This window comes from Delphinapterus leucas, chromosome 16, assembly GCF_059928025.1.
Source record: "Delphinapterus leucas isolate spDelLeu-1000000601 "Yukka" chromosome 16, BTC_Dleu_Yukka2, whole genome shotgun sequence".
In the NCBI taxonomy this organism is placed as follows: domain Eukaryota; kingdom Metazoa; phylum Chordata; class Mammalia; order Artiodactyla; family Monodontidae; genus Delphinapterus; species Delphinapterus leucas.
In genome coordinates, this window is record NC_143144.1 from 67,605,619 (window position 1) to 67,707,592 (window position 101,974).

A 101,974-nucleotide genomic window follows, 5' to 3' on the forward strand; every position below is an offset into this window, starting at 1 on the left:
CTGGCACTCACGTGTGGGGTGTGCCTGTCTTGGTGCATGTGTATATACATATATGCAGGTCACAGTACTGCATATGTGCACATTTGGCCCATGCCTCCACCGGGGAATTAAAGAGAGACCAAGGTTTTCTCCGGGCTTAGGTGGTTCATCGTCTCACTATCATCTTTCATCTAGGGCAAGGGAGATCAGTTTTTGCAAAATGGCATTGGTTAAAACTTGTTTGAAACTGTACTTCCTAAAGTCCTTAGACGTTTATAGACTTTTAAGCATGAGTAACTCAGATTGTGATTCCAATAGAACAAATAGTAATTGTTCTGATGATGCAAGTAATTTATCTCACAGCTTTTAGGAGCTTCTCCTCTACCCTAGCCAAAGGATGCAGAGATCAATCAAGATGGAAAATGAGCAGAGTATGTGTAGTATGATTATATTATGATACAAACTGTGAATATATTGGCTTTAAAATGCCAAATACTGATTGTTCCTGTCATATCAGCAGCAGGTTATTATAGACTACAAATACACAGGACTTTGGTGAGGGTGTGTGTATTCTGTTTTACATAGTGAGTGTTTTTTACAAAGAAATGTACTTTCATGTTTTCAAAAAGTTTCCATTTCCAGGAAAAGTCTTCCTGACAAATGTGTGTGAAGCTGACTCTAAGCAGGGTGGCTGGGTTGCACAACTCCAGGGGGCAGCATTCACTGTGTCTTCTAAGTAAACGGTTTTCCTGGAGGAAAACTCCAGGTGACCTCACAAGTTGACAATACTTAGGTGGGCTTATTGCAGATATGTTTTCCAACAAAGTGCAGAAGAGTCTTGTTTCTTGCAACTTATTTCCCCCCTTAGCTGCAGGTAGGGGACTCAGGCTCTTGTCTGGGTCTATACTGGAAGCAAAAGCTCTTACTATGGGCCAGGCAGTGTACTAAGTGCAGATATAATTTAATCAGCACATGAATCTTATCAGAGGTTTCGTGGATGGGGAAACTTAGGCCAAGGGCAGTTATAGGACTCACCCAGGCACACACGCAGTCTGTATGCAGCAGAGCTGGGACTTGAATCCTTCTCTATGGCACTCCCAAAGGGCCCTGACTCCCACCATCCTTCCCGGGCCTGGAGAGCATCCATGGTTCCTGCAGACTCTCACTGGGTCTGCAGTAGCAGTGAAACAATGTCAACTGGGACAGGGGTCTTCAGAACCAAAAGGTGGAATTCAGCTGGGGTAGGGGTGGGAGGTTCCTGGGCTGCCACTTCTGCCTTTCTGTCAAATAAAAGAGAGCCAGGTGTGGAGGCACCCTACCGTGAGCTTTGCACAGCTGGACCATGGCTGGGAAGAGGAGTGTGGGGAGAGATGCTTACACCTCCTCCCTCTTCCTGGAAAATAACTTTGCATTCGAAGGGAGAAAGAAAGAGTGAGTAGATCTGTAACTGGGATTTGGTGGCCTGGGGATTTCATTTGGCCCCGTGGAGGTAGATGCCCGTGCGTCTGTGAGTGAGTGAGTGTGCGTGCATTGGGGGAAGAGAACTTGAGGTCACATGTGACGATATCTTGGATTGGGCTTTTATTTTTTAAGTCATAGCAGCCCCCATTTGTTGGAAACCTACTATGTGCCAGGCATCGGTATTACTCTTATGTGAAGAAAAAGATAGCTAAGTAGTTTGTTTTTATGCCGGTGCGCTCACAGCCTTCGAGTATTTTTTTCCATTCGTGTTTAAATCCTACGCTCTACAATGTGGTAAGATTGGATAGAGTCGGGGAGTGTGCGGGGACGGGCAGGGGGCGGTCCCTGCCTCGCTTGTCTCCACCTTTTATTTTGACCGGTCTGATGGCGACCGGCTCGCACTAGGACCCAGGCGCCAGAGCGCCTCCGTCTGTCCTGTAGGTTCATTCAATCTCCCATACACACAGACCCACTGCGAGACGGACACACACTCACACTCAGACACACAACTGCACGGAGCGAGGCTCGGGAAGTCAGGTCGCCTCCTCGCCTCGGCGCCTTCTTCGCTCCAGCCAGCCGGTTCTCCCCTGGGGCCCGGAGCTTGGCCGGGCCGCGCCGCCCCAAAACAGGACGAGCTCGGCGGACCCCGGTTCCTCCATGGGCAAACGCGGGCGGCCGCGTAAGGAGGCGCGCTGCGAGGGTGCGGGGCTGGCCCCCGCCGCGCCCCCGGCCGTGACCGCGCCCGAGCCCCCGGCCCAGCCAGAGGAGCTCGCGGGGGCCAAGCTCAGGTGCCCCTTCTCGGACATTTTCAACACCAGCGAGAACTCGATGGAGAAGCACATCAACACTTTTCTGCAGAACGTGCAGATTCTGCTCGAGGCCGCCAGCTACCTGGAGCAGATCGAGAAAGAAAACAAAAGTAAGTTTGGGGGCGCTGGCTCTTCCTCGGCGCCCGGCTCTTTCTTCCTCGCCCATTTGGGCGACCCCTGTCGCCTGCTTGACCCCCCTCCCCCAACACACACACATCCAGCCCTCGGCAGTAAAGCCGATGACACCGGAGAAAGGACACGCACGCACAAAGCTGCTAAAGATGTAACAAAGACGAGCGGGGGGAAGGGGGGGGCCTGTCGGTGCGTCCGTCTGTCCGTCTTCCAGAGGCTGGCAGGACCGCTGGGCCGAGGAGCGGGGGAGTGTTGTTGTTTGCTGACAACTGAGCCGAGAGCTCATCTCTTCGAGGTCGCCTTTCTTCCTTTTTTTTTTTTTTTTCCGGAGCCTTCTCGGGCAGACAAGTGTTGTTTTTCTGTCGCTCGTTCCTGGGTGGGGTGGGGATTAGAAGCCGAAAGTTGGAAACTGTAGGCAGAGCTTAGCGGTTGCAGAAAGAAAACACACAGACATACACGACAACGATAACACCAACAACCAAACAGCCCTCCACGGTGTGGGCTCGGGCTGGCTCGGCTCTTCTTCTCCCTCCGGTCTACTTTGCTTTTTCCTCTCCTCTCGCAGCAAGGCTGGGCTCAGGCCATCGCGTCCACGGATACAGTCCTCCTGCGCCTCTGGTGCCCTGTGGTTTCCTCACCGCCTCCCCCCCCCCACCCCGAAAGAAACAGGCCGGCAAAGCCAAGCGCCGCCAGCAGCTCGCCCCGGACTCGCTGTCCTGCGCCCGGGAAACTTGGCGAGGGGGACGCAGCCAGAAGGAAACTTTGGGATCTCGCAGGAAACAATAGTTATGGAAGAAGCTGTAGACTGTTATGTTCGGTTTTTTTTATTTTCCGCGATACGGCTCCCGAGTGAGCGCCCTGGGCGAGGAAGGCAAATGCCTTCCTCGTGGATTTCTGCTGTTCCCCCCCCACCCCAGATTCAGGTGGAGAGCGATGCTTGGGGGTGGTGGTGCTGGGAGCCCCACCCCGGCCTGGCCTCCTTTTTGTATTTGTTTGTTTCATTTTTGCCTCTGCCAACTGGGTTCCCCCATCCTCCCCAGGCAGTCGCTCAGCGCCGTTAACGGGGGCACTCGTGTGCGGCGTTTCCAGCACGGTCCTCACAAATAATAGCTGCGAGAAGGGCGAAGGGGCCGAGGAATATAGACCGACAGAGTAGAGAAAAGCAGGCTGTTTAATCTGTCCGAACAAGTAGGAAGATCAATGAGATGAGAGAGAGAGAGAGGAGGAGAGAGAGAGAGAAAGAAAGGAAGGAAGAAAGAAAGAAAGAAAGGAAGGAAGAAAGGAAGAAAAGAAAGGGTCCGATTGCAACGTGTCAGATCTTGCAACCTACTCCCCCCTCCCCCAAACACAACAACAACCCTCAAACACAAAAACACCTTAGCTGACCGACACCCCAGGCCTTCGGGGTTAAAGTAACCGTGTGATGGCAGCGAAATCGTGCAGTAGCTTAAGGCAAAAACAAGGATTTGTGTAGCGTGGTCGGTGGTGCGTTCTTTTCTTCTCTCCTGTTTTCTCGGAGTGCCTGGGTTGCGAGAAAGGCGCATCGTCGGCCGTGTACCTGAATGTTTGCGATTATTCACGGGGTTTTGGAGGGGGGCAGTGTGCATTCGTCAATAGGGTAGTTTCTGAAAAGCCAGAGCTGGTGGGGAGGTGGGGGAAGACGTGGTTTTGTTTGGTGAGTTCGCTTTTGTTGGAAGGGGGAGGGGCGTGATTTCTTACGCTATCCCCCGCCCGGGTGCCCTGTTCCCCTGAGTCTGTCCCGTGGCGCCAGCTCTGGCCGGGGGTGCACCCAAAGAGGGCACCTTGGCAGTGTGTGGCAAACCTGGTTGGCCCCCTCCGCCCCCCTCTACAGAAGGGTGTACTAAACAGGCTGCTGGAGCTTCCACCGCATCCCTCGCCCCCCGCCCCTCGCACTCGCAGACAATCGGAGACCTCTGCTCCCCACCTCGCCGCCCCCACTCTCGCTCACCCGGCCGCCTCGGCCGCCGCCACCTCCTTGTTTACCGGTGTCGGGGCTCTGGCGTGGCCACCAGTCACGTAAGCAGAGGGCCGGGCGCGCTGGGCCGGGCTGCCCCGCACCGGGCGGGCCAGCGGCAGCGGAGCCAGGCTCCCGAGACCGTGGAAGCCAAGGGGCTTCCTCCTGGTCCCTTTCCCGAGGTGTCCGCGCTGCAAGACCCCGAGAGGGGCTCGGGAACCTGGGCGCCCCAATCGAAGTCAACTTCGTGTGCGTAATCAGCCCCTCGGCCCCGCTGCCCCCCTCCTTCGGCCGGCTCCCCGCGGGAGTATTTTTAGCTCTCTTGCCTCTTTTCGCAGCCGCTGTTTGGCTCAGCATGACGTGATGCCAGCGGCCCCCAGATTTCCCCGAGAGCGGGAACTCCGCTCGAGGCCCTTGCCCCCTCCCCAACAGCTCACGCAGGCGAGGGTGATCTCCAGCAAACTATGGGGCGACCATCCGCAGGGCCCTCTATTATCTCCCCTTAAAATTGGAGCGGCCCACGGAGGCCACTTTATTTTCCCCACTCTTGCCCCGCCTCCCGCCCATCTCGGTCTCCTAGTACGGAAAACAGCGGGCCCTACATCTGCCTCATTTTATTAGGGGTGCTTCTTCGCGCTGGCGGCGCTCGCCGTTGTTTTCTGCTCGTTGCACACAATGCCCGCGCGTCACGGCGGTCCGCGTGTGCACAGCAATAATGCGAGTCGGGGGGCGGGTCGTGCGTGCGTCGGGTTCGGGCACTGAGGGTCCCTCCGCGCGCGCAGGACTTGTTTTGCTTCAGAGCCCCGCTTTCCGAAACGCTTACATCATTCAGTCGTTGGGGGAGGGAGGGGAATCTAGGCGTTCCGATAGGATTACAGCGTTTCTCAGGTCCCTGGTTTTTGGAAGGAAGCAAGGACCCTAGCTTTTTAATTATTTTTATGATTGGGCCGGGGGGGCTCAAGTTTTGTTAGTTGGGCAAGGTTTTTTTGTGTGTTTGTTTTCTTAGGTCACTACTGCAAAGGGCATTACTGGCCGGCTCAGGTGCACAATCTCCCCGCTTTCATTTCAGCCAGTTCTCCTGTAATCACTTGATCTCAGTTTCTCCGCCTCCTCCTCTTCCCCCTCCCAGCTAGAGACACATGGTTTCCACATGGAGACAAACTTCTTTCCTCTGACTGGACTTGACCTAGCAGCGTCGCTCAGCCAATCGGCAGCTTCAGCTTCCTCTAACGTCACGCGTTGCTGAGGCCAGAGACTGGGGGGTGGAGCCAGGAGGCAAGCCAGAAAATCACGGGGAGCTCTAGTGTGGCCAGCTGGTACAGTCCCTTCTTAAAGGGACGCTCTTCACCCGGGTGTTGAGCCTCAATTCTCCATTTCGGGTTCTGTGAGACATTCGCGAAATGCACCGATAAGGCCCTGGTCACGAGTTTACACGTTCCGCTTTTACCGTTTGCAGAGTATTTACTTGGCAGGAGCTTGCCTTATTTTCCGTTGTCACCAGAACTGCTTTTCATGGCTTCTTTGAGGTTTCCGTACTAGGAGAGCTCACTGAGTGTACACAGTACTGAATTATTCTCAGTATATATAATGAGTTTTCTTGGGGTGTTCAAATTAAGTCACTCAGTATTGACTGCTCTGTGCAAGGCAAGGATTGCTTAGGATATGCTGGTACATTCTCCCAAAGTTCCAACTGATGTGAATCCCTGAGAATCTCAAATTAAAGGCCTCCAGAAATATTAATCATGGATACTGTGACCCTGTTTTCACAAATTCAGAAATTACACATAAATAACCTCTGACATATCACCCACATCCATTTGGGGTCCAGTGGAGGGATAGTAATTTAGGACTGACTGATTAGCAGAGAAAATATGTACTTCCTGTTTTGGAAAAGGTTAAACATGAAAGGGAATAAGAAGGAAATTCACAAAAGGGTGTTCTGTGCATAGAAGTTGTTCAGCAGGCAGGTGGAAGTTACTATAACCGGTAAGGTCTACAGGACAGAAAAGGGCTTCCCAGTCTGTAGGGAAGGTGGCTTTGGGGCAATGCTTAAGATAGAAAAGAATGATTAAATGGGAGTAGAAGCCATGGGTGGGTCTCTGGAGTGCATTACCTGGGTTTGAGGGTGAGGTGCTTTCCTAAGGGCATGGACAGGCCAAAGAGCAGCCTCTTCCTCCAGATAGAGGAAGCTGCTGCTGTGTGGTGTCATTTGGCCCTACCCTGCCTTCCTGACTTAATCTCCTCTGCTCCCATCCAGCAGGTCCACCAGCAAGCAGGCTTTACAGTCATGCGTCTATGCTTGACTTAGACTCTTCCCTCTGTCTAAAATGCCCTCATTCTCTTACTCCCCTGGGGTTATCTGTGTCTTACCTACTCTTCAAGTCCTAGGTCAGTTCCCACCTCCTCCAGGAAACCTCCCCTGGATATTTCTTAAGTCAGGGTAGTTGAGAGAATGAAAGCTTTACAGTCACCCAGAGCAGGGCCCAAATCCCCCCTTCACTGCTTACTGGCTGTGTGACCTTGGGCACAAGTTACCTAACCTTTCTGAGGTTTCATTTCTTTTTTGTAAAACAAGGATAACAATAGCATCGGCCTCCTGCCATTGCTGAACAACTAACTGAGTTTCTCCATTTAAAGTACCTGGAATGTAGTAGGTGCTCAATAAATAGTCACTTCTTTGAGCCTTGATAATCAGCAATTCTCTACTTGCTGGCTGTGCATTAGCTTTATCCTCACAGGGAGAAGATTAGCATCTTAAGGGAAAAGGTCACTTACAGTATTTCAGTATATGTCACTGTTGCATAACACTGGGCATACAGTAGACAATATACATCCTTTGATTGGTTGGATTTGTCATTTACTGGCTATGGCACAGTGATCAGGTCTGAAGGCCAGGGGACACATGACAGACTTTCTGAAGACTTGGAGAATTGGAAATACTGATCTCTTCCAAGGAGGGAGGATGTCTCCCATTATCAATGCAGAATGCCCTTGGGCTGTAAAGACCAGGGCTTATAAGGAGATGGTAGGTCAGGCCTAGAGAGCTGAAACTACATCAGCTGTGACCCTACAGATGGATCAGTTATTGGTTTAGAGAGCAGGAAACCAGTGCAATTTATGCTAAAATTGAGGGCTTTGGTGGCAACTAACGTTCACCTAGGCCACATTTCTGTACAGCAGGCATCTTACGATTCATTCATTCATTCATTCCACAAATATGTATTGAGCATGTACTATGTGCAATTGCTTTTTTTTCTGATTTATGATGGGAGTGGAGTAATGTACTTGTTTTTGGTGGAGTTATGTAAAGAGCATTATTAAATCAGGCTTCTGTTTCCTCTGCATCCTAAATTATGTTCCTCAGATTCAACTTTTTTTCCAGTTTTAAATATTATCTCTGCCCATAGGTAAATGCCAGAAATAGACTTTTGAGGATACTGTTGTGGCTTTCAGAGTCCCAGATCTCCCAGGGACTGGGTAACCTGTGGAGGGAACCCAGGAAAAGCATCCGGACCTTGGGAAGTTAGAGAAGCTGAATTGAGCCATTCCTGGTTTGGGAGGTGGGGGCGGGGGGAAGCTCTATCAGATCCAATGCAAAACAACAGCTGCTCACCTACCTGCCCTCTCTGACCAAAACACTGTCCCACTGATGCACCTAGAAATGGGGGTTTGCACCTAGAAATGGGGGTTTTCATCTGAGGATGGCTGGCAGAAGTCTGGGGGTAGAACTGAAAGAAATGAAGAGGGTGCCGGCATGCGGCGGCAGCAGCAACTAATTGCATTGTATAATGTCAACACTGGTAACTATTTATGGAGTACTGACTATACTTGGTAAAGAATGGGGCTAAACATGCGTTATCTCCTCCAATCTTCACAACAGCCCCATGGCATATGCACTTCTATTACCCCCATTTGACAGAGGGGGTAACCGGGGAACAGGGAGCTGAGTAACTTGCCCAAAGGTCACAGGGTTAATAATGGCAGAGCTGAGTTTTGAACCTAGGCCTCTGATTCGACTGAGCCTGCAGTTTTAACCATATATAGGTGTATGCATTTTCCAGCCGAGGAATGAAGTCCAGAGAGGTGAAATGACTTGCTCAAGGTCACCCAATAATCTGAAGCAGAGTGGGTGTTTGTAACACCCTGTTGATTGTCCAGGGTCTTTCTGCACACACTCTGCTTAGAAAAGGTTTAGAAGTGAAGCTGGAGACAGGAGAGCCAACCAGAGAGATTTTGTTTTTGTTTTTCAGAGTTGTTCAACTCTGCTGGCCCTAACTCAAGTTTAGGCTCCTAGGAAACACTACCCGCCTCCTACTGCCTTTCCCAAGTCTGTCCTCTGGACATATTAGAGGACTTGGGGCTGTTGCTATGGTACTAGGGCCAACAGCAGGTTCACCAAAAGCTGGGTCTTTTGCCTTTTAAAAAAAAGCCTGGCCCTGCAGAAATGAATTGGCCACAAAGATTTGCATCAGTCATTGTGGCTTGTTCTGTTTTAGATCCCCCTGCCTCCCTACCCCACCCCCTCTTCCCTACCACCACCACTTTCTATAAATACAGTTGGATAAATATTGATTTAAACTGGGTTTCTGGAGGAGAAGCCCATGGTTGCCCTGGTCTGGTCTTCACTTAGATACCACCAGTATGCCAGGCCTGACACACCTAACCCCTGATAGCGCTGGCTTCCAAATGACCCGTTTGGGGGAGGTGACTTGTGGTTTTGTGGCTTTTGAGTTTAAAAAAGAGAGAGAAAGAAAACGAAGTATAAAAAGCAATAACGCAGCAAAAAATGGGAATCTTCCTGCAGAATGAATAAAGGCATTTTCAGCAGGAAGAAACGGGGGAAGGTTTATGGTAACCTGGCCTTCTGAACCAGTTCTCTTCCCTTTCCCATTCTGCCTTCCACTCCCTTTTGGGTTTTGTTTTAAAGGAGGCAGGTGGTAAGACGGAGCATCAGGGCCAGTAGGAGCCCCAGAGGTCACAGAGCAGCCATCATCCTCACTATACAGACGGGGAGGCTGAGGCCCAGAGAGGGACAGTGGCTTACCCAAGATGACACAGGAGAGGCAGAACCAGGTCCTTCTGGGCTGTGTTGCCTCTCGCCTGATGTGAGAATGGGTCCCAGGCAGAGCCCCAAACTGGGCTTTTGTTTTACAAGTCAGGTGCTCATAAAATCAACAATTCTCAACCCTGGTTTACTGATCCCAGGGTGTGTCCGGTTATTGCAAAGGTCATTGCAACATTCTCAATAGTCTCTCAAAATTGAGCTAATTTGAATTCACCATTTAGAAGAAATATTTTCTTTTACATTTAGTGGGGGGGAGTGGGTGGAGCCCGAAGGCGATGACAGTGACAGGATGGCTACCCAGCCTTAACTGAGGAGGAGGAATTCAAGTCTTCCTGGAGGGGCCTCCTTCTGGGGGTGGAGGGTGGAGCTCTGGCTCACACTGGAGAGAATCTTCAATTCCGCAGGGAAAGACACCTGCTCTCTGGCTCTTCTGCTAAACTAAAGGGAAGTAATTTTCTTGATACTGTTGTCCCTGAGTGGCCTGGCTGGAGGTGTCAAAGCTGTCAGCAGCTGACTTGATCTCTCCTCTCCGGCCAAAACAAATGGGCATTTGCCACCATCTTCCCCGGCTGGAGGTTCCTTCTTTGCTTCCTCATCTTGGCAGAATGCTGTACAGGGCCCCTTGCTTGTGAAATATTTTGAAAGTTCAGGTGACCCTTGTTTTGAGCAATACATCTCCAGGAAATATATGTTAATAGGATCTCTTTTTTTAAAAATTTAGGTTAGAGAACCTTTCTTTAAAAGGCCCCTGTGGCAAATAATTTTATAAAATGTGGAATTATATTGCATGCCAGGAATTATCCTTAAATGTGTTCTGTGAGTTTGTTCATTCATCCATCCATCAAACTGGTATTTAATGGGTACACACTGCCTTATGTCAGGCTCTGTGCTAGGACCTGGAAGTACAGTTTCCTGCCATCATGGAGTTATACTCTATTGCAGTGCCGGATTTTAGAAATTCAGTTGTCTTAAAGTAAACCCCAGCAATGTGGGACTGCATCTGACTTGGGCTTTGGGTCTTTGGTTCTGGCCATCATTACAGATAGAACAAAAATTTATGCCGGGCTTCCAAAAAAAGGAATAGTCCCTCCCTTCCCTGCATGCACCCTGCCACCCCCAAGCCTGGTGTTTAAAACCCTTTGTGTTTATCCTTGTAATATTTACAGATCTGACTCTTTTTTTTTTTTTTTTTTTTTAAAGCTGCCTGAGCTTAGGAAATCAAGTACTGTGTAAGCAACTTTGTAAATAAGCACATTCCACTCCTAGTTCTTTACAGACAGGGGCACTCTGCACTTGGAGGATTGTCCATAGCAGTGCTCCTACCAAACCTGCTCTCCCATACAACATGCCCTTGGCCTCATACCTCTAATATCCAACTCCAGTGTCTGCCAAGGAAATTTAAACACAGCAAAATTAGAAAGATAAACACAGTGTCCTGAGGGAGAGAAAGATTGGGAAGTTTAAAGCTAATAAAAGGGGATTTGGATTACCTGCTATTTGAGATATTTTACTCCGTGTCTTTATTGCCATTAGCAAGGATACTTGAATAAAGATGATTCGGGACTATTTTAATACTGTTGTATTAAAATGGAGGGCGTGCCCAGGGCTGCTCTGTTTTTGGCCATGGGTGGCAAGTGTAAGTGCATGCGGCCTCTGTTTTTATTTCTACAGGGGCCCAGAACTTCCTAATGATGTCCCTGTGTTATCTCCCTCTTACCTCCACCACACCTGACCATCTCTACCATATTTCTTGACTCCCAAGACTCTGAGTACCTTGCATGCAACTTTCTTTCCTTTTTTCCACCAGCTGTAAAATTTCTAACACCTGTGAGGAGCCAAGCACTGTGCTTGTTGCTTCCAAAGTGCAGTATGTATGGTCTCCAGTTCCAGTTCTATATTCCAGTGCAAGTGACAGACAAATAGAGAACAGTAAATAATACTTGCCTGTCTCCTGCGAGTCTGATAGCCTGTCCCCAAGTAGGCTGCTGACAGATACAATGTTGTCTCTGTTTTCCAAAGGAATAGTGATAATGGTGCCCTTTTACTGAGCAGTTACTATGTGCCAGCACAATGCTAAGTGCTTTATATTAAATCCTAACAATCATCCAACAGGAGGGTGCTGTCATTATCCTCATTTTATAGATGAGGAAAGCCTTAGCCTTAGCAAGGCTAACTAACTTTCCCAAGGCCACCTGCTAACAAAGAGTGTCGCTGAGACTCAAAACCAGGTTTTTCTTTCTTCCTAGGAGACTTCAGGACTCTGAGAGAAGTGTCAGAGAGCAAGAGGCAAGAAATGGAATCTGGAATGTTTGAGGTTCAGGCTGACGGTCCCCTTGGGAATGCCTCCCTGGAGCGACTCCTTTACTTCCCATCCATCCTAGGGCAGAGAGAGGGCAGCCAAAACCTTCTGGGACTCTTTAGGCATTGACACTGAAGCCAGATAGGGCCCTTTCTTCTGGAAGGCAATGGTCTAGGGTGTTGCCACTTGCCCTTGCAGCGCCACCTTGCCCAGCACCCCCTGGGGAACTCACCCAACCAGTAGGGCTCCTGATACTCTGGATGCTACAATGTCAAGGGTGGGAATCCACACCCTGTCAGGCTCTACGAGGTTTCCAGAAGGCACTTGAGCTTGTAGGGCAACTGGTCTGGCCCGTGCTTGGCAAGTGTGAGCCACACAGGTGAGCTTTAGGCCCTGGCTGCCACCTTGCCAGTGTGGGCCAGCTGGTTCTGGTCAAACGGCATAGGTCCAACCTCTTCCTCTCCTCCATCGAGATCTAGGAAACAAGAGTGATCTTAAATATAACTGGGTTCATGTCATTTATTTGGTTAAAGCCCTTCAATAGTTTCCTTCCTATCTCACTTAGAATAAAATCCATATTCCCTGCATGGCGTCACCCTTACTGTTTAACCTGAGTGTGGTCTGAAGATGGGTAGCCCTGGTGTCTCCTGGGACCTTGTCAGAAATGGGACTCCCAGGTCCCACCCCAGAGCTGCTGAATCCAAATCTCCATTTTAGCACGATTCCCAGGTGATCTGTGCGCTCATTAAAGTTTGAGAAGCTGGCCTAGACAGCGCTTGTGATTGCCCTAATCCCTCTACCCACCTAAAGCTACCCCCAACTCATTTATTATTTATCCCTTATCCTACTTATCACGGTTTACAATGATTTTACTTGCTTATCATCTGTGTATCAGGCTAGAATACAAGCACCTTGAGGACAAAGACCACAAGCAGTTTTGTTCATTGTTCTCTTTAGCATCTAGGTTAGTGCCCAGCATGTAATGGAGGATTAAGGAATATTCGTTGAATGAATGATGAGTTCTCTGCCTTTAACCTTCTGACCTAGTGTTTATCAACAAGGGAGCTATTGATGAGACAGTTCTTCTTGAGCAGGTTCGCCTGGAATACTGCAGGGTTTAACATCCTTGGTTCGTCCTCACTAAATGCCAGTAGAACTCCCCAGTCATGGTGACACTCAAGAAAGACATTCCTACACATTTCTGAAGTCTTCTAGGCGGATGGTATTACACCTGGGTGAGACCACTGCCCTAACCAATTTTGTCTGACCTTGTCTGACGGAACATACCCTGACGTATGCCGTGGGGTCCAAGAGTTGGGAAATCTAGGTTTGAATCCGTTTGCTACCTATGTGGCCTTGGGCAAATCACTTAACCTTTTGGGGCCTCATCTGGGAAACAGGAATCTCAGAGGTGTGTAGAGGATTAAATGAACTGACTATACAAGTGGCACCACGCACATAGTTGGCTCTCATTATGTAGCAGCTAGTAGGCAAGTGGAGGCATGTTGTTCTAGGATCTCTGGAGAATCCCAGAATCCTAGAATCAGAATGCTGGAAATAGAAATGATGGTGAGATCACAGACATCTTTGGCCAGCCAAAGGCCTGGTGTTTTATTCTAAATAGTACACCTGAAGCTGAGAACTCAGCCACGAGGCAGCAGGGCTGGGTGTGTGATTTAGTGTCCAGGGCCTGGCTGGCCCTAAGAGTGACCTCCACAAGTTTCTGCCACCTGGAAGGGAGTGATGATGCCAAGGGGTGGTGAGGCAGGGCAACTGTAGGCAGGCTCCTGGCAGGGGAGGGAGGGTTACCCAGGGCTGTGTCAAGAATGTGGGGCATCCTCTTAGCAGCAGGGGAAGGCCTCTGGTAATATATTTTTTTAAGGCTTTAAAATCAAGTTGCATTTAACTTTGAAAGAATAGGTCATTGCATCCAAAACCTGATAAGTGCAACCAAAAATTACAGTACATTCTTGCTTTTGAATATAGATGGCAAACATTCTAAACAACATATTAACCCGTGGAATGAGCAGTTTTATAGAACAACATACAATGGCTGACCAGGATATATGCCAGAGATGGCTGAAAATCACAAAGTCTATCAGTATAAATGATTATAACCACAAATTAAAGGAGAATAATACATGACTACAGCAACACACGATGAAATGTCATTTGAAAAAAAGCATTCGGGAGGTATTCCTAATGAAGGAAGCTACTTCCGTACAACAAAGATCATTTACCTGTGCTGGTCTTTTAACTAAATTGATGTAGCGAGGTTGGGCCCATGGTTTGGGGTCATCACCAGCAGAGGAGTTGATTCTTCCCTTTCCTTAGGGAAGAATGAACCTTGAACAGAAGATGAAACAGAACAGGCTTTGGATCCCTTTGGAATGTAACTTGATCTAGATATTTAAAGGAGAGGGTCTCCATAAATTTAAAAGACCAGAAAATGTATTCCACTTTACTTATCTATTTATTTTTTATTTATTACAAATTTATTTATTTATTTGTTTTTGTTTTTTGTTTTTTGGCTGTGTTGGGTCTTCGTTGCTGTGCGCAGGCTTTCCCTAGTTGCGGCTAGCCGGGATACTCTTTGTTGCAGTGTGCGGGATTCTCATTGTCGTGGCTTCCCTTGTTGCAGAGCATGGGCTCTAGGCGCGCAGGCTTCAGTAGTTGTGGCACGTGGGCTCAGTAGTTGTGGCACATGGGCTTAGTTGCTCCATGGCATGTGGGATCTTCCCGGGCCAGGGATCGAACCCGTGTTCCCTGCATTGGCAGGTGGATTCTTAACCACTGCACCACCAGGGAAACCCCATATTTACCTATTTATTTTTAAAACCACAAATCAACTAGAAAAAGAATTATGGAGATGGGTAGAGAGCACAGGATGAGAGTCTGTAAGACTGAGTCCTAACCCTTGCTCCATCAGTTTGATAGATAACTGTGTGACCTTGGTAAGTTACCATACCTCTCTGAGCCTCAGTATTTTCATCTGAAAAATGGAGGCTGGATTGAGGAATAAGCTTAATGATACAAACTTCTATGAAACAAACCATGAAATGTTATTTGGGGGAACATTCACTTGGCATGGCCCTAGCAAGATCCTCCTGCATACTTTATCAGTTGCACCCCCAAGTGGGGTGCTCCGGGGTAAGCAAGAGTCTTGCATGTGCATATTAATTGAGTCCTGCAATGCAGATTTCTTCTTGGATCCAAGTTAATGCAAAAAAGAAGGAAGAGGACATTCGAGAGATTAACACATCCCTTATAATCACCGAAATAGGCTGCTGTTATAAGGGCCATTTAATAAAATGTAAGAAGCCCTTTTCTAAGAGGGAAGAGATAGGCCAGGATGGAAGTCAAGTGCAGCTGTTTGAGCCTCTGCCAGTGGCCTGATCTCACCAGAAAACCAAAGTTAAAAAACAACAAACTTCCAGATTCAGCGATCTCAGATTAACGCTGCCTCCCCCTGCTGTTTCCTCCACCCTCATGTCCTTTCTTTCCCTTTATCCCCAGCTCAGGCACCTGGGTCGTGGTGCTTTTCCGTGTGGTTGGGATGTCAGCCGGCAGCCCTGGCGACTAGAGCTCTGGGAGGCGGCAGCTACCTCTCGGGTTTAGCATTACGTCATCCCTTCTAGACCCAAATTTATCTCGGCTGCACACAGACCCGCAGCTCTGAGCTGCTGCTGACTCGAGGAGAGCTTACGCATGAAGTTAGGCAAGGCTGACTCACTGGGCAGAAGAAAAGGTTTTCTGCTGCTCTTCACGTTTCTGGGCTCCGAGAGGAGAGGCGAGGAGGAGGCTGCGGTTGTCATTTTGGGGTGGGGGATGGAAAGATGTATAACTGTTAACAGTTCTTACTTAGGAGCTCAGGACTTACCCTCCCCTGTTCCCACCCTTAAAGATAATTGCGGAAAACAGTGCCCTGCACAGTATACACTTTGCAGTTTCAGGGAAGTTCTCTTAAGCACCAGGTGTGTCACTAAGACAGTGACTTCGGACTTGCACCTTAACCTCGTGGCCCCTTCCCCTCTATTCATCTTTCCTGTCTGCAGAAACGATATAACACAGACCAGCCTCCTGCATTGTTCATGGATCTGCAGTAAATCATTTGAAAATTTACATTGAGTAAACGGTGCAGGGAGAGGACCCCTAGGAATGGAGAGCTTTGCCGTGTTCTTCCAGAAGGCAGACTGTCCCCATCCAGGCTGTTTGTTACAGGGCTGGGGGACTCTGGAGGACTTTTTCCATCTTCAAAAGAGACTCCCCTGAGTGAGATACTTTAGGGGGAGGACAGAAGAACCAGAAACTATGGGTAAGATTCCAGGTTCTTTTGTCAGTAGACTTTGGAAGCCTTGCTTTTCCTCAGTTTCCCTATTTGTAGTGCAGATTGGATTCATCTGCAAAAGAAAGGCCATGGCTGCCTCTGGGCTTCCCCAGGCTGGGCTGGTGCTGAGGGATGGTTTGTGGGTAGCATCACTCTCCCAAGGCTAGAGCCCCAGGCTTTGTGCTCTAGGAGGCCCTTGTGGCCAATGTCCATGCAAGAACTCTGGGAGTCAGCCAGAGCAGGTCATTTGCTGTTAGAAGAGGCTGGATATTTCTGTACGGAAACCAGTTCTTAACACTGCCCACGATCACCATCACCTTTTCTCTTCTTCAACATATGCAGGTGGCCTTTTGGTGATTCTCGCACTACCTTCCATCTCCTCATCTCCCTCTTGGCCATGGCTTTAAAAGAAGGGTTGGTAAATTCATCTGGAGGTCAACTGTGAAAGGCCAGGCATGTGCTGCAAGCATCCTGCTTTCTCTTAATAGCCTGCTAGGGCTTATGATGTGTGGATTTAAACCCATCTTGAACACATGTGTATTTTCAGTTTGTACTTTTTTCCTTGACTGCGTGTCACATGGTTTACCTCCCATTGTGTAGACTTTTATTTGTTATAAAGCTACCTCTTTTAAGTTCCTGGGGTAGCCCTTGGCAATTTGTGATCTGAAGTGGTAGAAACTTTCAACTTTATTAGAAACTTTCAACCTTATTTTTATTTCTACCCTCAACTTACAGATGTTCTGAGTGAACAGGTATTTTCTTTTAAATAATTCCATTCTTCCCCTATCCAACATGTCCCTTGTTGAATGCGGAGGGTGGTTGTTACCAACACCCAATGGGAAAGCCCAGATCTGAAGTGACCTAGCCAACAGCTGAAAAAGCACAGTTCCTGTTTCAAAGCTTTTACAAAAAAAAAAAAATCTCCTATGGCTTGTGAACATCTCTCATTTTGGGTCTCCCTGCATTTGATGGAACATCTATTTGGTTCTTAAATGTGGTACCAAGTGTAATATTTAATAAGGCTGGTAGAATTTTGCAGATTTTGACCTCATTGGAAATCTTGTTAACTTTGGAAAAAAAAAAAAGGAGGGAGAGCATATTAAAATGCAGCATTAAGCCCATGACATTTTTGAGAGTAACGTTTTCATTCTGAGATGGTTATTTTCTGCAGTAGCCACTGGAATGACCACAGGAAGTTCTCCCCTCACCAAGAGCTTCCTGTTATTCTGGATGTCCACCAGCAGGTTAAAATAATCAGGGTGGGGAAAAGTTATGGATGTTTACGCAATTCCCAGCTTGCTCCTAGAGCTTTCAACAGTTATGACCCTCTTGCCTTTCTTCGCCCTAGACCACAGCTTCTCATTCAGGGGTGATTTTCTGCCCCAAGAGACATTTGGCAATGTCTGGAGACATTTTTGGTAGTCACACCTGAGTTGGTGGTGTGCTACTGGCATCTAGTGGGTAGAGGCCAGGGATGCTGCTGAATATCCTACAATGCACAGGTCTCCAACCCCACCCCCAGTTAGGAATTATTCGCTCAAAATATCAATAATGCTGAGGTTGAGAAACTCTGGTCTAGACTTTGAGGACTTGGAAAGACGGTGGTGGTGAGGGAAGCCATTGGCAGTTTTTTAATGTGGTCCTGCTCTCTTTAGCCTCTGCTTTCAGTTCCTGCTCTGTGGAGGAGAGCGTGAGAGGAAATGATCATCATAGCTTCCATTTATTGAGTGACATGTACTAAGTGCTGGAATTATTTAATCTTCACAATTAGCCCTACTGACTACACACTCCTTGAGAGCAAGGTCCATCTCTGTTTATCTCATTACTGTACACATTATGTCTAGTACAGTGCCTGACACATGGCAGGCCCTCAATGCTTGGATAAATGGAGTAATTATATCTGATACAGATGTGAGGAAAATGAGGCCTTAAGAGTCCACACAACTAGTGTTAAGTAGCAGAGTCAGAATTTGAACTGAGCCTCATGTGACTCCAGCACCAAACCACTGAATTATATCCCTCACTTGCAGCACCAAAGAGGTTTTCTAGCTTCTAAAATCTCGAGGTTTTCTAGCCTTTTCCCCTCATGAGGGAGGGGAAAGGAGTTTTAAAAAATAAGATAAAAAAACCCCCAAAACACTACCTCTCTGTGAAAACTGAGGTGGAAGAAGGGCCTTATGGGAGCCCTCTCTGGCTCTGATAGGATCACCCTTGCTCCTGAACAGGGATTTTTGGCTTTTCAAGTGTTTATTCTGCACATGGGGCAACCAAGGCACACAAGTTACAGGAGACAGTAGTAGTAGATAGAAAACTGGAGCGTGGCACTGTGGATCAAGCATGCTTCAGCTCCTAGGCGCCCACCGGGAGTCATTGAGAAAAGGGCTCCCAGAGAGCAGACTCACAGTTCGCTCAAATCCTTCCCTCCGCGAAGCAAAGCCCAGAGAGCTTCTTAGTCTTTGCATCTAGGAGGTACAAGTCGAGCGGGACTACATCTCCCGGCGGCCACTGCGGAATTTGGCAAGGCGCAGGCGCACTGAAGCGGCGTGCGTACTACGACTCCCGGCGTGCAGTGGGCGGGGCGGGACTACATTTCCCAGGAGGCAGAGGAAGGGGCGGGAGGGGGCGGGCCGCGGCGCTGCTCCCGCCCCTCCCCCGTGCTCGCGCGGAGAGGTAAACAAACTCCGCGCCGGCTGTCTGCTGAGCCGCGGGGGCGGCGGGGCGGCTGGGAGCGCGCGGAGCCGCGGCGGGGCTGGCCCGCCCGCCGCCGCACATGTCCCGGGGCGGTGCCGGATTGTAGCCGCCTGAGGCGCCTCCTGTCGGCCGGGGAAGGGAGTGCGGAGAGGCCCCTGTCGCCGCCCGCGGTGCCCATGGAGCAGGTGCGGATGATCAACGTGCAGCGCCTGCTGGAGGCGGCCGAGTTTTTGGAGCGCCGCGACCGAGGTAACGGCTGGACGCCGCCGCCTCCTCCACCGCCTGATCCCGCGCACTCCAGCTCCGCTCAGGGAGTGCGGTGCGGCGGGTGAGGGGTGCGTGTGTGAGGAGGTTGAGTGTGTGAAGAAGGGGTGCGTGTGTGAGGCGGGGGGTGCGTGTGTGAGGAGGGGGTGCGTGTGTGACGGGGGTGCGTGTGTGAGGAGGGGGGTCCGTGTGTGAGGGGGGTGCGTGTGTGAGGAGGGGTGCGAGTGTAAGGAGGGGGGTGCGTGTGTGAGGGGGTGCGTGTGTGAGGGGGTGCGTGTGTGAGGAGGGGGTGCGTGTGAGGAGGGGTTGCGTGTGTGAAGGGGGTGCGTGTGTGAAGAGGGGGTTGCGTGTGTGAGGGGGTGCGTGTGTGAAGAGGGGGTTGTGTGTGTGAGGAGGGTGCGTGTGTGAGGAGGGGGCTGCGTGTGTGCGTGTGTGAGGAGGGGTGCGAGTGTAAGGAGGGGGTGCGTGTGTGAGGGGGTTGCGTGTGTGAGGGTGTGCGTGTGAGGAGGGGGTGCGTGTATGAGGGGGTGCGTGTGTGAGGAAGGGGCTGCGTGTGTGAGGGGGGTGCGTGTGTGAGGAGGGCGCTGCGTGTGTGAGGGGGCTGCGTGTGTGAGGGGACTGCGTGTGTGAGGGGGTGCGTGTGTGAGGAGGGGATTGCGTGTGTGAGGGGGTGCGTGTGTGAGGAGGGGCTGCGTGTGTGAGGGGGCTGCGTGTGTGAGGGGGTGCATGTGTGAGGAGGGGCTGCGTGTGTGGGAGGGGGCTGCGTGTGTGAGGGGGTGCATGTGTGAGGAGGGGGCTGTGTGAGGAGGGGGCTGCGTGTGTGAGGGGGTGCGTGTGTGAGGAGGGGGTGCGTGTGTGAGGGGGGTGCATGTGTGAGGAGGGGGTGCGTGTGTGTGGGGTGCGTGTGTGAGGAGGGGCTGCGTGTGTGAGGAGGGAGTTGTGTGTGTGAGGGGAGTGCGTGTGTGGGAGGGGGCTGCGTGTGTGAGGGGACTGCGTGTGTGAGGGGGTGCATGTGTGAGAGGGGGTGCGTGTGTGAGGGGGGTGCGTGTGTGAGGAGGGGCTGCGTGTGTGAGGGGGTGCGTGTGTGAGGAGGGGGTTGTGTGTGTGAGGGGGTGCGTGTGTGAGGAGGGGGCTGTGTGTGTGAGGGGACTGCGTGTGTGAGGGGGTGCATGTGTGAGGAGGGGTGCGTGTGTGGGGAGGGGTGAGTGTGTGAGGGGTGAGTGTGTGAGGAGGGAGTGCGTGTGTGTGGGTGTGCGTGTGAGAGAGGGTGGGCATGTGAGTGGAGAGGTGCATGAGGCAGCAGGTATGTGAGGGGAGGAGTACCGCTGGTGCCTGCCTGAGGGGGCACATGTGGGTGTGTGTATGTTAATGAAGGGGAGGAGACTGTCACCTGGGGGAAATGGAGAGAGGGGTCAGGCTGGACCTGGGAGCGCCCTGAGTGGAGGTGGACCAGAGGAGAGGGAAGGAGGGTGTTGAGAGTGGAGGTGATCTGAGGACCTGGGAGGAAAGAGGATGCAAAGAACTGGAGGAAAGGGCTGGGAGCAGTGCAGGTCGGGGTGGAGGAGACAAGGCTGAGAGCAAAGAAAGGGAATGCCTGCTGAAGAGCAGGGTGGAGGACAGACACTTGTAGCCAAGGGACCTCTTCGAATCTGAAGTGCGATGCGATGGAATCCCCTTAGGAATGGAGACTAAGGGAGATGTAAAGAGATTGGGGTATGAAGAGTACAGCCCCTGGAAATTGTGTTGAGAGAAAGTGTCCTCCTAAGACTAGGTGATTGAATTATTTGAAGTACACAAAAACGTGGGGCTTAGAGAGACACCTTCTAGAAGGGGGATAGTTAAAGGAAAAGGGATTTTGAGGCAAGTGAAATAATTTAGGTGAATGGTAATTGGTCTCAGAAATGACGGTGTTTGAGTCAAGAATTCTTGGAGAAGAGGATTTTGGAGAGGAAGGAGAAGTTCCTTGGTTTAGAGGAGGTGTTGGTACACCTTCCTGGGGTGAGTTGGGTCTGTATATGTCACAGGATTGATGACCAGGCAAGGACTGGGAATTTTATCTTCCAACCAGAAAGAGTGGAAAAAATTTATCTCTTTTTCTTCTCTTGTTTTCAGCAACCTGTTACTGCAAGGACTTGAGATCTGTAGATCCATGAATTTGGGTGTATTCCTCTTATCGTATCTTTTTTTCTTGCTGTTTCTTTAGAGTGTGAACATGGCTACGCCTCAGCGTTCCCCTCCATGCCGAGCCCCCGGCTGCAGCATTCAAAGCCCCCACGGAGGTTGAGCCGGGCACAGAAACACAGCAGCGGGAGCAGCAACACCAGCACTGCCAACAGGTAGCAAGCTGGGGAGGTTTAAAAAGGGCAGTTGGAGGGAGGGAGCACATACTCAGGCAGAAGTGCTGGCCCAACTGACCTCAGTTCTTTAATACCGAGTCTAGAGCAACACTGAACAGCCAAGTGGAAACAGCCTTTCCCACCATCCCTCGGGATTTGGCCCTTTTAAAATAATAAAGTCTCGGAATCATAACCTACCTTTGTGTAGAAGGGAAGAAATAGAATCTGGAAAGACAACCAAAGAAGTTCTTGCTGGGGATTATTAAGTGGAGATGTCTGTGACTGACAGCGATAGTAAGTTCAGAGACCTGGCAGCATGTGTCCATGCATGCAGCCCCATGCTAAATACAATCTTGGGCCAGCTTTAAACTTGGACGATCCAAAAATTTTTAAAAATCAGAAATAGCTCAGGCAGGATATAAAACAGAATCAAGGGTTTTGTCAAAGGAATAAAAATATTTAGGTAGAGTAGGAAGTTAGTGGGCACAGTCTATTTTTTTTTGTTTGTTTAAGGATGATAAGATTGAATTGGGAACTTTTAAAGCAAAAAAAAAAAAAAAGAAAAGAAAGAAGGTGCTTATTCTTCAATCAAAACAGAAACTTAGAAAATGCTTACTTGGCTGTACTCAGACATAGTTGACTTATAATTTTTTGAAAATTTTTGGTAGTGTCTGGCTGTCTCTTCAGTGTTTTTATTCTAGAGGGTCAGTGAATTCTAAAGATTCATCTCATATGAAGTTTTCAAAAGTCCAGTCTTAAAAGAAAGTCAAAATCAACAGATGCTTGCCTTTTCCATTGATAAAAGGAATTAAATGAGATCTTTTTTTCCAAAGTTTGGTCTAGAGAATGTAAGCATTCATTTTGGAGGGACACAGAACAATCTCTGGGTAACTAAGTTTGCCTGAAGACTTTGGAGAGCTCCAGACAGGAAATTGAGTAACACTTGGGGAGGTGGATTGGGGAGGGAGCAGGAGTAGGGGCTCTAACTCATTGATGCAGAAAACCTGAGGTTCCAATATATAACAGAGCTCAAAATGTTGGATCGCCCCGCTCTGGATTACTGAGGCACATCACTAGGATTCACTTTTCTTTCTTTGACTTATCTTTAAAGCTGTGTTTCCTTTACGGCTTCTTTTCTTCATTAAGACTATTCTGTGTATTTTAAACAATTTTAAAAATTATAACAATAATTAGCCTTAAGTGTAATATGCTGTATTTATGTTTATGTGTGGATCTAGAGGGTTTGTTGTGGTATGGTAGGTTTGGGATGAAAATACGTAGTATGATATGCAGCATTAAACAAAAAGCACACATAAATTTTCTTGCCCCTCACAGTTTCTCTGGTTAAGGTATCATCAATTAAAACCTGTATTCAGGAATTTATAAGTTTTCCAATCCATGTGTAGATTTAAAAAAAAATTTTTTTTTAACTTCGAGACATGGGAGAAATACCAGGTAGGAAACCAAACATGGATTCTGCCATGCTGCAAGTATTTATTGTTTCCTACTTTCTAGAAATCAAGTATATGATCTCATTACATTTTTTCTCTGTCCTTTACTGTCGTCATAGTAAGTTGAGGGATGAACTACATACTCACCAAGGTCCCACCTTCCCCTGAAGTTCTGTGACACTGATTTATTGACGGTTTTAGAGATCAGTTACTATATTGGTTATTCAGTACACCACCCCATCATTGCAAATGTGACATTTTTACTAACAACTCAAGGATTATAGAGGTATAAATAAGATGTGTATTTCTAGATTTTACCAGTTATGTTACAGGTCATTAATGTCTTTGTCATCTGTTGACTTATACTTTGCTTAGCTTGGGGTTTTGACTAAGTGATGTTTCTCTTTCATGCTAGTGTTCTTGTCAGGATTCTACTATTGTGTGTGGGACCACATTGCTAATTACTGTGTATTTTAGCACAGCATGTCAGAAAATTTGTAACACTACAAGTATGCCATTTTGTTCTTAGTACCCAAGGGAAAATAATTACATGTACATTGGACCACCTAAGACTAAGTAAAGTAATTTTTCATGGGAATATAAATAGTAAGAAAGAAAGAAGAAGAGAGAGAGAAAGAAAAAGAGATTTTAGGATATGTTATCTCAAGGTCCACCCATGTGTGGGATTTAGGGTGGGGCCTTTAGATGAGAACTAGTATGTTAAAGTGGAACACTAGAAATTATTTCTCCTTACCATTTAAGATTTCTGCTTCATGGAGTAGGGAACCAGGGATCAAATTCTAATACTGGGGTACTTGGGAGATAGTGTTGTTGTTTCATTTGTAAGGGAGCACTGTAGACTCCCTGTTAACTTTAAATCTATTACTGGATTTAATAAAGATTTTATTATACTGGTTGCATAAAGCAGAAAGAAAGAAAACTTGTAAAAATTTTCATTTATTAGTCATCTGAAACAAGGAAAGGAATAGAGTTGATGAGTATATGCGTCTTATTTTCCTGATCAAAAAGCTACCTATATGGAAGTTGCTGTTCTTATGCGTCTTTAACATTGATCTCTTGTATGTCATAAAGTGACATTTGTTCCCTGACATTGTAGCATCCTTAAGATATAATGTTGGTTGACTTTTTCCCCCCTAATATTCTCAGATATAATATGATATTCCTGATATAAAATGTTACTTTATAAATTTATGCTGAGAGTTGGCTCATAATATTATAAATTCCTATTCCTCCTTTCTCCCAAGCCTTGAAACCTTACTTTCATAGAAGTAAAAAGGAGAGAAAATGCGTGATGTAATGTGAGTTTAAAAGCATGTACCTTGAAAATCCCAGTAATTTTATCATTTGGAATCCTTTACCAATTAGGAGGTGGGATCTGTAATACATAATTATTTTTTAAATTCATGGTTGACTTTAGTCTTGGTTCATGGCCTTCTGGCACACTTCCAAAAACCACCCTTGCTAAGATGTTACTGCTATCAGAGAACTGGCTGCAATTGCTATCTGGCTTATTGAGTAGTATAAGATAAGTTCAAATTCCCAGCTTCTTTACTGTTTGGTCTCACAACTGAAAAATATTAAGATCTGTCATCTTTAAAACTCTACTGACACTACTCTACATGGCTTTAGTGTAACATTGATTTCCTCCTAAATATCTCTTGAACCTGCCTTTTCTCTTAGCTTCGTTGCTACGCTCCTAATCCAAGATACTATCACTCCTCACCTGGACAGCTGTCGCGACCTCCTAACTGGTATCCCTGCAACCACTCTTGTCCCAAATACAATTCTGATGAATTATATTGGCTAGCCTTCCTTCGATTGCTTCAATATATCATGTTTCCTCCTACCTCAGGGTCTTTGCACATACTCTGTTCTCTTCTGAGAATCATTTTTCTTCCCCATGTTATCTCTATCTCATTACTCTTACTTCAGCTCAATAATAACTTCTTCAGGGAAGCCTTTTCCGCATCTGCCAAACTAGAGCAGGTATTCACATACCTCATGGCATCCCTACTTTTCCTTCACTGTTTATCACAGTCTGTAGAAATACAGTTATCTGATTGATAAATTCATGTCTCATTTATTGGACTAAAAACTCCATGAAGGCAAGGATTGAATCTCTTCTGCTTGAAGATTTATCCCCAGTACCCGTCACAGTGCTCTGTACACAGTAGATGTTTTTGAAGAATGGAAGGTTTTCAAACTCCAAGTAGACTGTCCTAAATTGGAACTGAGTTTTTCTTTTGTGCCAAGTATTATATTAGACTCTGTAAGTAGAAATAATGGAAGAATGTGCAACTCCTGCTTTGGCAAACTCTGATTACTTTGTGTTCTGAAGGATATTAATGATAATACATCTGGAAAGGAAAACAATATATAGTATTTGAAGAATAAAAATCTTCAGATTGCCAGTTCTTTTAAACAAGTATGTTATAGTAGACTACAGAATGCTACAATTAATTTTAAAGACTACTATTGTCATCCTGTGTCATGAGAATTCAGTGATATCAGAACTCATATATGCAAAGAACCATAAGTCTGTCAAATATTGGCAGTAAATATTCGTATGAGCTTGTAACATGCATATAGTAATTGTATTATTTTAAGGTGATCTACAAAGTAGTAAGTACAGGCATACCTCATTTTCTTGCACTTCCCTCTATTGTGCGTCACAGACATTGTGTTTTTTACAATTGAAGGTTTGTGGCAACCCTGCATTGTCAAGTGATGGTAAGCATTTTTTAACAATAAAATGTTTTTGAATTGAGGTATGTACTTTTTTTTTTTTAGACATAATACTATTGCACATTTAATAGACTATAGTAGGGACTTCCCTGGTGGTCCAGTGGTAAAGAATCCGCCTTCCAATGCAGGGGACACGGGTTCGATCCCTGGTTGGGGAACTAAGATCCCACATGCCGTGGGGCAACTAAGCCCGCGTTCCACAACTACTGAGCTCACACGCTTCCACTAGAGAGCCTGCATGCTGCAAACTACAGAGCCCACGCACCCTGGAGCCCGAGCACCACAACTAGAGAGAGAGAAAAAAAAAAAAACAGCACGTCACAACTAGAGAGAAGCCTGCGTGCTGAAACGATAGATCTCGCATACCTCAACAAAGATCTGGTGTGCAGCAACTAAGACCCAATGCAGCCAAAAAAAAAAAAAAAAAGACTGTAGTATAATGTAAACATAACTTTTATGTGCACTGAGAAACCAAAAAATTTGTATGACTCACTTTATTGCAGTGGTCTGGAACCAAACCCATGATGTCTCCGAGGTATACCTATACCAATTTACGGTTGAATTTAAAGTTGATGAAAAATGTCTTACATTTTTCAGCTGCAGTATTTCAGTACTATGTGCTAAGATTGACGACATAAAAAACAAAACAAAACAACTTTCCTTTTGCTTGTAAGGCTTTAGTTTAACTTTTCTTAAACTACAGAATGATGAAATGTTTTAGTCTTATTTTAGAGGGAATGATGTTATATTTTCAGCTTTATATCCTTTTTGTCAGTCTTCTTCATGGATTATTAGGGTTTTTTTTATTTTGTTTTGCAGGAGCGGGGTGAATTCTTTTTCTAGTATAGTTGTAGAGGTTTTTTTTTCCCCCCTAGTGGAAGTAATTTGAGACATAGCTTCGGTTTTTATTCTTAAACATGTACTTATTTGTTCACAGAATAATAGAATGAAGCCTTATTTTTATTTTTGTGAAATTTCTTATTAGTCTGTATTTTTCAATTTTTCTATATTAAATAACTAGTTGCTGAGTCTTTGTCCAGTAGAGAACTCCCAAAGTTTCAGGACAAAAGTGGAAATTAGTAGCAGTTAAACTCTTAATGATATTAGTGTTGTTCTTCAAGTACTTTCCAAATGTTGAGTGATGTGATCTGATGTGTTCTGTGATATTCTGTCTTTCACTAAAACCAAGTTTAAATGAAAAATTCTCAAGAATTATTTATATACCTCAACAAACTCAGATTTTCCATTAAATGCTTCATTGAAGCATAAGTTTGCTGCTGTTGGATTTCTTAAGAATATATCCCCCTGTGGAAGTATCATTTGAAGGAGACTTGCATGATCATGGCTTGTAAGTTGGTAGGACAACTCCTTCTGTTCCTATTTGATGAGAGGCCTTTCGCCAGAATATTTATGTGATACTGTAATATAGGTCACAAATCATAGAAAGGGAATTCAGGATTTCATCTGGTACAGCTCTCTGCTTTATGAAGGTAAGATATTATCATATATTTTATGGTTAAAGCTCATGTGGCCTAGAGATGCTTAAAGGATTTTTGTCCAAGCCTTATAGCTATAAGTGATGGTTAAGTTTAATATCAGGCCAGATTTTAAGCAGTATATGCATAATTCTAACCAGGCAGGAATGTTAACCTGAAGAAAGCTTTCTCTTCTATTTTGTTCCTTACAAATTAAACAGCATTGCCTCCTTTTGGATATATTGTAGCATGATTCTTTGTCATTTCTTAAGTGAAGACAGTTTCCCCAATACTAATCTAATCAAAGAGGTTTTGTGGTGTGGTTTGACAAAATATGTATCCAGATCTCATTTCTGTTCAATAGTGCTAATGTAATTTAAGTATGCATATTTTTTTTAGATTGTTTTTATTTTCATTTTGGCTTCTGACATTTTAAAACACTGGCAGATTTTTCTTCCCTGTGTGTGTGTGTGTGTGTGTGTGTGTGTGTGTGTATACATATGTATACAATCTTCATTATCATCTAACACATGTTCTCAAGTAAACATATAAATACATTATTTCAAACTATGATGAGCTTAATAGAGAAAAATAGAGGATCCTGTGAAGGCCATAATAGAGGACCTGATCAAATTTGAAAGATGAAAGAAGGCATCTCAGGGTTGTGAACCTTTGCAATCCTGCTTTCACTTATCCTGAATATTTTTTCAAGTTCATACACGTCTGTTAAGTCATTTTTAATTACAGCATGATATTCTACTTCATGTGAGTACCAGAATTTGTTAAGCCAACCATCTGTTAATGACGTTTTTTAAATTATTTATTTATTTGGCTGCACTGGGTCTTAGTTGTGGCACACGGGCTCTTTCGTTGTGGTGGGTGCACTCTTTGTTGCGGCACACAGGCTTCTCTCTAGTTGTGGCCCGTGGGCTCCAGAGCGTGCAGGCTCAGTAGTTGTGGCACACAGGCTTGGTTGCCCTGTGGCATGTGGGATCTTAGTTCCCTGACTAGGGATCAAATCCCTGTTCCCTGCATTGGAGGGCAGATTCTTAACCACTGGACCATCAGGGAAGTCCCTGTTAATGACATTTAAAATGTTAATTTTACATTACTTTTTCATGCCATGCAGGGCTACTATGAACATCTTTGTACAAATACTTTTGTGCATTTGTACACTTAGATCCTTAGGATAAACATGAAGAATTAGAATTGTTGGATCAAAGGGTAGAATCCATCTTCAGTAACACCTTGCATTTAATTTGCTACTTGTGTGCAAAGCCCTTTAACATACATTATTATTTCTTTTGAATTTCAGAACATTTCTGTGAGGTGAAGTGGAATTTATTTATTTTTTTGATAAGGAAACTGGACTGGTATGCACAGTACAACTAGAAGACGAGAGAAATCCCTGCAATTTGTTTCTCTGGAATCAGCAAACAGTCCTTAGTAATAATCTACTTAAAAACTAAGACTTAGTGACTATAACCTGAAATTTATGTGTTTTACTGTTCTCCTTTTCTGCTCTGGGAAATGCCTGAAACGTGTGGTCTGCACGTGCTGTTTTAATGCCTTATCACCAGAGTTCTTTTTTACCCTTTGCAATTTGCTTCCTTATTTGCTAGCTATTGAAACTGCTCTCTTAAAATAATTTGTAATCAAATTTATTGAACTTACACTATATATATAGAACTATTGCTGTACATGCTTCCCTACCATAGAGGAGCTTGTGGTATATTTGGAAAGATAGTGTATATAGTAAAAATGATAAATAATACAAATCAGCAAGATGTTATAGACAGGGCCATTTTTATTTATGTTGGATAATGGTACAGAGAGTAAATAGCTTAAATTTATAGAAAAAGGTTATTATGGAAATGCTATAGATTCACAATATATACTTGTTCATTGATTAAATTTAATGTGCATTCAAGGAGACATAGGGATTCCACAACATAGTATTAGAGAGAAATTCCTTATGTTTTAAGTAATGAATTTCTTATAAGAGAAAATATTTGGTTTAGTAGATAATTTTGTTATTAATGTTACTGCATACATTTCAGGGGAAAGTGTTATGGATTTTATTTTTATTTAGTTTTATGACATTGGATAAAAGGGTTTCCATGTGGTATTTATTTCCTTGTCTTTGTTTATCATGGGAAATATTTTTGCTAGTCTTTTGAGAACACTATGTAAATACCATTTGTGGAGGCCACATGACAAGAGCTTTGAAGCCATTTGAAACAAGCATTTTTAAATTATAGAAGAATATAATTTTAGTCTTTAGTCAGTCATGTATTTTGATAAAGCAACTGATTTTCCTTTACTCTTATTTTTATTAATTAGACGGGGCAATTTAGGATTCTTTTTGAGGAACTATAAAGAACCTTTCCTCTCATGTAATAAAAGAGACTTGAGAGTAAAATGTGGTAAGTTTGCCTTGGTATTAGAAGTAAATTTTCAGGTTTTTAATTTCTATCACCATAATCCTGTGTGATAGTATATATCCTCTATAGGAACAACAGAACAAAAGTGATCTGTAGTCTCCACAAAAACTCTGGATAACGTATTGTCATTAATACTTAGTCTGTTGGATGGTTTTTTGCAGTCTTTGTTGGTAACAGTAAATGCACATGAGTTACAATTTAAAATTTAGATTTCCAGGCCTGGCTCTTAAGGTTTGGTGTACTTACTTTTATCATTTTAACATGTTACCCAATCAGTTGTCCTTTGGAAGGCAGGTTACATTCCTGGAAATAGCACTATTAGTCAAAAAGAAGTATTTGAATCTCATTTTTGTATAGAATCATTGTTTATTGCTGGGTGGGGGCAGGTTACCAAAAGCTCAGAGTCTAATATTTTAATGGAATTTATCACAAACACCATATTTAATCCACTGACTGTTTAAAGAAACAAAATGATTTATTTGTATAAAATTTAAACATGCTTATGTAGAAATTAGTTTAAAAGAATTACATGGTGGTTATCTAACATTGTAAGAATATAGTGCCATAGTGTATGGTATATAGTTGCAATTTTCTTAGTAAGTCCTGCGTTATTTTTTGCTATTTTTGTTATTTTTACTTTTTGCAAAAATTGGATGATGGAATGTGAGCCACATGAGGGAAGAGACTTTGACATTTTAGAGTACTTATATTCCCAGTGTAGGCACTCAATAAATCCTTACTAAGTAAATGAATGGCTGAATACTTTGAACATGATTATGTAGACCTGAAGGTACTTTTTTTTTTTTTTTAAAGAAGATGTTGGGGGTAGGAGTTTATTAATTAATTAATTAATTTTTGTTCTGTTGGGTCTTCGTTTCTGTGCGAGGGCTTCCTTTAGTTGTGGCAAGCGGGGGCCACTCTTCATCGTGGTGCGCAGGCCTCTCACTATCGCGGCCTCTCTTTTTGAGGAGCACAGGCTCCAGACGCACAGGCTCAGTAGTTGTGGCTCACGGGCCTAGTTGCTCCACGGCATGTGCAATCCTCCCAGACCAGGGCTCGAACCCGTGTCCCCTGCATTAGCAGGCAGATTCTCAACCACTGTGCCACCAGGGAAGCCCTGAAGGTACTTTTTAATGAAATGTTGGTATAGTTTTGAGAAGACTTTTAGAGAAACTTAGGCTTAATTGATTGTTTTCTACAAAACTGATCTAGGGATGTTTAATATCTTTATTCTCATCATCAGGTTATTTGTAGCAGGTAAACTCATTGGAGACAAAGTTGTTTTTGTTTTGTTTTGTTTTAACATTTGAAGTTAAGACCCATATTATCAGAAATAGCTGAGTAACATGTTTCTTTTATTCTTTTAACAAACATTTTAAATATCAGTAGGAATTTAATATTAATTTATTAAGTATCAGTATGTGCTTCATACTGTTGGCCACAAATGTGAAAAATCATTTTAGTGGTAAAGTGTAACAAGTGTGAGGCACTGTCCTGTAAGATGAAGGTCTCTTATTCTACAGGAGTCCACAGGAAGACTTGAACATGCATGGTCATGGCATTATTTGTAATCACCAAAAGCTGGAAGCAATTGAAATGTCCATCAGCTAGTGAATGGATAAACAAAATATAGTATATTGTACAATGGAATACTACCCAGCAATGAAAAAGAAAACATACTCATACATATGACAAAATGGATGAACCACAAAAAACTTATGTAAACAAAGTCAGATACATAAGAGTACATATTGCATAATTCCATTATATGAAATTTATATTTATAAGGCAAAACTATAGAGATAGAAAGCAGATGAGCGGTGGGTGAGGGGTCGGAGTGCAGATTGACTGAAAATGGACATGAGGGGACTTTTGGGGTGATAGAAGTGTTCTAAAAGTGGAATGTGGTAATGCTTACACAAATACGTAAATTTACAAAAGCTCATTGGATTGTACACTTAAAATGGGTGAATTTTATAGTATGTATCAATAAAACTTAAAAAAAGATTGCCTGTCTTATTTATTGCAGTAAGATAATGAACATATGACAAATGCTAAAACAATCTAAAGGTAGAATGAATGAATGAATATTAAGCAATGTTTCCTTTATTTTTTTCTTCCAGTTTTTTGAGATATAATTGACATACAGCGCTATATAAATTTAAGGTGTATAGCATAATGACTTACATACATCATGAAGTTATTATCACAATAAGTTTAGGGAACATCTATCATCTCATACAGATACAAAATAAAAGAAAAAGAAAAAATTTTTTCCTTGTGATGAGAATTCTTAGTATTTACTGTCTTAACAACTTTCATTGTTAATATATTAATCATGTTAATATATTAATATTAATCATGTTGTACATTACATCCCTGGTACTTATTTATCTGATAACTGGAAATTTAAACATTTTGACCGCTTTCATCCAATTACCCCTCCCATCACCCCCAGCCTCTGATAACCACAAATCTGATCTCTTTTTCTATGAGTTTGATTGTTTTTGAAGTATAACTGACCAACAACACTATGTTAGTTCCCAGTGTACAACATAGTGATTTGTTATTTCTATTCATTACAAGATGATCACCACAGCAATGATTCCTTTAAAACTTTAAATAAACCAATAAGGAGTAGGGAGTGTAGTCAGTTGGAAGAAGGCACCTCCACTCTCCTGCAGCAACCAGAACAAGGAAAATTCAGCTATCCTGCCAACCTCTCCTCCCTTACTCCCTTTGAGAATCACTTTTCTATGTGATATATTTCCCTTAGACAGGAGGATTCTTTGAAATAGATATATGTATAACATCTGTGTCTGCTTCTAGTACTATAGTGAGGAATGGAGTATAGTAACAATGAAAATTGGGATCTATGGGCTTTCTATTATGAGTAGTGCTATTAATTATGGTACCATTTGGGTTTTTTTTCCCCTTCAGCAAATATCTACTGAATGTTTATTTCATGCCTGACTCCTTCCTGAAATACTGAATTACAATTTGGAAGTCCAGTGATTCAGGAAATCACTGATATTTTTTCCATTTTTAAAGATTTTTAGAATGTTGCTCTGTAATAGAATCAAATAATGAAGCAGTCTAGGTAATTAGTGGTTTGTCTTTTCAAATGCCTTGTTTTAACTTTTGAAAATTTGTTTAAGAGCAGTCATTTTAATCTTGAAAATTCTCTGTAGTTCCCAATATTGCTTTTACCTAAGAAGTGATTATTTCACAAATATTGTATAACTTTAGTATGTATTTAGATGCGTCTTAATTTCTGGCACTAAGATAAAAGTTAGTTAATACTAAATGGCTTACAAATTAAAATAACATTCCTCTGCCTCATCTATCCCCATCCAATTTCTGCTTCCTAGAGGCTACCACTTGCAGTAATTTAACAGTTTCTTCTACTGTTTGCTTTCATATTTCTAAATTAGGAACTTACCCTGCTTGTTATCTGTTGACTTCCTGTTATGAAGATGAAGATTTGACTGTCTATACTCTTGACTGACAGCAGATTAATCATATGCCAGAAATGAAAAAAAAAATTTAAGTAGATGAAAGAACAGATATTCCCCAAAGCGCTTATGTTTTAAAATTATGCACTTTCTAGTAATTTGTATTATTAGTCTTCTAGAATAAGGATTTGATGTTTTAGTCTCATTCCTGAGTACTTTATGGTAGATTAGAGTATTGCCTCAATTGTAGGATGAGGTTTATAACTTAAAAAAAAAGTTTTGATGCAGTGTAATTTCTATACAATAAAATTCCTCAATTTTTAGTGTGTGAGTCAGTGACTAGACGTGTATACAGTCATGCAACCCCCAACACAATTATGATACAGAACTTCTTTTTATCTCAAAATATTATTACCTCATGCCTCTATAGGCAGTGTCTTATCTCCACCTTCTGATCTGTTTTGTCACTACAGTTTTGCCATTTCTGGAATTTCATATAAATGGAATCATGTATATACTATTCTGTGTCTCACTTCTTTCACTTAGCATAATGTTGTTTGAAATTCATTCATGTTGTCCTATGAATCAGTAGCTAAGTCCTTTATATTGCTGAGTCCATTGTATGAATATGCCACAGTTTGTTTATTCATTTACCAGTTGATAGACATTAGGTTGTGTGTAGTTTCTAGCTATTATAAGTAAAGATGCTACATACTTTTATGAACAGGTCTTTCTGTAGATATATGTTTTCATTTTTCTTACCTACGTAGGAGTAGAATTCTGGGTCACATAGTAAGTGTGTATATAACTTTATAAAGAAACTACGAAACCATTCTCCAAAGTGGCTGTACCATTTTACATCCTGACTAGCAGTGTAGGGTACTTCCAGTAGCTCCAGATCCTGGATAGCACTTGGTATTGTCAGTCTTTTAAATTTTAGCCATTCTAGTGGGTGTTTCGTAGTATCTCACTGTGTTTTATTTTGCATGTTCCTAGTGATTTTGAATATCTTATTGTGTGTTTGTTTGCCATTGATATATCTTCTTTGGTGTAGGGTCTGTGTCTTTTGCTTTTTATTTTATTTAGTTGTTTTCTTATTGAGTTGTAAGAGTTCTTTGTAAATTCTGGATACAAGTTCTTTGTTACATATGTGGTTTACAAATGTTTTCTCCTCAGTGGTTTGCCTTTGTCATCTTCTTAACAGTGTCTTTTGAAAAACAAAACTTTTAAATTTTGATGAAGTCCCGTTTACATGTTTATCTTTCATGGTTCATGCTTCTTTTTTTTTATTTTTTGAATTTTATTTATTTTTTTATACAGCAGGTTCTTATCAGTTATCCATTTTATACCTATTAGTGTATACCTGTCAATCTCAATCTCCCAATTCATCCCACCACCACCATTCCCCACGCCACTTTCCCCCCTTTGTGTGCATATATTTGTTCTCTACATCTGTGTCTCTATTTCTGCCCTGAAAACCGGTTCATCTGTACCATTTTTCTAGGTTCCACATATATGCATTAATATATGATATTTGTTTTTCTTCTTCTGACTTACTTCACTCTGTATGACAGTCTTAGATCCATCCATGTCTCTACAAATGACCCAATTTCGTTCCTTCTTATGGCTGAGTAATATTCCATTGTATATATATACCACATCTTCTTTATCCATTCATCTGTCAGTGGGCATTTAGGTTGCTTCCATGACCTGGCTATTGTAAATACTGCTGCAGTGAACATTGGGGTGCATGTGTCTTTTTGAATTATGGTTTTCTCTAAGTATATGCCCAGTATTGGGATTGCTGGGTCATATGGTAGTTATATTTTTAGTTTTTTAAGGAACCTTCATACTGTTCTCCATAGTGACTGTATCAATTTACATTCCCACCAACAGTGCAAGAGGGTTCCCTTTTCTCCACACCCTCTCCAGCATTTGTTGTTTGTAGATTTTCTGATGATGCCCATTGTAATTGGTGTGAGGTGATACCTCATTGTAGTTTTGACTTGCATTTCTCTAATGATTAGTGATGTTGAGCAGGTTTTCATGTGCTTCTTGGCCATCTGTATGTCTTCTTTGTAGAAATGTCTATTTAGGTCTTCTGCCTATTTTTGGATTGCGTTGTTTGTTTTTTTAATATTGAGCTGCATGAGCCATTTGTATATTTTGGAGATTAATCCTTGGTCCATTGATTCATTTGCAACTATTTTCTCCCATTCTGAGAGTTGTCTTTTCATCTTGTTTATAGTTTCCTTTGCTTTGCAAAAGCTTTTAAGTTTCACTAGGTCCAATTTGTTTATTTTTGTTTTTATTTCCATTACTCTAGGAGGTGGATCAAAAAAGATCTGGCTGTGATTTATGTCAAAGAGTGTTCTTCCTATGTTTTCCTCTAAGAGTTTTATAGTTTCCAGTCTTACATGTAGGTGTCTAATCCATTTTGACTTTATTTTTGTGTATGGTGTTAGAGAGTGTTCTAATTTCATTCTTTTACATGTAGCTGTCCAGTTTTCCCAGCACCACTTATTGAAGAGACTGCTTTTTCTCCACTGTATATCCTTGCCTCCTTTGTCATAGATTAGTTGACCATAGGTACGTGGGTTTATCTCTGGGCTTTCTATCCTGTTCCATTGATCTTTGTTTCTGTTTTTGTTCAAGTACCATATTGTCTTGATAACCGTAGCTTTGTAGTATAGTCTGAAGTCAGGGAATCTGATTCCTCCAGCTCCGTTTTTTTCCCTCAAGACTGCTTTGGCTATTCGGGGTCTTTTATGTCTCCATACAAATTTTAAGATTTTTTGTTCTAGTTCTGTAAAAAATGCCATTGGTAATTTCATAGGGATTGCATTGAATCTGTGGATTGCTTTGGGTAGTATAGTCATTTTCACAATATTGATTCTTCCAATCCAAGAACATGGTATATCTCTCCATCTGTTTGTATCATCTTTAATTTCTGTCATCAGTGTCTTAGCGTTTTCTGCATACAGGTCTTTTGTCTCCATAGGTAGGTTTATTCCTAGGTGGTTTTTTTTTCGGTACGCGGGCCTCTCAATGTTATGGCCTCTCCCGTTGTGGAGCACAGGCTCCGGATGCACAGGCTCAGTGGCCGTGGCTCACGGGCCTATCCGCTCTGTGGCATGTGGGATCTTCCCAGACCGGAGCATGAACCTGTGTCCCCTGCATCGTCAGGCAGACTCTCAACCACTGCGCCACCAGGGAAGCCCATATTTCTAGGTATTTTATTCTTTTTGTTGCAGTGGTAAATGGGAGTGTTTCCTTAATTTCTCTTTCAGATTTTTCATCATTAGTGTATAGGAATGCAAGAGATTTCTGTGCATTAATTTTGTATCCTGCAACTTTACCAAAGTCATTGATTAGCCCTAGTAGTTTTCTGGTGGCGTCTTTAGGATTCTCTATGTATAGCATTATGTCATCTGCAAACAGTGACAGCTTTACTTCTTTTCCAATTTGTATTCCTTTTATTTATTTTTCTTCTCTGATTGCCATGGCTAGGACTTCTAAAACTATGTTGAATAATAGTGGTGAGAGTGGACATCCTTGTCTTGTTCCTGATCTTAGAGGAATTGCTTTCAGTTTTTCACCATTGAGAATGATGTTTGCTGTGAGTTTGTCATATACGGCCTTTATTATGTTGAGGTGGGTTCCCTCTATGCCCACTTTCTGGAGAGTTTTTTTATCATGAATGGGTGTTGAATTTTGTCAAAAGCTTTTTCTGCATCTATTGAGATGATCATATGGTTTTTCTTCTTCATTTTGTTAATATGGTGTATCACATTGATTGATTGGCATATATTGAAGAATCCTTGCATCCCTGGGATAAATCCCCCTTGATCATGGTGTATGATCCTTTTAATGTGTTGTTGGATTCTGTTTGCTAGTATTTTGTTGAGGATTTTTCCATCCATATTCATCAGTGATATTGGTCTGTAATTTTCATTTTTTGTAGTATTTTTGTCTGGTTATGGTATCAGGGTGATGGTGGCCTCATAGAATGAGTTGGGAGTATTCCTTCCTCTGTAATTTTTTGGAAGAGTTTGAGAAGCATGGGCGTTAGCTCTTCTCTGAATGTTTGATAGAATTCACCTGTGAAGCTATCTGGTCCAGGACCTTGTTTGTTGGAAGATTTTTAATCACAGTTTCAATTTCATTACTTGTGATTGGTCTGTTCATATTTTCTGTTTCTTGCTGGTTCAGTCTTGGAAGGTTATACCTTCCTAAGAATTTGTCCATTTCTTCCAGGTTGTCCATTTTATTGGCATAGGGTTGCTTGTAGTAGTCTCTTAGGATGCTTTGTATTTTTGCGGTGTCTGGCAACTTCTCCTTTTTCATTTCTAATTTTATTGATTTGAGTCCTCTCCCTCCTTTTCTTGATGAGTCTGGCTAATGGTTTATCAATTTTGTTATCTTCTCAAAGAACCAGCTTTTAATTTTATTGATCTTTGCTATTGTTTTCTTTGTTTCTGTTTCATTTATTTCTGCTCTGATCTTTATGATTTCTTTCCTTCTACTAACTTTGGATTTTGTTTGTCCTTCTTTCTCTAGTTTCTTTAAGTGTAAGGTTAGATTGTTTATTTGAGATCTTTCTTGTTTCTTGACATGGGCTTGTATTGCTATAAACTTCCCTCTTAGAACTGCTTTTGCTGCATCCCATCGGTTTTGGATCATCGTGTTTTCATTGTTAATTTGTTTCTAGGTGTTGTTTGATTTCCTCTTTGATTTCTTCAGTGATCTCTTGGTTATTTAGTAATGTATTGTTTAACCTCCATGTATTTTTTGTGTGTTTTTTCCATTTTTTTCCCTGTAATTGATTTCTAATCTCATAGCATTATGGTCAGAAAAGATGCTTGATATGATTTCAGTTTTCATAAATTTACTGAGGCTTGATTTGTGACCCACGATGTGATCTATCCTGGAGAATGTTCCATGTGCACTTGAGAAGAAAGTGTTATCTGTTTTTGGATGGAATGTCCTATAAATATCAATTAAATCTGTCTGGTCTGTTGTATCATTTAAAGCTTGTGTTTCCTTAGTAATTTTCTGTTTGGATGATCTGTCCATTGGTGTAAAGGGAGGTGTTAAAGTCCCCCACTATTATTGTGTTACTGTCGATTTCCTCTTTTATAGCTGTTAGCAGTTGCCTTATGTACTGAGGTGCTCCTATGTTGGGAGCATATATATTTATAATTGTTATATCTTACTCTTGGATTGATCCCTTGATCATTATGTAGTGTCCTTCCTTGTCTCTTGTAACTTTCTTTATTTTAAAATCTATTTTATCTGATATGAGTACTGCTACACCAGCTTTCTTTTGATTTCCATTTGCATGGAATATCTTTTTCCATCCCCTCACTTTCAGTCTGTATGTGTCCCTAGGTCTGAAGTGGGTCTCTTGTAGACAGCATATATATGGGTCTTGTTTTTGTATCCATTCAGCAAGCCTGTGTCTTTTGGTTGGAGCATGTAATCCATTCACGTTGAAGGTAATTATCGATATGTATGTTCCTGTTACCATTTTATTAATTGTTTTGGGTTTATTTTTATAGGTCCTTTTCTTCTCTTGTGTGTCCCACTTAGAGAAGTTCCTTTAGCATTTGTTGTAAAGCTGATTTTGGTGGTGCTGAATTCTCTTAGCTTTTGCTTGTCTGTAAAGCTTTTGATTTCTCCATCAAATGTGAATGAGATCCTTGCAGGGTAGGGTAATCTTGGTTGTAGGTTCTTCCCTTTCATCACTTTAAGTATATCATGCCACTCCCTTCTGGCTCATAGAGTTTCTGCTGAGAAATCAGCTGTTAACCTTATGGGAGTTCCCTTGTATGTTATTTGTTGTTTTTCCCTTGCTTCTTTCAATAATTTTTCTTTGTCTTTAAATTTTTGCCAGTTTGATTACTGTGTGTCTCAGCGTGTTTCTCCTTGGGTTTATCCTGTATGGGACTCTCTGCACTTCCTGGACTTGGGTGGCTATTTCCTTTCCCATATTAGGGAAGTTTTTGACTATAATCTCTTCAAATATTTTCTCTGGTCCCTTCTCTCTCTCTTCTCCTTCTGGGACCCCGATAATGCAAATGTTGTTATGTTTCATGTTTGTCCCAGAGGTCTCTTAGGCTGTCTTCGTTTCTTTTCGTTCTTTTTTCTTTATTCTGTTCCACAGCAGTGAATTCCACCATTCTGTCTTCCAGGCCATTTATCCGTTCTTCTGCCTCAGTTATTCTGCTATTGATTCCTTCTAGTGTACTTTTCATTTCAGTTATTGTATTGTTCATCTCTGTTTGTTTGTTCTTTAACTCTTCTAGGACTTTGTTAAACATTTCTTGCATCTACTTGATCTTTGCCGCCATTCTTTTTCTGAGGTCCTGGATCATCTTCACTATCATTATTCTGAATTCTTTTTCTGGAAGGTTGCCTATCTCCACTTCATTTAGTTGTTTTTCAGGGGGTTTATCTTGTTCCTTCATCTGGTACCTAATCCTCTGCCTTTTCATCTTGTCTGTCTTTCTGTGAATGTGGTTTTTGTTCCACAGGCTGCAGGATTGTAGTTTTTCTTGCTTCTGCCGTCTGCCCTGTGGTGGATGAGGCTATCTAAGAGGCTTGAGCAAGTTTCCTGATGGGAGGGACTGGTGGTGGGTAGAGCTGGCTGTTGGTCTGGTGGGCAGAGCTCAATAAAACTTTAATCCACTTTTCTGCTGATGGGTGGCGCTGGGTTCCCTTCCTGTTGGTTGTTTGGCTTGAGGCTACCCAACATTGAAGCCTACCAGGCACTTTGGTGGGGCTAATGGTGAACTCTGGGAGAGCTCCAGGAGTACTTCCCAGAACTTCTGCTGCCAGTGTCCTTGTCCTCATGGTGAGACACAGACACCCCGTGCCTCTATAGGAGACCCTCCAACACTAGCAGGTAGGTCTGGTTCAGTCTCCTACAGGGTCACTGCTCCTTCCCCTGGGTCCTGATGCACACACTACTTTGTGTGTGCCCTCCAAGAGTGGAGTCTGTGTTTCACCCAGTCCTGTCAAAGTCCTGCAATCAAATCCCGCTAGCCTTCAAAGTCTGATTCTCTAGGAATTCCTGCTCCCGTTGCCGGACCCCCAGGCTGGGAAGCCTGACATGGGGCCCAGAACCTTCACTCCAGTGGGTGGCCTTCTGTGGTATAAGTGTTCTCCAGTTTGTGAGTCACCCACCCAGCAGTTATGGGATTTGATTTTATTGTGATTGTGCCCCTCCTACCATCTCATTGTGGCTTCTCCTTTGTCTTTGGATGTGAGGTATCTTTTTTGGTGAGTTCCAGTGTTGTCCTGTTGATGACTGTTCAGCAGTTACTTGTGATTCCGGTGCTCTCGCAAGAGAGAGTAAGCGCACGTCCTTCTACTCCACCATCTTGAACCAATCTCTCTGGTTCATGCTTCTTACGTCCTAAGAAATATTTGCAAAATCCAAGATCACAAAATTTTCTCTTAAGTTTTCTATAGGTAATCCATTTAGATCTGAGATTCATTTAGAGCTAATTTTTTTAGAAGGTGTGAGGTAACAGTTGAAGTTCACTTTTTGGCAAATGGACCTCCAGTTGTTTCACTATCATTTATTGAAAGACATTTCTACATTGAATTGCCTTGGGATCTTTGTAAAAAATGAAAGGACCATGTATGTGTGAATCTATTTGTGGACTCTATTCTTTTCCATTGATCTAAATATTTATCTTTACTAAAATACCACACTGTCTTAATTACTGCAGTTTTTCTAGTACGTCATGAACTTAGGTAGCGTAAGCCTTCCAAATTGGTTTATCTTTTTCAAAAGTTCCTTTGAGTATTCTAGGTCTTTTTCATTTTCACATATATTATTGAAGCTGCTTGTCACTTTCTACAACAAAGCCTACTAGAGTTTTGATTGGGATTGCATTGAATCTGTAGATTAATTTCGGGGAGACTTGACACATCTGAACAACATTTAATCTTTTGATGCATTAACATGGTATATCTCCCCATTCATTCAATTATTTAGATGTTTTTAAAATTCAGCAGTATTTTGTAGTTTTTCAGAGTGTGGGTAATGCACATACTTCATTAAATTAGTTAATATTTGTTAAAGTAGTTAATATTCTTTGATGCTATTGTAAATAAAAATTGAATTTGGTATATTGACCTTGTAAACCTACTTTGCTAAACTCACTTATTAGTTCTAGTAATTTGTATATTAGGATTTTCTAAATAGACACTAAATGATGTTTACGTTAAAGATATTTTTACTTTTTCCTTGCCTTTCTGTATGATATTTATTTTTCTTGCCTTGTTTCATTGGCTAGGACCTCTAGCACAGTGGCTGAATAGAAGCTGATGAGAGTGAACATCCTTGCCTTGCTTCTGATATTGGGAAAACATATTCTTTCACCATTGATGTGACAACTATAGATTTTTTTGTAGATGCCTTTTAACAAGTTGAGGAAATTCCTTTATTTCCTAATTTGCTGAAAGTTTTTATCATGAATGAATGCATGAATTTTGTCAAATGCTTTTTCTACATCTATTGAGATTATACTGTGGTTTTTCTTTTTTATTCTGTTAATATGGTTAATCACACTGATTTCATTTTTTTGAACCTTAAACTAATCTTGCATTCCTGGAATAAACCCTACTTGGTCATGGTGTATTTTACAATACTCACGCTAACATCTCTAGTTAGTACAGACTCCACAAGTTTAAGGGTGCAGTCCCCAACATGACTGCCCTCACTACAGTTGCCAGGTGCAAGTTTAAGAGTCCCCAGGCCACCCACGTTTATGACCAACTGACTACAAATTTAGGTGTTCCCACAATCCCCTCAGGTTCAATAGTTCACTAGAACTACTCATGAAACTCAGGAAAGTGCTATACTTACGATTACAGGTTTTATTATAAATAATACAAATCATGACCAGCCAAATGAAGAGATGCATAGGGTGAGGTCCTGGAGAATCCTGGGCATGGAGCTTCTGTGTCCTCTCTGTGTACTATCAGGATACATTACCCTGCTGGCAGATTGATGTGTTCACCAACCAGGAAGCTCACCTGAACCTTGGATTCTAGAGTTTTTATTTCCATATCATTATGTAGTCACAGTTGATTGAATCATTCACCATGTGATTGAACTCTCTAGTGACCCTCCCCTCCCCAGAGGTTGGCTGGTATCAGTTGCTCAAAGCCTGAATCCTCTAATTACATGGCTGGTCTTTCTGGCATGACCAGTCCAATTTAAGTCATCTCCCTAGCATAAACTCAAGAGTGGTCCAAGAGCCCACCATGAATAACAGAGACACTCCTATAACTGAGGAAATTCCAAGGTGTCCGAAGCTCTGTCCCAGGAAATTGGGACAAAGACCAGACAAGTTTTTTATTGTAAAACTGATAGTTTCTATAAATTTGCTAATATTTTCTCAAGAATTTTTGTGTCTGTGTTCTTGAGGGAATAGTAGTCTGTGGTTTTGTTTTGTTTTGTTTTTCAATGTAAGTTCTTTGTCAGGTTTTGGTATCAGGGTAATACTGGCCTCAAAATGAATTGGGAAATATTTCCATTTCCTTTATATTTTGAAATATGTTCTGTAGAATTAGTATTATTTATTCCCTAAATGCTTGGTAAAATTTGCCAATGAATACTTCTGGGCCTGGAGTTTTTTTGTGGGCAGGTTGTTTTTTGTTGTTGTTGTTCTCGCTAATTTTTTCCTTGCTCTTATGGCACCATGACTTTTTTTTTTAACATCTTTATTGGAGTATAATTGCTTTACAATGGTGTGTTAGTTTCTGCTTTATAACAAAGTGAATCAGTTATACATATACACATGTTCCCATATCTCTTCCCTCCTGCATCTCCCTCCCACCCTTCCTATCCCACCCCTCTAGGCAGTCACACACCACCTAGCTGATCTTGTGCTACGCGGCTGCTTCCCACTAGCTATCCACTTTACTCTTGGTAGTGTATATATGTCCATGCCACTCTCTCACCTCGTCATAGCCTCCCCCTCCCCCTCCCCATATCCTCAAGTCCATGCTCTAGTAGGTCTGTGTCTTTATTTCTGTCTTACCCCTAGGTTCTTCATGACCTTTTTTTTTTTTCCCTTAGATTCCATATATATGTGTTAGCATACGGTATTTGTTTTTCTCCTTCTGACTTACTTCACTCTATATGACAGACTCTAGGTCCATCCACCTCACCACAAATAACTCAATTTCGTTTCTTTTTATGGCTGAGTAATATTCCATTGTATATATGTGCCACATCTTCTTTATCCATTCATCTGTTGATGGACACTTAGGTTACTTCCATGTCCTGGCTATTGTAAATAGAGCTGCAATGAACATTTTGGTACATGACTCTTTTTGAATTATGGTTTTCTCAGGATATATGCCCAGTAGTGGGATTGCTGGATCGTATGGTAGTTCTATTTGTAGTTTTTTAAGGAACCTCCATGCTGTTCTCCATAGTGGCTGTATCAATTTACATTCCCACCAACAGTGCAAGAGTGTTCCTTTTTCTCCACACCCTCTCCAGCATTTATTGTTTCTAGATTTTTTGATGATTGCCATTCTGACCGGTGTGAGATGATATCTCATTGTAGTTTTGATTTGCATTTCTCTAATGATTAATGATGTTGAGCATTCTTTCATGTGTTTGTTGGCAATCTGTATATCTTCTTTGGAGAAATGTCTATTTAGGTCTTCTGTTTGTGGGCAGGTTTTCTGATTATGAATGCAATTTCTGTAATAGATGCAAGGCTGACACTAACTCTCTATTTCTTCTTGAGTTAGTTTTGATAATTTGTATCTTTCAAGAAATTTGTCCATTTCATCTACATGTTGAATTTATTGGCATAAAGCTGTTCATAATATTCTCTTATCATCCTTTTAATGTGTGTAGTATCTGTAGTGATGTGCTCTCTTTTGTCCCTGATATTAGTTATTTTTTTTGTGTTGGTAATTTTTGCCTTTTTTCTGCATCAGTTTTAGAAAAGTTTATCCATTTTACTGGGTTTTTTTTTTAAGTCAACTTTTGGTTTTATTGATACTCTCTGTTGTTTCCTGTCTTCTATTTTGTTTATTCCTGTTCTTGGCTTTATTATTTATTCCTCTACTTCAGAGTTTCTCAACCCCAGCACTATTGACATTTTGGGCCAGATAATTCTGTTTTGAGCATCATTGGATGTTTCGCAGCATCCCTGGCCTCTCCTCACAAAACACCAGTAGTGTCTCCCTGGTGTGATAACCAAAAATGTCTCCAGATGTGGCCAAATATCTTCTGGTGGGAAAAATAGCCCACACAGTTGAGATCCATTGCCCACCTTCTTTTGGTTTAGTTTGCTTTTTTTCTACCTTCTAAAGGTGGAAGGCATTGATTTTGGACTCCATCACTGCCCCCTACCCCAACATAAGGATTTAAAGCTAGAAATATTTTTCTCTAAACACTGCTTTAGCTGCATGCCATGTTTGAAATGTTGTATTTCTTTATCATCCAGCTGAAGATACTTTGTTTTCTTTGTGATTTGTTCTTTAACCTGTGACTTCTTATTTCCTTTTCTATTTCATTGGGCTTAATTTGCTCTTCTTTTTGTAGCTTCTCAAGGTGAAAGTTAAGCCATAGATTTTTAACTTTGTTTTTTATACTAATAGAAGAATTTAAAGCTAAACATTTCTAAGTACTGCTTTAGATACATCCAACAAATTTTGACATGTTGTGTTTTCATTATTCAGTTCAGAATATTTTCTGATTTCTCTGTCATTTGTTCTTTGATTTATCGCTTATTTTCCAAATATTGCTATTTTCCTAGTTATCTTATTGTTACTGATTTCTAATTCCATTGTGCTTAGAGAACTTATTCTGTATGGTTTTTTTTTTTTTTTTTTTTGGCTGTGTCGGGTCTTCGTTTCTGTGCGAGAGCTTTCTCTAGTTGTGGCAAGCGGTGGCCACTCTTCATCGCGGTGCACGGGCCTCTCACTATCGCGGCCTCTCTTGTTGCGGAGCACAGGCTCCAGACGCGCAGGCTCAGCAGTTGTGGCTCACAGGCCTAGTTGCTCCGCGGCATGTTGGATCTTCCCAGACCAGGGCTCGAACCCGTGTCCCCTGCATTAGCAGGCAGATTCTCAACCACTGCGCCACCAGGGAAGCCCTCTGTATGATTTTAGTACTTAAATTTATTGAAAATTATGCTTTACAAAGTGCATAACTTAGGGACGTTTATGTAATATATCAAAAGATTTACCAGAGACAAATTAGAGTGTTTGCTGTATTTGAAATAAGAATTGATTTTTACTGAATTTGATTCATGTGTAATTTTTTCATTTTTTCTTGTTTATTGAAAATGTACATACAGAAAAGTGTATAAATCCTAAGTGTATAGCTCGATGAATTTTCACAAAGGTGAAGAAATAAAATATTATAGACTCACTGTCAACCCTACCTGAGGTAACTACAGTCTTCTTTTGATACCATTAGTTTTGCCAGTTTTTAACTTTATGTGAATGGGGTTATGCAGTGTGTATTTTTGTATCTGCCATTTTTCATTCAGCACTATGTTGAAATTTTGAAAATTCATCCATGTTATTGCATAATAGTTCATTCTCAGGGCTCTATAGTATTACATTATATCAATATGAATGTTCCACAATTTATTCATCCATCCTACTATTGATGGACATTTGAATTTCCAGTTTTGGGCTAGTATGAAAAGAATGTGTATTCTCTTGTATGTCCTTTGGTGAGAATATTTATGTATATTAGTTTGGTGTATGCCTCTGAGGGGAAATGCTGAATCATAAGGTATGCATATATTCAGCTTTGATAGTAAGTTTTAAGAAAAACTTATTAATTGTAGTTATTGTTATGCATCCTGTTTAGACATTTGCTTTTTTGTGGTCTTAGTTATTGTGGTGGGGTTTTTTTGTTATTGTTATGGAAGAAGTAGTACATTTCTTATGAGGCATTTTTCCTAAAAGTGTGCAGTATTCAAGTTTTAATGTCTTTAATTTTTTTTTAAAATATGTACTTGTGATAGAAGTAAATGTACAAAACTACTTCTTTGAAAGAATTACTATATTGGCAATAAGCATGATTTTCTTTTATTACAGTGTTCTTCAAACTTTATTGACCACTTTATTATATACCACTAGCAGCAAAAAAATTCTGTATACCTAATATATTTGTATGTGTTGATAATTGTATACATGTATCACTGTACTAATATTTTATAAATATAGAATAAAGTTTAAGAAGAAGAATAAACATAAATAGAAGTTTCACTATTCAACCAATTCTTTTTCAACCCCTTTAGGTATATACTTCAGAGACCCCCTGCTCTAATAAAGCTGAAGTTTAAGCTTTAGGATACAGTTAGAAAATATTCATTTAGCGTCATAGAATGTGTTCTTTTCATTGTGTGGAGGACAACATCCACTAGGCACTTTAGGATTAGAAAATAAGTGAAATGAAAATGTTAACAAATTAGGGGTTGGCTCATTAATCCAACAAAGATAGAAGTCTTTTCTTTTGTTGGAAGAGAATATTAATTCTGGGAATGGGGGCTTTTATTTTCCTTCCATGGTGGTACTACTCTTGAGCCAAATGGTACAATTTTGTGCACTTTCAATTCTACGCTTCATTTCATTGACTGCCACCAAACTGCACCCTAAAGAATTAAAAGTTTACATATTAGAGCAGTGTTGTAGTCAGTGAAAAATCACAGATTTGGTTGAGATAATGACTCCCACTCAAGCAGAGAATACGTTAGCATGTCTCTTAAAGGGATAGTATTTGCGAAAAAGATTACCTGTGATTTGATGATAAAATGATAGAAATGTCTTTATCCCTGTCCTTGGAAGTTGTTAAGCATTCAGAGTAAGAGTGTCTGAAAGGAAGACAGTTCATAGTGTTTGTTCTCAGAGGTGTATTTTTGTTTGGAGAAGAAAAGTGTGCTAACCAGATGGATTATTCAGCGCATCTCAGCTTTATAGGGAATTTATCATAATGGGTTATTTTAATGGCATATTATTGGAAGGGCTTGGTCAGGCACATAGGCTCAGGGAAGCAAAGAGGTTGTTTCTGAGTGTGCTAGGATGTGATGCGTTCAACTTCTCTGTTTGCCAGCACTGCTTGGATCGTTATTTTCTGCGTGTACGTATAATTAGACGTCATACCTTAAATCTTATACTGTCCTCACAGCCGACTAAATGATCAAAAGGCCTGTCTTTTCCTTCAGTTTCTTTTTTAATCATTATGGTTGGTTGGTTGTTTCCAGGCTAATTCCAAGTGTTACTAAGAACCTCTCAATTTGTTGCCCCATGTAATATGTTTAACATTGTTTTAGGTAGTATATTTTCAGTCTTGTTAAAAATAATAAGAATATTTACAGTGGCTAACATTTACTGAATACTTACTAGGTGCTGATGCTTTTACATTATTCTCTAATTCTCACAGTAACCCAGCCAAGGCATGTGGTATTATTCCAGTTTTACAAACGAGAAAACTGTTAGAGAGGTTAAATAATTTGTTCAAAGTTCCACAGCTAATGTGAGTGATAGGGCTAATATTTAAACTCAGGGCTTTTTTCCATTTTTGTTCTCTGGCTTTGATTTGGACTTCACAACTCTGCTTGTTTGCTTGTGCTATATCCTTTCCACTTGGAATGTCTTCTCCCTACTAGGTCTGGTTTCTAGTAGTAGCAAATGTACTCATCATGTAAGCCGCAGACCAAATGTCCCCTTTTCTAAAGCCCCATTTTCTGATAGCCCCATTTGTAAGTAAACTCTGCATCCTTTAAACTCCCACAACACTTTGTACCTTTCTTAATATATTTGTTTTGCCTTGAGTTATAATTATTCCTGTAAATGTCTTAATCTACCAGCTAGAGACTGTCTCTGATTCCTTGCAGCTTAAGACAATTTTGAACATTGAAGATATGCAGTATTTGTTGACTTGATATTAGAGGCAAAAAAGTCATCAAAATAGGAGTAAACGCTACTGATGCATTTTTTTAAAAATTGGAAGAATATGGCAATATGATAAAGATTAGTACATATGTGATCATTTTTGCTTCTTGGTATTTGGAAATCTTGTTAAATTTTACTAGTGGTATAACTAGACATGGCATACATTTTCTGGTTTGGTGGAAAAGTTCATATACTTAGCTATCATTTTATTTTTTTTAAGAAGATAATAAAGAAAAATCTGAGAGAGGTGGGAAGAACCTGCTGTTTTAATTTTGTTCACAGCAGTGGTTCAGATTATGTTCTTTTGGTGTTAGCTTTGATAGTAGGCTCAATATAATGCTGGAATTCAGCAATTGGTTATCTTTGGATATATATCTTTTTTTTTTTTTTTTGCGGTACGCGGGCCTCCCACTGCTGTGGCCTCTCCCGTTGCGGAACACAGGCTCCGGACGCACAGGCTCAGCGGCGATGGCTCACGGGCCCAGCCGCTCCGCCGCGCGTGGGATCCTCCTGAACTGGGGCATGAACCTGCGTCCTCTGCATCGGCAGGCGGACTGCCAACCACTGCGCCACCAGGGAAGTCCGGATATATATCTTTTGCATTTAATGCCATATGTGGAATGCCAAACTGTTTGAAATAAGTATATGGTGCATAGTCTTCGTCTCTCTAAATAGATTATTCCCATTTATTACTTACTGTAGTATTTCTTTTTTTTTCTCTGCTTCTCTCTCTCTTTTAAATTAATTAATTAATTTTTTAATTTTTTGGCTGCGTTGGGTCTTCGTTGGGCTTTCTCTAGTTGCGGCGAAGGGGGGGCTACTCTTCGTTGCAGTGTGCGGGCTTCTCATTGCAGTGGCTTCTCTTGTGGAGCATGAGCTCTAGGCACACGGGCTTCAGTAGTTGTGGCACTCGGGCTCAGTAGTTGTGGCTCATGGGCTCTAGAGCACAGGCTCAGTAGTTGTGGCACATGGGCTTAGTTACTCCAAGGCATGTGGGATCTTCCTGGACCAGGGCTCGAACCCATGTCCCCTGCATTCGTAGGCAGATTCTTAACCAGTGCGCCACCAGGGAAGTTCCCTTAGTATAGTATTTCATTGTTTTTGTTTTACTTGTTCTGAGTTTTCTTCTCAGATTAAGGCAATTAAACCAAAACTTACTAAGAGGGGGTGGGTGGGATATTTTATTATTGATTACACGTTCAAATTTTGGACAATATTTTTTTGCTTTAAATCTCTTTCAAATACACCTTTTCCCTCTTCTAACTTATTGATTTACTTTGACATTTCATTCAAACAACAAAGAACTTAAACCTTTTTATAAATACTTATATGTGGTAGAGATTTGGTTGTAATTTATTGAGTTTTGAAGTCTGAGTCTGTGTTCTACTAAAAGTGCTGTGTTTTTATTGTTTCTCCCATCTGAGTCATACATATCCTTGCCATTAGTTTGTCTGAACTCTTAAAGCATCCTGAGATTTTTTTTTACATCTCGAGAGAGAGAGAGAGATGTTCTCTTATTAAGATAATCTCTTGAAAATGAACATCAAACTGCAATGAGGTATCACCTCACACCAGTCAGGATGGCCATCATCAAAATATCTACAAACAGGGGCTTCCCTGGTGGCGCAGTGGTTGAGGGTCCGCCTGCCGATGCAGGGGACACGGGTTCATGCCCCGGTCCGGGAGGATCCCACATGCCGCGGAGCGGCTGGGCCCGTGAGCCGTGGCTGCTGGGCCTGCGTGTCCGGAGCCTGTGCTCCGCAATGGGAGAGGCCACAACGGTGAGAGGCCCGCGTACCGCAAAAAAAGAAAAAAATCTACAAACAGAAAATGCTGGAGAGGGTGTGGAGAAAAGGGAACCCTCTTGCACTGTTGGTGGGAATGTAAATTGATACAGCCACTATGGAGAAGAGTATGGAGGCTCCTTAAAAAACTAAAAATAGAACTACCATACAACCCAGTAATCCCACTACTGGGCATATACCCTGAGAAAACCACAATTCAAAAAGAGTCATATACCACAGTGTTCATTGCAGCTCTATTTACAATAGCCAGGACATGGAAGCAACCTAAGTGTCCATCGACAGGTGAATGGATAAAGAATATGTAGTATATATATATACAATGGAATATTACTCAGCCATAAAAAGAAACGAAATTGAGTTATTTGTAGTGAAGTGGATGGAACTAGAGTCTGTCATATAGAGTGAAGTAAGTCAGAAAGAGGAAAACAAATACCGTATGCTAACACATATATTAGGAATCTAAAAAAAAAATGGTTCTGAAGAACCTAGGGGCAGGACAGGAATGAAGATGCAGACGTAGAGAATGGACTTGAGGACACGCGGAGGGGGAAGGGGAAGCTGGGACAAAGTGAGAGAGTGGCGTGGACATATATACACTACCAAATGTAAAATAGATAGCTAGTGGGAAGCAGCCACATAGCTCAGGGAGATCAGCTCGGTGCTTTGTGACCACCTAGAGGGGTGGGATAGGGAGGGTGGGAGGGAGACGCAAGAGGGAGGAGATATGGGGATATATGTATATGTAGAGCTGATTTGCTTTTTTATAAAGCAGAAACTAACACACCATTGTAAAGCAATTATACTCCATTAAAGCTGTTTAAGAAAAAATGAACATCAGTCTTTTTCATCCTGTGTCACTTGGACCTTATGAAACTGCTAAGAAAGCAAAAGGTGGACAGTAGACAGTAATTCAAAGAAGGCTTTTGGCTCTTGAACTAAGACAGTGGGTAAAATTTCCACAAATTATGAGACTGACAAAAATATTGTTAAAATTTAGAAATTTGATTATTAAATATCCATTAAAATAATAAATCAGATTAAAGTAATCAGTAATATAATAATCTGAAGGCTTTTGACATTAACCAGAATATATTAAATGCTTAAAGTTTCAGTTCTGATGACAGGAACTTAAATTTTCCTTTATAAAATTCCATTATTGTTAATGCCAAACTATTGTAAAAATAATACATTTATTCAAGAGAACTGAGTATAACATAATTCTAATAGTAGCTAACTTTAGGTAGAGTTTGTTATATTTTGATGTTCAACATAAATTTGTTTATTCCTTATAACAATCATATGAGGCAAGTACTGTTATTTTTCCTATTTCGTAGATGAGAAAACTGAACACAGAGAAATGAAGGGACTTTTAAAAGGCCACACAATATTTGAACCCAGTCAGTCAGGCCTTAGAGTCTGTGCCCTTAACCTCTCTTCAGTATTGCTTGTCACTGAGTGGTTAAGAACTTGGGGTTTGGAGTAACAAAGACGTGGGCTTAACTCATGGCTGCAACTTATACTCTTGGGACAAGGGCATGTCTCTCTACCTTTCTGAGCCTCAGTATTCTTGTTTATAAAATGAGGGTTGTTTGGAGGATAAAATGAGGTAATGTATGTTAACTGTTTAGCAGACACTCAGCTTGTTCAATAGATGGTAAATATTATTGTAACAAATACTAATAAGTAAAATGAAAAAAGTCACAAACAGAAGACTTTGTTAGCATTTTGAGGTGTATCCTCCCAGTCTTTTAAACATGTGTTTTTTATTTTATTAATATATTTTCTTCTGTTCATGTTATTTTTTTCCCTTGTATAACTTTTTTTGGTTTATGTTTCACATTCAAGGAAAGAAGGCTTGAATTTGTCTGTATCACTTAGCAATAAGACTAGCCTGTTTCAGCTTCTGTGGTGGCCAAAACTTTTTCTCTCCCTATGTTTAGGAGTAGGTAAGTGGAGATAGAAGAGGACATGGAAGTACATATACCTTTTTTTAAAACAAAAAAAATGGGATTATGTTTGAATTAAAATTTCTAATATGATGTCTACAAATCAGTAAAACGTAGGACCCTAGAAGTAGGCCAGAGAATACTTGCTAGTATCAATTTTATCAAAAATGACAATGAGATCCTAATTTCAAAATATTTAGAGTTGTTAACTGAAAACAGTATACCTGAATGAACAGTCTTAATGAACATAGACTATTTCTTCTTGATGAGTGAGATAGATAGAAGTCTGACCATGTATTGCATTGTTAAATAAATTAACTGGGTGAATTTATTTAGCAGTACCTAAACTAATCCCCCTTTCTATAGCCTCAGCAACAAAACATGGCTAATACTCTTTTTTTCCCCCTTTTTTTTTCCCTTTTAGGTCTACACACAATGAGCTGGAAAAGAATCGGTGAGTCAGTGATGAGGTGCAGCTTTCATATATGTTAAAAAGCAAACTCAACATTTGACCTGTGAAAATATATTGCATATGTAGTTATAACTTTTTTACATGTGTAACATATCATGGTTCTGATATATGTGTATTCTCTCCAAAAAGTAGTCCGCTTACGCTATCTAAACTGGAAGACATAAATATGCTCTAAGTTTATTTGAATTTTGAGTTTATGTTGAGCGTTCTTTATTTCTGTCTCAACGGGTTAATTGTGATAGGCTCATGGCTTAAATATGGTCTTGCTAAAGGATTAGGTTTCTGTAATGTAGCTAATAACTATTATGGCAAATTGTAGGATATTGAATTTGTCTTTCTTTGCAGTTCATTCATTCATTCATTCATGCATTCAACAAATCTTTATCTTGCACCATCTATATGTCAGTGCCAGGCAGGCGTAATGCTTTACATAGTAAATACAAGAATGTGTAAGGCAGTTTCTGACCTTAAGGAATTTATAGCTTCCTGGGAGAGAAAGATAAGTAATTAAAATACTGTATAGTGTGGTAAGTATGATGATACTGTATAGTGTGGTAAATATGATGATGGAGAAGCAGAGGATGCTGAAAGATCAATTTTGAAGGTCACCTGATTCTCTCTTGAGGGAGTCTTAGAAGGCTTTCCAGAGGATAGTGAGCACTGTTTGTTGAGGAGACTGCAAGAGGTTCAGTATGAGTATAAAAGATGGTAGCATGAGGCAAGCCAGGCCAGATGTTGACAATTATGCTGAAGAGTTTGGACTTTTTCTGAGAGCAGTAAGCAGCTGAATGATTTTAAAGTGGGTTGTCATATGATCATATTTGGGTTTTGGAAAGATCACTTTGGCTACAGTATAAAGAATTGGCTGATTGGCAGAAGGGATCTCAGAGACAAGAAAACTCTTTGGAGGCCATTGGAAGCCTCCAAGGTAAGAGATGATGGTAGCCATTGGAGATAGAAGTAGACAGAATAAAGAAATAGTATGGAATATAATCAATAGAAATTGGTGATTAGTTGGCTATGGAAGGTTAAGTTTTAGATTATATTATCATTTACTAAAAAAAGGAATATAGGAAGAGGACAAGTTTGGGGGAGAAGATGAGGATTGAATGACTAAATATTCTCTTTTTGGTACGGAGGTTAAAGTAATAAGCAACAAACTGGAATTGTTTATATTAGCTGTTTTTTAAATTATATAAGTTTCAGATGTACAGCACTGTAATTTGACATCTGTATGCACTAAAAAGTGATCACCATACAGTTGACCCCCTTCATCCATTGCACCCTGCCCCACAACCCCCTTCCCCTCTGGTAACCGGTAATCTGTTCTCTGTATCTATAGGTTTGTTTGTTTTGTTTTGTTTTGTTTTTTTAGATTCCACGGACAAGTAAAATCATAGGTATTTGTCTTTCTCTGTGTGGCTTATTTCACTTAGCATATACCTTCAAGGTCCATTCATGTTGTCACAAATGGCAGAATTTCATTCTTTTTTATGGCTGAGTAGGATTCCCTCGTGTGCATGTATGTGTGTGTGTGTGTGTGTGTGTATACACACATACATACACATGCCACATCATCCATCAATCCATTGATAGACACTTAGGTTATTTCCATATCTTTACTACTGTAGATAATGGTGCAGTGAACATAGGGGTGCATATATCTTTTCAAATCACTGTTTTCCTGTTCTTTGGATAAATACCCAGAAGTAGAATAGCTGGGTGTACCACCCATTTTTGACATACAAGATCTCTATGACCTTCAACTTTTTGTCCTGCCCTTTTTTAAATAGCAGGGCCCTTACATATTGACTAACCTAACTGCCTCACTGCAGATGAATTTAAATGTCAAATCCTCTTGAAGAGGCTTAGCATTTTCCTCCAGGCTGACTTAGTGGCTTTTACCACTTTATTTGCACAATGCTCTGTTCATATCTCCTACTGTAAAACTTAATCAGGTAGTCTTATAATTATCTGTTTATATGTCTCTTTCTGCCAAATGACTATGACTACCTCAAAGGTAGGGATTCTGTTTTGTTCAGTTTTGTATTCTTGGTGTCTAGCATTTGATGCATGTATAGTAGATGGTAGCTTTAATACTGAATGAAGGATAAAACTGGAGCAAAGTTCAGTGGTCTAGTCAAAAATGTTTTGCTAGTTTGAGGCAAAGCAGTTTGGCAGGAAATGTTTTAAAGAGTCTTTTCTGTCTTATATTTCTAGTATATTAAAGGAAGTATCTGGCTAGTTTAAACATGGCAAAAGGACTAAGAAATAACAGCTTTGAAGATACTAAAAATAAAACCTTCTCTTGACCTTTAGAGCACAGAGTGTATTTTGGGGCCATATGTTTTAAATACTGGTAAACATGTGGCTTTTATAATTATTTCACCCACATGAATGTGGCCCTTGAGAGACCCTCACTGGAAATCTAGCAAAAACCTTTGTTTAACACGAGAGTAAAGAGACTGTTTAGTAAAGTATTTGGAATTGAGCTTTTAAAACCTTTGAGTAAACTTCATTCAATGCATTCTGTATATCAATTCTGACTTATTGATAACCTTATCACCCATAGTATTACTTTGATATGCCCTGTAAATTGTTTAATCTCATATTTGTCTGTAGCACTGGAGTAGCATGTGTGGCTTTTATCACCTGGACTGTACCTGATCTCTGCTCTCTCCAGTGAAGGCTTTTTGTTCCCATTTTATTTACTTAGGTCTAAGACTTTCTGGCTGGTTTCCTACCCTACCTCTCTTAAGGCATGGTTCACTTATCCTTTTCTGTCCTCTTCTGATAGTCCTAGATGTCTTTATTTCTCAAATTATGTCTTCTCCTCTCTCCTGTCTTCCCTCCTGTTCTTTCGTCCTCCCTCCCTCTCTTCTTTGAGGTTGAAAGGTAATATAGAATTAACCTTTCCAAGATATATTTGTTTTTAAAAGGGATATTTATCAATATAAATCTCTAATTTAGTGGAATGTGTCAGAGGATGAGTGTTAAAGGAAGAATCCAATTGAATAACCTATACTCCACTTCTGAAAAGTGGATCTAACAAGAAAACAAATATTGGTAGACACAGGATGATTTAAAGGGAGGGGTGGGGGGATGTTTTAGCCAAAGAGCAGGAAAGCAGCACAAGAATATTTTTAACATTTAAGCCTGTATTGCTATTACACTTTTTAGGCCCCCACCCAGTTCTATTTAATGATCCTTTTTTCTAAGGCACTGTTTTTATTTGACATATTAAATAAAAAGTTTACGTAGATTTGGCATCCTTTAAAATAAATAGAATTTTGGCTTTACCTTTCATTTGCTTTTGAGTGTGAGCTTATATGAGGAAAGTAATTCACTGTCAAAAGAGTGATTTGATTTTGTTTTCATTCTGAAAACATATCCCTGAAGCAAGTCATATTTTTGAATTTTTGCTGCTCTACATACAATATGTTCATATCAAAAGTTTTTTTAAAAAGCTTAGTTCTAAAATCTTGCATATAAAGCTACTCCAAGTTAGTGGGTTTTTTTTACTGGGGCAATGCAGTGAGAATTAGAGTAGATGATTTTAAATTGTTAGTGAAAGACAGAGTAATTCCAGATGGCTATCATTTTTTTAAAATTTATCTATTTACTTTTGGCTGAGGTGGGTCTTTGTTGCTGCTTGCGGGCTTTCTCTAGTTGCAGCGAGCAGGGGCTACTGTTCATTGCGGTGCGCGGGCTTTTCATTGTGGTGGCTTCTCTTTGTTGCGGAGCACAGCCTCTAGGCACACGGTAGTTGTGGTACTTCAGTAGTTGTGGCTTCAGTAGTGGTACTTCAGTAGTTGTCGCTCTCGTGCTCAGTAGTTGTGGCTCGTGGGCTCTAGAGCGCAGGCTCAGTAGTTGTGGCACACAGGCCCAGTTGCTTGTGGCATGTGAAATCTTCCTGGACCAGGGCTCAAACCCGTGTCCCCTGCATTGGCAGGCAGATTCTTAACCACTGTGCCACCAGAGAAGTCCCCAGATGGCTATCTTAAACAGAGCCCTAAGATTGTTGAAGCCCTGGGTCTGGCCTTGAGGAGACAATAGCCAACAAATGTTGAGGTTCGTACTCCCAGATTTCAGAGGGTCTGGCGAGCACAGAGTAGTTTGCTCTGGCCCACAATTACCCCAAGATGCCTATAGCCCATTAGGGAGCTTTTAGGTAGTTTCAGACCTGATAAGGAAATTCAGATTATTTCTTGGATAGGTTCTGGGTTTCTGTTTTTTTCTGCCTAAAACCTTGATGGTTACACTGAGCCTGGGCTAGGTGGTACAGAACATTTGTTACCTGTGTATTCACCCAGTCCCTCTAGACCTACAAGAGGTCGTAACAGGCTCAGGAGGTAGAAGTAAAGGGAAGTAGAATACCTTTAGCTGTTCTGCATTCCTCAGGAGCCTATGTGAATCATCTCATGGTAAAATTAATTTTATTTTTGAGTCTTTGAGATTTGAAAATCAAGAATTTACATCGCCCCATTGGCTTATCTTATAAGTTGGGTCGTTTGCCAGAGAAGAAACCATTCAGTACAGATTTTAGATCACTTCATTGCTTTTTCATTTTCTTAATTCAGATTACTGAAGATGTTTTTGAAAGAGTCAACAACTTTAATAGGACTTTAATGATCAAGAACCTTAGTGCTGACAGCAGGAGAGGCCCTTTAACCTTAATAGTTGTCATTCCATTGAAACAAAAGGCTTACTCGTATCCCCACTTTGGCAAAGCTAAAAGGACCATATGAGGACACTGGACTTACAATGCCTTCCTAGGCAGAGCAGAAGTACCCCGAGTATTTGTGATAAAAGAGAACATGCCCAGTGAATGGTAATCGGTGTCCTCCATATAGAGATTTTCTTATACCTCTGAAGGAATGGTGAAAATGAGCATTTATTGAGTACTTACTGTGTCCTCCCACTATGCAAAACCATTGTTTAATCCTGTAAGGTAGGAAGGCAGAAAGTATAGATCAAAGTGTTATTAAAAACTAGTCATTTTGGGCTTCCCTAGTGGCGCAGTGGTTGAGAGGCCGCCTGCCGATGCAGGGGACGGGGGTTCATGCCCCGGGCCGGGAAGATCCCACATGCCGTAGAGCGGCTGGGCCCGTGAGCCATGGCTGCTGAGCCTGCGCGTCCGGAGCCTGTGCTCCGCAACGGGAGAGGCCACAACAGTGAGAGGGCCACGTACCGTAAAAAAAAAAAACAAAAACTAGCCATTTTGACCATCATAACTACAGTTTGAAACAAGTTGATGGGAACACAAAACAGTCAATCATCGTATCTGATAATAAATATGATAGCTATGTGTAATATCAGTCTTTCTCTTCAGTAAGGATTAATAAATACTGTGTTTGGCATCATGGTACATAAAATGAAGTATAAGATACCCTGTCCTATCCTTAAGGTTAAGGCCATTGTAGTTTGGTAGTTATAAGTTGCCTCTTTCAATACCAGGATATGTATGATATGTTAACAATTAATGTCTAGAAGGATGCATTAAAATTGTTTTTCAACCTGAAGTTTGAAGCCCATTAAGTAGTCTATGCAGTCATTTTAGTGAGTCATTTGAAAAAGAAGTAGAATAGAATAGAAGATACCAAAGTGCGTTGCTTGAAGTAAAGTTAAATGTAGAATTGTGAAACTTGTATATACTGGCTCGTGATGTAAAAATGCTGTGGTCATAGTCAAACAGCTAATGCCTGGATAGTCAAGGAGAATGTATCCTGAGCCATGAGGAAGCAAGAGACTTTGAATCTAAGGAAAGAATAAGGAAAGGGGTCAGAGCCATGGAAGCAGGAAGGTGGCATCATAAGCTCTGTCCAGGAAAGAGTGAGTAGCCCATATATAGTGGAAGAGTAGAGTCTATCAAATTGGTGTTGGGAAATTAGGCCAGAAAGGTGGTTTGATATTAGACTGCAGTGTTATTGAATGTCAAGGAATTTGGATTTTATTTTGTTGGTAGTAGTGAGTTTTTGAGACTGTTGATCAAAACATACACATACAAACGCACACACGCACGCACAGACATGCGCCTATATGCACACATACTCTAGCTGTGAAATCAGGGAGACTGGTTTGGATATTCTGAAGTAGCCCAGGTAGGAGAAGGATATAAGAACCAGCATTCAGTTGATGGAATTAGGAATAGAAAGGGACAGAGCAGACTAAGAAACAGTGTAAAGAAAGAATATTATTTTCCATTAACTGCTACTATTCATTCCTTCTTACGTTTCATTCTTTACATAGCAGCAAGAGTAATCTTCTTAAAGGATATATCACGTCATGCCATTTCTGTTTACAGTCCTCCACTGGCTTCCTATTGCAACTAGATAAAATCTATGGCCAACGAAGTCCTACCACTCTATCCCTCATCTCCTATAGTCCAGCTGGCACTGTTTTCTTTCTTTTTCTCAAACACACCATGTTTATTTCCATCTTAGGGCTTTTGTACATGCTGTTTCTTCTGCTTGGAAAGCCCTTGCTCTAGTCTTTCATCATTATTTAGTTCTCAGTTTTCAGGTCATCTCCTTAGAGAACAGTATTTGCCCCCCAGTCACTTTCTATCCCATTGCCTTTTCTGTCACCTTAACATTTATCTCTATGAATTGTTTATTTGTTTGAGTTATTTGACTTCTTTTACTAGAATATAAGTTTCAGGAAGGCAGAGACTTTGTCTTATTTACCCTTAGCAGGTAGCAGTCATTCATTAAATGTTCACTGAATGAAAAAATGATTAAATGTACTATTGAGCATATCTATAATCAATATGTTACTTATTGAATTATAATGACTTAAGTGAAAAATGACAAATATATAAAATACTCTTGAGAGCTCAGAAGACATATTATTATAATAAAACAATTTCATAGGAGGTAAATGGAAAACTTAATGAATTCTTAAAATGTTAATAAATTATATGGAAAAAACTTGATAACTGGCAATATATAAGGGATTTTTACGATGCAGAACTTTATCCTGCTCATAAGAAGAGAATCGGTAACTTTTTTTTTAGAAGCTAATTGGTTCTTTCAGTTCATTAAGATATCACATAGCACACTAAAAAAAAGACAGGTAATTTTTTAAAGGGGAGCAGTTTACCTGACGGAGTTTATGCTGCACTTGTGAGGTCTTTACTCTTTTCTCATTCCATGACTTGAAAATGGCTAAGCATTTTTTGAGGTAAAGATTTATATATAGTTGGAGACTAGAATATCATAAATAATTTCAACTTTTTTGTGTTAGAATTTTTGGTGTATTATGTTTATCTCAGTGGTTTGGACATGATAATGAATACAGGTTTTTTTTAGACTATATACATGTCCTCATTTGACATGGACATTTTGACAGAGTGATTGTTTTGGTCTACATTATCTTAGAACAAGACATAAGAGTAAATCTTTGACCGTGGGTTAGGCAATTGTTTCTTAGTGTATCACCTGACTATTTAGGGTTCCTTGGCAGGAAGAGCATATCTTAAATGGTTTTAGCTGCGTATTTTGGGTGCTTTAATGACACTTGTTTAAAAAGAACATATGCTTTTATGTACAGTGTACACATTCTAGAAAAAATACATTTGTTAGGAGGAAAAACAGCTTGCAAGATTGGTTTGGTAGAACTTTCATTAAAACTCTTATCTCAACTAATATTGAAGGATATTTGCTTGCATTAAAAACAGGTTATGTGGGACTTCCCTGGTGGCGCAGTGGTTAAGAATCTGCCTGCCAATGCACGCAGGACACGGGTTCGAGCCCTGGTCCGGAAAGATCCCACATGCCGTGGAGCAACTAAGCCCGTGTGCCACAACTACTGAGCCTGAACTCTAGAGCTCGCAAGCCACAACTACTGAGCTTGCGTGCCACAACTACGCATGCCTAGAGTCCATGCTCCACAACACAAGAGAAGCCACTGCAGTGAGAAGCCCACGCACCGCAACAAAGAGTAGTCCCCACTCACCACAACTAGAGAAAGCCCATGCACAGCAATGAAGGCCCAACGCAGCCAAAAATAAATACATTAATTAATTTTTTAAAAAAATTTATGTAGTTAAGGAAACTATACCTTTATTGTAGGTTTGAAATATATAACTGCAGCTGGATCAAAAGCCTGTAGTTTTAGATTGGGTCCAGTAATTCTGGAAAGTTCAGTTGAAAGTTTTTCTTAGCCTTGGTTTATTACTAAGATATAAATTTCATTATGAAAATACCTTATAGTAACTTCCTTAGACTGATAAAAAGGTCATTTATGAAAAACCCACAGCTAACATTGTACTTAATGGTAAAAGACTAAATTCTTTCCCCTAAGATCAGGAGTAAGACAAATATGTCTGCTCTCATGCCTTCTACTCAACATTGTACTGGAGGTTCTAGCCAAGACATTTAGGTGAGAGAAAGAAATAAAAGGCATTCAGATTGGAAAGGAAGAAGTAAAACCATTTCTACTTGCAGATATCATAGTCTTGTCTTATGTATAGAAAATCCTAAGGAATACACATAAAATAACTAGAGTTCATTAAAAAATTTAGCAAAGTTGCAGGGTTGAGGATTGACACACAAAAACCAGTTCTGTTTCTATAGATAAGCAGTGAACAATCTGAAAATGAGTTTAAGAAAACAATTCTATTAACAATAGCATCTAAAAAAATCAAATACTTAGGAATAAACTTAAGGGAGGTGAAAGATTTGTACACTGAAAAGTACAAAACACTGTTTAAAGAAATTAAAGAAGACCTTAGCTGGCTAGAGATCCTGTGTTTATGGATTGGAAGACTTAATACTGTAGTACTCCCCATATTGATCTGCAGATTCAATGCAAGCACTGTCAAAATCCCAGCTTCTTTTTTTAGCGGGGATTTACAACTAATCCTGAAGTTCATATGGGAATGCATAATACCCAGAGTGGCCAAAGCAATCTTGAAAAGAACAAAGTTGGAAGATTCATACTTCCCAATTTCAAAACTTACCACAAAGCTATGTAACCAAGACAGTGTGGTATTGATCTAAGTATTCTTATACTTAACAGACTTATAGATCGATGGAATAGATTCCAGAAACAATCCCTCATATTTATGGTAAATTAGTTTTCGACAGGGATGCCAAGACAATTCAATGTCTTTTCAACAAATGGTGCTGATACAACTGGATATCTATATGCAAAATAATGAAGTTAGATCCCTATCTCACACCATATACACAGATGAACTCAAAATGAATCACAGACCTGAATTTAAGGTATAAAACTGTTATAAAATTCTTAGAAGAAAACCTGAGAGTAAATATTTGTGACTTTGGCCTAGGCAATGGTTTCTTACATAAGACACCAGCAGCACAAGCAACACAAGAAAAAATAGATACATAGGACTTTATCGAAATTTAAAACATTTGTGCTTCAAAAGACACCATCAAGAAAGTAAAGACAAATTACAGAATGGGAGAAAATACTTGCAAAACATGTATCTGTTAAGAGACTTGTATCCAGAATATATGAAAAACTCTTACAACTAAACAATAAAAAGACAACCCAATATAAAAATGGGCAAAGGATTTGAACAGATATACAAAGGGTCAATAAGCACATGAAAAGATGCTCAACATCATAATCATTAGGGAAATGCAAATCAAAACTATTGAGATACCACTTCACCACTCACTAAAATGGCTAATTGCTTACCAACTTTGTGATCATCCTTTCATCATACCAGTCACCATTGGCTGGGGAAAAGGTCTGAAAAAGTCTACTGACCTCACAGTTTGGCACTTAAAAAGTGCTGATTTCATCATTGTCTGATGGCATTGCACAAATGACTCAACACTTTACAACTGCTTAAGATGTGTAATTAACCACAGATAAATTTCCAATATATTATATGGTGTTACTACCTAATGTGGTTCAAGTACTTGATAATGAGGAAAGATTGAGTTCTGTAGCATATAAAACGGGAATATTTAAAGATTTTTCAGAGCCTCTAATTAACAATGAAATTTAACAAAATTAAGACCATATATTGAAAGAATATAGTAATTGTATCAGTTTCTCTTAAGGTATACTAAAATATAACTTGATTGTATTTGTCAGACCTTGAACAACAAAATTGTAAAAGTATAGCTGTCGGGGGGCTTCCCTGGTGGCGCAGTGGTTAAGAATCTGCCTGCCAATGCAGGGGACACGGGTTCAAGCCCTGGTCCGGAAAGATCCCACATGCCACACAGCAGCTAAGCCTGTGTGCCACAGCTACTGAGCCTGCGCTCTAGAGCTCGCAAGCCACAGCTATTGATCCCAAGTGCTACAACTGCTGAAGCCTATGTGCCTAGAGCCGGTGCTCCACAACAAGGAGAAGCCACCGCAATGAGAAGCCCACATACCGCAACGAAGAGTAGCCCTTGCTCACCGCAACTAGAGAAAGCCCGCGCACAGTAACAAAGACCCAATGCAGCCAAACATAAATAAGTAAATAAATAAATAAATAAATAAATAAATAAATATATATATATATATATATATATATATATATATATATATATATTTAAAGCACAGTTCTTTGGAGGATTTTTTGAAGAAAAAGTATAGCTGTGGAGGGAAGGAGAAACGTCATTGTCCAGATAGCAGGAAATAGCTACGGATCTAGTTTTCTGATTAGGCAAGTAAAAATGATGGCTGTTTCCTCTTTTTAGTCTAAAGATGGAAAACTAGCCCTTATTTTTTAAATTCATGTAAAAGTCCCTGAAGAAGTTAATTTTATTCTTTGTACTTTTTTATACAGTAGGAGTCCAGTTACAGTACTGAGTTATCGAGGGTAACTATAGAACCCTAAAAAAGTAGGTATGCACTGGAAAGTAGGGGACACATATTTAATAGAATTTGGCGACTTATGAAACTATAGAACCAGCTATATAGAGATGTTAACGTTATCAAACAGTATGCAGAGTAACATCATCATTTGTCAGAGACATGTAATTGATGCATTTATTGTTGTATGCAAGTAAATGAATATTTTAACTGTAGTTTTATAGGGGTAGGAATGCTGAAAACTGTAGACAAACTAAAAATAGCTGTCCAAGTGCAGAGATAGGCACCTGTTAGAGTTCAATTCAGTTATAGTTGAATGTTATATGAGATAGAGATGAAGTAATGGGTGGGTTTTAGAGGTAAAATTTATGGTTAGTAGAGGAAGCATAGCCAGGATAAAATTATACATCTAAAATGCAGCCTATACAGTGAAGTCATTGCAGCAGTGTCTAGACAGATTCACAGTTTCTATATTGACCTTTGTTAGAAATAGCTCATTAAGGCTAAGCTTTCTATTCCCTGACTCAGGCTGCAAGGTGACAGAGACTGACTCAGACAAGGACTGCCTTCTAGAAACTAAGTGTTCTCAGAACTTCAGTTATCCAATTCATAAAGTTTAAATCAATTCTACAGATGATACCTGGGAAGAGATGAGATCATTAGGTTTTAAAAATAACCAAGAAATATTATAACTTGAAACTCGGATTCTAAAATTATGTCTATAAATAAATAAGTTAGACTTTAAATAATTGACATGGTGAGTATTATAGTGAAGGTGTAGTAGCTTTTTATCCAAGTGATTGCAGAGTGTGTATCTCAGGGCAACTGTAACTTGTTTAGGGAAACACTTCCTCTCAAACTATGAATTTGTAATTTAAAGAGGAATAGTAATAGATTTTCCTGATATATTTTAGATGATGCAGTGTACAAGAATTTATTTTATGGCAGCTTTAAGGAATGTGTTTGATCCATAAAACTGGGTATACCTTTTACACCGATGTTCATAATAATTATACAGCAGCAGAATTTCACTAGATTTTAAGGCAGTGTGCTGTTTTGCTAAATTCTTTTGTTGCATACAATAATTAATGCAGTGTAAATGCTCTGATAAATATTGGTTTAATAATAATAACAACTGCAATTCAAATAGTTTTTCTTAAACTGTCATCTTCTTCATGTAAAGAAATTTCTATTTTGGTACAAATTTTGGCAGTTAAAGCATGCCAAGGGCTTCCCTGGTGGCGCAGTGGTTGAGAATCCGCCTGCCGATGCAGGGGACACGGGTTCGTGCCCCGGTCTGGGAAGATCCCACATGCCGCGGAGTGGCTGGGCCCGTGAGCCATGGCCACTAAGCCTGCGCCTCCGGAGCCTGTGCTCCGCAATGGGAGAGGCCACAGCAGTGAGAGGCCCACGTACCGCAAAAAAAAAAAAAAAAAAGCATGCCAAGAGGTACATCAGTGAGACATCTTTTTATTACATTAGACACTGTTTTAGTATCTTCAATTTATTTACTTTTAAAAATGAAGAGATTCAGACCATTTGATATGTTTTAGCTGTTGCAGAGAAGAGGATAGTTATTTTGTACATGCTTATCTTTTTCTGTGCATTCTAGTGAATAATACCAGTTGCAAGTCCCATGGGTGTTAAGAGTGAAAAACCACAGTTCTAAAGGAGAATTCAGTAATAAGAATAGAATTTTCTCATATGGTTACTTGCTAACCTTTTTTTTTTTTTTTTTTTTGCCGCACTGTGCAGCATGCGGGATCTTAGTTCCCCGACCAGGGATTGAACCCATGCCTCCTGCAGTAGAAGCGAGGCTTCTTAACCACTGAACCATCAGGGAAGCCCACTAACCAGCTTTTGAAGGCAAATTTGCTTGGAAAATAATTGATTCAGCCCTAGGACAACCACATGACATATTGCTTATATTCATATCTTCTAAATCAAGAAAAGTTGAAACTTTGTGAACTAATAAGTATGAATGACTTCCTTTTTTTGTTGTTATTTTGGGGAAAGCTAATAGAGAAAGGTAGATTTTAATACTAAATGTGATTTAGGAGCTAAATTGTCAAAAAGGATACATGTAATCCAACACAGCTGACTTCTTTGGGGGTATGTAATGCATTGATGTGAGAATTGTACCAGAAGTTAGAAGATAATAATTTTTCTTTTCATCTCTACTACTGGTAGAATAATTTTTCTTTTCATCTCTACTAGTGTTAAGTTGTGGATATTATAAGTTAACTAAATTCTTGGGGTCTTGCTTTCCTTAGCTGTAAAAATGAGGGGACCTAGATGATCTCTGATTCCCTTCCTACATGAAAAGTTTTATAGTTTGTGAATTTTTTAAGTTCAATAATTATAGGCATATTAAAAACTTAAGTATTATTCTGCTATCTCCAAAGCATATATGTATGTATGTATGTATGTAAATACCCCCCCACACACACAAGATTAAAGAGCAGCTGGAAAAATGAGCTTAGAACCTCACCTCATTTAAACTTGAGCTCTATAAAATATCTATAGATTATTTTAACACATGGTGCTATAGCTACAATAAAAGCTTATTTTGTAACAAGTACTTATTTTATAATGATAAATAGTAAATATTTCTGTAAAACTAGAACTTGCCTTAAGAAGCATATGGGTCGTTTATAACTAATATAAACACATTCCTCAAAGCTGAATATACACATAAATATAGATGTGAGTTCTGAGATTTAAATACTAATGAATATTAAGACCTTGTCCCTTTTGGAAAAATACTTACCATTGACTCACTAAGGAAATGTAATGAGTTAATCTGTAAATATTATTGTGCTAAATCCTGGTCACTTTTTTTTTATTTTGTATTCTCTGACAAATTTAAGTTTACATTTGCTCAGGCTTCAGAAATCTGGTTTTGTGGTTGTAACTGTATTGTATTGCTATATCTAATCAGTCATTTTAATAGGCCCCACTGATCATTAGATGAGGGGTGCCATACCAGGAGGAAAAAGCACACTGCTGTTACACAAAACTCCAGGGAAGGCAGCTTAGCTTATTTAAAACATTTGTCTATAAACATCCGAAGAGGAAGTAGGTAGGTATATTGGGATCTTTCTTCCTTACCATTTGGACGAAGTAGCTTTTCAATAATGTCCTCACTGCTTTGATAGTCTGCCAAATCCGTCCCTAATTTTAGGACATCTCCACTGTTTATTTTTTTTCCTCTTCAGAGTTGGTAAAGTTTGCTGGAAATCAGAGCTGTGCTGACGGGGTCCACTAGAAACTTATGCTGTCTTTAAATGTAACATTATGGGTCGGTTATTCTCACTTCTTATTGTGTCTCTATAGCATTTATTACAGTGACTATTCAAACCCTTCTAAAAAAATCCTTTCAGCAGAGTGTGGGGTAAAAACTCAAAGCTAGGGGTCATCAAAATCACATTCTAGATTACAGATAAGACCTTAGTTTCTCTAAAATCTGGAAGTATAAGTGATGATCTTTAAGATCCCGTCTAGTCTGAAAAAAATTATGAGATTTGAAATACCCAATTCCACTTTTTACTGTCAGATCTAGTTTGTGAACCAAGGGCTAGGACTCATATCTCCCAATTCCTAGTCTTAAAGCTACTTGCGGTATATTATTATGACTCCCGTTTCCTCCTTTGCTGAAAGTAAGAACTCCTGGTTTGAACTTCTTCATCTTCCTCTTTATTTTCTACCTTCATGCTTTTGGCTCAGATTCCTTCCTTCCACCCCCACCCCCACACTCCCCTTTTAAACTTCTAATGCACAGAGAGGGATGAATAAGAATAACAAAAATGTTTATAATAACCTCAAATTAGAAGTAACATGGCTATTGTAAATAGAGCTGCAATGAACTAAATAGAGCCGCAATGAATAGCCAGGACATGGAAGCAACCTAAGTGTCCATCAACAGATGAATGGATAAAGAAGATGTGGCACATGTATACAATGGAATATTACTCAGCCATAAAAAGAAATGAAATTGAGTTATTTGTAGTGAGGTGGATGGACCTAGAGTCTGTCATACAGAGTGAAGTAAGTCAGAAAGAGAAAAACAAATAGCATATGCTAACACATATATATGGAATCTAAAAAAAAAATGGTTATGAAGAACCTAGGGACAGGACAGGAATAATGACGCAGAGGTAGAGAATGGACTTGAGGACACGGGGAGGGGGAAGGGTAAGCTGGAAAGAAGTGAGAGAGTGGCATGGACATATATACACTACCAAATGTAAAATAGATAGCTAGTGGGAAGCAGCTGCATAGCTCAGGGAGATCAGCTCACTGCTTTGTGACCACCTAGAGGGGTGGGATAGGGAGGGTGGGAGGGAGACTCAAGAGGAAGGGGATATGGGGATATATGTATATGTATAGCTAATTCACTTTGTTATAAAGCAGAAACTAACACACCATTGTAAAGCAATTATACTCCAATAAAGATGTTTAAAAAATTTAAACAGTTGATTAATGTAATAGCATAAATTCTCCTAAAATTAACATATATTGATAGATGTCCTATAATATTTTTTGCTAAACTGCCAGCTTTTTAAAAAGATTTGAATGAAATGTTCCTAAGAGTCATATGGAAAAATAAATGCCCAAGTATATCCAATAAATTATTTCCATGTTAAAAAAAAGAAAGAGGAAATAACATGAATTCCTATCAAAAGGGGTATGGCTAAGTAAATAATAATACATCTGTACATTGTATCGGGTGAAAAGAATGATATAGATTTCAATGTGTATATGTGGAAAGATTTCAAAGACATAGTAAGTGAAAAAAAGCAAATTGAAAAATGGTATTACCAGTATGATCTCATTTATGTTAAAAATAACACAATCAAATGTGTAAATACATTGGAAAAGTTTTGGAAAGATACATGTCAAACTGAAACACTTGTTGCCTCTGGGGAGGGGCGTGAGAATCAAGGAGAAACTATCATGTTGATTTTGTTAGAATTTCTCTAGTAAGAGTATATTACTTGTGAACTTAAAGATTTTTTTGAAAGGCAATAAATGTAATTTCTACCTATACATTTCCATAGATAATAAAGCTAGAAGGATTCTTAGAAAATCATCTAGTCTAGTATTCTTATTTAATGGATAAGGAAAACTAAGTTCCTCCAAGTTTTATACTCCACCAAGCTAACGACAAAGTCAGGATGAGAATCTAGATTTTCTGATTCCCAAAGAAGAACTTTTTCACACTGCCTTCAAGGTGTAGCTAAAATATGTTTTTCACGAAGTCTTTTCTGTTTATCCAAAATAATATCTCTTCTAAATTCCTATCTGTTCACTGTTTGTGTCATTTATATGGACTTTAACCCATATTACCTCATACTGTAATGTCTTTCCTTTCTGGATCATGTGGAAGGGGACTGTAACTTTCTCATCTTTATATCTGACCAGTGTCTTGCATGTAACAGGTGGTCAGTGAATTAGTAATTTACATTTTTATTTGATTTTTATAGCTGGCTATGCACATTGTGGTAGATTAAGAGAAAAAAGTTAAATGCCAAGTCAAATAAGTCGTTGGGGTTTTTTTGTTTTTTGGGTTTTTTTGAAACCTGCCACTTCAAGATAGAAAATATTTTAGGAAGGCACATAGTGAGATATTTGCTACCCTGAAGATACCTTCCGTTTCCAAGGAAAATACTTTTGTTCTCCACTCCTGCTTCATAGAGAACAGTTTGTCCTCATAGGGTATTCTAGGTAATATGACCCACTTAGGAAGTATGTGATGATAGTGCTTCATAATGGGACCTCTCCTAAAGTTGTATCATGGGAAAATGCCTCTTGAGTGTGATGGTTTTACAGATGCAAGTACATGTCTCTCTGTATCTGAATTCAGTACAGCAGACTGAGAAACTCAGTTGTGACTTAAAGTTTTGCTATAAATAGCAAGAAGTGGTGACATCTTTTTGTTGTCGTTATAAAGACATTTCCTCGGAATGTTTAGGATTTATACAGGTGTCTTCCCCTTGATGTGTTGTTACCTTGTTCTGTCTACATAGCTCTAAGATGTTAACATCTTATTACATATTAGCTTGCTTTTTGAGATATAGACTCTTCCCTGTAATTTTTTTTCCCCCTGTAATTTTTATCTGCAGTTGTGTTAATCCTGTTTTGCTTCTGATTTTTTGGTAACTTGATTTATTCTGATAGCTGTTGATTTTGACATCATTAAAAGCCTGTAGAATTATCTAAATAGATTATTACATGGAAGTTTCCATGATCACTTAGAACATTGTTCTTGGGTGGCACCTTGGGAAGACATTATTTTCTTTTAAATTTTATTAGAGTATAGTTGATTTACAGTGTTGTGTTAGTTTCAGGTGTACAGCAAAGTGGTTCAGTTATACATATACATATATTCATTCTTTTTTAGATTCTTTTCTCTTACAGGTTATCACAGAATATTGAGTAGAGTTCCTTGTGCTATACAGTAGGTCCTTGTTGGTTGTCTGTCTTATATATAGTAGTATGGTATATTCATTCCAAGCTCCTGATTCTCCTGATTTATCCCTCCCTCCCCACCCACATTTCCCCTTTGGTAACCATAAGTTTTCAATATCTGTAAGCCTGTTTCTGTTTTGTAAATAAGTTAATTTGTATCATTTTTAAAAATTAGATACCACATATAAGTGATATCATATGATATTTGTCTTTTTCTGACTTATTTACTTAGTATGATAATCTTTAGGTCCATCTATGTTGCTGCAAATGACATTCTTTCATTCTTTTTTATGGCTGAGTAATATTTCATTGTATATATGTACCATATCTTCTTTATCCATTCCTCTGTTGATGGACATTTAGGTTGCTTCCAAAGACATTCTCTTTTGGAAGGCTAATGTCTCTCTTAGTTTAGAATTAATAGCTTTAGGAAAACATCATAGAATGCTGAGAGAATTTCCATAAATGCTTCTAGCCAAATAGATTGTTATTGAAATGGCCAGTTGGTGCTCATAGGTATTCATCTAGAGCCGTTTCTTTTATGCCTGAATTTAAAAGTGTGTGTGTGTGTGTGTGTGTGTGTGTGTGTGTATTTGTTTAAAAAGTAGCTATGAGTTTGGCTCACTTGAAAGCTGTGAAGTAATTAAAGTTAACAAGTTTAGTAAATAGAAAGTGATCCGTAACTACTTCAGTGAATTTCAGATATGGTGTATTAAAACTTGTTCTTGCTCTGTTGAGCATTTTATTAGAAATTTTAAAAATAATCATGTTTAGCACTCTTTGATCTGCTCTGCTTAGAAGGAAAGATACTAGTGGTTAGTTTTCCCCTATTCTTGAGATCCTAGATTTTTTATTTTCATACTGACAAAGATACGTAGATTAATTTACTTGTGATAAAGTTAATAGATATTTGCTGTCATTTTTCTAAACTTTTAATTGGCCTTACAATTTGCTACAATAAAATTCATTTTATTTTAAAATTGTAGTCAACATGCTTAGTTTAGTAACATTTGAATGGAGTAGGAAAAAATGGATTTTTAAACATGAGCTTCAGGGTATTTTCTGGTTAGTGCTTTAATTTAAAAATAATTTTTTTTCAGATGGTAATCCTCTACAGAGAAGCTTTTTTGGAAATGATGTAAAGAACTGTATTTTACTTCTGTCCAGGATTTCTTGGTTTAGACCTAGAAAAGCTGGAGCTCAAACATATGTTTGAACTTAGCTTCACTTTGCAAAATGGCCTTCCTTACCTTTGTTCGGCAGGTGAAGGTTTATTGCAGGTTTCTCAACATTTTTGGTAGAGCTTTGAGTACTTTGAAGGGTTGGTTGGATGCTAGTACAGGTCCAAAAGACAGTGGTTAGGAATAAACAATTTCTGTCTTTAGCAGCAGTTTTACTGTTTCAGCTAAGGTACTATCTGACCTCTCTGTAACTCTCTCCCCTCATCCACCTTTTGCACTTTTATTTTAACTCAGAAATATGTTGAAAATTTAGGTTTAGGATTTGTTTCAAGTTTCCTTGATGTTGAAAATTTAGAATTTGTTTTGAACTTCCTTTGAATATCAATCTAGGATGACTTATAAGTTATTGGTAATGGTCAGATGTCTATGCTAATGTCTCTTAACAGCCTTACATACTGTTAACCCCAAGATCATGTTTTCTGATTTAAAATCTTTGTGTGGAAATGGGAGTTCATTTGAAGTGGCTTAATTCCTGGCACTGACAAAGGACTCCTAAAGATAATTATAAATCAACTGACAAGCATTTATTAGGCATTGACTATGTGCTAGGTACAGGGGATAGGATAAAAGGAGGAGAAATCCCAGGCCCTGCTTTTGAGGATTTAGTCTAACTAGGTAGAAGACAAAATTATAAAGCCCCTGAAAACAGTATGTAATTAACTGCTAAGTTGTGTATGTTCCAGATGGGAATTGTGGTAAACTCAAAGCAGGGGGTTATCATGGGCTGAGGCTTGTATGAACAACTTAGTTACGAGTGATTATTCCTGTGACTTGCATGATTCTCTGTAGGAGTTTGCCAAAGTTGGTTTTAAAACATTGTCAGTGTGTTTGAAAGGGTTTTCAGGAGAAATGCTGCATCTGAAACTATTTTGTTCTTTCAGTCATTAAAGGATAATTTGTCACTTGTTCTGGGGTGAAAGTGGACTTCCAGCTATTCAGCATGGATGAGATAGATATGGGCCTGGGACTACATTTAGAGAATGTGATAAAGCCTTTTTATTCTCTTAATCTATAGTTGCTTTCCTGGTATTTCTTTAATGTCAGCTAAAATACAGTGTCATTTGTAATGGCTGTGTTTTCCCTATGAAGGGGTGTCTACTAGGGTTCTCCCTCTTTTGTACTGGCAGTATAGATGAATGCCCAAGTGTCTTGTGAAAACAGCCAAAAGCTTCAGCTGGGGCAGGTACATCTGCTATAGCTTCAGGTAAATAAGGATAACACCAAAGGCCAGTTTTCTTAGCTCTCCAGAATCTCTAGGATGTCATTTTGTTTTGGAGTACTGTTGAAGATGTTCACTGTACTCCAGTAAGCCCTTTATGATGAAGAGCCAAGTAACTTTTGCTATCATATATTTCCCCTTGTAACTTATATTTCATCTGAGTGTGTCTTAATTTATCCTTTAATAGAGAACCCTGAACAAGATATATCTGTGAGAAATCCTGTGCCTTTGTAAACTCTGTGCCTGCTCTAGTACATCAACCTTAGATCGTTGACTTTTAAAACTTTCAACATACAACCTGCCACTTTTAAGTTTGCCTGATGTGGGAGGTTGATATAGGATTTTATGCCATTACCAAAAAATCTATTTTTTTATAGAATCCTTTATTTTCCAGTACTTTTATCCCAAAGTAATTAGAGCAATGCTGAGCCTTTAAAATAATCTAAAATTAAATGAGAAAAATATCTTTCTAATCTAGAAATGCAATAGCTAAATTAGAACAAGGGAGAAATCTGGAAATTAATAAAGAATACAACTAAGATTTTTTCACCAAAATCATAACGGACTAGAATTAGGAAGTGTACTCCTTTGAAGCTTGGAAAGCTTGAAGGAGGAATTTTCGGATTAAAAATAGGACAGTTCTACTGTACACAGTGAGTGCTAGCTACATAGGGACTTATTACCCTAATAAAAAAATGAAAATAAAGTCAAACCAATTTAGATCAGTTCTTTGAAAAAACATTGCTATTGCACTTTAGTAAGAAGATGTTAGGGGTATGTCTCTGTAATATACATGTATTGTCATGTAGGACAATCATCGTAGTTTCCCTGAGCCTGCTGGTGTCACTGACAAAACTTACTCTTTGGCATTTGAATCATTGGTGTGACCAATTATTGCATTTTTCTCTAGGGTTGTAACGTCTGTATGGTTTTTCTATCTTGATTCATTTTAATCCAGCTGGATTCACAATTATTCCTTTACAGAACAGCTTGTATTTGGCATAGCTGTAAAAAAAATTCAGTGTCTTCTAAATAAGGTTCTTTTTCAATTGGAAATTCCGTCTTCACAGTTAAAACATTTGTAAACATAACACAGTTTAGATAGAGCTGAACGGCTTTGCAAGACTGCTATTTTTGAAATGGAGGAGGCTTTTCCTAAAGAGCAGTTTGGTGATATTGGGCTCTTAGAACTCAAGCAGTTGGAGTTTACTGCTGCGTGTATTGGGTCAGATGAAGGAAGAAACATGTATTTGTTGGCTTGCAATATTCAGGAAATATTGGTGTGTCTAGAAGAATACTGAATAAATTTTGGGTCTTATTTTCCTTTATTTCAAAGGATCCTTCATGTATCTTTTGTACCCTGAGATTAGAGATGTTGGTGATCCTGGAAGATGTTTCAAGACTTTCACACTGTAGTATTTCTAATAGCTGAAAGGAACTGTGGCCAAGTTGGGCAAACTTAACCTCCTAACTCTACCCCCTTCTTTGGCTGAAGCAACAGTTTTTATGCTGTTGTTGTTGGAATATACTTGAGAGAGCCACACAACCTCCCCCATGAACAGCCAGGATTTTGATTGAGTGGTAACAAAATGGAACATGTTCCCTCAGCATGGCTTTTCCTTATTCTCAAATCCACAGAACAATATAGATTTTTCAAGGCTGTTCTCCTGGAATCAAAGTGTAATGGCACTTTTGTAGCAGCCCTTGAATAGAAAACTATAATGGTATTGCCTTGAGGCTGGAATCATACAAAATAAATACTATATCTCTGATTCTTTTCTCATTTAATTTTTTTCTGTGCTTATCCAGAGGAGAGTCAAACTAAGATTTAGACAAATATAAATAGAAACAAGCCACAAAGTGTAGTGTTGCAACACAGTCTTAATCTGAACTCAGTCTTTTACTGATAAAAGTTTACCTTTTAGGAGACTATTGTAATTGTTCTTAATCCTTTGAATACCTTTCCTTTTCAGAAGAGTTTTTAGAAGTAAAGTAGTTCTTAAGGCATGTTCACTTTCTACCTGCCTAAAAATGCTCTTCTGTCAGTGCCCTAATACAACACTGAAAAAATTTCTGCTTTATCAGAGGAGAGCATGCCTAGGATTGGTGCCAGCTGTTATGCGAGGCTGCCTCCAAAAGTAACTCTCAAAAACTACTCTTCAGTTGGGCCCTTTGTGGTCAGAAAAAAATGTGATAAAGTATATAATGAAAGAGAAAGATCAGAGGAGTTAAGTAACTTTGAAATAAGAACATTAATTCTCTGTCATTGTCAGGATTGTGAATTCTGTGAATCTTATTTTAAAATTCTGTGAATCTTATTTTTTAAAAGGTTCCAAATGCCCTACAAATACCTCAGGATTAATTTTTTAAAAATTACACCTGAAAAAAAAAAATTACACCTGGCCAACAATTGCTCTTTGTCACCCTTTTTCCTGCCCCAAATTTTACCTCCCCAAAACAAAAACAAAACCAGAAAACCCCACGTTTTGATTTTGGGGAAATTTTGCTAAAATGGGGCTTTAAAAATAATCCCTGGCTTGGATTGACTAAATTGGTAGATGTCCAGTGATGCCAAACCGTTTGCCGTCTCCCAGTAGTAAGCATGGTCACCAGTTTTAGTCATTTAGCTCTCTATTTCAGGTTACTTATATTCAGTACAAATTGTGAATATTCATCTTCCAGGGATGCATTAATTCTTAGGCCAGAGTGTTTCTGTTTCATGTAAGAAAGGTGCCTTTCCTCCTAAGTGCATACACCTCCTTAAAGTGAACTGTTACACTAATTGCATCTTAATAGTGGGGCTAATTTTAAAGGTATCAAGCTATTTTCATTTTATGCTTCTAAATGAACATCTACATTACAAAGCATTCTTGGAGTGTGCTGTTTGTGCTAAGCAGGATCGCCATTTTATTAGAGGTCAGTAACAATAGTTCTTCCTTTTTCCCTCTTCCACCCTGGACTGTGATTTGATAAACTGTACTGGGCTGTGGGTAGGAATGGAGCTGTGAGAGGTAGACTTAAACTCTTATAGAATAATAGACTGATGCTTGTTGTGTGCATTTTGTATATAAAACTAGGGCAGTGTCTTACAGAAAGTTATCACTGTGTCTCAAATCTGACTTGCCAGCACGTAGGAAGTTTGTTTTGGTTTCAAAATGTACTTTACCCCATGGTGGCTGGCAGGGTACAATACTATTGACATCACTGTGTTTCAAATAGAAAATTAACAAGTAGCTACTGTTGTGATTGCAGATTGCCTTCCCAGTTCCTGTGAGAGAATGCTTTTTCTTTTGGACAGCAACACTTCTCAGCCCCTTGGTACCATTAAATCAGCCAATGGGGGCTGCCAGAATAGGGATGAACACCAACAAAAGACTGAAGAGTAGAAAAACTGTTAATAATGCAAAAATCTTTAATCAGTTTCCAAATTGATGTGAAAGATAAATAATTTTTAAAAATTTATCTCCCACCCACAGCTAAGTTTTGACAGTAGGCCAGGTTCAGAGCCTGATCTCTCCAGAGAGGAGTATCCTTTCCCTCCACCCAAAACCCTGGAGAGTTGCCAAAGGAAAATAAGCTATTTTGTATTTAGAACAAATTGCCACTGTTTTCACCAGTGATGTAGCCCTATTTCCCAGACTTTGAAACTTGGAATACAGAAAGTTCTTGTGTGACCAAAGAAGAAATATGGTCAATGAATGATCAAGTTTTTTTTTTTTTTTTAACAAAATTCTTGTAAACAGATATGAGAGGGAATGAGACGTATGCATGGAAGTTAAGTTGAGCACAGAATGGATATCAAGTGAGCAATTTCCGTTAAATCACTTTGGAGATTGGGTTCCTTGTGGGAGTTTCAGTAGAGAACATATGCCTCTGGAACCAGATTTTAATTATTTTTTTCAAATGAGGCTGTCAAAAGTCAAGCCTCCCTTAGAGATGAATGCAGGACAATAAAAAAGAAATAATTTATGTGTTCTGTACTGTAGGCTTCAAGGGATCAGCAGTCCTGGGAGCTTGTAAAACTATGCAGACATGAGTTTCTCATCTTACCAAATGAGATAAAAACTGTTCATTTAATTTTTTTCCCCCTTGCATTGTGGAGTAGTTCTTTTTAGACTTTTCCCTCTCATACCTGGGTTTTCTTAGCTTTTTTTTTTTTCTATTTTCTCCTTAATAATTGCCTTCCTGTCATCATACTTGTTATTATCACCATTTCTTGAACAACAGCTGGAACAGAGGCCAGACTTATCAGCCAGGTTTTGTACTTGCTAGGAGGCCTGTCAGTAAGGTCAGAAAGTTGATATTGGTGACCAAAAAAATGGATTTTAAAAAGTTATCTGTGAATTTTATTTGACATTGTTGACCTAGTCCCCCATCACTGTAAATACTTCGATAAGTCACTCTCTTGTAATGGATGCAGTTCCCAACCCTCTGCTTCATGTCGACTCTTAACAAGAGTTGGTTGGAGATTGTCAGTTACTCTACGTGTAGTCATCTTGGATGGCGACCACAGCTGCACACCAAAGTATAGTGTTCTGGCATCCATAAGCAAATCTCTCATGAATGTTGGCCTGCCATCTGATTATACTGTTTGGAGGCCCCTGTATTTTTACCTCAACTTTGGTGAGTTAGAGAGTCCCAGAAATATCCACTAGAAATTGCTACACCCCTTCTCCCCACTGTGGGCCAGTCATTCTGTTTGGGTATTGGAAGAACTGAAATGACTAAAAAGTATGGATTCATTCTTATCCAGAAGATAATTAAAATATAGCGTGATTAGTGTAAAAATCAGGTATTAATTATCTGAGGAAGGGATATGGCAAGGAAGGCCTCATGGAAGAAACAGTAGTTTGGCTGTGGGCTGACAAATGAGTTAGATGCCCACTAGAGGACTGGAGGAAAGGGTATTCCAGGTAAAGAAATCCGTAAATACAAACCTTTGGTTTGTGGAAGAGGTTTGCAAAAGGGAATGGATAATGGTAGGTGGAGCTGGAAAGGTGGTAGGCCAAATTATAGCATCTTCAAACAGATAAAGATTACTACTGGCATCTTTTTTTTGTTTTGTTTTGTTTTGTTTTGTTGCAGTACGCGGGCCTCTTACTGTTGTGGCCTCTCCCGTTGCTGAGCAACAGGCTCCGGACGCGCAGGCTCAGCGGCCATGGCTCACGGGCCTAGCCGCTCCGCGGCATGTGGGATCTTCCCGGACCGGGGCACGAACCCCGTCCCCTGCATCGGCAGGCGGACTCTCAACCACTGCGCCACCAGGGAAGCCCTACTGGCATCTTTAAAAATTTTTTACAGCATCTAATTCAGTGGCATAATAGAGTGTAGCTCTTTGTTTACTGATGGTCATTGTTATCGACTGAGTGGCACTTCATCCTCTTCATATCTCTGAGATGTAAAGACTAAAATTTCAGCCTGCATGGAATCTGTGTAGTTTAAGAAAGAATATGTCACTGTCCTCATTAATTTATTGAGTACTCACCTCTCCCCTGCTCACTTCCCCCACTCCACTCTTTCTCTCTCTCTAAACCTTTGAAAGACATAATCCTAACAATAATTCAGAATTGATGTTCTGAAGCCCCGAGCTCTGATAGTGATCTGTAGTAATTTGCTCTAATAGTTTAACATAGATTCCTGGAGGTCCTGGGTTGTACTGTGAAATAATGTTAAGATTTATTTAAAGTCTTCTTCATATAAAGAACACTATTTTATATAAACACTACTTATATTATCAGTTCTTGTTTTTATGTAAAATAGTGTTCTTTTTCCAAACCTTTGAGGAAAATTATGATTTCTGGAAGGCATACTATATTTAACTTTCTGGCTTTAAATACTCTCTGGTGACTTCTCTGGTGGCACAGTGGTTAAGAATCTGCCTGCCGATGCAGGAGACATGGGTTCGAGCCCTGGTCCGGGAAGATCCCACATGCCACGGAGCAACTAAGCCTGTGCACCACAGCTACTGAGCCTGTGCTCTAGAGCCTGCGACGCACAACTAGTGAAGCCCACGTGCCACAGCCGCTGAAGCCCATGCGCCTAGAGATTGGCTCCACAACAAGAGAAGCCACCACAATGTGAAGCCCGCGCACCACAACGAAGAGTAGCCCCCGCTCCCCGCAACTGGAGAAAGCCCGTGTGCAGCGGCGAAGACACAATGCAGCCAAAAATGTTTAAATCAATCAATCAATAAATTTATTTTTAAAAAATAGAATAACTTAAAAAAAACCTCTCTGGCTCCCTACCCTAAGAACTACTTTGATTTTACTGGGAGAAAGTGATTTTTAAAAGTTTTCAAAGAATGAGTAACATGTATCTCAACCTTACTGATTTTCTTATCTTGTATATAGATGAGCCCTTTAAGTGCTGAGGTGGATAAATGTGACTATAGAATAATTTATATTATCATAATATTATGTACTTTATATAATTTACAACTTCATTATAACACTTGTTGATATTCCTATCTGGTTATTTTACAAGATACCAGTTGAATTAAGAGGAATATTAATGAAAGCAGTTTTTTTCTGAAAAGTGAGAAGAGGGTCCTAGCTATTCTCCTAAGTTTTAATTTTATTGTCCTTAAGCCCCATGACACCACAGTCAATTCCAACGCTAGGGAAATGCCACTTACTAAGTTACTCTCTGGGAGTTAATAGTCTATTTTTTATGAAGTAGATAATATATAAGTTGTAAATGAAGCATATAATTATCATGTGCCATTTTATGGGAATGGCTTGTCTAAAGCTTATTTCACAAACAGAGTAAGCTGAACAGCAGAATATGATCATATTTGTTTTTGTAAATAAAGTTCATGTGTAGCATGATTGTGCTTGATATCTGGATCCATCTTTAATGTCATTTTTCTTTATAAGAAAGGAGGCGGGCAGTTTTTTGCTTGGGTGGTTTTTTTGGTAACTGTTGGTTTTCAGAAAATTCTCAGCATGTTACATTTAGAGAAATGCTGGAGTATAAAATGTGTAGGAAAAACAGCTAGTTGCTGTCATGTGCAAAAGTGTTGTGTAGGGAGTTGGGAAACCTGGCCACAAGCCACTGCAGCTTTGAAGAAAGTGGCTCAAGGGAGGACTCACAGCCCATTGCGTAACATTCAACTGTGAGGAAAATACAGTACTGTCCCTATCGCTTGACTTGTTTTCCATTTTTATTTCGTTACTTGGCAAAGTCTTGGTATCCCGTAGTGGAGGAATGAAAGACAAGTAAGTTCCAGTGAAGGACCGTGCCTCCAAGGGCATCAGCCAATGGATGGTTTGTGAGGCTGGGCAGGCGTTAAATTTCTTATTGTTGTTGGGCAGAGAGATTAGAGTTTCAAGAGACGACTTGAAAAACATCATCGTGTGATAGATGCCTGCAATTTTTTTCTGAAAGGGAATTCTTTCCTCTCTCCTCCCTCAACAGTGTGCTTCTTCTGGTTGATATACCTATGCATTAAAATATCACACCTACTAGCAGGGGCCATTTTATGGCAAAATCATTTCCCCTCATGTTCTGTGTTATTTCACTTTGGCAGTAGAGTTTACAAGGTTTGAAATCAAAAGCAGCACTGGTTCTTTCAGGGAAAAATGATCCCAATCTACCAAAATAAAAGCCAAACAGACTCTAATTGTTCCTTCTCCCACAAGGGGCTTGCCCTTTTTGAAGGTGTGGGTAATTCTGATAGGACCTTCTCTCCAACAGGGTTAGTCACTGGGAATTGCCTCTTCCCCTGGGTAAAACCCACTTTTAAATCTCATTTTAAAACAAACCTCAAAGTGTCTTTGAAAATAAAAGTACTTTGCCATCTCTCCATTGTCTTGCCCCCTCCCTCTCTGCAAGACTTCAGTTTTCTCACAAGGCACCTCCTGCTGCAGTGTCTAATCTTAACTTTGCTTTACAGTCACTCACGCTAAATTAGGAAAGATTTTAGTTGTATAGTTTTTATTGAGCTATTGATGTGTTGTGAAAAGTTAAGTAACTGCTAACCAGGGTGCTACATTTTTTCCATCAAGTCTGATTACGTTAATTTTACAATGTGAGGTTTTTTCCTATTGATTGTTAGTCTAATGTTCACCAGAATATTCAGAACAGCAGCCTTAACTTCCCCCGACCTTCTTACCCTACTTTGACTAAAGGTACAGAACCATGCCTTTCATGAATCCTTCTTTATGTCAGTTCTTCCACTCCTTGAAGACTTGAAAAACATCATCTCATGATAGTTGCAATTTTTTTCTCAGTACATAAGGATTTTCAAATCAAACCAAGCTTTTTTTCTTCTCTGTCTCTTGTCCTCTTTTTCCCCCATTGTCTTACAGTTCATGATTTGGCAGCTCTGTACAGGAGACTCCTGAGCCACCAGTCACATGAGAATGAAGGCAAGAAAAGAAAGGACCAGATGGCATCAAAAGACATGCCTTTCTAGGTCATTGGTGGTTAAGCTTGCAATCTGGTTACCAGCAGGGCGACTATGGGGGAAAGGGTGGAGAGCAGCACAGCACCATTGTAAGGGAAGAAGAATTTGCCATACAGTCCATTTCATAATTTGCTGGAGAGAAAATACTTACACATGGAAGAGAATGGATTTTCTGATTGAACTTTCCAGTTTACAGTCACAGAGAGTCCATTGCATTTACTTAAAAGTGGTATATAAGCACATGTGAAAAACTATATGCAGTATTTGAATGCCAACTTTGAAAAGTGTGGCTCCGCCTTGGTCAGCTGCTATCGTTCAACTTCCATTAACCCTTTGTTATTCTATTCTCCAAATGCCCGATTCACTTACAAGTACAAAAACTGGAGGAAATGATATTTGGCTCCCACACATACACTTGTCCCCACAGAAGAGCAGAGGACATCATTCACCACTCATCCTTCATAATATTATCTGTTTTGAAGGACCCTATTTACAAAACATGGAAAATGGCATCACTGGCCTTTGTGAGACATGTTATCTCAGGGTATGTTTTCTTAGTATAAACTACATCTTGGAGCACATTTAAAATTACTTGACTGAAGAAATGTTCAGTAGTGGAACCCTCCTACACTGTTGGTGGGCATGTAAATTGGTGCAGGCATTATGGAGAACAGTATAGATGTTCCTTAATAAACTAAAAACAGAGTACCATATGATCCTGCAATCCCACTCTTTGGCATATATCCAGAGAAAACTCTAATTCAAAAAGATACAGGCGGGGGCTTCCCTGGTGGCGCAGTGGTTGAGAGTCCACCTGCTGATGCAGGGGACACGGGTTCGTGCCCCAGTCCGGGAGGATCCCACATGCCACGGAGCGGCTGGGCCCGTGAGCCATGGCTGCTGAGCCTGCGCGTCCGGAGCCTGTGCTCCGCAACGGGAGAGGCCACAACAGTGAGAGGCCCGCGTACTGCAAAAAAAAAAAAAAAAAAGATACAGGCGGGATGTACCTGGTGGTCCAGTGGGTAAGACTTCACACTTCCAATGCCGGGGGCACAGGTTCGATCCCTGGTTGAGGAACTAAGATCCCATATGCAGTGTGGCCAAAAAATAAATAAATAAACTCCATGCCTGTGTTGATGGTTACACAACTCTCTAAATATACCCAAAAATCATTGAATTGTACAAGTAAAGCAAGTGAATTATATGGTATGTAAATTATAACTCAATAAAAATTCAAAAAAATACATGCACCCCAATGTTCATTGCAGCACTATTTACAATAGCCAAGACCTGGAAGCAACCTAAATGTCCATCAACATAGAGAATCCTAAAGATGCTAAGAGAAAACTACTAGAGCTAATCAATGAATTTGGTAAAGTAGCAGGATCCAAAATTAATGCACAGAAATCTCTGGCATTCTTATACACTAATGATGAAAAATCTGAAAATGAAATTAAGAAAACACTCCCATTTACCATGGCAACAAAAAGAATAAAATATCTAGGAATAAACCTACCTAAGGAGACAAAAGACCTGTATGCAGAAAATTAGAAGACACTGATGAAAGAAATTAAAGATGATACAAATAGATGGAGAGATATACCATGTTCTTGGATTGGAAGAATCAACATTGGGAAAATGACTCTACTACCCAAAGCAATCTACAGATTCAATGCAATCCCTATGAAACTACCACTGGCATTTTTCACAGAACTAGAACAAAAAATTTCATAATTTGTATGGAAACACAAAAGACCCCGAATAGCCAAAGCAATCTTGAGAACGAAAAATGGAGCTAGAGGAATCAGGCTCCCTGACTTCAGACTATACTACAAAGCTACAGTAATCAAGACAGTATGGCACTGGCACAAAAACAGAAATATAGATCAATGGAACAAGATAGAAAGCCCAGAGATAAACCCATGCACATATGGTCACCTTATCTTTGATAAAGGAGGCAAAAATGTACAGTGGAGAAAAGACAGCCTCTTCAATAAGTGGTGCTGGGAAAACTGGACAGCTACATGTAAAAGTATAAAATTAGAACACTCCCTAACACCATACACAAAAATAAACTCAAAATGGATTAAAGACCTAAATATAAGGCCAGACACTATCAAACTCTTAGAGGAAAACATAGGCAGAACGCTCTGTGACATAAATCACAGCAAGATCCTTTTTGACCCACCTCCTAGAGAAATGGAAATAAAAAAAAAAATAAATGGGACCTAATGTGATTTAAAAGCTTTTGCACAGCAAAGGAAACCTTATAAACAAGACCAAAAGACAACCCTCAGAATGGGAGAAAATATTTGCAAATGAAGCAACTGACAAAGGATTAATCTCCAAAATTTACAAGCAGCTCATGCAGCTCAATAACAAAAAAACAAACAACCCAATCCAAAAATGGGCAGAAGGCCTAAATAGACATTTCTCCAAAGAAGATATACAGATTGCCAACAAACACATGAAAGAATGCTCAACATCATTAATCATTAGAGAAATGCAAATCAAAACTACAATGAGGTATCATCTCACACCAGTCAGAATGGCCATCATCAAAAAATCTAGGAACAATAAATGCTGGAGAGGGTGTGGAGAAAAGGGAACACTCTTGCACTGTTGGTGGGAATGTAAATTGGTACAGCCACTATGGACAACAGTATGGAAGTTCCTTGAAAAACTAAAAATAGAACTACCATAGGACCCAGCAATCCCACGACTGGGCACATACCCTGAGAAAATCATAATTCAAAAAGAGTCATGTACCAAAATGTTCATTGCAGCTCTATTTACAATAGCCAGGACATGGAAGCAACCTAAGTGTCCATCAACAGATGAATGGATAAAGAAGATGTGGCACATATATACAATGGAATATTACTCAGCCATAAAAAGAAACGAAATTGAGTTATTTGTGGCGAGGTGGATAGACCTAGAGTCTGTCATACAGAGTGAAGTAAGTCAGAAGGAGAAAAACAAATACCGTATGCTAATACATATATATGGAATCTAAAGAAAAAAAAATGTCATGAAGAACCTGGGGGTAAGACGGGAATAAAGACACAGACTTACTAGAGCATGGACTTGAGGATATGGGGAGGGGGAAGGGTAAGCTGTGACAAAGTGTGGCATGGACATATATACACTACCAAACGTAAAATAGATAGCTAATGGGAAGCAGCCGCATAGCACAGGGAGATCAGCTAGGTGGTTTGTGACCACCTAGAGGGGTGGGATAGGGAGGGTGGGAGGGAGGGAGACTCAAGAGGGAAGAGATATGGGAACACATGTATATGTATAACTGATTCACTTTGTTATAAAGCAGAAACTAACACACCATTGTAAAGCAATTATACTCCAATAAGGATGTTTTAAAAAAAAAAGATGAATGTATAAAGAAGATGTGGTGTATATATATATATATATATATATATATATATATATATATACATACAGTGGAATATTACTCAGCCATAAAAAAGAATGAAATAATGCCATTTGCAGCAACATGGATGGACCTAGAGATTATCATATTAAGTGAAGTTAAGTCAGACAGAGAAAGACAACTATCATATGATATCACTTATATGTGGGATCTAAAAAATAATGATACAAATGAACTTATTTAGAAAACAGAAGTAGACTCACAGACATAGAAAACAAACTTATGCTTACCAAAGGGAATAGCAGGATAGGGGTGGGGGAGATAAATTAGGAGTTTGGGATTAACATATACACGCTACTATATATAAAATAAACAACAAGGACCTATGGTATAGCACAGGGAATTATAGTCAGTATCTTGTAATAGCCTATAATGGAAAAGAATCTGAAAAAAAAATGTATGTATAACCAAATCACTTTGTTGTACACCTGAAACTAACACATTGTAAATTAACTATACTTCAATTTTTAAAAATGGTTAAAAAAATTGACTTGACTGAAGAAATGTTCAGTAGTGGCCAATAAAAAAAAATATTTTAGAGGAGCAGTCCGCCTTCCCTGTTCATTTAGGCATTACTTACACCTTGACTCCTTTGGCCTGGGTAGCTTCTGATTTGACAGTGCTATTGTAGATCACCAGACTGCTGAACTTGGCTGATACTTCCTTATAGAATTACAATTCAGTTGTTTTCTCTTGAACAAAAAAAACTATTTTTAATTTTTGGTTTAAACTTGGTCCCAATATGTGAACTTTGAATCCTTTACTCTTTTAATTACCTTGAAAAATCCTTGCTTTTTTCATAAACAAATTCAGCATCCCTCAAGTTCAAAGTCAAGTTTCAACCTCTTTTATAAGGCTGCCTTCTCCAATTACAATCTCCCCTTTTATTCAGATTCTGTTGCCCTTGATACCTGTATGACTCATTTCATTGTGAACCAAATGAAACAAAATGTTTCGTTCTGTAGTCTAGATTATAAACTCTTAAAATATACGTTTTTTTACTTCTCCCACTCAAACAAGTGTCTGGAACATCATTGCTGAGTACACAAAGTCATGTAATATACAACTGAATGATTTTTTAAAAAGAGAAAACAGACATTTTAATATTGTTAGCTGATTTCTTCTCTTTTTTTTTGGCTGCTTTTTTTTGGGAGGGGGGTGGTCTTCATTGCTGTGCACGGGCTCTCTCTAGTTGAGGCAGGCGGGGACTACTTTTCGTTGCAGTGCATGGGCTTCTCATTGCAGTGGCTTCTCGTTGCAGTGGCTTCTCTTGTTGCGGAGCATGGGCTCTAGGCATGCAGGCTTCAGCAGTTGCAGCACACAGGCCTCAGCAGTTGCAGCACGCAGGCTCAGCAGTTGCGGCACACGGGCTTCAGTAGTTGTGGCACGTGAGCTCAGCAGTCATGGCTTGCAGGCTCTGGAGCACAGGCTCAGCAGTCGTGGCACTCGGGCCTAGTTGCTCCACGGCACGTGGGATCTTCCTGGGACGGGGATCAAACCCGTGTCCCCTGCATTGGCAGGCAGACTCTTAACCACTGTGCCACCAGGGAAGTCCCTTGTTAATTGATTTCTGCCTAGATTGTATGTTTTTTTTTTTCACATTGAAGCGTAGTTTTATTTTTTCATCTCTTTTTTTAATTGAAGTATAGTTGATTTACAATGTTGTGCCAGTCTCTGCTGTACAGCAAAGTGACTCAGTTATCCATATATATATGTATGTGTGTGTATACACACACACACACACATACACACACACACACACACACACACACACACCTTTTTTCATATTCTTTTCCATTATGGTTTATCCCAGGAAATTGGATATAGTTCCCTGTGCTATACAGTAGGACCTTGTTGTTTATCCATTCTAAATGTAATAGTTTGCATCTACCAACCCGAAACTGTCAGTCCATCCCTCTCCCTTCCCACCTCCCCCTTGGCAATCACAAGTTTGACCTCTGTGTCTGTGAGTCTGTTTCTGTTTTGTAGATATGTTCATTTGTGCCATATTTTAGATTCCACACATAACTGATATCATATGATATTTGTCTTTCTCTGTCTGACTGACTTCACTTAGTATGATAATCTCTAGTTGCATCCATGTTGCTGCAAATTCTGCTTAGATGTTAATATGACTTTAACTTAGATCTCACAAAACAGAAAACTGACCCACCCATTTTTTTCTTGATATGAAACTATAGTAAGGAGTCATTTTGAAGTTTCTTAAGCTAAAAGTAAAAGTTCCTATATATGCACTGAATTTCTGGGGTTAAACAAAATTGACAAGTTATTCCTGTGGCAAAATACTTGTTAACTTTACTAGTTAGTTGCTTTGTTAACTTTTTTAGATGACTGAATTCAGAGCTCCCTTGGGAGCCTCTAATTATTGCAAGAGAACCACCAGTCTCTCTCCACCCTCCAGTCATCTCACATGAGTTCAGTTGTTACGCATATGGTATAATAATCCTAATGAAGAATTTAAAGTCACTTTTTATTTTTTTTTAAATTTTATTTATTTTTTTATACAGCAGGTTCTTATTAGTTATCCATTTTATACCTATTAGTGTATATATGTCAGTCACATTCTCTCAATTCATCACACCACCATCACCCCCGCCACTTTCTGCCCTTGGTGTCCATACATTTGTTCTTTACATCTGTGTCTCAATTTCTGCCCTGAAAACCGGTTCATCTGTGCCATTTTTCTAGGTTCCACATATATGCATTAATATACGATATTTGTTTTTCTCTTTCTGACTTACTTCACTCTGTATGACAGTCCCTAGATTCATCCGCGTCTCTACAAATGACCTGATTTCGTTCCTTCTTATGGCTGAGTAATATTCCATTGTATATATGTACCACATCTTCTCTGTCCATTTGTCTGTCGATGGGCATTTAGGTTGCTTCCATGACCTGGCTATTGTAAATAGTGCTGCAGTGAACATTGGGGTGCATGTCTTTTTGAATTATGGTTTTCTCTGGGTATATGCCCAGTAGTGGGATTGCTGGGTCATATGGTAACTCTATTTTTAGTTTTTTAAGGAACCTCCATACTGTTCTCCATAGTGGCTGTATCAATTTACATTCCCACCAACAGTGCAAGAGGGTTCCATTTTCTCCACACCCTCTCCAGCATTTGTTGTTTGTAGATTTTCTGATAATGCCCATTGTAACTGGTGTGAGATGATACCTCATTGTAGTTTTGATTTGCATTTCTCTAATGATTAGTGATGTTGAGCAGGTTTTCATGTGGTTCTTGGCCATCTGTATGTCTTCTTTGGAGAAATGTCTATTTAGGTCTTCTGCCCATTTTTGGATTGGGTTGTTTGTTTTTTTAATATTGAGCTGCATGAGCTGTTTATATATTTTGGAGATTAATCCTTTGTCAGTTGATTCATTTGCAAATATTTTCTCCCATTCTAGGGGTTGCCTTTTTGTCTTGCTTTTAGTTTCCTTTGCTTTGCAAAAGCTTTTAAGTTTCATTAGATCCCGTTTATTTTTGTTTTTATTTCCATTACTCTAGGAGGTGGATCAAAAAAGATCTGGCTGTGATTTATGTCAAAGAGTGTTCTTCCTGTGTTTTCCTCTAAGAGTTTTATAGTGTCCGGTCTTACATTTAGGTCTCTAATCTATTTTGAGTTTATTTTTGTATATGGTGTTAGTGAGTGTTCTAATTTCATTTTTTAATGTAGCTGTCCAGTTTTTCCAGCACCACTTATTGAACAGACTGTTTTTTCTCCATTGTATATCCTTGCCTCCTTTGTCATAGATTAGTTGACCATAGGTGCGTGGGTTTACCTCTGGGCTTTCTAGCCTGTTCCATTGATCTATATCTCTGTTTTTGTGCCAGGACCATGTTGTCTTGATTACTGTAGTTTTGTAATATAGTCCGAAGTCAGGAAGTCTGATTCCGCCAGCTCCGTTTTTTTCCCTCAAGACTGCTTTGGCTGTTCGGGGTCTTTTGTGTCTCCATATAAATTTTAAAATTTTTTGTTCTAGTTCTGTAAAAAATGCCATTGGTAATTTGATAGGGATTGCATTGAATCTGTGGATTGCTTTGGGTAGTATAGTCATTTTCACAATATTGATTCTTCCAATCCAAGAACATGATATATCTCTCCATCTATTTGTATCATCTTTAATTTCTGTCATCAGTGTCTTAGCATTTTCTGCATACAGGTCTTTTGTCTCCATAGGTAGGTTTATTCCTAGGTATTTTATTCTTTTTGTTGCAGTGGTAAATGGGAGTGTTTCTTTAATTTCTCTTTTAGATTTTTCATCATTAGTGTATAGGAATGCAAGAGATTTCTGTGCATTAATTTTGTATCCTGCAACTTTACAAAAGTCATTGATTAGCTCTAGTAGTTTTCTGGTGGCATCTTTAGGATTCTCTGTATGGTATCATGTCATCTGCAAACAATGACAGTTTTACTTCTTCTTTTCTGATTTGGATTCCTTCTATTTCTTTTTCTTCTCTGATTGCCGTGGCTAGGACTTCCAAAACTATGTTGAATAATAGTGGTGAGAGTGGACATCCTTGTCTTGTTCCTGATCTTAGAGGAAATGCTTTCAGTTTTTCTCCATTGAGAAGGATGTTTGCTGTGGGTTTGTCATATATGGCCTTTATTATGTTGAGGTAGGTTCCCTCTGTGCCCCCTTTCTGGAGAGTTTTTATCATAAATGGTGTTGAATTTTGACAAAAGCTTTTTCTGAATCTATTGAGATGATCATAGGGTTTTTCTTCTTCAATTTGTTAATATGGTGTATCACATTGATTGATTTGCATATATTGAAGAATCCTTGCATCCCTGGGATAAATCCCACTTGATCATGGTGTATGATCCTTTTAATATGCTGTTGGATTCTGCTTGCCAGTATTTTATTGAGGATTTTTGCATCTATATTCATCAGTGATATTGGTCTATAATTTTCTGTTTTTGTAGTATCTTTGTCTGGTTTTGGTATCAGGGTGATGGTGGCCTCATAGAATGAGTTTGGGAGTGTTCCTTCCTCTGTAATTTTCTGGAAGAGTTTGAGAAGGATGGGTGTTAGCGCTTCTCTAAATGTTTGATAGAATTCACCTGTGAAGCCATCTGTTCCTGGACTTTTGTTTGTTGGAAGATTTTTAATCACAGTTTCAATTCCGTTACTTGTGATAGGTCTGTTCATGTCTTCTATTTCTTCCCAGTTCAGTCTTGGAAGCTTATACCTTTCTAAGAATTTGTTCATGTCTTCCAGGTTGGTTTTTTTTTTGTTTGTTTTGTTTTTTGCATTACGCGGGCCTCTCACTGTCGTGGCCTCTCCCGTTGCAGAGCACAGGCTCCGGACGCGCAGGCTCAGCGGCCATGGCTCACGGGCCCAGCTGCTCCACAGCATGTGGGATCTTCCCGGACCGGGGCACGAACCCGTGTCCCCTGCATCGGCAGGCGGACTCTCAACCACTGCGCCACCAGGGAAGCCCCCTCTTCCAGGTTTTATTGGCATAGAGTTGCTTGTAGTAGTCTCTTAGGATGCTTTGTATTTCTGTGGTGTCAGTGGCGACTTCTCCTTTTTCATTTCTAATTTTATTGATTTGAGTCCTCTCCCTCTTTTTCTTGATGAGCCTGGCTAATGGTTTATCAGTTTTGTTTATCTTCTCAAAGAACCAGCTTTTAGTTGTATTGATCTTTGCTGTTATTTCCTCTGTTTCTATTTCATTTATTTCTGCTCTTTATGATTTCTTTCCTTGTACTAACTTTGGGTTTTGTTTGTTCTTATTTCTCTAGTTCCTTTAGGTGTAACGTTAGATTGTTTATTTGAGATCTTTCTTGTTTCTTGAGGTAGGCTTGTATTGCTATAAACTTCCCTCTTAGAATAGCTTTTTCTGCATCCCATCAGTTTTGGATCGTCATGTTTTCATTGTCATTTGTCTCTAGGTATTTTTTGATTTCCTCTTTGATTTCTTCAGTGATCTCTCGGTTATTTAGTAATGTATTGTTTAGCCTCCAGGTGTTTGTGTTTTTTACGTTTTTTTCCCTGTAATTGATTTCTAATCTCATAGCGTTGTGGTCAGAAAAGATGCTTGATATGATTTCAATTTTCTTAAATTTACTGAGCCTTGATTTGTGATTCAAGATGAGATCTATCCTGGAGAATGTTGTGTGCGCACTTGAGAATAAAGTGTAATCTGCTGTTTTTGGATGGAATGTCCTATAAATATCAATTAAATCTATGCGGTCTATTGTGTCATTTAAAGCTTGTGTTTCCTTAGTAATTTTCTGTTTGGATAACCTGTCCATTGGTGTAAGTGAGGTGTTAAAGTCCCCCACTATTATTGTGCTACTGTCTATTTCCTCTTTTATAGCTGTTAGCAATTGCCTTATGTATTGAGGTGCTGCTATGTTGGGAGCATATATATTTATAATTGTTATACCTTCTTCTTGAATTGATCCATTGAGTGTCCTACCTTGTCTCTTGTAACATTCTTTATTTTAAAGTCTATTTTATCTGATATGAGTACTGCTACACCAGCTTTCTTTTGATTTCCATTTGCATGGAATATCTTTTTCCATTCCCTCACTTTCAGTCTGTATGTGTCCCTAGGTCTGAAGTGGGTCTCTTGTAGACAGCATATATACGGGTCTTATTTTTGTATCCATTCAGCGAGCTTGTGTCTTTTGGTTGGAGCATGTAATCCATTCACATTTAAGGTAATTATCGATATGTATGTTCCTGTTACCATTTTATTAATTGTTTTGGGTTTGTTTTTGTAGGTTCTTTTCTTCTCTTGTGTGTCCCACTTAGAGAAGTTCCTTTAGCATTTGTTGTAAAGCTGATTTGGTGTTGCTGAATTCTCTTAGCTTTTGCTTGTCTGTAAAGCTTTTGATTTCTCCATCAAATGTGAATGAGATCCTTTCAGGGTAGAGTAATCTTGGTTGTAGGTTCTTCCCTTTCATCACTTTAAATATGTCATGCCACTCCCTTCTGGCTCATAGAGTTTCTGCTGAGAAATCAGCTGTTAACCTTATGGGAGTTCCCTTGTATGTTATTTGTCGTTTTTCCCTTGCTGCTTTCAATTATTTTTCTTTGTCTTTAATTTTTGCCAGTTTGATTACTGTGTGTCTCGGCGTGTTTCTCCTTGGGTTTGTACTGTATGGGACTCTCTGCACTTCCTGGACTTGGGTGGCTATTTCCTTTCCCATATTAGGGAAGTTTTTGACTATAATCTCTTCAAATATTTTCTCTGGTCCTTTCTCTCTCTCTTCTCCTTCTGGGACCCCGATAATGCGAATGTTGTTATGTTTCATGTTGTCCCAGAGGTCTCTTAGGCTGTCTTCATTTCTTTTCATTCTTTTTTCTTTATTCTGTTCCGCAGCAGTGAATTCTACCATTCTGTCTTCCAGGTCATTTATCCGTTCTTCTGCCTCAGTTATTCTGCTATTGATTCCTTCTAGTGTATTTTTCATTTCAGTTATTGTATTGTTCATCTCTGTTTGTTTGTTCTTTAATTCTTCTAGGTCTTTGTTAAACATTTCTTGCATCTTCTCAATCTTTGCCGCCATTCTTTTTCTGAGGTCCTGGATCATCTTCACTATCATTATTCTGAATTCTTTTTCCGCAAGATTGCCTAGCTCCACTTCATTTAGTTGTTTTTCAGGGGTTTTATCTTGTTCCTTCATCTGGTACCTAATCCTCTGCCTTTTCATCTTGTCTGTCTTTCTGTGAATATGGTTTTTGTTCCACAGGCTGCAGGATTGTAGTTTTTCTTGCTTCTGCTGTCTGGCCTCTGGTGGATGAGGCTATCTAAGAGGCTTGAGCAAGTTTCCTGATGGGAGGGACTGGTGGCGGGTAGAACTGGCTGTTGGTCTGGTGGGCAGAGCTCAGTAAAACTTTAATCTACTTTTCTGCTCGTGGGTGGTGCTGGGTTCCCTTCCTGTTGGTTCTTTGGCCTGAGGTGACCCAACACTGGAGCCTCCCTGGGCCCTTAGGTGGGGCTAATGGTGGACTCTGGGAGGGCTCATGCCAAGGAATACTTCCCAGAACTTCTGCCAGTGTCCTTGTCCTCATGGTGAGACACAGACACCCCCTGCCTCTACAGGAGACCCTCCAACACTAGCAGGTAGGTCTAGTTCAGTCTCCTATGGGGTCACTGCTCCTTCCCCTGGGTCCCAATGTGCATACTACTTTGTGTGTGCCCTCCAAGAGTGGAGTCTGTGTTTCACCCAGTCCTGTCAAAGTCCTGCAATCAAATCCCGCTGGCTTCAAAGTCTGATTCTCTAGGAATTCCTCCTCGCATTGCGGGACCCCCAGGCTGGGAAGCCTGACGTGGGGCTCAGAACCTTCACTCCAGTGGGTGGACTTCTGTGGTATAAGTGTTCTCCAGTTTGTGAGTCACCCACCCAGCAGTCATGGGATTTGATTTTATTGTGATTGTGCCCCTCCTATCATCTCATTGTGGCTTTTCCTTTGTCTTTGGATGTGGGGTATCTTTTTTGGTGAGTTCCAGTGTCTTCCTGTCGATGATTGTTCAGCAGTTAGTTGTGATTCCGGTGCTCTCCCAAGAGGGAGTGAGTGCACGTCCTTCTGCTCTGCCATCTTGAACCAATCTCAAAGGCACTTTTTAATGTGGACTTTATTTTGTTTAGTTTTAGCCTGTTCAGCAAGAGCACTCTGTGATCATGTGAGAGTCCTCACCTAAGAGATTTTCCAATTAAAAAGGAAAATTCTGCTAATGGTTCTATGGTTTTGGGAAGCATAGCAGGGGAGGAGAGTGACTTTAAAATTGTTAAATCTCATTAAGGGGAATCCATTGATAATCCTTTAATTTAGGGCAAGTTTAAAAAAATTTTTTCCTTATCCACATTAGGTATGTCAGGTTTCAGCCTGGAGCCAATTACTAGATTTTAGTTGTTGAACTCAATAAAGAGGTTTGGAATGGAAATGCTAGCAGACCTTTACCTAGCTGGGCTAGTGGATACTGGAAGAATCTTGACAATTCATCTGCCAGATCTCTGACCTCACTACCCTTAATCATCCTTACTTGTCAATGACATAATTGGCTGCCTTATCCTATCCCTCTTTGAAATTGCTAGCATTTGAGAATGTCTCTTGACATTATTTCTTATGTATTAAGGCAAAGAAACCATAGGTCGGTAGCTGAGCTAGTAGACTGTTTTGGCCCTCTTTGAGGAAAAAATGGAGGATGTGTTCTGTTTGTGGGACAGTTGAAACAGTTGCTAAATGTTCAATTATGGCTCTTTACAGAATAGAGCTAATCTATGAGCACATCTGTGGATTTTCTTTTCAGATATATTATTAAGTGATTAATTATGTTATACTTTATGAAGCACAGGACCAGATATACAAACTAGTATTGTTTCAGGGTGAAATTATGTACCCAGAACTCTCATCATGGTAATCATAGTTCCTGTAGGGTATAGGGAATATAAATTCATGAGGCTCTCTACTAGCATTTACAGAGAAAATTTCCCTAACTTGCCCATAGGATGGGTGTATTAAAGAATACCGTGACTTTTAGTGAAGAATTCTGTCATGGCTTTTTTCCATGTGTAGAAAATTGGAGGTGGGTAAGGGGTAGTAAGAGGGAAGAGGGAGACAGAAATAAAAATGAAAAGCTAATGATAGCTGGTACACTTAGATATTAGGAAGCAGGGGACTATTTTATGGGTTGTTGTTTCAGTGGCTAGAATTGATCTCAGGGCCATATATTTTGCCTAACCCTATCCTCACTGGCCACAGAATTTTGCTGTTTCTATTGTGTTGGATCATATGAAGTTGCCATTTTTATAAGTGAGAAATGGTTGAATATCAGAAATTTTGTATGGTTCAGCCTAATACATAATAACATAAACACTGTAGGATGGCTACAGTTGTGGAGAGGTGTGTGTGTGTGTGTGAATGAAAGGTGGAAGGGAAGAAATGGAAATTTGTGAGCATTTTGGGGTGCTCTGAAGCTGAAAACCTCTATTCTAGCCTGTGGTTTTACACATTCAAAATCAAATACAGTTGCCCAAATATGTTTTCCTACTTCCACATTAATACAGTTGAGACAGTTTATGGGGCAGGTTAAAATTAAATCACCTCTGACAGAGATAACCATTGGGGATAATAATCTGAAGTGACTGATGTTTTCAGAGTACAACAGAAATGTCAGAAACTGAAAACCTGTAGGCACACCTTCACTTGCGTGCAGATACTTTGTTGAAACTGAAGAATTAGGGGCGTAACATGGTTATAGACTGAATAATGTGCAAATTCTTATTTGTCTTAAAATAGGCTTTAGGATGTTTTTAGTGGAATATTCAGGCTGTACTGATTGGACTTTTTTGTCTTTCTTAGACGAGCTCATCTTCGCCTGTGTTTAGAACGCTTAAAAGTTCTGATTCCACTAGGACCAGATTGCACCAGGCACACAACACTTGGTTTGCTCAACAAAGCCAAAGCACACATCAAGGTAGGAATTTTTTGTCATATTTTCACATGATTCTCAGTCCTGCTCTCTTTTTAGCAATGATTCCTATTCATATATATCAGCTAGCACAGTGACCTCCTTTAATAACTGACCTCAAGAGAAATTTTCTGAAAACTTATCAGCTAATCTGATGGGAGCAACATAACCTGATTACATTAAATTGTTTTGACAGTGTGGTCATTTGAAGAGCTGAGAATACTAGGAAAATAACAATTACTCTGCTGATACCCTGAAGGAAGGCAGTTGTGCCCTCTGGTGGAGATGACTTCATTTGGCTGTGTCTCTCAGTAATTTTCCATCAAACTATATGGCAGAGCAAGTTTCTCTTTTGTGGTGGTAACTTGACAGACTTTGAGAATTCTATACTGTTCTAGTAATGTAGCATTTATTACACACACACACACACACACACACACACACAAAGAAATAACTATTTTTCATGTTTAAAAAATATATACTTATGTATGTTTTTATGTCTACACACACATGTATAGTCATTCATGTTTTCTCTGTCAAAGAAGAAATCTTTTGAGATGTTAGGCAGGAATCAGTTTTATTGTTTGTACTGTACCTCACACAAACTTAAATATCACTTTATCATTTTAGAAACTTGAAGAAGCTGAAAGGAAGAGCCAGCACCAGCTAGAGAATTTGGAACGAGAACAGAGATTTTTAAAGCGGCGACTGGAACAGCTGCAGGGTCCTCAAGAGATGGAACGAATACGAATGGACAGCATTGGATCAACTATTTCTTCAGATCGTTCTGATTCAGAGCGAGGTAGGCAGTGAGCTTCTTTGCTAATGAAACACTAGCATCCCTGTATCTGAATTTAGAGAGGGGAGGTTGGGTGGCATTGTATTTGCTTCCTTTTTTGCCAATATTGAATGTAGCATTCTAGATTTTATGTAGTCACAACATTGTCTAGCAATGCCTGTATGAATTACAGAATTTTTTTCTTGATTATATGTATATTGAAAATTTTCCACTTTGAAACAATTTTAGACTTAAAAGTTGTAAGTTTTCTGTAGAAAATTGTTGAGTTCTCATATACCCTTTACCCAGGTTCCCCTAATGTTAATATCTTATGTAACCATAATAGTTATTGAAACCAGGAAATTAACATTCATGCAATACTATTAATTAATCTATAAACCTTATTCAAATTTCACCACTTTCCCCAATAATGTCCTTTGTCTGATCCAGGATCCAGTTCAGTATCCTACATTAGATATTTCTTCAGTCTTTCTTTCATGACCATGACACATTTGAAGAATATTGGTCAGTTATTTTATGCAGTGTTCCTCAATTTGGGTTTATCTGATGTTTTTCATTAGATTGAGGTATTATACATTTGGGGGAAGAAATATCACAGAAGTGATGTTGTGCCCTTCTCAATTCATTGTATCAGGAAGATACATTATGTTGATATGTTTTATTACTGGTGATGTTAATTTTTATATCTATATTTTAAAGTACCATGCCCTTCATTTCTCTTTACATTTGCCCCAGAACATTTGTCTTTGGCAGAATTAAAGAACAAAAAACAACCAGGAAAGAAATTGTTTGAATCTTACTGATCTGCTCATCTATAGCTCCCACTACATCAGGCCTCACACCACAATAAAAGATCCCAGAGGTGAACTTTAACTAGAGCTCACAAGATTTTGAGGATTCTAAAACAAAAAAAGAAAATTTTGTAAAATTCCTTTTGATTTTGTATTATGGAAATTTTTAAACATACACAAAAGTAAATCGATTAATGAACTCTCATGTACCTGTCATCCAGCTTGAACAGCTGTCAACATTTTGTCATTCTTGTTTCACCTGTTCTCTACTACCCTTACTTCCTCACCATTTTTTCTGGAGTTTTTTAAAATTAAATTTCAGGTAACATTATCATTTTGTTCCTAAATACTTCAATATGTATCTTTAATAAATAGGACTTTAAAAATATATATAATACTATTATAATATCCCACAAAATGAATAAAATCAGATAATCCTATTTGGTGTCATCTAATACCCAGTGTCTGATAGACTTTCTCAAAAATGGCGTCTTACCATTGGTATGGTTTTTTTTTGTTTGTTTGTTTTTTTGCGGTACACGGGCCTCTCACTGTTGTGGCCTCTCCCGTTGCGGAGCACAGGCTCGGGATGCGCAGGCTCAGCAGCCATGGCTCACGGGCCTAGCCGCTCCGCGGCATGTGGGATCTTCCCATACCGGGGCACGAACCCGTGTCCCCTGCATCGGCAGGCGGACTCTCAACCACTGTGCCACCAGGCAAGCCCTGGTATGTTTGAATTAGAACCCAAACAAAGTCTACATTACATTTGTTTGTAATTTTTAAGGTACGGTTGGCCCTTGAACAACACAAGTTTGAACTGCACAGGTGCACTTATGTGTCGATATATTTCAATAAATATGTGCTACAGCACTTACATGATCCATGATTGGTTGAATCTGCAGATAGGGAGGGCTGACTGTAAGGCTAGACTCAGATTTTTGACTGTGTGGAGAGTTGGCATCCCTAACCCCCTGAGTTGTTCAAGGGTCAACTGTACTTCTAATCTATAATAGTTTTCCCTTTCCCACTTTTTTTTTCAGTGCCAATTATTTCTTGTAGAACCTGGGAAACTGGGCCATTTTTCTTATAGAGTTTCCCACATTCTAGATTTGGCTGAATGAATCCTCATGGTGGCATTTAACATGTTCTGTCCCTCATTTTTCTTGTAAACTGGTTGGTAGATCTAGGGGCATGATTAAATTCATGTTCTTTTTTGAGGCAAGAATACTTCATGGGTGGTGCTGTGTACTTCCTGTTGCATCAGTGTTATTTTTGATTGTCCCATGATAGTGATAACATTGGTCAGTGGGTTCAGGTGATGTCATCTTTTATGCAGATTTATCAACCTTTCACTTAATAGTTTTAACGGTCACTGATGACTGTTGCTCAATCAATATTTCATTAGGTGTTACAAAATAGTGATTTTCTAATTCTATCATTCTTCTTGTGTTTATTAACTTTTTCTTCTTTAAAGAAGAATATTTCCTCATCAACTTTTTTGGTTACCCTCAGATAACCAAAAAGTGGGTACCTCCTTGTACCCACCCCACCTCCAAATTGCAGAGAGAGGGTATGTTTTCATCATTATAAATGTTCTCATTTTTTTAGTATTCCCAAAGTGCAAGTACCTTACCAAGTACCATTCCTGTTCTTCTCTGGCAGCTCTCTTTCCCAGAGTTACAGGAACTTTTTTAGTAACATCTCTAGTCCATTTTGGCTAGAACAGTCTCTCATTTTATTTTGTTTTGAGCTCAGCATGCTCTGTTGGATAGGGTGTCTTGATTTTGTTTCCCAAATGTAGGTTGGATGAGTGTTCTGTGATACTGGGAAACACTCAATAGCCTGTGAAGCATTATGGATATGAAACAAATAGTTATGAATTCATAGGATTATTTGTACAGCCTGTTTGGACAACTGCCTACATTGTAAAAACAGATTGCTAGGGCTTCCCTGGTGGCGCAGTGGTTGAGAGTCTGCCTGCCAATGCAGGGGACACAGGTTCGTACCCTGGTCCGGGAAGATCCCACATGCTGCAGAGCGGCTAGGCCCGTGAGCCATGGCCGCTGAGGCTGCGCATCCGGAGTGGCCACAACAGTGAGAGGCCCGCGTACCGCAAAAAAAAAAACAAAAAACAAAAACAGATTGCTAGAACTTTTAGAAGCAACAAGCCCTTTTGAAAACTATGCTCTTTAAAATAACTTACTCTGTCTTCTTGCGCTCAGCTAGAATCTGTGTTTCCTAAAGTGATTGTGTGATCAGTGTGAATAGCTAAAATCAGTGCCAAATGTGAAACATCAGGCTTTGAGTTTGTTTTAAGAGAATTGAAGAATATTGAGTTCATCCTGTCTGTTATGGGAGGAAGTGGTCTTTCAACTGCCTTTAAAAAAAAATGTGTATTGCTTTTTATATATTATTGGTGATTGTATATATAGTATTTAACAATTAAAACATCTATACATAGCTGGGTCATATATGTATTTAGATTTTTTTTAATCATGTTTGGTTTTTGAAGTAAAGTTAAATACCACCAGTATTAAAATAAAATGCCTTTACTGTAATCTTTACTATAGATCTCACTATAATCCAGAGACTTTTAAGACTCATGCCCTCATTTCAAGCTATATTTGATGCAAGAGAATTTAATTGAAGACAAATCTCTCAGAGTCCACTTTATAATGACTGGCTAATTTTGGTTACTGAATAGTCAGAGATCTTTATGATGAATCCTAGAAGTCTATCTGTAAAATAATACCTAGAACTATCTGTAAAATAATACCACCAAAGGCCCGGATGGATACATTTTCTAGTTCACCTGTATTCAGTTTATGCTTTTTTCCCCCTTGAAGGCAACTCTGCTTAATAAAGATCACTGAGAATTAGTTTCTAGTTTAATGCAAAACAAATGTTGTTAAACCACTTGGGGTTGGGCTCTTTTAATATTAAGCACTCATTCCCAAATAGGTCCAGTGCTTTTGGTGGGAGGTCTAGACGGACTGGTGTCAAAGGCCTCAGTAAACTCGCTGCTTAAATTGAGACCACCCCTGTATACCAGACATTTCCCTTGTAAAATATATCCCTGTGTCTCTTAACCTTTGGGACCTTCTGTTCTTCAGAGATCACTGATAATAGTTTGTATAACAGTTTATACTACAAAAAGTAGTTTCTTTTCCTCATGCCCCCCTGTTCTTGAAGGCGCACGTATACTAGATTACTAACATTCTTCCTTTTTTCCCTTTGGCAGAGGAGATTGAAGTGGATGTTGAAAGCACAGAGTTCTCCCATGGAGAAGTGGACAATATCAGTACCACCAGCATCAGTGACATTGATGACCACAGCAGCCTGCAGAGTATTGGGAGTGACGAGGGTTACTCCAGTGCCAGTGTCAAACTTTCGTTCACTTCCTAGAACCCAGCATGACATAACAGCGCAGGGCAAAATATTCACTGGGCCAGTTCAATCCAAACAATCTCTTAAATTGGGTTCATGATGCAGTCTCCTCTTTAAAGCTAAACAAAACTATACTTGAATGGAAGGGTCAAGAGACCTCTGTTTAAGCAAATACTTAGCAAAAAGTGGAGCAGAGGCTCCTCAGCAGAACAAATATTCTAATATTCATATCTGAAAATCAGTTTCTAATGGCAGCAGAAAACGTGTGAAATTTTCTCGATTTGATTTAGTTGACTTGAAAGAGGACATTGGAGATTCAATCCTCTTTTTCTTTTCAAGTTTGCTCATACTACATTGATTGAGTAGACACATTTAAGGATGGGATTATGAACACTTCCTGAGCTTTTTTGGTCCTAAAAACAAAAATCAAACCTATAGTAATGACAAGACAAGATAATCAGGCATTAATCTTGGATAGCTAAAGAACTATTAAAACTCAAGCCTGGGACAGCTTCTCATGAAGCCTGTGGATCGATCAGTTCTTTAAAAAAAAAAAAAAAAAAAAAGCACATTTCATGCTCTGCAAAAGGAGAGACTCCCATGAAGCCTTTTGAAAGGGATCATCATGCAGCTCAGCTTTCTGTTGGATTCCATGCTAAGCAAGCTAACCTTATCCAGCATTGTTAGCACTAGGGCACCCAACCGCCAGCTCTACAGTCAGCTGCCCTTAGGCCCTTGGGTCTGTGTGCATGACACCCTCTACCACACAGGGCCTGAGTTCGGATAGAGGGGCCAGAAGGAAAAAGCTCCATGTGCCTCTGTGTCTGCGTGGCCAGAAGAGTTGTGCACACAGATTAGCAGGCCAAGGTCTGAGCCATGGCAGCATTTTTATTTCAGATTTTGATAACTGTTTGTATGTGTTGAAAACCAAAATGACATCTTTTTAAAGCTTGTCCATAAAAAACATAGACGTCTTTTATAGTGAAAAACACATGGGAAAAAATCATCTATTTTGATGCAGCATTTGATAATGATAAAACACCTCACAGCTCACTCTTTATAGTGCACGAAATGAATGAGGTCTGGGCTAAGTAGAAAAAAGGTCAATGCTGTTTTTGTTTTCTTTTAGAATCATTACCTTTTACCATCTTTTAACCATCTGGTATCTATAGTAGACATACTATCATAGTTAACATAGTTAAGTTCGGCACTTGTCTCATTTTAATGTAAAGATTTGCTTCTGTTTTCCTACAGGCAGTCTCGCTCCCTCACAATCCCATTGTGCAGGTGCTATTGTTGCTCTTGTCAATATTTTCAGAAATGTTATTTTAAGTGAAATTCTAGCCTGCACTTTGATGTCACGTGTTCCCTTTTTGTCTTTCAAACTCCCAGGTTCTCCCCTGGCCCTCTCCCTTACCCCAGGAAGCCTTGGAGACCTTACCCTGGCTCTTTGGACTTTGTATACTTTAAATAATTTAACTACCCTTAATTACTTAAAAAAGAAAAAAAAAAGCTTTATGATTTTCATAACTTATTGCTGATTTTAATGGGTTAATTTCAGTCCTGTAGTTTTATTTTGTTTAGATAGGGCTGGGCAAGGAAAAAGAAAATAAAGACAACCATATTTAGCAGTGCAGTTGTGTGTGTAATGTTAGACCATCCTTTGTAAGTAGCACTTTTAACAGCTCTCACTGCTTCTATATATGAAGTGAACCATCTTGGTCATACACAAGGCCTCATCATACACTTACTTGTTCTTGTGCTCTTCCCGTGCCTCCAAAAATATTGTCCTTGACTGTGGTATGTTTGAGTGGAAGAAATTCTTTGAAGTAGATGTGTGAAAAACTGCATGCCTTTAGAAGCCCATTATTAGAACTTGCTACTTCAGGTGCTGGGGACTTAATGAAAAACATGATAAAAGAAATTCATTTCTGTGGCCCAGGTAAATTATTTCTGGTTTCATTTATAATTACTCCTGGCCAGGTCAAAATGTTGTTTTGACTTTCCCAAAGGAGACAGTTTGAAGACTCTGCTAACTACCATGGAAAATAAATGGAAGCCAGTGACAGGGCTTCCATTTTGTAATTCCCATGGCATTCACTTGCATCACTTGCCGAGGGCTGGAATTTGGGACTTCATTTAGGTGAACTTGAGGTGCTGCAATTTTGTTGTATATGTACAGGATGGTGGGCTGGGAAGCCTTTGTCACGAACCTATAGTACCTATTTCAACTGCCCCCTAAATTACTCCTTCCCTGAATTTGTTTTCCTTGGGGGAGGGGGATGGATTGTATGATGAATAAGTATTAATTTTTTTTAAAGACAAATGGACTTTGAAGATACAAAAAGTTAACTGCAAGAAATAAAAATTGTGAATGAAGAACACACGAGTGCTTTTTGTACCGCCCTTTGCTATGAAGGAAAAAATATGAATGAGCATCCATATCTTGAGGCAACTATCTCCTTAAATGTCTGTTTATACCACTTCAGTGGTCTCAATTAATGGCAGTTTAATCATTGCCATCTCCTGTTCAGTAATTTACAACAGGTGCCTTCTTGACTGATAATTCCACATAACCTAACTGCAGATGGTTTAATGTACCCAATAATCTTAATTTCTTCAGGTAGGACACAAAGCCATTTGTCATTCTAATTATCTGTTCTCCAAATAACTTTTTAGGGAATCCCTTTGACTCTACTATTATTCAAATTGAAAACCAATCTGTAAGTTCCCATTTAGTCCTTACTAACCTGAGTTAACACTGCCCCCTATGTAAAATGTCTGAGTGGTGAATTAATAGGTACAGGTAAATCCTATTTCTGTGCATATTACCAAAGAAGATTGTGATGAAGTCATTACGACTCTAGTT

General features: G+C 39.8%; 1 protein-coding gene across 3 annotated transcripts; it reads left to right on the forward strand.

The window, feature by feature from the left end:
• The first annotated feature begins 1,865 nt into the window (after window positions 1-1,865).
• Window positions 1,866-101,487, forward strand: MXI1 (MAX interactor 1, dimerization protein). 3 transcript variants are annotated; one of them, XM_022568802.3, is made up of 6 exons: window positions 1,868-2,359; window positions 21,206-21,338; window positions 52,060-52,089; window positions 94,020-94,134; window positions 94,759-94,930; window positions 98,960-101,487. In XM_022568802.3, the coding sequence occupies exons 1-6, from the start codon at window positions 2,098-2,100 to the stop codon at window positions 99,121-99,123; spliced, it is 876 nt and encodes a 291-aa protein (XP_022424510.1). In that variant the 5' UTR covers window positions 1,868-2,097; the 3' UTR covers window positions 99,124-101,487. The 3 variants fall into 3 exon arrangements, with proteins under 3 accessions (XP_089754285.1, XP_022424510.1, XP_089754286.1); XM_089898160.1 differs by lacking the exon at window positions 1,868-2,359 and adding an exon at window positions 18,684-18,987; XM_089898159.1 differs by lacking the exon at window positions 52,060-52,089 and having other exon boundaries at window positions 1,866-2,359.
• Window positions 101,488-101,974: the final 487 nt, after the last annotated feature.

Excerpts from the sequence above, each read along its gene's own strand:
- MXI1 (XM_022568802.3), top strand. The coding sequence starts at position 2,098 with ATGGGCAAACGCGGGCGGCCGCGTAAGGAGGCGCGCTGCGAGGGTGCG. Across the intron at positions 2,360-21,205 it reads GATCGAGAAAGAAAACAAAA|AGTGTGAACATGGCTACGCC; the intron begins GTAAGTTTGGGG and ends CTGTTTCTTTAG. Across the intron at positions 94,931-98,959 it reads TCGTTCTGATTCAGAGCGAG|AGGAGATTGAAGTGGATGTT; the intron begins GTAGGCAGTGAG and ends TCCCTTTGGCAG.